We start from the raw sequence: 140224 nt of genomic DNA, 5'->3' as shown, positions 1-140224 counted from the left end.
GCCGCCAGGTGGCTCCACAGAAGGATCGGCCAAGCCCATTTGGGAATTTCTCCTACTGTTCCTTCATGTGACCTATTCACATGGACCTAACTGTGGACACGGGCCCTCCACGGGCTGGAGAGAGCCTGGGAGCCGGATTAGACCGTGGAACTCCCTTTCCTAAATGTGCTTTGGCAAAGGGACCGGTCCAGGGACCTGGACTGCATTTTGGGAACTGATTTTATTTCCAGCATTTGAGCCTAATGACATTTGCCCCATTTCTAACAAAAACATGCAGGTCTTCTTTGCCCCACTCACAGAGAATGTCTTCTGCCACAGGTCTTCTCTTAGCTGAGGGAGAAAATGCTTGGGAAGGGTAGCTGGGAGAAGTCGGATGTTCTGAGAGACAGCTTCCTCTGCCCTTCACCTTCTGCTCGGTCTGGGGTGTTTGTCAGGACGGGGCCTCAGTGTGACCCGTGTGCTCTCCTTTGGCCGGTCTTTTCCAGGGATTATTGGGTTGGCCAATACCATGTGCTCTCTCGCTCTTGACCGAGAACCAGGCCCGGCACCAGTCTGGCTGCAGAGCCGTCCTGGACCATCGGGGTGGGCACCAGGGTGAGCCCGCTGCTGGTGGTGCCTCCCAGCCCGGGTCCCTTCCCGATGGACGGGCGCCACCACTCCTCGGATACCTTCCAACCACCCAGTGGTTTGGGGCTCAGAAATAGCATGGCTATGAGTAATCACAGAACAATACTTGCCAAGAAAAAAAAAAACCCCACATTTTTAAAAGGTATTGTTTAGGTGTAAGGAGAGACTTAACTTACGTAAAACCAAAATGGACTCTGAGGATGATAAATGCTTGTGTTCTGTTGGATCCAGAGCTCAAACTGGAGAAAAGAATTAAGATAAGAGTGGAACCTGGAATCTTTGAGTGGACGAAATGGGAGTCCGGCAAAACCACCCCGACCCTCATGACCCTGGACGAGCTGAAAGAGGCGAATTTCAACATCAGCATGGATTACAGGTATGCCGTCCTCTTGCCTTCTGCCAGGGTGGGGTGCTTCTCTAGTGCTTGTTCAAGAAGAAATATTCACGACACCCATTAAAGATGGTAAGAAAGGCTGTATTCGGGGAGAATGCTGCACTGGGGGGTTGTCACAGGGGAGCAGAGTGGGACTCAGCTCCAAACACAATGAGGACAAGCGGGGGCTGTTAGCCGAGGAGCAGGGTGGGGGGTGGAAAGGTACTAAGAGGGTGGGTAATTCTCCATAAACTGCCCTAGCAGCAGCTGGCTGAAGGCAGGCCAGAGGGACCAGACATCACCAGGGTTGGCGGGGCATGCGGAGCTTGCTCAGGTATTAAGGGGGAGCCCATACCAATGCTGGGGCTTCTGGCTTCACGGTGTTAGCCGGAGTCTTGCTAAAACTGACTCTACGCAGTTGGACACTGAAGCCCCGCGGTCGGCCTCGCAAGCCGCGGGCTCGAGGAGCCTGGCTAGGGTGCAGTCAAGAAGACAAGTTTTGTCATTCTCGGCCCACGGCTGACTCTTGGCCATCACAAAACCCTCTGGTGTTCTGTGAGGGCACTTGCTGGAGATTGGACATCAGCCCTTTGTCGTTGGGGACACACAACCGGAGTGTCGCTGTGGACCACGAGCTGCCTTGAGGCGGGGCTGTCTTAAAAGGGCTTTTCCTGGGCACCTGGGTGGCTCAGTTGGTTAAGCGACTGCCTTTGGCTCAGGTCATGATCCTGGAGTCCCGGGATCGAGTCCCACATTGGGCTCCCTGCTTGGCAGGGAGTCTGCTTCTCCCTCTGATCCTCCCCCTCTCATGCTCTCTGTCTCTCATTCTCTCTCTCGCAAATAAATAAAAAATCTTTAAAAAAAAAAGGGGGGGGGCGCCTGGGTGGCTCAGTCGTTAAGTGTCTGCCTTCGGCTCGGGTCATGGTCCCCGGGTCCTGGGATCGAGCCCCGCATCGGGCTCCCTGCTCAGCGGGAAGCCTGCTTCTCCCTCTCCTACTCCCCCTGCTTGTGTTCCCCTCTCTCGCTATGTTTCTCTCTGTCAAATAAATAAAATCTTTAAAAAAAAAAAAGAAGGCCTTCTCCTTCTCCAGCTGACCACACAGCAAGCAGGCCAGCATGGCAGGGGTCCTCCCTCTCGTCCTTTAGGCCTGCGTTTCCCCTCGCCTCCCTCCTGCCGGCTGAGAGTTATGACGAGTATGTGGAGAGGTGTGCGGTGAGTGTGGGACGGATCATCAGCGCCTGCCCACGGGACGGTAAGTGCCTCCCCCCCTTCCCCGTCCCCCACCTTCGGGTATGGGCAGGCCCCAGGGGTTGGGGTCTTACCTCTGGTGTGGAGACTGGATGATTTTACGAACCTAGGAATACCGCAACTCCCTCCGCCCCCCACCCCAATCAACAGAGCTACATGGAGGGCTCTGCAGTAACGCAGTGTGTAGATACATGCCCCTGCCGCCCTGGGGACCCCGATTCTGAGACTGGGAGCCGATGGGATCTAGGACAGTGGATCAGCACAAACCACACATGTCTGCGTCCTAGGAAACAAGAGACTGAAGATGGAAGAACCAGACATCAGGCCACATTTGAATGCCGATCGGCACAAAACATCTGTATCAATAGATGGTTCAGACCCTTAAAAAAATCCGAATGTGGAATCTGAATGTGGAAATGCCTAAGAGACGAGTGGGTTCTGTTAGGTGTGACAGTGGCGGGTTGGGTGTGGAAGGGTGGAAGTCCTCACTGGGAGGGGCCGCCCCCGGCAGAGTCTGAAACGCTGGACGTTGGCGATGGGGGGGAGGGGCTGGGGGTGCTCTGACGGCGCATGATGCACAAATGTCACACCGTTGCAGCTGCAGGAGGCGGGAGGCCCACCTTCGGGCCTATCTGGGTATCTCTGAAAGTGTCCATAGTGAAAAGCTAAAAACTAAGCCTTTAAAAATTTACATTTAGCAAGTGTGTAGTGAACATCGTGCTGTGTCAGACGCCAAATAAAACACGGTGGGGGAAACCCAAGTGAAGAAGCACGTGCTCCCCCCTCAAGGAGTTTGAACATGACTGGGGAAAGGGGCACGGCATCTGGAATATTAGGAATTTTGAGTGGCATGAGACTGCTTTACGTTGCCTACTTCGACGGGCTGGCATCCTGGGAAGTGTTCTTTTGGGAACCGCACCTTAGTGGCATTTAACTGATCGCCAAAGCCCTGTTCCTCACACTGACTGCCACGGAGCACCACAGGATGGAAGATGACGTTAGAGCCTTCCACTGCACGGCCGGGGTCCCTCCTCAGCCCGCCGCTTTCCTGCTGTTCATGTCAAGCCTCTGTCCTGAGCTGAAATTCAGAGGCCATGGGATGCTCTGCCCTTCTGAGGACCCCCTACAGGGATGAGGCCCTCGGGAACAGGGATAGAGATCTGGTTTATCAGCTCCTGAGCCCACTGAGCACCGTCTACGTGCTGCTCACTGCAGGGAACACAGCCCACCCGTCCACACGGCCGCACGTGCCACGGAGGCTGCCGGGGTGCCGCACCTGAGCCGTAGGACAAGCGGGATTTGGAAGGCAAACGGTGCCCGAGAGCAGAGAGCATGAGCAAGGTGGGAGGGTGGCAGGTACGACAAGCCGCAGAGGAGGAATGAAATAGCCAGGTGGGCTGGAGGGACAAAGCCAACACCTACCGGTCCCCGGGCAGGGGGCCCTTCACGGATATTACCTGTTAACTGCTCACCTTCCTGTGCGGTCTGTGACATCACGGCCCCACACTCCCCATGACGCTGAAGCTCAGGGGGCTGGAGCCCGCGTGTCCAAGTCACCCGCACGCTGACCGCACAGGCCCAGAGTCCAAACTGCGCGTCCTCCTCCCAGACGGCGCTTGGCCGCCGCACCGTGACTTGGGAAGCCAAAGATACGAGAATGGAATGAACAGGAAATAACACAGGAAAAGTACATCAGGGCTTCAGTCCTGTTGGAGAATTTACAGTCGTGTTAGGAGACAGCGTGAACAGACTGTTCTGTGTCAGCTGTAGCCCTCGGGGGAGGCCCGCCGCCCGACTCCCTCCGGCAGGTGGATCCAGTGGGTCCGGTCAGGGCACCTCCCGGACTCGCCCGGCTGGGCCAGCTCTCTCCCGCTGTGCTTGGTGCCTGTGTTGGTCACACTCAGAATGGCCTTATCGAAGCAAGAGGCATCAGCAGGCTCATGGTGGCCAGCTGCCTGACAATTCTCTAGCTAAGGGACCCAGCCTGGGCGGCAGCCACCACCACATCCTGCGAGAGATGGCAGCTCGGATCATGGCGCAGTCCCATCCCCGAAGCTCGCGGCAGGTGCTACCGCCGCAGATCGTGCCCACGGACGTGATGCACACGGACTATGCACAGGTGGCCACCTGCCGCACCACTTCCTACCCCAGCTCTCTCAGGCTTCGTGCACCACAAAGTGGTTCCCCCCAGTAGCACTGCGGACCCTTGTTCTAATAAAAGGCACCCTCTGTGCCTCCTCTGACCCCGAGGTGTGCTTTTCTCTACAGTGGGCGTCATCCTGATTGTGAGCCACGGCTCGGCGCTGGACTCCTGCACTCGCCCGCTCCTTGGGCTGCCACCCCGGGACAGTGGAGACTTCGCCCAGGTGGTGAGAAAGGTACGTGCCGGCCCCTTTCTCTTTGGGCCATGAAGTCAAGCCCCCAGAGCCCACAGGGTCATCATATTTCCTTCTCAGAATGAAAACAGGTGTCCAGCCCACCCAGGGCAGCAGGGACCACCCCACTCGCCCCATCTCCTGAGAATGTGTGCACCTGCTCTTATACAAAGGGCAGCCCTGGGTGGGGGGGCTGACGGGAGCAGCTTATCATCTTTTATCATCATTATGGCAACTTTGGCCATTTGCTGCCCAGATTACTATTATTATATATTATTATTATTACAAAAAAGTAAGATATGGTTATCCCCTGCAGCTCCAGTAGTTGAACAAATGGTCCAGTGGGGAGTAAACCCTGTGGACACAAAGAGAAAGAGCAAAGGCTGGCCTGGCTTGCTCTGGAGACCCGGGGGCAGGGGGCTGGAGGACAGAAAGGAACCCCCACCCTCTTGCCTTTCGAGTCAGCCCACCATGGAACACACAAGACTTGCGGTAGCCTGAGTGCCTGGGGTTGGGCTGGAGCTCTGCAAACACTTACAGGTAACCACCATGTAGAGAAGGACAGTGGGTACTTTGCAACAACCCGTTGACCATCACCCAATAACCCAGAGGCGGCTTTATCCATCAGTGAGGTGAATCAAGGCGGGGAAACTAGGGGCTCAGACCCACCCCCTGTTCCTGCCCCGAAAATCTACTCAGGGCCAGATTTGCCCCCCCCGTCCTTGTCCTTTTTATCAGATTGATCAGTTGACCGATGACCTTGAGGCTGGGAGTGCAGTGCTATAGACAACACCTGTGATGGGAGATGGGTCCCTGAGTTGTCTCCTTGGTGCAAAATTGTCACAGGACCACGAGTGGCCAAAGTCTGTTTACAGAGGAGCAGACCCCAGGCCCCGACCAGCCAACACCAGCTCGGAGCCTGGGCAAGGTCCTTGGCTTTCAGAGCCCCGCCCTGCCTGCCGCAGAAGGCCAGGTCCTCCCTCACGTGGGGGCGAGTCAGAGAGCAATACCTGCGTGCGCCTTCTCTCTTCTCGTTCAGTGTCCTCTGGACCTGAGTGGAAGCATGCATCCCCTCCCAAGTGTCTCCAAGGTGGGGTTTCCCAACTGCGACCCAGATGTTCCCAAGCCCTCTGGGTCCTGGGCCACCGGTTGACTGCTATCTGAATATAGGGCTCGAGCCTCCAGGCCATGCTGGATGACGATGGATTTTTCTGGGGGTTCTCCTGGTGGCCCCCGCACCACCTGCTCCCCGAGCGTCACTCTTGCTGATGTCACTGTCTCCCTCTCATGTGCTCACGGGCTGCACGCTCCAGATCCTGCACCCCTTCCCAGGCTGTCCTGGGCTCCCGGTCATCCACACGTGCCAGCTGCAGACAGAATCGCAAATTTGGTGCTATCCCAAAACCCCACTGGTCTTCGCAGCCAGATTCCCACCCACTCCCCTGACTCTTGGCCTCCCCTTCTCACGATGCCAGCCTTGAACTTCCAAATTCCTGCGACTTTCTTATCCTGACAGTTTGGTGTCCACCTCGCCCCCTCTCCAAATGAGCTGGACTTGCCTGCACATATCAGACATTTACCAAGGGGCTCTGGGGAACCCCGGGCCTTCAAATCAGGGGCAGATGGAAAGAGACCGTTCACAGCCTTCCCTTTGCCCGCCACACCATGCTGCCCCCACACGCACACACACACGCCCACACATACGTAGGTACACACACATGCACGCATACACACACGCGCACAAAGATGCATACGTGTGCACATGCATGCATACGCCCCTGGACCCACATGCACACATACACACACACACGCAAAGTCTCTCTAAGCAGGAGAGAGTCGTCCTGAGTCACCACCAGCCTCCACAGGGATCCCCCTGCATGTTGGAATTTCTGCAAATTTTGTCTCACTGAGGAATTTCTCAGCATCAAAAGAGAGGGAAAAAAGGAAAGCAAAACATGCAAACAAACCCAAAAAAGCCTTAAAAACAAAAATCTACGCGAACGCTTTCACTTTGCAGTTGAAGTCATGGAGGTTCTAAAGTTTCACTTAGCGGTTTTTTCTGGGCTCTGCAGACAATACCAGTATCCCTTTGTGATGCTAAATTTGAGAATGCAAGTCAGTCCCCAAGCAGCACCCTGAGCTTTGCAGCCTGGACACTGCCGAGCTTCGGGCAGGGTGCTTCCGTGTTGGGGGGCACCATGCTCCTGAGCCCTGGAGGACATTAGCAGGATCCCCGGCCTCTGCCCCTGCCAACAGCACCCCGGTGTGACAACCCGTGGGAGGGGCACGGCCCCCGCCCCAGGACGGCTGTGTGGGACGTGGACGTGGGCATCGTGTTTAGGGCAGCAATGCCAGCGTGGGCCCATGGCGCCCGCCTCCCCGGCCCAGCAGGACCTGCCGGCTAGCTTTGGAGCGAATGTAAAATCGATTGACCTGGTATAAAATATTAATAAGTGATTGGAAACTCTGTCCTAGATTCCTTCTCTGGGCATGTGCTTCTGTGAGGAAAATAAAAAGGAAGGAAAATGGGAACTGGTGAATCCTCCCGTGAAGACGCTGACCCACGGCTCGAACTCGGCGTTTAACTGGCGGAACTGGCTCCCGGGCAGCTAGGAGCCGCGCTCACGCTCTGCTCGGCGCCGGGAAGAGGGGCATCCTCCGCTCCCCCGATGTGATTTGTAGATGCACGAAATGCACTTTTGGTTCGCCATCCGCTGTCGCCTTCCCAGCGGCCACCAGTGGACCGTTACCCTGTGAGTGCAGCCCTTGAGATGTGTGGACCTGCCGCGTGGCCGGAGGGAAGGAGCCACGGCGACCCACCACGGGGTCCTGGAAGGACGCACCCACTCTATGTGCTGTGTTCTGATGAATCACGTTCCCCGTCGTTTTCCTAGTTCTAGTCCAGTCACTTTTGGGCCATGTCCACACAGGCTGAAATGGGTATAATAGTGAATAAAATGCAACAAGAAACCACCGGCCAGCTCGAAGGCACGGAGCCGCGGCTCGGTGTCCACACCCTGGGTATGAGTTTCCCATCGTTGCCATAACAAGTCACCACGGAGCAGCAATTAGGGACAACACAAATTTTTAATCACACGTGCACAGATTAGTTCCGTTACAGCTCTGGGGGTCAGGATTTCTAAGACAGGTCAGCGGGCTGCATTCCTCCCAGAGGCTCTTGCAGAAGTGGCGGGGAGGGGTCTGTCCCCTTGCTTTCCCCGCTGAGGCCCCTGCCCTGCCAGCCTGCAGACAGCAGCGTCTTCAAGCCCCCCCGCCCCGTCCCACCGCTTCCACCACCACGTGGCCTTCTGCCTCGGACCCCGTCCCCATTTTGTAAGGTCTCTTGGGATTACAGAGGGCCCGCCTGATAGTCCAGGATGGTCTTTCATCTCAAGATCCACAACTTATTCCGTCTGCACGGTCCCCTTTGCCTTGTAAGGGACACAGTCACAGATCTGGGATTAGGATGTGGATGGCTTTGGGGACAATCTCCATCCCCCACACCCCACATATGGGGCTGCTTGTACCGGGGCCCCACTATGAGGATGTGACACACCCCACTCAGTGCAGACCTTCCCCAGCTTCTCCTTTTCTCCCTTTTGGTCAAGTGGAGGGGGAGGTGGCCTTGCAAATGGGGGGAGCATGTTCCGCCCGACTCACAGGAGAGACCCACCACCAGCACAGGGACTCCTGCCCAGATGCTGCCAATCCCGTGGTGCCTCTGACTCTCCAGCTGTTGGTCCAGGTGGGTGATGGGTGTCTCTCCCGTGGCGTCCTCGACCCAGCCCCCACTGGTCACACCTGTCCCGACGGCCAATGCCTTCAGCATCCCGAAGTCCCACGCTGGCACAGTGAACCCGACTGGCCTTCCTCCTCTCCCACCACGCTCCCGTTCCAGTGTTTGGGACCGTGGTTGACCCTGCCTTGCACAGAGCAAAGAGGGAGCTGGAGGGAAGAGCCAGCCCCACCCCCAGCTCTCCCCTGCTGTCTCCCAGGCGAAGCTGGGGACACAGTCCGTGGAGCTCTTGAGGAGCAGAGAGGGTGGACCCCGGAACCTGGACGGGGAACCAGCCACTCACAAAGAACACACAGGCCACACAAAAGGCTCTTCGCTGTGCAGTCCAACTGGGCCTCCCGAAGGAAAGATAAAAGTGTTTGTCCCTTGTTTTACTTTACTCGTGACGTTGTTTTTCTGTCTCCAAACATAAAGATGTTTGCAGGTGGTGCAGAACAGAGAGCAGAGGGCTTGGTGGTCCCAAGGTGTCTGGATTCGCCCTGTAGAGGGTGAGGCTGCTGGGTCACCTGCCCCTGGGTAATGAAGGGGAGGGCCTTCCTCCTTGCCGGGCTGCTGATGGGGGTTTGCAAGAGATGATGAGATGGGCTTGAACCTCAGATTTCAAGGCCAAAAGAGCAAGAAACTCCATTTTCTTTTTTTTTTTTTTTAAGATTTTTATTTATTTATTTGAGAGAGAGACAGAGAGATAGTGACAGAGAGAATAAGCGAGGGGGTGGGGGCAGAAGGAGAAGCAGGCTCCCTGCTGCAGGGAAACTCCATTTTCTTTTTCTTTTTTTTTTTTTAAGATTTTATTTATTTATTTGAGAGAGAGAGAATGAGAGAGAGAGAGAGAGCATGAGGGGGGGAGGGTCAGAGGGAGAAGCAGACTTCCCGCCGAGCAGGGAGCCCGATGCGGGACTCGATCCCAGGACTCCAGGATCATGACCTGAGCCGAAGGCAGTCGCTTAACTAACTGAGCCAGCCAGGCGCCCCAGGAAACTCCATTTTCTTTAAATTCTATAATTCTGGTTTTGACTAGCCCCCCATTCTGATGGCAGGAAAGCCCAGTTCCGACCCTTTTAGCTTCCAGAATGGGCCTCATTGTCAGGACGGGGGCCCTGAGAACAGAGCCACGCTGGAGAAAGGGAGGGATGGAAGTTTATCACGGATTGGTGCAAGTTTGCAATTCTACCAAGGAAGAAGCCGAGAAACAAAGAGATCCGTGAGCTCTCTGTGGGCTCCAGCATCTGTGTGTTTGTAAGCCGACAGTGACCCCTGCTGACGTCCTCTGGGAACGGCCTCCTGTTACCGCAGACCCCCACCCGGCCCACCCACCGCATCTCTGGTTTCCTCACGGGGGGTGGGGAGGGGGCTGCAAAAAACAGGCCTGGAAAGGAGCTCTCCACGCTTCTGCTGACTCCCCTCATGTGGCGGATAGTCCCTTGTGTTCACGAGCCCGTGGCGCGGTGAGGGAGACCCGACCCACCACCGGCTATTTCAGAAGATGGAAGGGGGGGCACGGCCTTGGGGCCGGGCAGCAAAGGATCGGGGAGCCTAAGTCTGGCCTGATGGGGAATCTGGAGCCTCCGAGGGACACGTGCGTGGTGACAGGTCTGGGGCCACTGGTCCCTGGCAAACACCCTCTGTTACCTGAGAAGAAACAGCCATCGTAATTTCCCACTGAAGCAAGTCTTATTTTAGAACCAAATTTGAGAATTTTTTTTTTAGATCTGGTCATGTTGATGAATTTCATGGGCTAAATCGTGTGCCCCCCAAATTCATAAGTTGAAGTCCAGACCTCCAGCACCTCAGAATGTAGCCTTATTTGGAGGTCGGGGCTCTAAAGAGGTGATAAGGTAAAGTGAGGTCGCTAGGGTGGTCCTGATGCAATCTGACCGGTGTTCCTATGAGATCAGGACACAGGCACAGAGGGCGACCGCGTGAGGAACAGAGAGGACCACATCCACGTGCCCGGGAGACAGGCCTCGGGAGGAGCCAGCCCACTCCACGCCTGGACACCGGACCTCCAGCCTCAGACTGTGAGAAGATACACTTCTGCGGTCCCTTGTCACAGCAGCCCTCGGACAACACAGTGCCCAGAAAACCTTGGTATAAACACCAAAAAATACAAACCCCTGAGCGGCTGAGCACCAGCCATGTCATGTAGCTTGGCACAAGGTGTGTGGTAAACGGCACCATCGACTGAGCCTGTTAGATACCCACCTCCATGCGCTTCCTCTCCCGACCTTTTTTTCCCCCTTTATTGTACTTATTTTTAAGCATTAAACATAAAAAAGTCTGGCTCCCTGTGGGCCAGCTAGGTCAGTGGGAGGGTTAAAGGCAAGAACACAGATCCCCAGGTGCCGTCCTGCTCCCCGCCTGGGAGAAGAGCATGGTTTCTATGCTCCCTGGGCTCGCGCCCACCCAGGTCATCCGGGAGCCACCAGGGGCTCGCAGGTGCTCAGGAAGGAGTCTGTGTGACACAGTCCCCAAGCTTCCCCGCAGAGCCCACTGCCTTTCTCAGCCCTCGAGTAAGGGGGCTTACTGGTGGCTTTGCCAACGCGCCCATCGGGAGGAAGACCAGGTATCCACCTGGGGCCACCCCCCAGTGCTCCCAGAGCCTCCCTCCTCTGCAGAGCCAAGCTGGGAAGGAGGGTGGTCTTCTCCACTCTGAACCACTTTGTCGCCTGACCTCAGGGGCTCACGAAACCCCACGGACAGCCCTAACCGGAACCTCCATCCTTCAGGCCCCCAGACCAGCCCAAGGAGCCACAGAGGGTAGAACTGGGGAGCAAAGCCTCCCCTCCTCACCACGCAGAGCCCCCTCCCTCCAGCCTGCACACTGAAAGCAAGCGGGAGTACTCACAGATGCCGGGACCACAGATCTGGAGCCCCAAGAAAGTCAGTCGAGATCCTGGGACCACAAGAGGAGAATCAGTGAGTGCCTGAGCTCAAAGATAAAGCTCAGACGTCGACAGACCTCATGTACGCCAACGTCACTGGGAGATGCAGTGACAGAAAACATCCCACGTACACAGCAATGACAACAGAACAGAAGATACCCAGGACTATGCTTAGGAGAACACCTGAGAACCTAAACCTGCCACGCGGGCCTGGAGGAGGACGGGTCTGGTTGGACAGGCACGCTGGGTCCTTGGGTAGGAGGGCCCGGCACTGCGAAGTGCTCACTGAGCCCTCCTGGGGGCCCAGCACCTGTGATCATGACTCACGGCGCAGCTGTGTGTCCAGGGTTCAAACCCTCAGCACTGCGGACATCTGGGGAGGGGAACTCTTTGTTGCGGGGGGCGGGGGCTGTCCTGTCCATTGTGGGGCGTTTAGCAGTACCCCTGGCCTTGACCCAGTAAGATTCCAGTAGCACGCCCCTTTGACAGTCATGCTCACCAAACACGTCTCCAGATCTTGCCAAATATGCCCTGGGGAGCAAGATCGTCCCCCACTGAAAACCCCTGCTGTGTTCGCTGAGCCCTGGTCCCGGGCCATTTGTCAAGGTCCTTGGGCACCCATGACAGCACAGGGGTGCGGGGCGGGGGGGGACCCGGCGTAACCATTTCGCACCCTCACGGAGTAGACGCGCTATTCTGGAGACGAACATCAGGAAAAAAATGTGTCTATCTCGAGTTGAGCAGCGTGTGATGCTCTTGAGGGCAGGGTCCTGTGACATGAGGACAGAGGAAGTCCAGGCACGAACCGGCCCCCTGCCACCCAGATTCTAGATGTGGAAAGTGTGCCACGAGCATCAAAAGGCTGCAGCGTCCTTGGGCCCGGGGCCGATCCCAGCACAGCAGGACGCTAGGGTGGAGGAGTTCCTGTCCCATACTCACCCCACGTGCCCCAGGGGCCCACAGACGGTGCCCGCACACGGATCGGTGCGAATGCCAGAAATAGTTTCCATTAACAAAGAAGACATTATTCGAACCGTTGTTGGAAGGATTGCACTGCATCTCAGGAGACCTGAGTTCGTACCCCATTCTGTCTCTGGCCCACTGTGACCTTAGGCACGATCTCTGTGTGGCTTGGGTGCAGACTGTCAGCGGGCCGACCCGTCACAGCCTCCTAGCCTGTGTTCTGGAGGAGGGGCTATCTTCCGAGCAGTGAGCAGCAGTGGGCTGAGCTGGAGCCTTTGTGGGGTCTGCCAGTTTCCAGGGTGTAAATTCTCCCACGACGGCGGATTCTGAGCAGATTTATAAAATGCCTGAGAATGTAGAAATCAGCCTTCATGAGCTGGGATGGGCCGGCTTCAGCCCACAGGTGATGGGTGGTATGAACACTGTTCTGTGGGGAGAGGTCACCCCCTCTTCTTAGTGAGAAGAGGCCAGGACAGGCCTGCCTGTAGGCACCGCAGGCTCTGCCCACTTCCAGCAAAGCGGGGAAGAGGGAGCGAGATGTGGGCTTGGACAGGGTCAGGAGAGGGGAGACGGGGCACTGGAGCCGGGAGGGAAGCAGAGCTGGGGGGCAGCAGGGGAAAGTCTGGGGCCTGGGCAGACTGTTCGATCCTGGGATCCCTCCGAGGCTGCGTCTCCTTTGAGCTCCCCACCCGGCCAGCGACTCTGGAGCCTGGACCATGCCTGGAGGGGGCCTCACGCCTTGTCTCTCCAGCCTCCCTGTTCAATGGGATGCTTCTGCCTCTTCTGACCCCATTGGCTCTGCCACACGAGGAAGCCACACAAAGCCAGCACACCGTGCCACTGAGATTTGCAGGCGGGCATCCAACTATTAAGTCGGACTGAAGTTTTAGAGACGTAGGGGATTTTAAAGATGCTCCATCACAAGTGTAACCAGAATCCAGCCATGTCAAAAGATGTTTGTAAGTTGCTGCAGAACATTTCCAGAGTCGTTAGCTTTTCACCTGTTTGCTTCCAAGCAAATGCCACTTCCAACTGTTGAGGACCGTTTGCTCCTAAAACTTAAGCCCCACAAAAATAAGCTAAGAATCTCACACACACACACACACACACACACACACACACACACACACACACCTACTTAGTGAAGCCTGTAAGCAAAGAAGTTCCCTAAGAAGTCATTTGAAAAATGATCTGGAAATGTCAGATTTCTCCTCTCTGCAAAAGTGTATTTCTTTCAACTCTGAACTCAGTATCTTTCACTGCATGCCATCCATAATGAGGTAACAATTCCTTAGTGCAATAAACCAAAGTATTTTCCAAAGAAGCCATAGCACAAAACCAACATAAACCCCAATGGAGAAATGCCTGTGAAGAGCTCGCTGCAGGGAGAGCCCGCAAAACGCCTCCCAGAAGGACAGCCCAGTTGAGTTTAGTGATTGATTTTGGAAAATGCGCGTTTTATTTGCCCTTGGGGATCCTTGGACCACTTTGCCGTCCTTGATCTGGGAACAGCTAGGAAGGGCTGAGTGTGTGCCCTGGTTCACTTCATGGTTAAACACTGGGGCCCCCAGCGCATTATCCGGGAGAACTATAACCAGTCTTGAGGAAAGGTGAGGAAACGCCAAATACGTCATTTCCAATCTGCTTCTCAAACCCGTGGTCTCTGGGGCATCACCCGGGAGCTTGTTAGAAATGCAGAGGCTCTGGCCCCTCACTGGCCCACTGGACCAGAAGCTGCATTTTAGCACCGTCCCCGGGGGGTCTGCATGCCCGCCAGTGAGGAGCAGTGCTGTTTGCCTTGCCGTGTGTATAATGCGAAGCGCCCTCACAGATGAAGAAGGGGAAAGCAGGGAGCGGACCTAGCGACGGTGAGGACATACCGTCTTGTTATAGGAATCTGCTACCTGCATCCCCCAGGGGTCCTGGGGACAGAACCGCAGGCTCAGACCCTGCCCTGGAGGAGCTCCCGCCGTGGGCAGGTGGGTGGGACGGTGAGCGGGGAGCGGAGTATGGCAGGTGCCGCCCAGAAAAACGCACCACCTGTTCCTCGTTCAGACCGGACTGAGCCCCTTCCCCTGAGTGTAATGGCTTATCATGTATCTCACAGCTGTTTTTATTGTGGTAATAAACCTACTGGCGCTCAGTTATAATCCTCCTTATGTTATCAACATACCCTGCGACTGTCAAAGTTCATAACTTTGTGGCACGATGAAAAACATTTATCCTGCATCTGCAAAAGGCAATAAAACCCAGTAATGTCGTATAACCTATTTTACACACTCTCACAAACCCAAATTCTAGGCACCCGTTTTCCAATCTATTTTACTCGGCAGATGTGTTCCGGGTCGCTGCTGGATAAAATGGACCTGAGTGGACTGAGGCGGACGGTGGCGGCCACAGCCAAGCGAAGGCTTATTCCTTGGAGGTCGTGTGGTTAAGTACATTCCTGCTTCATCTCATGGAATCCTCAGGGCCACTCTGACATCACCTAACACTCAGGGACCGTCAGGAAGCCGGCCGGCTGGGAGGCTGGGCACCTGGACGCATCAGCTCGAGGGTCCTGACTGCTGTGACCCTGAGACGTGTCAAAGGGACTCCAAGCCGGGGGTTCTCGAAGTGTGGTCCCTAGGCCAGCAGCACCTGCATGCCCTGAGGGCTTGTTACAAACGCACCCACGGAGGTCCCAGCCCAGACTCAGGGGATCAGACACTCTGGGGTGGAGCCCAGGAATCTGTGCTTAACAGGCCCGCCGGGTGATTCTGGTGCTCGCCCGAGTGTGAGCCGCTGCTGTAGAAAAAAAAACCTGCTTTGTAAAGGAATCCCACTGCAAACCCCTTACAGAGATGGCCCCTTGAAGTCGCGGACCAGGTGCTGCTGTCAGTTTTGCTCAAAGGCAAGACCCCGATATGACGGGAAGATGGTCCCGTGACTTTATTTAGACTCATACACATGTGTGCATTCATGCACTTGCGGGTCTATATACATATTTGTTTCTTCTTATAATTTCGGGGAAGAATAGCAGGTTCTTCACTGCGCAGAAGTTCCCAGGCCAGTCTGAGGCTCTGCATGGCAGTAGCCCCATCCCCACGGCAGCTCCTGGGACCCCATCCTCAAGGGGGCCTCTGGCTGTTTGCGGCTTTGCCCAGAGGCTCGCTATGAGCTCTGAGCCTAAGTTCTTGCCGCCGAGTCCAGATGTGGGAGGAAACCACACCATTTGCCCACAGGCAACAGGGGAGCTTCAGTGGCCACATGGCGTGGGCCCCTCTGCCCTCGGTGGCCTGCTCTGCTCTCACGTGGCTGTGACAGAAGCGACAGGCCTCCTGGGTGGGACGTGGGGCTGCCCGGGCGGGACGCTGAGCAAACCACCGTACTCCCTCTGGTTTGCCCCTGGGTAAAATCCAAAGTACAGGGAAGCTGGAGGCATGGGTAGGGTGTCACTTGAAAGTCACTCTCTCCTCCTCCCAGTGGCCGGGAAAGAGGACCACGGGACAGATGTGCACCCGGGGATGGGGCCCGGGGAACAGAGAGGGGCCCCAGGAGTGCACAAACAGCCCGACTCGGGGCTGGACCCGAGGGTGCAGCATGCACAGATGGGCTCACAAAACCAGCAACTCTTCCCCAGACTCCCCCTCCCAGAAGTGTTCCTTCAGCATTCACTGGTGAGAGTCTGCACGTGCCAGGCTCTGTGCCAAAGGCTAGGTACCAGTGGCTGAGCTGGATGGCTTCCACTTGCCTCTCTGTCCCCAGGCTGAGCCATGTGGACACATCACCCAGGCTCCTGCACCCTCGGGCCGATGGGGAGCCCGGGGGCGATGGCATGAAGGAGGACGATGGAGTTGGGGTATCTGTTTCCACAGCTCACTCCCTTGCAAGGTTTCCCTCATCTTTGTAAATAGTTCCTTTCAAGCTACCCTCGGGGCCGGGGAGGAGGGGGGGGGTCTTTCCTGCCACAACCTTGTAATCAGTTCAAGAGTGGCTCAAGAAACAGCTCCTCGCATTATCGGATCCTGGATTACTCACACGTGCAACACGTATGTGGTCACCTCCTTGCCGGTTCGGAGAGGATGTAGGTCGCCCACGGCGTGCAGTAACGTCCCTATCGCTCACATTCGCACGGCTGATGGCAAGGGATGGGGGCATCCCCAGCTGCGGCTCTCCGTTACCATAACTACTGGTAATGACACAGACTGCACGTCCCCTGGCCTCTCAGGGCCCTGGAGGCACACACCCCAGGAAAGAGAAACGCAGAACTGTGGACATACAAATGAGAGCAAGCGCGGGGAGTCAGTGGTGCTCCTCCTGTGATCACTGGGCAGATGAGCTGAGGACCAAGCATGGGTCTGCTTGTAAGGGAGGCAGAGCTGAGGGCCAATTAAAATGCTCAACTCAGGGCAGCTGGGTGGCTCAGATGGTTAAGCGTCTGCCTTCGGCTCAGGTCATGATCCCAGGGTCCTGGGTTCGAGTCCCGCATCGGGCTCCCTGCTAGGCGGGGAGCCTACTTCTCCCTCTGCCTCTGCCTCTCTCTCTCTCTCTTTCATGAATAAATAAATAAATAAACATTAAAAAAAATAAAATAAAATAAAATGCTCAACTCCAGGAGAGAGTGCTGGAGAAAGGGAGTGAGAAGTGGAGAGACACACAGTGGAGACATTTGGGTGGAATCGGATGAGAGGCTGAAGATTGGGAACTGCAAATTCCCCTGCAGCCGCAGGCCTGCAAAGGAGCATCCCCTCCCCTCTCTCCTCTCCCGCCCTTTCCCTCTCCTCCTCTCCCTCCTCCCTTTCTCCTCCACTCCTCGCCCCTGCCCTCCCCCAAGGAAGGGAACCACCTTTCTCTGCTACAGAAGCCTTCCTACACCTGCTCCTGGGCGAGTTGCCTCAGATCCGATGCTAGTTCTCTGGACACCCACCACCTCTCATCGCTCCGGTCAGAGAAGAGTTGAGACCAAGGGAGCCCAGGTTGGGGGGGCACAGACCTTTCCAGGAGGGAGCTGCCCGCACAGGGGAGGACTGCGGGTCCCCCAGCAGCCCAGCAGGAACCCGGGAGCAAGTGCCAGACCAACTGGGATGGCGTAAGTCGAGATTTTTTCAAGTGTTTGACGTAGCTGCCCTGGCCTGGGATTTACACGTTGACTTAAGCCCCAAAGGGGCGGTTAATAAGTCCCCAGATTGACTACTTGAAGCCTGAACAAGGGTGGTGTAGAATTAATGAGGTGAAACCGTCTGGGGTCCCGGCCTGCTATACAGGACAGAAGTCAAAGGCTCTGGGACACAGAAGTGTTCTTTGCGAGTGACTCAGCCACGTCCTCATCACAGCCTCTCCCCTGCGGGGCCCAGAGGACAAAATTGCATGGGCGTCCTTACAGAGCCCTGGGGGGCTGTCCTCTGCAGCCTAGAGGGGATGCTGGGGGGCACAGAGCTGGCGCTGAATTCCGATCTCAGCAGGAATAATGGGATCCCAGAGTGGGAGCAGCACCCAAGCATCAGGGACCAGGCGGGCCCCAACGCCTCGAGGAGGCACGCGGATGGCAAGACAACAGTGACTTGGCATGTGTGTTGTGGCTCCTTGCTCACGGGCGTCCCCGGACACGAAGGAGATGCCTACCAAGTGCTGTGTGACACGTTCAGGTATGAGAAGCCCTGGTCTGCTGACTCCTTCCCAGATCCCAGACCAAAGCCAGTTTTCTACACCCAGTCCTCACGTCTCCAGAGAGACACTTTACGATGTGCCCCCTTGAATTGCCCTGTTTTGAGAGTATCATCTGTGTCCTGCTGGGATCCCGATCTCAGAGGACCATGGGTCGGTGGGCCTTCTGTTCCTGTGGGGGCAGTGGTCATTACACAGGTCATTATAAAAATAAATCGGGAAGCTCTCCTTAGCAGAGGACAAAGGGACAAAGAAAAGCCACCCAAAGAGAGTCCAGGTAAAACGGAAACCCAAAATCAAAGTACATAGTGAAAGCTTCAGCTCGATTAGACGCTGTCTCGATAAAATAAAAGCTATGAACATAGGTTACCTTTACCTTGTATTTACCAAGATGCAAATTATGCAACACTGTAGCTGTGCCCCCCAAGACTTCATACCAACCTAACTAGAGTTGCAGCCTTCCCCAGTGGTGGGATTTCCAACCTCAGCCTGGAACTCCCTGACCGGCACTAGCCGGTGGCCAGCAGGATGAGACCCCCTGCCTTCCCACGGGAAGGTGACCTTGCCTGAAACCACTCTTCGTCTTTTGCTAATAATGCCCTTGTCCTGCCCATTTCTGCCTACAAAAGCCTTCCATTTTCTGCAACCCCTGGGAGCTCCCTTCCACTTGTCCAGTGGGATGCCGCCCCATACGTGAACCCCCAGTAAAGCCAATTAGATCTCTCCATTTACTCGGTTGAGGTTTTGTTCTTGGTCATCCTAAAACCCTGTCGTTTCTTAGGTGATAAGAGATATTTGGTTTATGACCCTGGTTCCTGACACGAAGCTCCTAACTCCCTTGGAATTTCCTGGGTGATAGGAGTGTCTCTTGTTCTAACAAGGTGGCTCAGGATGGCTCCCAGATGGCCCTACCTGCCCACCCAAAACTGAGACCAAACCAAACAGCAAGCAAGAAGTGGCATTCGTGTACCTGGCAGGAGAGAGAGCCCGGAGAGCCTGGATCCCTAGCTAGGGAGGGGGGCATAGACAGGCTCCAGGCCATCCCTTTGGGTTGAATGAGCAGGTGGAGGAGCTTGTCTGAGACAATGCCCCAAGAACCTCACCCAGGAAGGCAATCATGCAGGGAAGGATGTGGCCCCCAGGACGGCTCCAGCAGAGGGCCAAGGCCAAGGAGACAAAGCCACAGGGCTGGTGGGGGCCAGGGGACAGCCCCAGTGTTGGACATCCTGGAATATGAACTATTTCCACCTTGAGGTCAAGAGGAATGTTGTAATTGTTCCACTCATGACAAAGACATTTGGTGAACAGGACTCTGCCCTCCCCTGCATTACACGCAGCAGGTTCCACACCTGCTGAGCTCCTTCTGGACCCGGCCCTCCCGCGAATAACAGCTATGCACTCTGTGCAAGTTACAAAACAAGGCCCGGATGCCGGTGGAGAGGGGACAAAAGGCAGCCAGCTTCTAGAAGAGAGCCAACAGCTGCAGGAAAAGGTGGTGAGCATGACATCCATTCGTGTGGCTTCAGCCTGCAGCCGCTGCAACCGTGCAGAGCAACCTCAGCCCCAATGGCCCCTGCCTGGCCTGAAGGGCCAGAGGACTGGGTTCGGGGCAGACACAGCCCCGGAAAGTGAGCGGAGAATCCAAGAGCAGAAAAAGCCAGAAAGGAGGACACTCAAATCCTGCGGATACATCTGCCTGATTAGATTCACCAGACTGCAAAGTTCTGCTCATCAAGACTGTCAAGAAAACAAAGAGGCAAGCTGCGGACAGACAGAAAACATGCATCTGGGGAAGGACCCGTATCCAGAATAAAGATCTTTACAATCCAAAAAATAAGATAAGCCACTTAAAAACCAGAAAAGTATTTGAACAGACATTTCACAAAGGATGACGCATAAACATCCAAAAAGCACGTGCATTAACACTCAGTATCACTTGCCTTAGCTAGAAAGAGCAATATGGACACAACTGATGAAATTTGAATGAAGATGTGGGGACGGGGGAAATTCTAGCAAATCCTATCAATGTGAGATTTCCTGATTTTGCTAATTACATGGTGGTTCCGTAAGAGAATGCCCTTATTTTTATAAGATATACTCTGAAATATTTAGGCGTATCTTACACTCAAATGATTCTGAAAAAAGTAGTATCTGTTTACCATAGCCCTCCTCACCTGTGGTTCCGTTCTCCACAGTACAGTTACGGCAGTTGAGAGAAAAACCCTCTGAAGCTCTGAGCTACAACACCGATTTAGATTTCTTTCTAAGTCAGCATGACGGTACGTACACTTTGTTCAAACCAAAATCTGACTTCTGGCCCACCACCCATACATCGTGCACCTGCTTTGTGAATGAGTAATCTGAAGAACATCTTGTCCTTCAGATTCCCATCAATGCCCCTGCTCCCCACATTCCTTTACGATAAAACTCGTGATTCCTGTCTATATGCTAATCTGTAATCTCTTGGGCTCTCACAAGATGCAAAAAAAAAAAAAAAAAAGCATATAACTCCGTAAAAACTGTTCATTCTCCAGAGCACATTATTCCCTGTGAAGAGCTTGTTTCCTGGACAACTGTCCTAACTGGGCCTGAAGAAAACTCTTTCTTTTTTTAGAGATTCTAAAAGGTTTATTCATTTTGTGTCGACACAGTCAACCACCATCCAAAAGCAGATGATGTATCGTTGGAAGGTCAAAAGTAGCCTAACCCTAGGTCAGAAAATCTATGTCACTCACCTCACTCCACCTCATCACACGGGCATCTTACCTCCCGTCATCACAAGATGGGTGAGCTTAGGGCAATAATATACTGTGTGAGACAGAGACCACATTCATGCAACTTTCATCACGGGCTATATTGTTATAACTGTTCTATTTTATTATTAGTTACTGTTGCTAATCTCTTACAGTTCCTGATTTATAAATTAAACTTTATTACATGTATGTACGTATAGGAGAACACAAAGTCTATACGGAGCTCAGTACTACCCATGGTTTCAGGCATCCGCCAGGAGTCTGAGAACATACTGCCTGCAGATAGGGATGATTACGGAACTGCGAAAGTATGCTTATACACACATATACTGTTCTTTCTTTCTTTTTCATGCTCTCTTTCTAAAGCAAATGGAGCAAGATAGAAATGATTCCGGAGTCTGGGTAAAGCATATACAAGTTCCTTCTACTATTCTTGCAACTTTTCTGTAAGATTGAGATTACATAAAAATAAATTACAAAACATCAAAACCACTGGAGAATGTAATGAAATTTTCAAGGACTGATGGGGTTGTGTCAAAATGCCCAGAGGTGGGTATGAGGAGCTACCAGTGGCCAGAGCTGTCCGTTTAGGCACGATAAAGCCAAGGATCACAGTGGGTTGAAACACAGAGTCAATGAAAATCCATGAGTCCACGAGGACCGCCCAAAAAAGAGAGATCCAGGACAGACCAACGTGCCTGCATTTGGAGCATCCATTAAACTAACATCCTGCTGGGGCGCCTGGTGGCTCAGATGGTTGCGCGTCTGCCTTCGGCTCGGGTCATGGTCCCGGGGTCCCGGGATCGAGCCCCACATTGGGCTCCCTGCTCTGCGGGAAGCCTGCTTCTCCCTCTGCCTCTGCCTCTCCCCCTGCTCAGGCTCGCTCTCTCTCTATCTCTGTGTCTCAAATGAATAAATAAAATCTTAAAAAAAAAAAAACTAACATCCTGCTTTTAAAATTATTCAAGGGAAGGAAAGAAGCATTTATCCTGTCTTCCCAGGAGGACCGTATTTCATGGGAACCGAATAAACCCAAAACTTTCCTGCCTAATAAATGTAGAAGGGACAGTAGATTTAGAAAAAATTGTAACCATTACAATTATGGTTAAACAATGGTGGTCCCAAAGATTTCAAGTCCTAATCCCTAGAATCTGTCAATCTTGCCTATTCAGAAAAAGGGTCTTTGCAGGGGTGATTAAGCCTCTCAAGGGCCCTTACAAGAGAGAGACAGAAGGAGATGTGATGATACAGACGAAGAGGTGTCAGGTAGTCAAGGAGCACCGGGGCCCCCAGGAGCTGCAAGGACTTGTCCTCCCCTACAGCTTCCGGGCTAGCCCAGCCCTGCATGGCCCTCAGGTTTGGACTTCCAGCCTCCAGACCTGGGACAGAAGTGTTGATTGAAGTCACTCAGTTTATGGTAACTTAGGACAGCAGCCCCAGGAAACTAACACAACAATGAAAGTGATTCAGACAGGGGCGCCTGGGTGGCTCAGCTGTTAAGCATCTGCCTTCGGCTCAGGTCATGATCCCAGCGTCCTGGGATCGAGCCCCGCATCGGGCTCCCTGCTCAGCGGGAAGCCTGTTTCCCCCTCTCTCACTCTCCCTGCTTGTGTTCCCTCTCTCACTGTGTCTCTTTCTGTCAAATAAATAAAACCTTAAAAAAAAAAAAAAGAAAAGAAATTAAAAAAAAAGAAAGTGATTCAGACAACGATCATTAGCCGGTGATGAAACATGGAGGTAAGTGAGGCTGGAGACTGGAGGCTCTACAATGCCAAAGTAACAGCACACACACCACTTCTAGCGGCAGGGGACTAACGCAGTCCAGACACACTCCTCTTCTGACCTGATGACACAGGAAGTACACAACGCACACGATGGTGAATTTAGTCAGCCATTCACAAACGGTGAATCCACCAAGCCTTTAGCCGTAACTTCTAGGAACAAGAAATACAGGGGATAGCAGAACAAGCTAAGAGAGCCCAGACACATCCAGGAGCTGCGACATTCTGCAGGCAGCGGCTCGGTCTTGCAAACCAGTGTTGCGGGAGGGACTGCTCCCAATAAAGGGCATAAGACTCCCCAGCGCAAGGCCATTCCACACCCTGACAGCGTGCCTCACACAGCGTGCTCCACCGTAACCACCTAAGTCCCCTGTCCCTTCTCCCTCTGAGGCATTCAGACACTGTCCCCTTGTGATGGGTGGTACTTAGAGCACACAGGCACTCTGAGAACACAGTAAGGGAGCGCCAAGTAAGTTGAATTGGGGAGGGATTTGGCAGTGTGGGTTTCTGGAAAATATGCATGTTCCTGATTTGTAGTCACTTCCACGTGTAATTCAGTTCTTGCCAGCTGCTCTGGAATAGCTTCCAGAAATAGCCCTGCCACCCATTTTGGTGACTTGCCCAGCACTCCGACACATAGGTATGGGGTCACAGGTCAGATCTCCCCCTGCCCTTGTCTCGTGGATCCAGCACCACATCTGTGGGAGTGGAGGAACGAGGTTTGAGGAGCACGGCGCCAGGCTCTAGTCTGTGGATATTACTTCAATCACCAGACACATAAAGTTGGACTCTCTCCCGTCAGAAACATGATGATGCAGCATATACAGTATGTGATGTGAATCACACACAGTAGGATTTGATCAGACTGCATGCAGGTAGCACACAATCCTGAGGCAGTTTCGTGAACCCCAAGATGTGGGGTGTTCTCTCTCCTCAATGGTCAGTAGTTACAAACCACACTAAAGGAACAGCTGTGATGACTTCCCTCATCTCCCTACAGGAAATCTTGCAAAATTATTGTCATAAGAAGAGGCTAGCAAGGAGTATCCTGGCAAAAATGTAGGAGAAGTGTTAGAATATCAGTATTCTGATAGTTTTTTAGATGTGCTATTTGTGGATTCACCAGCTTTTTAGTTTGTAGTTTTTTTGAAATTTCTTACTCTAAAATAGTATCTGCCTTAATGCAATTTTATATTCATAATGTTCTGTGTGTTTTTGTAAAGAGGCTTGGATACCTCATTCATAATGCATTGTTCTTAAAAAAGCCCCCTGTTTGGGGACCTAATGACCATAGATGCAGCACATGGTGCCAGGCACACCAACTCCAGAGACCATTCTGGGGTGAACTGGAGATACCACCCTCCAAGCAACTCTGGGGATGGAGGAGGATGACGTGAATCTGGGGAGATGGGAGACCCGGGGGGGATGGGGCTCCTCCAGAATCACGTGTCTTCACAGTGGTGCTGGCCGAGCCAGGGGGTGCCCAGACAGTGTGACTGTGGTCTAGGCATTAGCCCCACTGCCCACCGGAGGATCTGAGGGGTGTGCACCACAGGTCAGAGCCATGTCTGTGGGAAGCCCTGCCCCTTAACCATCTGCCGGGTCCCCCGAAATCCACACTGGGATGCTGAAGCCATGGAATGGGCAGGAGTGCCCCCTCCAGTGGTAGCTGATGGTTTCTTGCCCGAGCCCAAACTTAACTTTTTTTTAAGACTTGATTGATTGATTGATTGATTGATTGATTGATTTGAGAGCGAGAGAGAGAGCTGGGAGGAGGAGCAGCGGGATAAGCAGACTCTGCACTGAGCATAGAGCCCGACTTGGGGCTCAATCCCATAACCCCGAGATCGTGACCTGAGCTGAAATCAAGATTCAGATGCTCAACCAATTGAGACGCCCAGGCGCCCCGCCCTAAGTCTATTTACTGTGCTGTTTTGTGCACCTTGCACACAGAATTATTTTCTAGGGTCTTCGTAGCTCTCTCAAGGGAGATTGGAGAGAGAAGCTTTAGTAAGTGTTACTCTATGAGCGTGGCCAGAAGGCCACCTCCAGGAACCGTCTTCTGTGGTGTTAGGGGTGTGTGACCTCGTTCTTTATCCCAGGAGAAAACAAGGCTGAACAACCACAGCCAAATAACCTGGAGACTTCCAGCTTAAAGAACTCACAGAGGCTCATCCATAAACAAAGGATGAGGAAGACATTTATTCATACTGTGCACTATTTAACAACTAATGAGAAAGATTAATAATGGATTAGCATCAACTGGCCAAATAACAGAGCATTTGGGGGATATAATCTCCTATTCTTCCCGCTCGCTTCAGCTCACTCTAGTAGCTCTGACTGTTTACTTTCTTCTTCTTCAAAACTAACAATTCCTGAGGGGAGAAAAGAAACATGAGTATATTCCACACTCATTTTTTCTATTTTGAAATTCTGTGTGCTAACAGATCTTTTGCAATGAATAATATTATAAATATTAAGCATTTACTGGGCAAAAAATACAACGTTAAATTTTATCTTATACAGACTTTTGTAGTTTTTCTTCGGTACCGGTGTTAGGAGTGCATTGGACAGTTAGGAGTCAGGGCCAGGGTCCCCAACAAGAAAATATGGAGTCTGGACAGCTAAAGTAAAATAGCGCTGACATCTCGTTTTGCAGCTTAGACAGGACCGGACTAACATTCTGCTTTGCAGCCTTTGCAGAAGTGACTTCTGCAAAATGTCCTAAAATAAGACAATTAACCACCAAAGCATTTGTCAATATCACAGGCAAGGGGCAGTTAAGACATAAGCCCCCAGATGGCAGCAAAAAAAGACAATCAGCACATGGACATTAACCTAATAGGTAGACAGATACGTGACCAGAGCCCTGATTGGCACGGTTCAGCAACCCTGACTGCTTAAGATAGCAAAAGAACTCATAAAAACCCCTAAACTTAGACTCTCCGAGGGCAAATCTCTCGGGACCCCTCCCTCTCTGGGAGCTTTCTACTCTTGCTTTGCTGCCCACCACTCTCCGACTGGTCCACCTCTTCATCCTTCGAAGTGGTGTGACCAAGAACCACAGACCTAAGGGGACAAAAAATCCCATAACAGCAGCAATAAACTAAGCAAAAGATAAATCAAAGTCAATGCTGAGAATATTCCCATGAGAGTGAGCTCAGTAACTATCTTTGCCTGCACACATTGTCCACTTATGACCAGCTTTACAAACGCGAGGCAGCACGGCTCGCCCTTGCTTCAGTCAAAAGAAAGGCAAGGATTCGCTACATTCTGATGTTATCTTGAAAGTATCATGAATGGGGGTGGGAGGATGGGTTAGCCTGGTGGTGGGTATTGAGGAGGGCACGTTCTGCATGGAGCACTGGGTGTTATGCACAAACAATGAATCATGGAACACTTCATCTAAAACTAATGATGTAATGTATGGGGATTAACATAAGAATAAAAAAAAAAAGAAAGTATCATGAAAGTTAGAGTTATTTTTTATTGTGAAGTAAACTCTATAACCCTCACTGCTGGCGATGAAAAGAGATTAGTAGGCTGAACCTCAGACATAATGTAGGAATCGTGTTAAAGCTTGAGTTCCTGTTACTGTCATGAAACGTTTGCCTACTAGGCCCGTGTTTACTTTAGCCCGTTTTTCGTTTAAGGCATTCTGACATTTTGGCACCTACCCTGGGAGGTGTGAGTAGCACCATCCCTCCCCTCCCGGCCCACTGCCCCGCCCTCAGAAATACTTCTGATGCTGCCACACCTGCTCCATGCACCTTCCGGTACATCGCAGTCAGTGGTGGTCACACAGCGGGCACACGGCGGTCGAGTCACAGATTCTCCACGCACTTCCCATCAGCCCTTGGTGCCTCCAGGGCCCCCTGGTTGGGCAAGCAAGGTGTCCCCCCACCAGACGTGCTCAGGATCAGCCATAGCCTCCATGTAGGGAGCATCCGTATACCATCTAAATGCTCTGCAGATGCAGGCCTCCTCCATCCTCACAAACCTCAGGGCATTGGGGACAAACGCAGGATGCAGGGGGTACAAGCAGGAGGTCCCTCTGGCTGCTGCTGGGAACCCCTGGCATCAGCCCCTGCACTCTCAGCCACGGGCCGCCGAGCCACCAGCGCGGGCTTCTTCGTAGTTCGACTCACTTGCCAACAAAAGCCTAACTCTGTGTGCGCCTAACGCTTTGAGATGGAAACCTGTTTTACAGTTCCTTATTGCAGAGATTATCTTCAAAAAAAATGGGGAGTACAAATCTTCAAAAAAGATATTTGTTCTTAATTTGCAATAGAGACAGACTAACCTGCACGGGGTCCCCAGCCTAGCAACCACCAGACCACTGGGTCCCTCACCACCAAGATACCGCCTTAAACCAGACACAAGAAACTAGGCTCCAAGAAGAAAGCCCTCTCTGACTTCCTGGGGTGCCCACAGCTTGCAAGATTTTTCAAAGATTCTAGGAACCTGAAGCCCCAAGCAGACTGAAGGTTGAATCCCTGGCCTGTGACCCGCAGATGCAGAGGCTTCTGGATTAATGGTACACTCAAACCCACTTAAAAAGGGCTGATTCCCAGCACTGCTGGTCCCTAATCAGACTCCTGTGATTCAACCGTGGTAAAATCAGGTAAAAAAAAAAAAAAATGGGGGCGCCTGGGTGGCTCAGTTGGTTAAGCGACTGCCTTCGGCTCAGGTCATGATCCTGGAGTCCCTGGATCGAGTCCGGCATCGGGCTCCCTGCTCGGCGAGGAGCCTGCTTCTCCCTCTAACCCTCCCCCCTCTCATGTACTCTCTCTCTCTCTCATTCTCGCTCTCTCAAATAAATAAATATTTAAAAAAAAAAATGAAGCCATGTTATAAATCTCTAGTGAGACTCTGCAGCCTGAGGCTGCTCTTTTGGTAAAAATGGAGATAATTAGCACGTGACAGAGAGCGAGAGGCCGTGCAGGGCAGCAGGCCAGCAGGCCGTCCCCCGCACAGTCAGGGGGTTTGTCGGAGGGCCTGAGAGAGCAACAACCCCATGGCCCCGTGCGAGTCCTCAGCCGGCCCCTGAGATCTCGTCCCAGTCCCCGGGGCCGCCCATGAGGCCAAGGTCAAAGACAGGAGAACCCGAGAGCCCTCCCCAGTGTGCGCCCACCTCCTCCCTGGGCCCGGGAGCGTGCTCACCCTGGTCGATGGTGTCATATCGGAAATCCTCTCGGCCCTCCTCCCTGGAGCCATCTCCATCGTCCTCCCCAGGCCTCATGGAGTCGGTCTCCCCCTCAGAAACATCTGCCAGAGCCTGGCCCTCCTCCGAGAGCTCCCCGCCACCTGACATGAAGCCACAGGAACCACTCTCATGTAGGCTGCAGGCCTGGGTCTCAGGCGGCTGCTTCCTGGCCTGTCAGTGCCCACTCCCTCCTGCTGATAGTGTGCCCCCCATCCCCTCTGGGGACCCCCCTCTCCTGCTTGAAGTCACCCAGTCCAGCCCAGATCTGGAGTGCCCGAGCCCCATCTCGGCAAGGGGTTCAGATGGGGCACATCTACCTCCCACCGAGAAGCTACACTCTGTTCCCCAGGGTTCACAAGCTGATGGGTGACAATTCCAGAGAGTCGATGAGCATTGCTCTCCAAAGGAAGGGAATGCCCACAAGCAGAGACCAGAGAGGGGAGGCCTGACCCTGCCATGCCTGGGGCTGTCTCCACCCCAGATCTCTCCAGCTGGGGGAACCCCAATACATGAGGACTCCTGCCCAGTGTAACCTTCTCCAACAGCCCTCAGCACCTTGGCTACTTCTCAGGAAGACCACTGGGATGGGGACGGACAGCTGCGGCTGTCACCGGGCTGCTCTCAGCCCTGGCCCAGGCTCAGGCTCACAGCCAGTCGCAGACCGAGGGGGGTGGGCTTTTGGTAGCAGTGCTTCCCAGGGGACCAACCAGGTTGTCCATCTAGCCAGTCAGTCCCACTGCCCCCCCTCTTTCCACCCCCAGCAGGATCCGACCCCCCACATTATCCTGCACACAAAACAGGCCCAGAGTCCCAAGCCCACAAAGAGGAGATGCCCAGTGCCAGCACCCGGGGGGCGCCCCGTACCCTCGGTTCCTGGAGCCTCTTCTGGGCCAGGCCCGTCCGTAGGTGGCTGCTCTTCGGGGAGGGTTGGGGTCCACAGAGACAGTTCTGTGATTTTGGTGGCTTTCCATTTGGGAACCACAGTCATCATTGTCGTCTCCTCCTCCTCCTCCTCTTCTCCTCTTTCCTAATTTAAGTTCAAAAATGTGAAATTACCAGCATGTGTGTAGACTTGGGGTGGAATGTTTACCCCGGGCGGGGGGGGGGGACATTTCGGCCACCATGACAGCACGGCTCAGTGGTCAGCCCAGTTGTCAGCTGCCCCTGGTGGGATCTCGGCTCAAAGGTGGATCTTGGAATCGCTAAGACGAGGCACAGACAGGCATCACCACGTGGCACATTCATGTTCCCGCTCCTGCCGTGAGCGGCTTCCGGACTCGACATTCCCAGCCTTCTGGAGCAGTTAAGAAGTGACCGAGACCGGGTGTGGCTTTCATGTGCTCGGTCACATTTTCCGGGTCTCAGATTTTTTGTGTATAATTAGCTAGCCTCCCTGGCAGAAAAGGGCTGGAGGCATCCTAAGACGACCATATAGCATGGAAGGGCCTGAATACTAAAGCTGTAGAATCAAGGATTATGGGGGAAATGAAATCTCATGAAAGTAGAGGGAGAGTTGATCTCTCTAAATGTGGGATCTTTTGTAAGAGTGTACAATTCCGGCAACTGAGCAGCCAGCACATGCCCATTGGGCCGAGCATGCCAGCCTAGTCCCCAGTCTTGTAACTGTCACAAATTTCCCAAGATCTGAGTATCAGTAAATGTGGGAAATGTCACTGTCACATAGAGGATGATACCTATGACAAAGAGTGACAGAGACCTACCTATTACTTCCGCTGAGTCGCTCAGAACTAGATGGCTTGGTTGCCAAATTTCTGAGCTCCATCCCCATGAAGGGTGATGTCAGTGCCCTAGAATCACCGAGGGGCTCGTGAAAACAGGGGCCGGAGCTTCTGCGTAAAGACGTCGTGGGTGGGGATGCGATGCTGCAGGCCCTGGACCACACCTGGAGAGCTGTTGCCTCACGTCCTCTGTGGTCTTTGTCCGATTTCTCTGCTTATCACAGCCCCGGTCGTCATCCCAGAAAGCTCAGGTGCGGCCTTAGACTGAGGCCCTCGGGTTGTGTGTAACTCCCCAGGCTTATTCCTGAACAGGAGCGGTTCTGGGGGCTTATGGCAATGGCCAGCTGCTCCCCCTGACCGCAGCTGCATGGGGGCTTCCACAGGAACAGTGACGTGATACCGCTCGGTTCCGGGAATTTGGGTCTGGACCGAGGCACGTGCACACGGGGGGATGACAGCACAACGTTGCCAAGAGCTGGCATGACTTCCATGTGACCTGATGGGATCTGTGGGCTCAATACCCCCAGGCAGCTCTTTGGCCTACGGACAGAGGACGCTGTTATGCACTCTGCCACTCACCACATCTGTTAGACGGTACTCCCCATGCTGCTCACATCCGATATCAAACACGTACTTTCCAGGGCCTATAGGCTGCGGGCAAGGAGAGACCAAGAAGGGCTTCACTCTTCACCACCCAATGGAGCACGCAAAATGCCGCAGAGATGTCACCTCCAGAAAACCTGCCCAAAGTCAGGCAGGGGGACAGCCAATGCGGATTAAAGACAGCTTTTATGAACTGATGGCCAATGGAATTACCAAGTATAGAGCCTGTTTGCTTTGTTATTTAAACTTTAGTTTTATCTTTACAAAAGTAATGTATTTATTACAAAAATTTCACTAAGTCCAGACCCACAGGCAAACGAGGTAGAGATAGAAGTGCTAATAATATTGTGACATGTCTTGGGGCCCCTGGGTGGCTCAGTCGGTTAAGCATCTGACTCTTGATTTCGGCTCAGGTCATGATCTAAGGGTCATGAGATCGAGCCCCTTCACAGGCTCTGCGCTAGGCGTGGAGTCTGCTGGAGATTCTCTCTGCCCCTCCCCCTGCTGCCCTCTAAATAAATAAATGAATAAATGAATAAATGAGATCTTTAAAAAATGTATATTGTGACATAGTCTTTATAGCCTTATTCCTTATTTCCAGTACATAGATTTTTCTAAATAAAAGTTTGACCGTAATTACACACACCGACTCATACTCTACTTCTACCTAGAAACATGGCATAAATGAATTCCCATATTTACCAATAGTCTTCCACAATTCCAGTTCTCAATCTGGTATTTTCTTTCACTTAAGAATTAGAATCTATTTTACCCATCTACTATTGTTAATATTTGGCATGCCGACGCTAACCTTGGACAAAGACCACTGCAGGAGACACATTCGGAGTCATGTCTTACGTACATTCTTGATATTTCCTGAGGGAAGTTTTCAGAAGTGGAATTTCTTGTATACACACACACACAGTGTGTACATATATACTCACAAAATATATAGGCACACCTATTTTTTTATGTATTGACCAGAATGAGGCTCCAATAATTCTCCTTCCCACAACAGCACTTAAGAGCCCCTTGTCTTCAAACAAGGGGCTCTTATTTTTCCTGGGCATTAACATTTTGCTCTATCTTTACATTTTTTAAAGATATATAAAACAGGATCTCATCATGAAATCACATCTTTAAGCTATTAGTAGGGTTGGATTTTTTTCAACATTTTTGACCACTTAAATCACATTGATTGATGCAAATGCTTTATGTATTTATATTTAATGTTACAAATATCCTGGCCCCATTGGTAATTTATCTCTTAAATTTTCTTTATGGCGCGTTCTAATCAATAAGGGATTATTTTTAGCAAGCAAAATCTGTTGGGTTTTCCTTTATATTTCTGTTTGGAAAGTCCTCTTTCCTCATTTCAAAGTTAATGAACATGTATTTTTTTCTGTGGTTTTGTTTACATTTAAACCTTCACTCCCTCTAGTGCATGTCTTCATCTCACGCTGGATAACAAAGTGACTTTGTTTTTCTCCCAAATGGTTATCAAGTTGTCTGAGCACCGCTCCTTGACTTCTCCCCATCACGTCCTCATTAGTTTAAATGACGCCCTTTTCAGGAGCTAAATTACCACCATATGCACTTGAATCTGTCCCTAGACTTTCTAATCTGCTTACAGATTTCCCCATGGAGATCAATGAAGCAGATTAGAAAGTCTAGGGACAGATTCAAGTGCATATAGTAATGCATTTATCAAAGCTTTAAAGTATGTTTTAACAACTTGTCAGCAAGGATATGAACAGGTAATTCTCTGAGGAAGATAGTCAAACCAGTAGCAAAATTGTGTAAAGATGCTGGACTTCACTAGGAATCGGGAAAATGCACATTAAAACAACAAGACATTTTTTAACCATCAGATTTGCAAAAACATTAAAGACTGGTGACATCCAACAACGTTGGAGACTATGTGACAGAGACTCTCAGAGTCTATTCACCAGAGTATGAACTGGCAGAGCCCTTTAGAGCAGTTGTGGCGATATCAATCATGATTCAAAATGTCAATATTTGTAGACTCAGCAATGGCAGTATCTAACCTATGTAAATATTCCCAAATGCGCAAAAAGAGAGACATCTCTGTGCGTATTTTCGTGGCCTAATGTACTGTGATCCTATTTATATAGTGACAGCCCCGTGCTGTCCGTAAACGTTTGCGTACATGCTGCACAGAAAGATGTGCGGAGGGTCACACGCCAGAGGGAGAAGGGAGGGCTGGAACTCAGGGGGGCAGTGGAGGGCCGAGCGTCTGGGGGCTTTACAAGTGGAACGGAAGCTGACCCTTGAACAACGCAGGTCTGAACTGCACCAGTCCACTTATATGCGGATTTTTTTCAATAAATACAGAGCAGTGCTATAAATGTGCTTTCTCTTCCTTATGATTTTTTTTTTTTTTTAAAGATTTTTATTTTATTTATTCATGAGAGACAGAGAGAGAGAGAGGCAGAGGGAGAAGCAGGCTCCCAAGGAGCAGGGAGCCCGATGCGGGACTCGATCCCAGGACCCTGAGATCATGACCTGAGCCGAAGGCAGACGCTTAACCATCTGAGCCACCCAGGCGCCCCTCCTTATGATTTTCTTAATAACATTTCCCTTCCTCTAGCTTACTGTATTATAAGAATACAGTATTTAATACATATACAAAGTATGTGGCTTGCTTGGTGGTAAGAATACAGCCTGTAACACCTGTAACGTACAAAGTATGTGTTAGTCGACCGTTTAGGTTGTCAGTAAGGCTCCCGGTCAACAGCATGCTCTTGGTAGTTAAGTTTTGGGGGGGGTCAAAGTTCTATGTGGACCTTCAACTGTGTGGGGGCGGAGGGGGGATCAGGGGTCAGTGCCCCCGACCCCTGCATTGTTCAAGGGTCAACTGTCCTTGTGTGCTCTTTGCATAGTTTTCACTAACTAGCAGAACAAAGCTCTTGTTCTCCAGGTTAGTCTACGCTCAGCCGCATTCGTTGATTCTTCCCGATTAACTTTTGTCAAACTCTCTTCCCCATAATATCCCATGAGAGTTTTGCTGAGAATTACATACACAACATATAGATTCGGGGAGGACGTGCCGCTCTACAAAGACTTAAAAGTAGAATCTGTAATTAGGGAATGAATTTTCTGTAAGTGAAAACTGAGTTTTAAGAGAGTCTGAGGTGACTTCATTAAATTAGTTTAATATTGCCTGCATCAACTTCTTTTTTTTTAAGATTTATTTATCTGAGAGAGAGCGAGCAGGGGGAGGGGCAGAGGGAGAGGGAGAGTCCTCCAGCAGACTCCCCACTGAGCACAGAGCCTGATGTGGGGCTCAATCTCACGACCTGAGCTGAAACCAAGAGTCAGATGCCTAATCAACTGTGCCACCCTGGCCCCCCCTTCTATGTCAACTTCTACCGCCTTTAATTTGCTCGGCAAACTCTTCAGGGGAAGTTTCTGGCCAACGCCGGCTCAAAGCCACGAGGAACACCAGCATGGTGGGGGCTCAATATACAGGGCTTCTCTGCATCCCAGCAAGGCTTGGCATAGCCACAGAGCCCTCCAAACAGAAATGACCAATGGTGAGCACTGCGGACTGGACACCTCCACGCCCAAGTCCACGCCCAGGGCGGGTGGGCTAGCCTGCAGCAAGGAAGAAGCTCGTGGGTCTCCCTTCCCAGGGCTCGAGCCTCGTGCCTCCCAGGGCAAAGAAAGTCCAAACACCCACATGCTCAACCACAGGAAATGTTTCACATCTGATCTACTCATGATGAGGAGCACATATGAGAGGCAGGATGTCCCAGTGTTATAACTACGGGATGGGTCACTGCCCGGGGAGAGGGGGGATTTCGGTGAGATGCAGAGAAAAGAACCAAGTGCCCCTCCACTCTGCCCTCTGTCGGCGTCAGAGGCTTGGGGAGAGGCACGGCTCCCCACTTTCTGTATTTGGAGGGGGTGGGAGGGTTCCCTGAGTTTTTAGTATTCTTCGTCGCCATATTTACATAGACTGGGGGAGGAGGGCGCACATCGTTTCCCACCGACTTACGTTTTTGTTCAAGAACTTGCCCTGGTACCTATGGTTCAGGTGAATGAGCTCGGCCGCACCCTCTTGCTGTCCATTCACCCAGGTACCTACGTACTTACTGCCCGTCTCTGCATAGAAATAGGTGCCTTGCCCGTGCCTGGTTAAGACAGAGAGAACAATGCGTTTTGTTCCAATACAGTGAAAAACCTTCCAGGTTTATAAGACACATTTAAATTGAGAGGGCCCTATACTTTACTTCTCTATCTGTGCCCCATCAGAGCGCACTCCTGCTCCGTGTGCCCAGCATGGGAGGGGCATCACCTGCAGGAGAGCGACGCCCGTCCCGCACATCAGCCGCTTCACACGGAAAGAGGCAGCGCTCCTGGGAGCTGTGTGTCCCCAGGAGGGTACTTCGGTGGCCTCCCGGCCCTGGGGGCTCTTGAATGAAGGACCACATATTCTCCCCGCGAGTCTGCCCCTGCCCAGTAACGTCGCATCTGGCGTGCCCACCTAAAAGTCTCGAAGGGTTTGGACGGCCTGGCAGAGCTGGCTAATGGGCTTTTGTCATGATTCGGCCCCATACTAAGACGTCGTCATAGTCTCATTACATAGGTAAGTCGACAGAACAGAAGTGAGAACGCAAACCTTTGGTGAGCAAACCACTCCCCCGTGTAGGTGTCGTTATTGACGTAGTAGTAGATGCCGTAACCGTGCCTTTGGTCGTCCGCCCACTCCCCTGGAAGGGATGACACAAAGCAGGCCTGGGTGAGAAGGGAGAGAGGACCTTCACCTGCTGTCTCCTCCCTCTGTGACTCCCCTCTGTCCCCCTGCCCCTCCAGCTGGATGGCGTGGCGTGGGGGTCCGGTTAAGGGAAGCTGAGCCAGGGGCTCCCCGGATGCAGGTCTGGGCAGGGGCAGGCAGGTGGGCTGCAATGAGCTGAGCGTGCCAACAGCAGGTATCACGGCTGGTCAGTGGCAGAGCAAGGATTTGAACCCGGGTTTTTGTCTGCCCAGCTGTCCCGCACACTCGTTCTGCTTGCATATGTTTAGCGATCCAGCACCACCACCAAGGCTCGATGATCTCTTCTCGGCCCCTTGCCAGCAGCTTGCTCTATTCCCACTCATCACCTGGCTCCCACACAGCTTTCCAGCCCAGGCGCCCGGGGTGCCCCACCTGCACACCAGCCCCTGCCTCTGCTTGGACCCTTCCCTCACTAATTGTCTCTGCCTCCTCACCTCTGTGCCGGTTCCTGCGAATCTCCTGCTGACTTGCTGAGAAATATTGGAATTGGCAAAGATACCATAAACTGCCTCATACCTCTACCATAATGACAACAGCAAACTAGTTAGTGAACGCAGTCGATCCTTGAGGATGGATCCCTGCACCAGGAGACTTATAACGCCCTCCAGTCTTACGGCTCACACAGGAAAGAAACTTAATAGAGGTTTCTGAGGTTGACAACTCTCCTAAAAACACACATGGTATTGCTAATAACAAGTTGTTACCCTGAATGACGCTTTTCGAGACTATGAACAATTTTTTAAAAAATGAATTTTGATCAATTTTTGATCAAAGACAAAAGATAGAATTCTCTATTTTCTCTGTAGAAAGGGATATTACAAAATTGTTGTCGGACAGACATTCCATTATTAGCTAGAAAGGTAAGGAAAAGAAGTGAGGCAGGCATGTCAGTTAATTTTTTTAAACATCTATTTGTCACTTCCTCAGATTTTGTAATGTCCGTGGTATTTTAAAATTGTTTTTATTTATTTTGATTTTTTATTACAAATAAACATTCACATTTATGCCAATGTTATATTCTTTTTCTTAAATAGAGCCCCCGAAACTTGCATAAGCTCCTGGCTTACAAGAAAACTGGACCCGCTTCTGCATGAAGAGAAAGCGTACGCAGCATGCCAAGAACATGTGGATCTTCCAAGAAGTATGTGTTTACATGAGTGAACCCCATGTTCGTCGACAACAACAAATCTACAGAAGGGCACGTCTACATGTTTTCCCTATCAGTCCCACAGGTCTCAAGCACTCTGTGAGACAGACAAGCAGTGGTTCCAGGAACAGAGCCGCCCTGGGAGAGCCTGCCCTCGCCCCAGGCGGGAGGCCGACCCCCAGCCACAGAAAGAGCTGCGGGCTCAGGAAACAGCTAACAGCCCAGAGAGAAGGAGCTGGGAACTGGTACCAGCGAAGGAAGAGGCGTGATGTGTGCCAGGAGCAGCATGAGCAAGGGTGATGGAGAACCCCCAAACTGAAATAAATAGTCCAGCAAACACAGGGGCTCGAACCTAAAGCTGCCCTGAGGATAGAGAGTGTGCAGAAGTCCTGGAGGACTTGGGCTTTAAGGGGTCACTGTGTCTTGGTAAATTACCAGTTTAAAAGAAGGAGGAGGAGAAGAAGGAGGAGGAGGGCAGATGTGTAGCACGGACTGGTTTCTGAGGTGTAAATATTCCCACTGAGGCCACGGTTGAGCTGAGTACTGGGCTGGGGACAAGCAGCCCAGAACTGGCTTGTGTGAGTGCTCAGGAACTGAGCAAGCAGGGCCCCGGGGGCCAAGACGTCCCTCGGTTTCTTCCCCCAAAAAAGACCATAACAAAAAGATTCCATCCTCTTCTCTTGGCCATGAGAGCTGGTCTCCAGGGCAGCATGGCAAGAAAAATGTAGTAAGTATTTTGCAGAAATTTTTCAAGAAAAAAAATTAAATTACAAGGGCACCTGGGTCCCTCAGTCAGTTGAGCATCTGACTCTTGATTTTGGTTTGGGTCATGATCTCAGGGTCATGGGATTGAGCCCCGTGTCCAACGGGCTCCACTCTCAGTGGGGGTCTACTTGAGATTCTCTCTCCCTCTCCCTTTGTCTCTCCCCCCATGTTCTTTCTCTCTCTAATAAATAAATAAATGTAAAAAATAGGGAAGGAAGAAAGGAACGAACGAACGAACGAACGAACGAAGGAACGAAGGAAGGGAGAGAGAGAGAGGGAGGGAGGGAGGGAGGGAGGAAAGAAGGGAGGAAGGGAGGGAGGGAGGGGCGCCTGGGTGGCTCAGTCGGTTAAGCATCTGCCTTCAGCTCAGGTTCCTGGGATCGAGTCCCACATCGGGCTTCCCTGCTCAGCGAGGAGTCTGCTTTCTCTCTCTGCCTCTGCCCCTCCCCGCCTCTCTCTCAAATAAATAAAATCTTAAAAAAAAAAAAAATAAGAAAAAATTAAACTGCAAAAGGCACCAAATTTTAAGCCAGTGCAGAAACTTTTTTTTAAAAGTCCCAGTTTACGGAACAAACAAGCTGTTAGAGATCCTGCGCAGCAGATGGTAACCGGGCCACAGGAAATGGTGCAGAAGTGAGGGAGCTAAGTGAGGGAAAGGTCGCCTCCTGGAGCAGGTCTTTAACAACCATGAGGCAGGTTTCCCTTTTTATACTGCATGCCACTGAGAAACTGTATTACTGTTGCTTTAAATGTGCACTTTGTTTTTTAAAGTCTTTCTACCCCTAATCCTATACTTTCTCCTCATTCTCGACCGTGTCAACAGTTTTTCAGCTACATTTCTGTTTGGGAGAAATCCCCATAGTTGGTTGCCTGGGTTCTGGGTTGGTTTTCCTCCGGGAGAGCACTGTCCCCTTACAAAGCTCTCCATGTGCATCGACCATGCGGCTGTCCCCAGGCTTCCGGAGCTCCCAGGTCTGGAGCTCTGGGGATTAAAGACCGTTTAAAATGAAATGCCCTGGGGTGCCAATCAAGCATCTGACCCTCGATTTCAGCTCAGGTCATGCTCTCTGGGTCGTGCGATCAGGCCCCGAGTCAGGCTCTACACTTGGTTCGGAGTCTGCTTGGGATTCTCTCTCCCTCTCCCTCTGCCCCCTCACCCCTGCTCATGTGCATGTGCTCTCTACCCGCCCCCAAACAAATAAGTAAATACATAAATCTTTAAAAAAATAAAATAAAACAAAACAAAAATAAAATGAAATGAAATGCCCTTCCAAGAAGCTCTCTTCCTACTTAAAATGAGGGTTAGTCACTGTCTGTCCTGCTGGGTCCCTCCACTGCTGGGTCAGCAAAACATGGAAGAGATGGGAACTGACATTGGTGGGGCATCACTCTGGTGGTTGTTCCTGCCAACTAGGGTCTTTGCATTGGCCACCTCCTTAGGGATGTGTAATAACTGAAACATGTTTTTATAGGGACAGCACCCAAAAACCAGAGAGATCATGCACATTGCCCAAGGCCACACAGCAGGACGGAAACGAAAATCAGGGTTTCCCAGGCTCCAACATCATGCTCTCCTCCACAAGCACCAATGGCCAAGCATTCATGTCTTCTTCCAGCTCCTGCCACCTGAGAGCTTCCAGAAAAGCCAACGTCAAGTCATCATAGCATTTTGTCTCTCCACGGTGTCATTACTAAACATCTTCATCTTTATTTGCTCCTTGCGGCCGGTAACAGGACCAGCACTGGAGACGGGTGCTCCCTCTCCTTTCCCAAGCCCTCACTGACCCTCTATCCCCACATCTCACAATCTATAGAGGTGGTCCAAACGGCCCTCCAAAGTCTGGCACCCACTCACCCCTCCAACCTCATCCCCTGCTCCACCAAGCACCCCTGCCTCCCTGCCTCTGCTCAAGTGGCCCCCAAACCAGGAATGTGCGCTCGTCCCTGGGCTCCCCATCGGGCTCAGCTGGGAGATCAGCAATGTGCCCCCCACCTCGGGCCGAGGCTGAGCACTCTCGCTAACCTGCAGGAAACCACTCTGCGTCCCTTAGGTTGACCGTCGCCCAACACGACAGGCGAAGAATTCAGCCATGTGTTAACTTAGACTTTGTGACTGGAAGGTTGTTCACTTACTGAGCTAAAATTAACATTGTAGCTTCTGACGCCCAAGAATAAATCTCTGAGCAGCGATTACACCCTGCACCTTTAAGGTACAAAGCCACATGGACACACAAAAATTCACAGCTACTTCCAAAGAAGGTTTACATGTTGGCTAACTTTCACGTTAAAAACTCCTTTGATCCCTTATTCTGAGTATCTTTTTTATATATTTACATGTTGTTCAGCTTGTATTAAGGTCTACACTAAAATACAACATGACAACAATGAGATTAAGTTCATAACAGTCTGAAAGGAATTAAATCAAACACTAAATTGTTTAAAGTTGATTTAAAAAGCAGATGGTGCTCCTCCTGGAATAAGCCCTCTAAGAAATATGAAACAGAGCAGAAATTCCCTCTCTAACACGACCAGCATTGGCACCCTTCCCCTGGCTCTCGGACACTGGCAGGATCTCTGGTTTAGAGTTCCTTGGTCCCACTTTCATTCAGCAACAAGAGAGGCAGCTCTGGCTTGCACCCGAAGGACACGTCCTCATCAGGAAGCGATGCCACCGAGCCGACACATACTGAGTGCTCGCCATCCGTCAGGCACGGTTCCTAGTGTTCGATCCTCCCACACTGCGGACCAGAAAGCTGGGACAGTGAGCAGTGAGCCTCCCTACACGAGGTCATACCTCTTGTCACCACAGCTCCAGGGGTGCGGTCACAGGCCTCCTGGGAAATCTGATGAAAACTGGATACATTCTTCCCAGAAAAAGTCCAGAACACAGAATCCTGCATAGTTTCTGAGGGCTCCCACCCACTCCCCGCTTGTCTCTCTTCTGCTCTGTGAGCACATCTTACCTTCATATCTTGATCCATCTGGGTATATAAAAGTGCCATGACCATGCTTTTTATTGTTAACGTATTCTCCAATGTACCGAGCACCGTTTTTAAATTTGTAGACCCCCTGAAACACATTGATTATAGACAATTCGTATCATTCCTGAATTCAGGGCTCACCACGAGAGTATTAGCTGGAGAAAGCTACCCACCGAAGGCACCCATTCTGACCTGGCCGTGTCTTTTCCCGTGTTCATAATTCCCTTCATACGTGTCCCCATTGGGCAGTCTTGCTTTCCCGTGTCCGTGTCGTTCACCTACCTCATTCCGCTCCCCCTCGTATTCCTGGGCAGGAGAGACAGGGATAATTACAGCCACCGTGTATTAATCACTAAGGATGGGTTAAGCATTTTTGTAAATAGTATTTCACGGAATCCCTCCCAATCCTCAGCCCCATCTTACAGGTGAGGTAGGTAACCACACCTGAGCGATGAGGAGCATTGGTCCAAGGTGACATCCCTAGGACCTGTCACTGGTGGGAGCCTCCCTTGCTCTCTCCAACATCTGAGCTTGCAATTTATCATGATAATCCTTTACACTGTAAACAAAATCGACAAATTGTGGAAAACTCGAGGTATTCCGAATTGTGTTCTTTATGGGAACATGTGCGAAGTAATAGATGCAGGTGGAATAGGTCTCAAGCCACACAAATACCTCCCTGTGGCTTCCTCCAATAATCCAGGACTTAAAATGCAAAAAACCGCCTCTTCTTTCAAGGATCCGTGGGAGCCTGTGGCCTCCTGACAGCTTTCACCCTCAGGAGGGGCCTGTGGGAGGGGAAGCCACATGGGGGAGCTGAGGAGTAACTAGGGCTCAGTTGTCACAAGAGTCCCTAACTCCACTTAGTTAATCTCCTTATCAAGTTTAAAGTCCTTATCAAGAGACTTGAGTTTGAAACACTCATAGACTAATACGGAAATAATTATGTATCTTAAATCAAATAAAGAAAACCTAACACAGGCTTGTAATTCACCTACTTTCTCCTACCCTTCACAAAATAAACATTCCTCAAGCATCTAATCATGAGTGCAGGGTGCACATAATAAATAATAAAAGGGCCAAGGCACAGAGTAATGATTTGACATGGAGTTGTATCTGCAAAGATTTACTACAACACAAGCTCGGAAACACTACCAGGACTTCAGAAACAAACACCTCTGCAGTCTGCCCTTGCCTAGCACTACCTAGCTCAGAAATCCTTGCTCGGAACAGAAGGTAAAAATGTGTGACCTTACAGATTTGTTTCAGGGTTAGTCTAAATCAAAATGTATAGAAGCTACACCCCCCCCCCAGAAGACCTCCCAATGCACCCAGGACTGAGCTGAGGTGACTGAACGGGAGGGGAACTCTTTAAAATGACCCCAGCTGTGATTTAAAGCTAAAATTATGGGCACAAAAGAGTTACAAAACACTAGGGCTACCTGAGGAGACAAACTCGAAGGCTTACTCGGCAGATGCTGTAGGTTGGGTTCCCCCAGAAGCAGACCCTGAGCAAGTGATTTTTTAAAAGTGCTCCCCGAGAATCAGTAGAGGGAGAAACAGATATGAAAGAGGAGCATGGGGGGGGGTGTCAGGAGGTGTCCCAGACTCGACCTCACTGCACAGGGGATTCTGGAGTGTAAATCACTGCAGTTTGTCCTGCTTTTTAGCACTAGCTGCTGGCTATCTGGAGAGCACGCAGATCCCAGGCTTCTGGCCCTCGGTACCGGCCGGGTGGTTGCACTTCATAGACGTGCTAGTCTTGAGCAGTAACCGGGGCAGAAGCTGGGAGATGGACACACAGAGCTCGCAAAAAGGTCAGAGCAGGCACCAACCCATCTATCACAGCGGAGGCGACAGACTTCCCAGTTACCTCTGAAACTATCTCAACTCCGTACACCATGGCTGGGGTTCCCACCTGCCGGCCAGGAAATGGTCACCCCCTGGGGCAGAGTGATTAATCTGTGGACATGAGAAAGCCCAGCTCCCACGGCTGGACGCTGTGCACCCGGCCCCGCCTCTCTGCTGCCTAAACCGGGGGATCCAACGACTTGGGTCAGCTCCGCAAGGCTGAAGGAAGCACGTGGGACTCCGGGTCTCTGGGGCAGAATGTTCTGGAAGCCTCCGCTGAGACGTCCTCAGCGTCTCTCGAAGGCTGCCGCGAAGCCGCTTTCCTCCCTCCGCCTCGGTCCCGAGGGGCCGGGCTCCACGCAGAAAGGACTGCTCCGGACAGCACGGCGGGCCGAGTGACCCAGCCGACGCGGAGAGCGCCTGGACGGGGAGCGGCCGCAGGGACGAGGGGGCTTCCCGAGGCTTTGACTCGGAAACGGTTGCCTTTACCGGGAGGCGGGAGGCGGAGGGGACGAGACGCGGGAAGCGGGGCGGCAAGGAGACGTCAGCGCTTCGCCCTTCACCGCCAACTTCCAGGACGCGGCGCCTCCCTGCCCCTGGCCGGGCAGCCTCCCGCTCGCCCCGAGCGCTCACCCCAAGATCATTCTCTCCCTCCTCCTCCAACTCCTCCGAGCCCACGTCCGACATGGCCTCGCCCCGCCCTCGGCCCTCGCCGCCACCAGCGCGTCCCCGGTCGGTAGGTCCCCGCCGCCCGCACCGCCGCGTCCGCCGTCGCCCTGGACACGCGGCCTGCCCCGCCTCCCCGCGGGCGGGGGCGGAGGCGCCGGGCGGAGCCGCCGGCGGCGTTCGGGTGCCGTCCGAGCAACGCGAAGGGGCGCCCCGGCCTGTCGCCGCCCCGGAAGGGAGGGGGCGTGGCCTGGGGCGGGAAGGGGCGGGGCGTGGCCTGGGGCGGGAAGGGGCGGGGCGGGAAGGCGCGGGGCGGAGCCGCCGGCGGCGTTCGGGCGCCGTCCGAGCAACGCGAAGGGGCGCCCCGGCCTGTCGCCGCCCCGGAAGGGAGGGGGCGTGGCCTGGGGCGGGAAGGGGCGGGGCGGGAAGGCGCGGGGCGGAGCCGCCGGCGGCGTTCGGGTGCCGTCCGAGCAACGCGAAGGGGCGCCCCGGCCTGTCGCCGCCCCGGAAGGGAGGGGGCGTGGCCTGGGGCGGGAAGGGGCGGGGCGGAGCCGCTGGCGGCGTTCGGGTGCCGTCCGAGCAACGCGAAGGGGCGCCCCGGCCTGTCGCCGCCCCGGAAGGGAGGGGGCGGGGCCTGGGGCGGGAAGGCGCGGGGCGGAGCCGCTGGCGGCGTTCGGGCGCCGTCCGAGCAACGCGAAGGGGCGCCCCGGCCTGTCGCCGCCCCGGAAGGGAGGGGGCGTGGCCTGGGGCGGGAAGGGGCGGGGCGGAGCCGCTGGCGGCGTTCGGGTGCCGTCCGAGCAACGCGAAGGGGCGCCCCGGCCTGTCGCCGCCCCGGAAGGGAGGGGGCGTGGCCTGGGGCGGGAAGGGAGGGGGCGTGGCCTGGGGCGGGAAGGGGCGGGGCGGGAAGGCGCGGGGCGGAGCCGCCGGCGGCGTTCGGGCGCCGTCCGAGCAACGCGAAGGGGCGCCCCGGCCTGTCGCCGCCCCGGAAGGGAGGGGGCGTGGCCTGGGGCGGGAAGGGGCGGGGCGGAGCCGCTGGCGGCGTTCGGGTGCCGTCCGAGCAACGCGAAGGGGCGCCCCGGCCTGTCGCCGCCCCGGAAGGGAGGGGGCGGGGCCTGGGGCGGGAAGGGGCGGGGCGGGAAGGCGCGGGGCGGAGCCGCCGGCGGCGTTCGGGCGCCGTCCGAGCAACGCGAAGGGGCGCCCCGGCCTGTCGCCGCCCCGGAAGGGAGGGGGCGTGGCCTGGGGCGGGAAGGGGCGGGGCGGAGCCGCTGGCGGCGTTCGGGTGCCGTCCGAGCAACGCGAAGGGGCGCCCCGGCCTGTCGCCGCCCCGGAAGGGAGGGGGCGGGGCCTGGGGCGGGAAGGCGCGGGGCGGAGCCGCTGGCGGCGTTCGGGCGCCGTCCGAGCAACGCGAAGGGGCGCCCCGGCCTGTCGCCGCCCCGGAAGGGAGGGGGGCGTGGCCTGGGGCGGGAAGGGGCGGGGCGGAGCCGCTGGCGGCGTTCGGGTGCCGTCCGAGCAACGCGAAGGGGCGCCCCGGCCTGTCGCCGCCCCGGAAGGGAGGGGGCGGGGCCTGGGGCGGGAAGGCGCGGGGCGGAGCCGTGGCAGCTTTCGGTGCTGTCATAGCACCGGGAGGGGTACCTCGACCAGGCGCCGCCCGGGCAGAGGGAGGGGGCGGGACTTGGGACGGGCTTGGTACCCGCTAGCTGTCCAACCTGGACCCTGCAGTCGGCTGCTGGGTGATGCTCTAACGAGGAGCCACCTTTGCACCAGGGCCATAAAGACGTGGTGCACAGAAGACGCACAGAGACCAGCTCTGGACAGGGCTTCACCTCTGCCTGGCGCTGGGCACTGCCCCATCCGACCCGTCCCCTTGGCTTCTTGGGTCCCTCCATGGGCCCTGCCCCCTCCTCCTCACCTTCTGGGCTCTTCTGACCCTTCGGTGTTGGCAGTCCAGAGAGATACGTCCGCCGAGAGCTTTTCTCGTGTTTATAAACCTCCTCCTGACGCAAGGAGTCAGCTCTAACCTCAGCAGAGGCGCGTCCACACGGATGCCCTTCAGAGTTTGACATCCCTTCTCCACCCCGAGCCTGAGTCCAGTCCCCTCTATACCCCAAGGGGGAAAGGAGTTCAACTCCATGTATCGTCTACCTGCTTGTCATCTATCCACCTATCTATCATCCATCTAGCTAGCTATCAGCCCCCACAGCACCTAGAAAAGTGTTTTTCACCCAGTAGATGCTCAGCCAAGCCAGTGAAATCCAGTCCATAGGGGCCTTTAGATCCCAGGTGAGATGGAAATATGGTTGAGGTCTTTCTTCATCAGTGGTACTTAAAAGAACCTCTATTTTGTATGTGTAAATAGACAAAGACCACCCAAATGAACACGCAAAAAACATTTATTCAGAGCTTGCCCTAGCAAGGAAGTCAGCCGTCATCACTTGCATTTTGGCAGAGACTCACAGGCAGGTGGAGGGGCGGCAAAGCTTACAGTGGAAGCGAGAGGGAGCTCCAGGTGTGCCCTGATTGGAGGCTGTTGGCTCAGGGAAGCTGTAGGTGGTTATCTAGAAGTGGTTATCTAGATGATTGGTTAGCAATGCAAACTGAACTTTCTCTGGTTGGTCCTAAGCTGGAAGTGGGGACAAAGATTAAGGAATTGCTCAGTTATTAGTCAAGTCCTGGCCAATTGTTACAGGGGTTATTGTTTGCTCCTAGATCAATTGGTGGAGATAGCAGACTGACTTCCTACAAGTCTGACTTACAGCACACTGGCTTCCTGGACTGGTTACTGTAGATAATGGGTTGGTTTCCTAGGCTGTAGCTTATGGGTCAGAGTTTTGTTCTTCTATATGGTTTGACCATTGTACATTTGTATAATTACACATTTGCAAGTTACACAAATAACTGTGTTGTCTCAAATCTCAATATTGTTGGGTTTGGGGTTTTAATACCTTGAACAATAACAATAACCCAATCATTTTATTTCTTTAAACCTAATATTTAAGTACTCAAAAAACTGAGCTAAATGGAGGGGGAACAGGTCTTAAAGTCATCATTGTTCACTGAAAACATTACTCTCCTAGAGCTAGAATGCCTAAGTTCTAATTCTGGGTTCCGATGGCTTTGGTGACTTCAGGCAATTCACCTGCCCTCTGAACCTCAGATTCCTATTTTGTAAACTGGGGAGGATAAGCCCTTCCTATCTCAAGGAGCTGCCATGGGGATCAAAGATAATATTTTATTAATGTATTGTTATTTATTATGATAGCTACCTAATGTTAACAATAAAAATATTACAAAGAAATCACGTATCATTAAAAGAAAGTTCCCCTCACACCCACCCCAAGATGTGTTGTTTGTTGTTGCTGTGGGGGTAGGTGGAGGAGTGGCTGAGGAAACATTTTGATCTTGCCGACAGCCTTACAGATGCCAAACCCATGAGGGGAAGCATCCACAGATCTTCCAGAGCACACATACTTTGCAGCCTTTCCCTCAGAAACAATGACATAATGGAAGATAGTGATCTTAACCAAATCTCAGGCCCAAACACATCACTTACTGAAAAAAGAAACAATTTACAAGCAAATTAACACACAAGACCCTACAATTAGCATTACTTGTTAGTTGCAAAGAAAAAAGATTGTAAACACCAAAATTTAACAGTTTTTCTTCTGGGAAAAAGTGAGGTGTTTGGGAAAAAGATGATCATGATCTTCATTATACTTGGCAGTTGCCATATTTACCACAATTAAGCATTGGAGGCTGTTGGCTCAGGGAAGCTGTAGGTGTCTTTTTATAATAAAATGTCAAAAATATTTTATTTTATTTTTTATTGTTATGTTAATCACCATACATCATTAGTTTTTGATGTAGAGTTCCATGATTCATTGTTTGTGCATGACACCCAGTGCTCCATGCAGGACGTACCCTCCTTAATACCCATCACCAGGCTAACCCATCCTCCCACCCCCCTCCCCTCTAGAACCCTCACTTTGTTTTTCAGAGTCCATCATCTCTCATGGTTCGTCTCCCCCTCCGACTCCCCCCCTTCATTCTTCCCCTCCTGCTATCTTCTTTTTTTTTTTTTTAACATATAATGTATTATTTGTTTCAGAGGTACAGGTCTGTGGTTCATCAGTCTTATACAATTCACAGTGCTCACCATAGCACAAAGCCTCCCCAATATCTATCACCCAGCCACCCCATCCCTCCCACCCCCCACCACTCCAGCAACCCTCAGTTTGTTTCCTGAGATTAAGAATTCCTCATATCAGTGAGGTCATATGATACGTCTTTCTCTGATTGACTTATTTCGCTCAGCATAACACCCTCCAGTTCCATCCACGTCGTTGCAAATGGCAAGATCTCATTCCTTTTGATGGCTGCATAATATTCCATTGTATATATATACCACATTTCTTTATCCATTCATCTGTCGATGGACATCTTGGCTCTTTCCACAGTTTGGCTATTGTGGACATAAAATGTCAAAAATATTTTAAATGCTAGAAGTCTGAAATGGTAATTGGTAATTCAAATACATTTTAGTGGGCGCCTGGGTGGCTCAGTTGGTTAAGCGACTGCCTTCGGCTCAGGTCATGATCCTGGAGTCCCGGGATCGAGTCCCGCATTGGGCTCCCTGCTCAGCGGGGAGTCTGCTTCTCCCTCTGACCCTCCTCCCTCTCATGCTCTCTGTCTCTCATTCTCTCTGTCTCAAATAAATAAATAAAATCTTTAAAAAAATACATTTTAGCTTTTTTGCATGTGAAAATGAATGTCAGAAATTCAACATTCAGATTTGCTCTAACAATGACAGTAATCAAGTTTTGCTAAGTTCTGACTCTGTGCTGGCTGTGTTTTAAGAGTTTTATATGAATTATCTTATTAAATCCTCGCTGTCATTCCCCCACTGTTCGGCTAAGGAAAGGAAGCCATAGAGAGGTAAAGTCATTGCTCGAGTTCACACAGCCAATGGGATTCAAAGCCATTACTCTTCATCATTACACTCTACTGCCTCCCAAATCTCTGATTTAAAGGAATAACTGTGGTTTTTCTGGGAGTGGCCTTAAACCATCTACCAAGCAGAGAACCACTGGCTCAATTAGCTTTAGATTGAACAAACAAACAAACAAACCAAACAAAAACCAGAAGTGGCTTAAGCAAAGCCTGTTCAGAATCACATCCACTGGCAAGCAGCTGGGTGCCTAGCCATAGATAGTGAATCTAGTGATTTCTAAAATTTACAACTTGATTTACATCTCATGCAAATTAGTCAGCGTTACCCCTCCCCCCAAAAATCTTTCAACCTACAGTAATTTCACTGCACTGCAGGTGTAACAATTGCCCACATAAGGTAACACGGCGTAACAACAGGACCGCGTCCCTAGCCTCCCCCAGCAACACAGGACCTGATCCAAACCCCTCCGCCCAGAAGAGCTCAGATCAGGCTCCCCCCCTCTGAGAGACCCGGGGAGTACCAGGAAGACTTCATCAGGCCACGCTGATTCCTGGCAGCCCGGACTCCCTGACCCCTGACGCCCAGGTGACCCCGAAGTGCCCGGAAGTCACAAAAGCAGCACTTTCAAACTCCAAAGGAAGGCCCTCAGAATGCTTCCTTAACTCGTCCTCTTCCTTTCTTCGTGGGCATGAGGGGCAAAAGGGTGAGAACAGCAACAGAAGCGGGTTTCTTCACTGGAAAAAAGGCAAGAAATCCTCTTCTGCCTCTTAAAAACCTTTTCAGGGAGACACTTCCCATAATTCACCTGCACGGTCTCCCCTCATCCCCCAGCCAGCCCTTCCCATCATCCACCAGGAGGCATTTCCCATCATCTACCGGTGCGCTCCTCCCATCACCCACCTCGAAGCTTCCCATCATCCCCCAGGAGGGATTTCCCATCAACCCCCAGCGGGGAGCTTGCGCAGATGCATCCCTCCGCGAAGGAGGGCGGGCCTCGGGTGAGTGGAGAGGGGGAGGGCCCCCCGTTCTGCCCAGCTCTGTTTCCCCAGCAAGAAATTATCTTCTTGCCTTTCGCAGGTAGAAATGACAGAGACCCACCTCTCTCCACCTGCCCGCGCTCCTCCAAAAAAAGAATGAGTGAAGGAAGCACGGTCCGGGCTGGCCAGGCCGGCGAGGGGGCCCTTAGCCTCCACCACGGGGTTGCTCCAGAGGGGGGGAAAGGGTCTTGGAAGCACCCCCGCCCGGGGGTCTGCCACCTGACTCCACGCCTTTCCGACCACCTGCGAGCTGAGGGCTGTAGGCCTGGCAGTTGTCGTGGCGACTGGCCGTGTCCCTGAGCCTGTCCCTTCGGAGTTCCTCAGGACCCGCTTGGAAGGGCCCTGAGAACTAGGCAGAGTCAGAAGAAGGCAGCCAGGCCTGTTCTGTGTTGCGTTGTTTTGCTTAAGGCTGTGGCAACTGCTCAGGCAATAAGCAGGGGCTCTCAACAAAATGAATTCAGACCCATCTTCACTATGGAAATGTCAGGCTGTGGGTTAAAATTGCCTCGGTTCCTGGCAATGTAAGGACGTACTGTACGTGTCCATCTATACGAACATACACGTGTGGGTACAGATAAATAGGTACATAGCTGTAGACGTATAAATAGACATATTAGAAACAGGAACTGCAACTTCTTTTTTTGATTTTTTTTTTAAGATTTTACTTATTTATTTGAGAGAGAGAGAGACACAGCGAGAGCAGGAACACAAGCAGGGGGAGTGGGAGAGGGAGAAGCAGGCTTCCCGCCGAGCAGGGAGCCCGAAGTGGGACAGGACCCCAGGACCCTGGGATCGTGACCTGAGCTGAAGGCAGGCGCTTAACGACTGAGCCACCCAGGCGCCCGCAACTTCTTTTTTTAAAATAGAGTTTAACAGCATTTAGTGGATACAAGCCAGACGCAAGGCTGGAATCCTAGCCCTGTTTTCTACTTTCTGAAGTCCCTTTGCCCGTCTTTAAAATGGAGATACGGTCACTGCCCTCCGAGGGCTGTTGTGATGTCTACGTAAAATGTTCACAGTGAGCCTAGCACAGCGCCAAGCACACAGTGAAGGTGGGTGTAAGCTATTCACAGTTATACGCTGTTTATCGCTCATGTAGTCCGCTGAGCACCTTCTACCAGTAGCTCTTCGGTTGATCTTCGTGATTTTCAATCATTGTTTCTTCCTGAAGAGGATCAAAGTGCCAAAGGTGGTTCAGCCAGGTAATTGCTTGTGGGGATCAGAAGTCAGTCTGTGATGAAGACTTGTATTCGTTAGCGCAGACGTATATGAGAGCGGGAAGAGACCGCAGTCCCTTGCAGTTCAAAGTGAACAGTCTGAAGTTACGCCTCTCATAACTCATGGCAGCCAGCAAAGAGGAGGCGACCAGCTACACACACCTACCTGCGTTATGTGGTTTAATGGAAGGATGTCAAGATGCTGTCATCAAGACACAAAAACAAATTCTCGTCCACCCAGGCAGTGAAACCATTCAGTAATGCGGCACAGCCTGTGGGGCAGAGAGCTTAGTGGAGTCGGCTGGGGCAGAGATGAGATGTCTGGAAATTGGGCAGACTAGCATTCCGTGTTGGACAGCAACTCGAGGGAAGAGCCTGCAGCTCATCCACGCTCCCCTCTCTCACCACACGGCACAGAGCAAGTGTTAGGTCAACACGTGCTTATCAAATTGCATGTTAGACATCATTTTGCAACATAACTAATTTATGGAATACTTGGAAAAGAGAAAAAAGTAGAGCATATCAATTTTTTATTCCTTTTTTCGTCTGGTTTGTGATCCTGTTTTTTTATTTTTTTTTATTTTTTTTTTATTTTTTTGAGAGAGAGAGAATGAGAGACAGAGAGCATGAGAGGGAGGAGGGTCAGAGGGAGAAGCAGACTCCCCGCCGAGCAGGGAGCCCGATGCGGGACTCGATCCTGGGACTCCGGGATCCTGACCTGAACCAAAGGCAGTCGCTTAACCAACTGAGCCACCCAGGCGCCCCTGTTTTTTTATTCTTAAATCTGATTCGATTTTCCAGGGGCTCTCTCAATACATCAGTTAAGTAATTGTAGCTGAGTGTGTGCTGAGCCCCTGGGTTATATTAGGGGGCTCTGAGGAAATGAGAAAAATGTACAGACCCATTTGGGACAAATTCAGCATTAACGCATGATATTAAAAAAAAAAAATCACCAAAACTATGATCCTCTGTGGCTTCCTCTTGATCCATTATTCTAAAACGGATGTCATTCTTCCCTGCTAGTGGATGTGTAAGGCTGGTTCTACTCTGATGCTACAGACGAACTTGTGGTGGCCAGTGGTGGTGGAGGGAGATGCCAAGGTCCTAGGGGCTGCACCTTCCAGGGCCTAAGGATGCATCAGGTTCTCGGAGGCAGGTGCAGGGGAGGAGCCTGCAAGCCAAGTGGCTTTTCCCAGAATAAGGCTTGCCCTGCCCAACTTGGGGGAAGGTGATGAGGATCGAATGAGATCAGGAGGATGAAATGCACTGGAAAGGCCACGTACTGTAGAAATGGAATGTGTACACTTAACTCGGGTTTTTTAAATCACTGATCACATACTGCTTGATCTGTACAAAAAATGCATGTTCCCACGTGTCAGTGATGTAACATAGTAATGCGGTGAGCCCACTCCCCGAAATGAAGAAGTGAACGAATAGAATCATTGTGAGGATCTGAGTGCAAAGATCTCTGTCCACACCTCAAATCCAACTGTGCAGAATTCAGCCTTGTAGGAGTTGAGGGTTCCTGGGCCAGTAGGAGGAGCAGCGAGACTAAACGCTTAATACCCCGTGTTGCCTCCTAGAATGGCGGGTCCCGTGCCGCTGTCCAGCGGAGTGACTGATTCTCCAGGATCCCTCGCCTGCTGTAAGTCATTCTTCTTCTTGGCTACTTTGGTGGGTGGAACAGCATCTCATGGTGCCTTCCCTTTGTATTTCCTGGATTGTCTGTGAGGATAAGCACTTTTCCCCACAGGCTTATTCTTCACCTGCGTTAACCGTTGGTAATTATTTAGATCATTTTTCTACAGGACACCCTCCTAGATCAGTGAATGCTGTTCTCTCTTTCTGAAACATGATTCTCGCGTTTTTCTACCTGGTGAACAGTTCTTCTCCTTGAACACCTCACCCAGAGGTAACCTCCTCGGGAACGCTCTCCTACCTGCTTCGAGCCCCTGGGTACCTCCCCTTCTCTCCGCTTCCTTGCAGTCCTGGCACGCTTGTGACTTGTGTTTCCAGGTCAGCCTCCCTACGTGCCCCAGGGCCTTGGCCCCCGCAGTCCAGCACAGAGCCTGACACACAGTCAAGGTTCACATTATTAAAAATTACTCAATGCTTTTGGCAAAATTGGTGAAATGCACTGAAGTGTAAAGATGACCAGTAACCCTCACCTCCCTGGGACAGCCACTTACTGGCATTTTGGCGTGAATCCTTCCAGGCTTTTAAAATGCATATATATTTGTACTTAATTGGAATGGTTTCATTTATCACCTGCCATTATCACGTGCTATTATATGGTAAACACATCAGAACTTCTTCAGAAGTGTTGTAAATAAATGAATGGTATTTCACCTTGAGGATATGTTGACATTATCTTGACTCAGTCAAGGTTTGATGAAAGAATGAATGGAAATGTGTACTACAGGTTTGAAGGAGGTAGGGAGCATTACTGAAGGAGATTGTACTCTTTTACATGATTAAGAAAATACTGTCAAGGTCTTTTCTGAGTACCTCCTCTGGGATGACCACCAAAAGCACTTCCTCAGCGCTGGGCACGAGCCTCTCCTCTGCTTACGGCTCTGGTACCCCTGCTTGTTTGTATGTCTTTCTCTCCAGCCCGGGGCCTGGCTTTTAATGATCCAGCTGATAGGGCAAGCCTCCAAGCAGTTGTGGACCAAATACAGTAGTCAGGAGAGCTGCAGAAATCTTTTCCCTCCCCCTCCACAAAGAGGAGAGCCAGGAAGATTTTAAACGGGGGCTGGTAGTTTAAGGTTTCCTAGGACTGGCGTCCACGCCATATGAGCACTAGAACTTGGCCCTGAGAACCGGGCTGGGATCCACTTTGGGCCACGCTGGGCCCCCGGCTGCCAGCTCAGGAGCTTAGTGCTGTTTATTTCCGGCACTGGGTGCACAGCCTCTGTGTAGGGATCCTCAGAGTTCCCCGCTGAACAAGAACGGAAATGTATGAATCCTCATGTATGAAGCAAGTTCAGTTAGGTGAAGATAACGTCATCTCACCAGTGCATCCCTTTGATCAGTTCCTTAGTATGTTCAAAATAGTATTGGACTCACAGAAGTTACAATATCAAAAAAATATGTGATTTTTTTTTCCTAAAAGAGTTTTTACATTGTTGTAACCAGAAATTTTGTAACATGTTTAAGGATATGGGGGGACTTGGGGGTTTTGTGGCTTGAAGTTCTCTGTAGTTTCATACCGACTAGACGGCGAGCTCCCTGAGAATGGCATCTGTCCTTTTCCTCTTCGTAACAGGGACGGTGTCTTCCGGAGCCAAGTGCTCAGTGACCGTACGTTAGAGAAGACACTGAGGCATAAAGAGGGTCAGGAATGTTCCAAGGTGACACATCTAGTCCGTGCTGCTGGGCGCAGCAAGGACAGCAGACAGCACCCCTTCAGGGAGACCGTGGGTGCAGGCGGCCAGGCCAGTCTGCTCCCTCTCCCCTGACGTGGCAGGGCGCGTCCCCTCAGATGCTCCTGCGTTTGCCAGCAGGAGGGTGGCTGCCACGTAATCCACGGGAACTTTCTAGGCACATCTGGGTTTCAAACCTCTGTTAGCTTTATGCCACATAACCAAACCTTAAGGGGACTTACGTTAAAGATAGGCGGGAAATCAAACTCCATTTTCAGAGGAAAAATGGCAGATCAACCACGCACGCTGCTAAAAGGGGCTCTGTAGCTCGTTCCCTCTTACACCGGCGCCCAGGGCATGTCACAAATCATTCCGTATTCGTACCAACCCGCTGTGCCTTCCAGTGTTTAGAGTAGCCACCACTTGGGAGCAGTCACTCAGCAGCAAGGCTTTCTCGAGTGTCTCCTGTAGGCCAGGCTTGGTTCTGGGTGGTAAGGAAGGATTCACTGATGGACAAACGGGTAAAAAAATCTCTGCCCTCGTGGAGCCCACATCCCAACACGTGACCTCCTTCACCCTCCCGCCAGCCCAGGAAGTCCTGGTAGGACGGCTGGCGCTCGGGGAGAGGACAGTGATATTCCTGCCCCCCCCCACGGGACTCACAGTAAGGGGGGGCCTGCAGGATGTGCTTAATAGTGGGAGGCTGTCCATTCTGTTCGTTACCAGCAACATTAATAATTGAACAATACTCACCTTGCTCGCCGGGTAGCGCCCCATACTGCTGGACTTTTTGATGAGTGGAGATAAAAATGAAGCTTCTCTTCTCCACGTTAAGCGAACTGGTTCTGATTTTACCTTTCCCTCCCTCTCTAATAATGTTCCGCGGTTCTGTGCTTTCTAAGCTTGGGGTATTCTCTCAAGCTCTGAAGTCCGGACTCGCCAAAGCGCCCTCCAGGGAGGCCCTCCCCGGGGAATGTCTGCTCCTTTCCCTGATGTGCCCTGGCCTCGCCTCCAGGGTCCCTCGCAGACACGGAGCTCTTGGACAGAAGGTCCTTGTTTTTTGGGTTTTTTGGGGTTTTTTTTAAAGATTTTATTTATTCATCTGACAGAGAGAGACACAGTGAGAGAGGGAACACAAGCAGGGGGAGTGGGAGAAGGAGAAGCAGGCTTCCCGCTGAGCAGGGAGCCTGATGCGGGGCTCGATCCCAGGACCCCGGGATCATGACCTGAGCCGAAGGCAGACGCTTCACGACTGAGCCACCCAGGCGCCCCCAGAAGGTCCTTGTTTTAAACCTTACTTCTCGTTGCAACTGCAGCTCCTAGCGCACGGCTTCTTTTGCACACAGTCGGGTCTCACACTTCGTGGTTCTTTCTCATGAAAGACCGAACCTTCCAGAAGGTGTCAGAATCGCCCCTTTCTCAACGCCAGGGGAAAGGAGTGACTCCTCCCTGGAAACTGGGGGGCTGGGGGTCATGGCAACAGCTGACCCTTCAGGTGGGAGCTGCCCGCCTTTGTCCTCTCGGTGTCCCTCGGGCCACAGGCACACTCCATCGCACACAGATTGGCACCGATAGAAATTCATGATCTCATTACTCTCCTTCTCCTGGCCGGCAGCACCTGCTGCCTTCCAGGCAGCGTTTGCCGCAGGTTCCCTTAAATCCTCCTGATTTTCCTCAAACGCCAGAAGCTGCCTCCTCCCTCTTCACTTTCCGCAACTGACTTTATCTTCCGCAACAGGGGAATGTAGATAAGAACTCCCAGCTCATGCTTACCCACCTAAAATGACCTGTGTCTACATCTGTTCTTTTCAGTTGTCCCTTCTCCTTCCCGGGGCTCATTTTTCCTCACGTGCTTTGGATTCCTTGTCTTTCTGCCTCTGGAGGGACATGTGTCCTTTAAGCTGACAGCCCTCTCCCCTGTGCACACCGACTCCCGTTCTCTCTTCTGGCTTCTGTAGGACGGGCGCCTTCTGAGAGAAATGGCTGCTTCCAGGTCTGGGGCACCTGTGTGAGATGAGCTCAGAGCATCGCGTCACACTGGAAAGCAAGGATATTATCAAAGGACAAGGTCGTGGCAGGAGGACTCAGGAGCCAATGAGAGGAGCCTCTCACCGGGGGCACCTGGGTGGTGCAGACTGGTTGAGCATCTGATTCTCTATATCGGATCAGGATCTCAGCGTCGTGAGATCGAGCCCCGCATCAGGCTCTGTGCTCAGCGCAGAGTCTGCTTAGGATTCTCTCTCTCCCTCTGCCCCTGCTCCCTGCTCTCTCTCCCTAAATAAATTTTAAAAATCTTAAAAAAAAAGAAGAGGCTCCCACTGGCCAAGATGGGCAAATGAGATGAGTGCATGTAACAAAAAGGCCGAAACAACACGAAAGGAAACTGCTTGATAACTTTTGAAGACTGCTAGAAAACTAAGTCATTATTTTGACAGGTGGCAGAGAAAGGAGGGCATCCCACCTTATCCTGCCTTTCCCACCTGAACCACACCTCAGAGTTAGCTAAGTAACTGATGAGGGCAAGTCTCTGTGGAAGTGAGCTACAAATAAAGAGAACTCGTGGGATCAGGACAGGACTTCTGTGATATCCCTTCACAACTTCTGTGATTCTAACTTCCAGGGAAGAATGGACTCAGGCAGGGAACATCGACTGTCACCCAGGCCTTGCTCCTCACTGCCCGAACCTGACTGCGCCTCAAGGTCTCACCGCCAAGTGCAGGAAGGGCAGAGGGCAAAAGAACATGTTCGATCACATCCCAAAGACGGAGCCGGCACCGCACAGGGCGTGGGAAACTGCAGGACAAATGGCCCAGCCCCTGCAACCACAGGGACAAAGTGTCAGGGGCAGAGAGAGAGAGAGAGAGAGGCATAGGGCGAATGTCCAGATGGGGAGACCTGGGGGACGCATCAGGGCAATACGCGCGCGGTCTGCTTGGAGCCCATTTAAAAACAAACAAAATAGAGGGCGAGAACATTTGTAGGACCAGCAGGGAGGCTGAGAGCACAGACCGGGTATTTGATGCTGTTACGGGATTATTCTTGTTTGGGGGAGCCACGATGATTGGGTTGTAGTGATGTTCGAAACCCTATCTTTTAGAGATACATACTGAAAATGTACAGATCCAATACTATAATGTCTGGGACTTGCTGCAAAATACTCCTGGGGCAGGAAGGGGTTGAACAAGGAGGAAACTCGATTGGCCGCGTATTGGTAGTTGATGAAACTGAGTGATGGGCACCTGGGGCTTCACGCTAGTGTTCTCTCAACTTCCGCACATGCTCAAAAATGTCCAGACATTCAAAACGTATCCTTCTTCTTCCCCGGGTACCTCTCCAGCTTTGGACCCTTCTCTCCTCCCCAGGCACGGCCAGCCTTCCTGAAAGGACTGTTTTATTCTGCCTCCTCTTCCTCACTCCCCACTCAGTCCTGCCCCACAGCGGTCTGCCTGCCCCCATGGAAGCTTCAGTTCCCCCTCTTCTGGGCGAAGCCTGTAAACCCTGACTTCTGTGCAGCATCTGACTCTATGGCCCCCTCCATCCCCTTCTGGAAACTGCCTTCCTTGGGCCCTTGGACATCACCCTCTCCTGGCCTTTCCCACTACCCCATCCACGGCTTGCAGCCCCTCCTCTCTGCCTGGCCCTTAAAAGTCGGTACCCCTGGCTTCTGTCTCAGCCTCCTGCCTGGGCAAGGTTCTACTCCTCTGCTGTCCATTGCTGTCCATACCCGACCTCCCTCACCAGCCTAGGATTCTTCCAGGGACTCTAAAGCCACACCTCCAGCCCTGGTCAGCATCTCCACTGAGAGGTCCCCTGGGAACCAGATGCTCAACAAGTACAAATAAATTTCTCTCCCACCTGCCCCCCAAGTCTGTGTTCTGTGTCCCTCTCTCCATGAAGACTCCACCATTCACTTAGCTGCCCAAGCCTGACACCTGGGGGCCAGCCCTGGCTCTCTTCTCTCCTTGGCCCCTAGACTTTTCTCCCACCCCTGCTCCCCAGCAACCATAATCTTGGGCCATCACTACTCCTCGACCAGCCTGCTGCCTTGCTTCCCAGGCTTTTGTGCATGCTGGGTTCCCTCTGCATAGACCGTGTCCCTTCTCTGCCCATGCTCTTGGCCAACCCCTTGTGTGCTCCTGAGATGTTACCTCCGGCTAGTCTAGATCAGGTGACCCTCCTTTGCACCCTGTGTGTTCGCTGCTGTAACGTGTAACCGTGTTGTGATCGCTGGTTACCTGTGTGACCTATTCCCTGACCGGATGCTCTCTCTGGGGGAAGGGGGATGGAAATCACATCTGTCTTTGCGTCCTGGAGCTGCTCTGTGGCAGTGGGACTCCCTTGCCTCTTCTCCTCCCTCTTGGCTTGGGTCAGTGGGGGAGTGTGACTTGGGAGGTAGGACTGTTCACTCCCTGTTCCTTCCCCGTGGGGCCACCGCCTGACAGCAGCTGCATCCCCTCCCAATCCCCGGCCTGTCCCCAGCTCTGGCCGCAGCCTCAGCTCCCTGAGTCCGAGGAGCTGCTCACTTCCCTGGCACAGCATGCTAGCAGCCTCCTGATGTTGCTAGCCCGAGGGTGCATTCCCACACTGACCTCCCTACCCCCTGTGCCCTGCTTGACCTCTGTAGTGGCCCTGTGCCAGTCTGGTGCCCCTCCCCCCCAATTCTTGTCCTTCCCGGTACCGCAGAATGTGACCTTATTTGGAAATAGGGTGGTTGCAGATGTAGTTAAGCCAAGGTCCTATTGGAGTAGGGTGTGCCCCAGATCCAACATGACCAGTGTCCTTGTAAGAGGGGAGACACAGAGACACAGACACATGGAGGGAAGTGAGCACAGACACGTGGGAGATGCAGTGTGATGGCAGATCAGAGCCATGCGTCTACACGCTAAGAAAACACCAAGGATGGCCAGCAACGCCAGAACCCAAGAAGGGCCTGAAACGGATTCTTCCGTGGCGACTGCAGAGGGAGCACAGCCCGGCCAACACCTTGATCCCAGACCTCTGGCCTCCATAACTGTGAGGCCATGAATTGCGGCGTGAAGCTGCCCAGTTTGAGGCACTGTGTCACGGCAGCCCTGAGACATGAATATAAGCCCCTTCCTCACGCTCACATGGGTCTCCCTTTGAGGGGACTGGTCTATTCTTGCCGCACGGCTTTTGCTCTATGCACTTTTCAAAGTCAAGGCCCCTTGTTGACTCTGAGGCCTCAGTGCCTGGCACAGGGCTGGCCCCTGTCGGCAGTAAACACCTGTTGGGTGAGAATGAACGTGCCTCTCATTTGGTCTGTTCCTCTTTTACTGAAATAATATCAAAACAAAGTTAAAGCAAGCACGGACGTTTGGGGTTAAAGCAGAGGCCCACCCAGGGCAGGGTGTTCAGCTGACAGCCCCATGTCTGGCCCCACTGGGTTCACCCATCTGGAACCCCGGCCCTGGGCTCAATTGGTGTTAGCCCGAGGGCACACCACCTAGGGCCTAGCACACCTTGTCATGACTTTGAAACACTGGATTGGGAAAGGTCAGCTGGATTGGAATTCACTCTGTTCTCACAAGATATCTCCATATTACATGTCAATGAAAGAAAAGGAAGAGCTGTTAGATTCTTTATCATTTCAACTGTTGTAAAACTTGTGATTGTAAAAAATAGCTTTAAAGTTACCTGCGGCACCTGGGTGGCTCAGTCAGTTAAGTGACCGACTCTTGATTTCGGCTCAGGTCATGATCTCAGGGTCATGAGATTGAGCCCCCTGCATTGGGCTCTGCGCTCAGAGGGGAGTCCGCTTGAGATTTCCTCTCTCCTTCTCCCTCTGCCCCTCCCACGCTCTCTCTCAAATAAATTAACAAAATATATTTTTTAAAGATTTTATTTATTTATTTGAGAAAGAGAGAATGAGAGACAGAGAGCACGAGAGGTTAACAAAATATTTTTTTTTAATTTCTAAAAAGTTACCTAGTTGCACTGAGAAAGTGTCTCAGTGGTGATGTCCCAGCTGTCCCCTCTGTCCTGAGCTTGCATGCAGCCAACTTAACCATAAAACCTGGAATGTTCATCGAAGCAGTCGCAGGTTCTCATTTCAAAGTGCGAACTGTTTTATTTGGAAGTTTTATACAAATTTATTATCTCCCCTACTACATTTTTTTGGTGTTTCTTGTAATCATATAAAAGATTAATATTTTATAAAAGATTAATATTTTAATCTTTTTGAAATTAAAAGACTGAATATTTTCAGCAAATATGCTATAGACCATGCTGGCCCCCTCTGGTTTTCCACAGTGTGCCATACAAATTCTTCCTCTGAGAAAGCTTGTGTACAGGGACTGCGGCCTTCTGAGTCAGGGCATGACCCCTGAGTATCTCCCCAACTACATTTAGAAATAGCTAGTACCAAGTCACTGTGATAAGTCAGGATAAACTGGTTTCAGCTGCCCCCAGGAAATGCAGAGCAGGCCGCCTGAGAGGACAGAAATACTTGAGCCCAGGAGGAAAGGCTGAGGTGGGGCGGACGCCACTGTGTGAGAAAGCACGCCTCCTGGAGGCGACAGCACCGTCCCAAAGCTGGGGCAGGAAGCCGCAAGAGTGGGGGCAGGCCTCATCCGGCTACTAAGGGACCAGGTCTTGTTCCTGTGGGACAAGGGGCACCGTGAGGGGTTTCATCAGGAATGACAGGCTCCCAGCTGCTTTAGGAGGGCAATTTGAGGCAGGGAGTGGGTGTCTGAGGGAGAGCTGGGAAGTGGGGGGCTAGTACACACTTTCAGTGAGAGAGCAGGAGCCCTGAGTAGAACCCATGGGAGCGCCAGAGGATGGGTGGTTTGGGGAGAGAAGGGAGCCAGACAGGGCTCATTTGGGGATCACCAAGAACAGATAGTAAGGAAAGGGAGAAAGAACTGGCCCAAGGGAAAAAGAAGTTGAGAGGCCTGGGGCCATCTCACTTGCCCGAGGAGGAGGCCCAGCAAGTGTCCTGTGGCTGAAACCCTGGGGCCCCCCCGGAGGCTGGCAGGTTTCCTTTCTGCATGGAGAACGCTTCTCAAAAGCCAAAGGGGACATTTGCATGGCGGTTAAGTGTCCGACTCTTGATTTCGGCTCAGGTCATGATCTCAGGGTTCTGGGATAGAGCTCCACATAGCATCTGGCTGGGCATTCAGTGGGGAGTCTGCTTAGAATTCTCTCTCCCTCTGCCCCACCCCCCTTACCTCCCCACCCCCCACCCCCGCACACACACTCAAAAAAAAAAAAAAAAGGGCAGAGAAGTGGTGTATTCTACACAACTCAGTGAACAGAAAAGGATAGCAGAGTGTTCTAGAAACAGAACAGGCTGCAGGGGAAACCGTGAGGCCTGGCAGGGGAGGAGGAAACCTTCTCCAGACTGGGCTGAGGGAGATGTTGGGCCGGGCAGGCTGTGTGCCCAGACCCACTGTCCCTACAGACCTCTGGGCATTTACAGTGAGGCCTTGGATTGCTTTTAGCCATAAGCATTGTTTTTCTTGTTGTTTTGTTTTGTTTTTTATAACCAGGGGCAGCCTCCTTTCTGGAATTTCATCTGCAAAATGTGTTTTCTGCTTCACTTTGCTCTTCCTGGGAGGTTCAGTTCTGGGACCTGGGCGCCTGGGCCCAGTTAGGATGCTCTGTGTCTACTGTGGGTGCCTGTAGGAATATAATCGGGCCCTTCTGGGGGCTGCCCAAGGTCAGAATGGGCCCTAAGTGAGAGTGGGATTCAGAGAACAATTGTTCTGGGATGTAACAGGAACTGTCTGTGAGGGCACCAGCGAGGTGCCATGGACGCAGGTGGCTGGAGCCAGACTGGGCTTCTCCAGTCTAACCGTCTGAGCTTCGTGTCATGCACATACAGGTGTGACTAAAGAAGGCTCAATAGCGCCTATCCGTGGGCCCCTTTTGACTCAGAAGAATGCTAGTTTTAAGATTCTGACCGTTGAGAAGGGGCAGTGCGAATAAAAGCAAGTAGACCAAGGCACACCCTCTTTAGCGCTGGGCCTTCCAGGGGGCGCGTCGCTTTACTGCTTGTGGGTCAGACCCACCTTGAGGACTAAGGGCCCAGGGGGAGCTCCGTTGGCCAGTGGAGAACAAGCCAGTAATTGACCGGGAGCCCGCCGGCAGGTGCAAGGACACGAGCCGGCCGCCAAAATCCCGAGCTGGGCCCGGGGGGTGGGGGGCGGCCTGGGGGCCCCTGCAGCCGGCGGGCGGGCAACGCCGCTCGCGTGCCCCCCCCCCCCACCCCGGGGCTGTTTGGGACCCTGGGCGCGCCCCGGGGCCGGGGGAGGCTCGGGGGAGGGCGGGGAGGAGCGGAGGAGGGGGATGAGCCGGAGGGGGAGGGCCGAGCGGCCAGCCGCCGCCCCGGCCCCGGCGCCCCGCCGGCCGCAGGAAAGTGACAGGGGCGGCGGGGCCGGCGGGGCCACCGCGCGCCGCCCCAGGAAGTCGCGAGCAGGAAGCGCCCGCGGCGGCCGGCTCGGGCCTCGGCGCAGGTGAGGCGCGGGGACAGGGACGGGGCGGGGAGAGCGACGCGGGGACGCTCCGCCCCGCCTGCACCCGCCGGGCCGCCGGCCCCGAGCTTTGCGGCCGCGCAGCACCTGCGGCGGCGGGGCGGGTCCCTGCGCTCCGGCCTTTGTGCCGGGCCTGGGCCTGGGCGGGGGAGGCTCGGCTCCTGCCTTGCCTCGGGAGGGGCCGGAGGGCGCGGGGACCCCGGGCGAGTGGAGTCAGGGGCGAGCTGAGCGGTCCTGCGAGCGCGCCTCCCCACCCGGCCCGGCCGCGGTGACAGCGGGGTCCGGGGAGCCCGCGGGAGGAGCCCCGCGCATTGGCCGCCGCGCGCCGGGGACGTGGGCGTGCCGCCGAGTCCGCCTTCCCCGGGGACCGGCCGCCGGGGAGGAGCCGGCGCTGAAAGCCGTCCGGGAGGCTCGGGGCGCCGGCGCTCTGGGCCTCTGGGCTGTTTGTTGCTCAGGTGGCTCCCCGGAGCTCGTGAGCCTCCGGGCCAACACGAGTGACAGCATCCTTGTGGATCGATCGGAAAGCGCCCCACCTGCCGACCTCCAACCATCGGGCTCTTTCTTCCTCTTTCCCCCACCCTCCGGCGCTCCCCGCCCTAGCAGCCTCCCGGCCGCTCCTGGTGACCCGGTGACCCGCGGGACCGTCCGGATTTGCATTTGAACGGAGGACACCGGAAAGCTCCTTTTCCCAGCCCCCAGGTTTGCATTTCTAAAGGTGGAATTCCAAAGCCTGCCTCTCCTTCCGTCTCCTGGGGCTGGGAGCTGGCAGCTGGCTGCCGGGAAGGTGCCTCCCGCCTTAGGACCAGAAATTGTGGGAAGTTGTTTGACTTGGTACCTGTGTTAGATTTTCTCCCGGGCTCCTTCCTTGGTCTCCCTGTAGGTCAAGACTCCAGACCTTAAGTGTCTCACCATGTAGTCTTGGACCCCCATCTGCAGGTTCTATTTTGTGCATCCCCTTTGGCGTTCAGTGTGTTGGTGGGGGAGAGGACAGTGGTGCAGATCGAGGAGTCCTTTTTGTGTTTAAACCACAGGAAAGAGATAGTGGCCACTGTCAGTAATGTTTAATATGGAATAGAGCCTTTAAAGTACAAACCTTGGAAAGTGTTTTCTCTCAAAAGGAGGTTGTATTCATTCTCTCCCTACCCCATTCTCTCCTCTGTCTTTCCAGGAAAAAGAAATAACTTTCTGGGACATGCACCTCCCAGCCAACTTTGCCTTAAGATAAGATCCACTTTAGAAACTCTGTCCTTAAGTAGATCATTTAAAATCTGCACAGGGCTGCTGAGATGATTTACAGCAGCGTTCCATTCTGGGAAGACCCTTTCAGTGTTACTCGTGCCAAGACTTTCTTTCAGTCTTACTCTTGTTGGAAGAGTGCAGGGAGCTGCTCTGGGTGGCGGGTCACCCACGGGCGGCCCGAGGGCGCGGCTTGGGAGTGTGTGTTTGTCTCGGGTCATTCCTCTTCTCGTTGCCTGGCTGGGGCTCTTTCAGAAGATGGGTATGAAAACGTGCCTGTTACGATTTTGACTGAGCTGCTCTGGGAGGAGGGAGGGAGCCGAAGTCCCTGTCTGATGGTAGAATGACACTGGATGGTGTGACTTCTCTCCTGGATCGGTGAGTCCCAGAAGCCCCTATAAAGAGCGACTAGGGAAAAAAGTATGCTGTTTATGTAATTGGGCTGTACACCCAACACAGGGTGGCAAGCAGGTGCCCCGCCTCGTTCCCCTGTGCTCTCCGGAGGACACGGGACAAGCCGGAGGAAGAGAGGGAGGGTGGGGCTGAGAGAATGTTGACCTGAATTTGCCCAGTGTCCGGCCCACCGGGCAAGCTGCCTGTTCTCGTCGGGAGGGAGTGCCGTGCCTCACGGCGGACCTCACAGGGCTTGGCGGGCTCTCCATGCGATTCAGTCGGTACTTCTCGGGGGTCACTGCCCGGGTTCTGGAGGAAGGAGCCTCATTAAATTGAGCTCTTAACGTGTAAAATCACTACCTTTACGCAGCTTAACTGCACTTCTCTGAGAATTATAGCACTTGCTTTCACCCATTTCACAGGGGAAGCCCCTGCAATTGTTTTAAAAAAGAAATTGAGATTGTCTTCCCTGCTGATTTCCAGGGCCTTCTGGATTTTTTTTGTTAAATTACAGGTTTTACCAGAATTGAGGTTGGTTGATTGATTGATTCAGATGGCAATAGAATATTCCTAGACAAGCCACACCTAGTGGACAGAGGAAGAAAGTGGACTCTGACCACCCATTTTCAGACACCGAAAAACTTAAATCCTTTACTCTGAAGTCACCGTCACAGAATTGTTTCTCCAAGTATATGGAGACCCAAACAGGACCCCACTCATTTTGAGCGGAGTTTTAGTAAAATATTCTTTAAATCTAGATTTTGAGCAGAAACATCTTTGAAACATTTGCGGGGATTGGTTTAACACATCTCTGGAGCCCTTGCTCTGTGCTGAGTTTGAACCTAAGTCACGGGAATGGGGCAGCCACCTGCAGCCCGGGCTCCCTCTCTAGCTGCTATTTACAGAGCTGCTTCTACCCACAGACCCTGGTGCTAAGGGCTTTCCATGGATGATCTCCTTTCCTCTTCCTAAGAACCCTAAAATGTAGGTGCCTGAGGTCAGCTGCGGCAGTTGCGGGGGAGCGGGGGGCAGCAGGCTGGCTGGCTGGCCGAAGCAAAGGTCTAGTTCTGGCTGGGGCGCACACGCCTCCCTGAGAGAGATGGAGGGGTCAGGGTCAGGGGTCCTGGGATGAAACGCCCCAAGGATTTTGACTTTTTTGCTAAAAGCATGCAGGGAGATCCTTGAAGAAGGCGCAGTGTGTGGAGGGGGGAGGGCTGGAATGAAGGGGGGGGTGCCCAGGCTCTTAGGAATTTAGCTGGAGCCTTCCAACAGAGCTATTTGCTTTGCTTGTCTGCAACCCCAAAGAAGTTCTTTGAAGACATTAAATAAATTTCAGCAGCTTTAAATTGAGATGAATGTTTACTCAAAAGTAGCTTTTTTTAAAAAAACATCATATAACCGGTGAATTTTCAGTAAGTGTTAAGACAGCACGAGCCATGCTCCTGCATGCACCGGGTCCCGTGTTATCTAATACATTGGTCCAAAAGATTCCATGTTGCCAAGCACAGAGGATAGACTTGAGGTTGGCTTTGGGACAGGAGACCAGGCCTCCCTGCCCATTCCTTCCTGTCTTGCCCTGACTTCGGAATGGGGTCATTTTCCATGACCTCTGAGTGACCACAGGAGATGAGGTATCAAGAGGCAGAAACACAGTCAGGTACCTTCCCACAGCGGGAGGTGCATTTCAATTCAGTTGCAAGGCCACAGTGAAATGATTGGTTTGCTGACCTGCCATCTTGCCCAGGCCTGTGTGCCTCTCTGTTAGTGTGGTTCAGCGTGGCCTGGTCCACAGCAGGTGGAGTCGAGAGTGTCCCGTTCCCTGGCATGCTCTGGTAATTGAGCACATGGTGTAACCACTGGGCACATTACTGGTTTCACATGAATATTAATATTAGTTCCGGAGAGTATTGTGGTTAAGAGTGAATGGGATGATCTGTAGATGTCTCCCAGATGGAGAGGGACTCTGGGTCTCTATTCATCACCAGAACACCATGTGAAATTCATGTCTGTGATTGCTGAGCAAGCCATCCCCGAGGGTACACACTCTACCTCCACCCAGTAGCTCTCATGGGGGGCAGTTCCCTGTTGAGCTGGAACCCCGCTTTGATCTGGGTTGGCTGACATGTATACCGCATGTTACTTCTGCCAGGGACTCCCACAGTGTTCCTGTTGGGACACCCGACTTTTCCATTCCTCATTCTCCTTGTAGAGAGCCGAGCCTCTGCCCGAAGGAAGAGGGCACGCAAGATCCAGCAGGACACCTCGACGCACCTTCCAGTCTGTGGAGCTGCAGGGGCCAGAGAGAAATACTTGGAGCCAGGGTTGATCACCTATGCATGAAACATCTCCTCTTGTGACCAGAGCTCCGTGGTCCGTGCGGTGTAAATGGCTCCACTCCCCCCCGGCATTCGCTTCATCATCTCATTCTCCCGGGATCAGTGGTGAGTGTTGGCTCGTCCATCCTGTGGCCTGGTGCTGCGTGGACGTGTGGGCCCTCGCGTGCCCGATGTCATTATATAACATGCACGCGGATGCCTGGCCTCCCTGTGTGACTGTTGAATGGCTTATCAGTGGTGGCAGCTGTGACCGGGAACGTTGCTAAGTTGTCCTCTGTCTTTGGTCTTTAGTAGTTTCTATAATAATCACTGTCCCCAGAAAAACGACCACTGGCTACTGGCAGGATTATAAAATGGCTGTGGGGGAGATAAGTATATGAACCCTGAGCCCAGTGAGTGGCTTAGCTGGGGCAGAACTTGCTGAGAGAAAATGAAATCTAAACAAGTTAGATGCAGACCAGAACACTGCTTCCTGTTCTGAGAGCAGCCTCACCTCGCATGCTCTGACAGCCCTTCTCATCGTGGGTTCAGAACTCCCACCCTCCTTAGAGGAAGAAGAGGGCGAGGGCAGGGTCTAGAACCAGCTTCTCCATCCTCGAACCCACCCTCCTAAAAGTTCCTCTTCCCTGTTGATCTCTGTTGGGAAGGAATAAGTTTTCCTCTATCCTCTTAGACTCTTCCCTTAGGGGCATGCAAATTAAACTACAAAAAAACAGATGTGATCACGTATGTAGGGGAGGTTGCTGTCACACCCTTATTTGCTTCTCAGGCCCCTGCTGGTTGGTGGGCACCCACAGGGCCTCAGGTGTGACCTCAGACCTCTGCCTCCCTTCCAGAGCAGTTCCCTTGTCATTTCAGGTCTACCAGTAACCTGGCCACAAGCTTTAGACATTTATCTTTCCATCTAGTGGGTGTTGACCTTCAGTTTCCTTGTCTGTTTTGTAACTTTATTTTGATACAATTTTCAAAATCACAGAAGAAAATTGTAAGAATATCACAAAGAACTCCCTGGAATTCCTGTATGTCACAAATCCTTTCTTTCTTTCTTTCTTTGGTTGAGGCACTGGTGGGGCAGGGCGTCTCACACTTTAGTAAACATGTGTCTCACACTTTAGTAAACATGTGCATCCCCCGCCCAGAACTTGTTAAAATGCAAATGCTTACTCAGGAGGTCTGGGGTGGGGCCTGAGAGTCTGCATTTCCCAGGGCGTGTGGTGCCCTGAATCCACAGACCACACTCTGGGTAGCAAGGATATAGAGTATGTGTTCCATCTCTGCCTCAGACTTGCTCTTTGACCTTTACTTTCTAGATCCCAGCTTCCTTCCCTTTTGGCTTTAACATTCCTTTGAAGGGCTTTATATCTTTTTCCCAGCAGGCCTTGCCCTTCCTAACAACATCTTGATTTCCTTTGGGGACCTGACTTCCCTCCTTTTTGTGCAGTTGTGGGACTGATGCAGGCTGGCTGGGTGGAGGTGACCCAGAGGAGGGCCCCACGGGACCAGCCAAGAAGGCCCTCGGCTTCATGCAGGGTAGAAATCAGACATGAATTGAGAGGAAGTAAGAACAGAGTCTGTTAAAGATACCGAGAGAGTGTGGATCCAGACAGAGCGCTTGGGAGACTCAGAAAGGAAAGAAGAGTAAGTCTCATATTTGCTTGGGGCCTGAGGTTTTTATTGATGATGGTCTGGCGCCCACATTTCCTCAGTGATCCAGGAACAAAGACGAGTGTTCAGCTGTCCTTCAAAAGTCACTTATGCCCTGGAGCCAGGGGTCTTGGTGAGTCTGTGGTCTTGAAAAAGTTCATGACGACTCTGCCCAGTCACTCCTTAGATGTTATCTGTTGTGCTGGAAGACTCCAAAGAAATCATTAACTCCTTGACATTTACAAGGAGGACATAGTTACAAGGAGGACATAGACATGTAAGGCGGGGATGTAGGTCCTCGCAAAAATAGATGCAGCAAAAAGAGTGAGAAAAACAGTTTTTTTATGGGGTTCCTTTAGTTTCCCTATCTCATAGGCAGGTAAGTCTCAGGACTTTGGGGTTCATTATGGCGGCCATCAGTGGCTCTGGAGGCCCTGTTACCATGACCTTTCTCCTTAGCCCACATCCCCCAGGAAGCAGACTAGGACCCTGGGTGGGCTACGGGTCTCTCTCCTGGGATGTTGAGTCTTGAGTAGAGTAAACCTAGGGTAGAGGGACTATTGAATGCAGCTAGTCCAGCTGGGGGCCAGGGCTCAGCTAGCAGACACACCTTCACATTCTGCCTCATTTGTTACTCCCTCCACCCTCTATGTGTGTGCGTGCTGTGTGTGAATACACAGCACGCACGCACACACACACTTTTTTTCTGAATCATTTGAGACTCAGTTATGGGCATTAGGCCCTTTTATTTTTAAATAGGTTAGTGTATTTCCTATGAATAAGACATTCTCCTGTAACTGTGCCTGAAGGTCAGAATCAAGAAATATAACCTGATGTAATACCATGATCTAATCCACAGTCCATATCCAGAAGTTATATCAGATGTCACCTAATGTCTTGTCCAGTGCCCCCTGATCCAGGACCCCATCCAGAATCACATGTTGCCTTCAGTTGTCCTGTGACTTTAATCTCCTTTAATCCAAAACTGCCTCTTGGCCTTCCTTTGTCCTTCATGACCTTGACATTTTTTAAGAGTACCAGCCATTTATTTTGTAGACTGCCCCTTGTTTTGGGTGTCTAGTTAGTATTTCCTCTTGATTAGATTCAGTTAACGCTCTTTTGTCAGGAACACCACAGAAGGGAGGTAACTTCTCACTGCTGGGTGAAGGAGCTACGAATGTGGGTGCAGGAGGGGCCTGAATGGGTCAGGTGTGTTAGCTTGGAAGTGCTGGAGAAATAGATACATATGGTTCTGCTCGTGAGTTTGATGTGTGTGTGTGCTGTGTGTTGCGTTTGACGTGTGTGTTATATGCTGTCTGTGTGTGGGTTGTGTATGTTGCATGTGGGTCACGTGCCCTACCCCCTGCCGCTCAGAGGCCGTGGGAACAGCAACACTCAGTGGCGGTGAGCACCACGCTGCTGGATCTTGGTCTCTATGTGCCGTCTCCCATGGAGGGAGCCGGGCTTCCTTGGAGACTGGGCCGATGTCAGGGCTGGGGCAGCAGGCAAAGTAAGATGAGCCGGGAATATTTGGTACCAGAAAATGAGGAGGTGCTTGAAAATGAAGGGGCTCTCGCTGGCTAAGTCTGGAGTGACTTGAGATTTAAAGCAAATGATAGTAGTGATGGATTAGCCCGTTGAATAAAATACCTCGTGAGCGCGCACTGCTGTAAATAAGTGTGTGCACAAGGGGGAGAAAGGAAGCCCTCCCCGCCCCCCCCCCCCCCATGGATCCCTGCTGCTGAGTAGAGCCACAGGGCCCGCCTGGCCCGCCTCCGTCCCGTGACCATCAGGAGCACACACACTGTGGGGGAGACTGGAGGACAGGATAGCCGTGTCGGCTCCACGTATGTCCCCACAGACTGCCTATTAATTACATAGGGGAAAAAGTGTCGCTTCCCTGAGGGGCGGACAGGGGCAGAGAGCCCCTTAAACAGGTGGTCAGTGCCAACCTCACCGACATCCTGTCTCTGCTTTAGGATGCTCCGGAAAGGACTCACATCATAGCTGTTGTGTGGTTTCCTTGTTCCCAAATTAAGGATGTCTTTGGACTAATTTCTATGCCAGATCCTAGTGCCCAGTTACTCTCACCTAAAGCATTTGTTTCTCCTCATTTGCATATGACTCCAATAAATAACACCCCAGCGAGGAAACAGATACTCTGCCCTGCATCGCTCAGGTTGAAGCAGGTTGCTGTTCATCTGGGGGCACGTGCGATGTTGAAGAACATGTCGAAGGAGACCCTGCGGGTGCACACCTATCCTGGGCTGGCATTGCCCAGATGCGCTTTTGTCTTGCTAGGAACTTCGCGCTAAGCCCAGCGCTGGTCTTGTCGTGCTTGTAGATGCGACCAAGGCTACCGCCAGACATAACCACAGAGTAAGCGGCGTGCCGAGGAGTGAAAGGGTTCAGTAGCTCACCTGTAATTGTACATGTTTAATGTTTCCAAGCCTAAATGTGACACCGAACAAAAATGCAAGTGTCGGCTTGCATTCGTGTCCTGAGGCTGCTGTAACAGCTGCCCACACGATAGAGATGGAAGTTAGAGACCCAGGCATCGGCGGGACTGCGTGTCTCTGCAGGCTCCAGAGAAGGATCCCTCCTGCCTCTTCCAGCTTCTGGGGGTGGCTGGCGGTCCTTGGCCTTCCTTATCTTGGCTCTGCCTCTGCAGTCCCTTGGCCGTCTTCCCTGTCTGTCCCTGCATCTTCATACGGCCTTTATAGGGACGTCAGTCATTGGATTTAGGATCTCATGTGATCTGAGGTCATACATGGGTTCAGTATGGCCTCATCTTAACTAATTACATCCACAGGACTCAATTTCCAAATAAGGTCACGTTCTGAGGTTTTTGGATGGACTTGAATTTGGGGGGCACAGGGTTCAACCCAGCGCAAAATGGATAATAGAAAACAATTATCATCCACAATCCTGCTTCGTAAAGGATATAGGAAGACAGAAAATGAGGATAGAATTAATTACAAAGTGGGAAAAAGAGTCAGGAAGGTTGTGTAGGACTTTGGTCCCATGACCCCAGGTAATCCCACAGAAGTAAAATGTCTGCTCAGTCTCCAGGACAGGTATATATTGACACGGCTGCTGTGGTCAGACCTTCTGGGAGGGAACAGTCAGCCTGGGCTGCTGGCTCTTCTCACCACATCCCCCCCTCCCAAGATCCCATGTAAGCAAGATGAGGAAAGGAAGGGAGGAAGGACAGATTTGGAAATAGGGGAACTAGAGTTGGCCCTGATACCGGCTAAATAGATAGGGTTTTCCTGTTTAGGAGCTGTAGGTTCTGTCTCCAGGAAAATTCCAGTTTGCTGTGTAGGTTCACCCATTGCCCTGACTGCGGGACAGCTTCTCCCAGAGAGCCCTGCCAACCTGTAGGCAGTTACCCGCCCCAAAGAGGCTGATTCATCAAGGAAAGTTCAGTTCAGTCTGGAACCCATGTACTGCCCCCTCTGTGGCCCCTTTACTCATGAGGCGTCCCCCAGCGAGGGACAGTCAGGGGAACCTCCTTCATCCCACCGGGCCCTGCGCTGGTGAGAGCTACATGTAGAGCTGCCCGTTAGGGAAGGAGGCAGCAGCCTGGGGAATGAACGTGGAGGCCCAGGGAAGGAGGACGGCAGCCCAGAGGTGGAGGCTGGAGGTCCAGGTGGGCCACTAAGTCCCGATAACCTAGACAGACTTTACCATCTAGGAATGCACATGTATCAGGGCCCCTGGGGCTCTTCAGACATGATCTGGACACACAGAGGAGCTCTTTATTTCTGGGCTTATTTGTTCTATTTAATAAATATATTAATGCATTCAATAAGGGTGAACTATTTGTACATAGAATATTCTATTTATGTCTGGTTTGAGACTAGAGAGCATGAACCAAGGCCCATTGAAGTTGAGCCACTCTCTCAAAATCCTTAGCTGGGTGACGATGAAATTCACATTCTCCTGTTGATAATACACCTGTGAAGAGGTGTCCTGTAGCATCCTCGAGGGCTCCAGACTCTTCCCTGAGACTCTGATCTGGGAGGTGCTGGGGCTGACTCAGTCCCAGAACGTTGTTCATGCTCCTTGTGGAGATTGCAAAAGGGAACCCTGTGCCCAGGTGGGGTCAGCTCAGGGTCCCCGCAGAGCTGGAGCCCTGCCTTGTGCCCTTCTGCCACCCATACCTCCGCCGTGGGTGACTGTCCCCTCAGGCAGGCACTCTCTCTGAAAGTCACTGGCCTTCTTAGGCCAGAAACAGGCAGGTTCTTTGGGGCTAAGGGCTGTGCCTCCTGAAACGAGGGGCCGGCCTTGCCTTCCTGGGTGTGGGGGGGGCCCTGCTCTCCTCTCTTGCTACTCTTCCCGATGACCTCTTTTCTTCCCCAAGAAGTACTTTTCTAGAGAGTGGTTCAAACTTTGAGGCTGGAATGAACCTTTCTCTTCTTGCCCAAGTATCTTCTTTTCTCTAGTCTCTGATTCATTTCAGTCTTACTCTTGGGCTGCTTTTCGCATAAACCAAGAAGAGCAGCAGGGCCTTAGGCCAGGCTTTCTTATGTCATCAGCCTTGTTCATAGCATGTCTGCGTCACTGACTTTCTCATGGAGGTCAGTGAGATATTTATATTCCTGCCTTGCATGTATCTTTTGAAAAAGTTGCACAGAAGCTAAAGGTAAAAAATAGATAGGACCTTAAATGCCCAGGATACAGGCTTACAAGAAATTTGTAGTTAATTCTCTTACAAACCAGTTAATGGTTTCTTTCTGTTTACTTTGTGAACTCTGTTCACTTCTGTGTCCCAAATTTCTCTTTGATTGTGGTTATTTTTTTTTTAAGAATATTTAAACAGTTTCAGTTGCACAAAGCAAAAGTGGCAAAATTTTTAAATGTAGTATTATGGTGATGTTGAAAATAGGATAAATAATTGATATAGGACTGAGTGAATAATACATAACCTAAGACAATTTAAAGTACAGTTATAATGTATTATTTGTTTGTTTGTTTGTTTATTTATTTTAATCATAATAAGTGCACTCCTCCTTAATCCCCATCACCTAGTTCACCCATCCGCCTGCCTACTTTCCCTCTGGTAACCATCAGTGTGTTCTCTAGAGTTATGAGTCAGTTTCTTGGTTTGTGTCTCTCTCTCTCTTTTTCTCTTTTTTCCCCTTTGCTCATCTGTTTTGTTTCTTAAATTCCACATATGAGTGAGATCATATAGTATTTGTCTTTCTTTGACTTTTTTCACTTAGCATAGTACTCTCTAGATCCATCCATGTCATTGCAAATGGCAAGATTTCATTCTTTTTTAGGGCTAAGTAATATTCCATTACACACACACACACACACACACGCACCACTTCTTTATCCATTCATCTCTCTGTGGATACTTGGGCTGCTTCCATTATCTTGGCTACTGTAGGTAATGCTGCTATAAATGTAGGGATGCATGTATCCCTTTGAATTTGTGTTTTTGTATTTTTTGTGTAAATACCCAGTAGTGCCAATGCTGGGTGGTAGGATAGTTTTATTTTTAACTTTTTGAGGAACCTTCATACTGTTTTCCAGAGTGGCTGCACCCAGTTTGCATTCCCACCAACAGTGTAGGAAGGTTCCCCTTTCTCCGCATCCTCGCCAACATCTATCATTTCCTGACTTATTCATTTTAAACATTCTGACAGGTATGAGGTGGTATCTCATTGTAGTTTTGATTTGCATTTCCCTGATGATGAGTGATGTTGAGCATCTTCCCGCGTGTCTGTTGGCCATCTGTAGGTCTTCTTTGGAGAAATGTCTGTTCATGTCTTCTGCCTATTTTTAAATTGGATTGTTTATTGTTTGGTGTTGAGTTGTATAAGTTCTTCATGTATTTTGGATACTAACCCTTTATCAGGTATGTCATTTGCAAATATCTTCTCCCATTCAGTAGGTTGTCTTTTAGTTTTATTGACTGTTTCCTTGGCTGTGCAGAAGCTTTTTATCTTGATGAAGTCCCAATAGTTTATTTTTGCTTTTATTTCCCTTGTCTCAGGAGACCTATCTAGAAGGATGTTGCTATGGTCGATGTCAGAGAAAGTACTGCATGTGCTCTCTTCAAGGATTTTTATCTCTTCAGACCAATATTTCTCATGAATATAGATGTGAAAGTCCTCAACAAAATATTAGCAAACCAAGTCCAACAATATATCAGAAAAATCATGTATCACAATCAGGTGGGATTTATTCCTGGGATGTAAGGGTGGCTCAATATTCAAAACAATCAACATGATACGTAATATCAATAAGAGAAAATATACAAACCTTATGATCATTTCAGTAGACGCAGAAAAAGCATCTGACAAAGTACAACACCCATTCATAATAAAAACCCTCAACAAAGTAGGTCTAGAGGGAACATACCTCAACATAATAAAGGCCTTATATGAAAAACCCACAGCAAACATCATACTCAATGAGGAAAAACTGAGAGCTTTTCCCCTAAGGTCAGGAACAAGACAAGGATGTCCATTCTTACCACTGTTACTCTACATAGTACTGGAATTCTTAGCCTCAGCAATCAGATAACAAAAAGAAATAAGAGGCATCCAAATTGGTAAGGAAGAAGTAAAGCTCTCTCTATTTGCAGATGACATGATACTCTGTATAGAAAACCTGAAAAGACTCTACCAAAAAAACTGCTAGAACTGATACATGAATTCAGTAAAGTCGCAGGGTACAAAATTAACAGTCAGAAATCTGTTGCATTTCTATACAATAATAATGAAGCAGCAGGAAGTGAAATTAAGGAAACAATCCCATTTACAATTGTACCAAAACCAATAAAATATCTAGGAATAAACTTAACCAAAGAGGTGAAAGACCTATACTCTGAAAACTATAAAACCCTGGTAAAAGAAATTGAAGATGACACAAAGAATGGAAAGACATTCCATGCTCATGGATTGGAAGAACAAATATTGTTAAAATGGCCACACTACCCAAAGCAATCTATAGATTCAATGCAGTCCCTATCAAAATACCAACAACGTTTTTCACAGAACTAGAACAAACAATCCTAAAATGTGTGTGGAACCACAAAACCCCCCAAATAGCCAGAGCAGTCTTGAAAAAGAAAAACAAAACTGGAGGTATCACAATCCAAGATTTCAAGATACACTACAAAAGCTGCAGTAATCAGAACAGTATGGTGCCGGCACAAAATGGACACATAGATCAATGGAACAGAATAGAGAACCCAGAAATGGACCCACAACTCTATGGTCATCTAATCTTCAACAAAGGAGGCAAGAATATGCAACAGGAAAAAGACAGTCTCTTCAACAGATGGTGTTGGGAAAACCGGACAGCCACATGCAAAAGAATGAAACTGGACCGCTTTCTTACACCATACACAAAAATAAACTCAAAATGGACGAAAGACCTAAATGTGAGACCTGACACCATAAAAATCCTGGAAGAGGGCACAAGCAGTAAATTCTCTGGACATTGGCCCTGGCAACATTTTCTGGATATGTCTCCAGAGGCAAGGGAAATGTAACGTATTCTTACTGCATCTTATATTATTTTATGTCATCCCCTACCTCTGTTTTGTGTTTCAGGTACAGAGCCTTCATTTTTATTTTGACATTTTTGCTGTATGCAAGTTTCCACTTATCCCGAAAGCCTATCAGCATAGTTAAGGTAAGAAATCATAAAAAGCACCCCATTTCATATCCTGCCTGTAATTTCTATGAGGAACTGGTAGTTACTTTAGGAGCCATTTTGGGAGTGGGGGAAGGGGTGGGGGGAGGGCAGTGAGATAAATGGAGAAACAAGATGGTTTAGAAGCAAGTTATTGTGCTTTGATTGTTAGTTTCTCTTTTCTGAAACGAAAATCTTTGACATGCTTTTAGGTTTATCATTTTAGAGGTGATATACTTTCAGTTATATTAATTGACAGCTGCAGAATTCTAAAGCTTAATTAAGTATTTATTCTGTGAATTTTCCCTCTGAATATATCCAGTTTTAAATTGTTCCCGGAAGTGCCTCTCTTATCATTGTGCTCTGATTCTGAGTCTGGCTGTGGTGGTGGCTCTCTATTATTCTTAGAACCCCGAGCTTCTGTTTGAGTGATGGGTGAGCAGGAAGTTGCTCAGCAGACATTTAACTACACTTGGAGAGAAGAAGATTAAAGTAGACAATCCTACCTAATAGCCAGTTATAACTGGGGAAGAAGCAGGATAATTTTCTTACCCTCATAGGAATGACATCATTTTGCCTATAAACTCTTAACAGGCTTTTGATTCTCGATTGTAGAAGGAACAAGGAAATTGTCCGGTGCCAAAGAGTGCTTACTTAAAGCCCAATTGCCTCCTCCCTCGCCTAGGCGTGGGCAGGGACACGGATCCAGCACTGTAATTCTGACCACTGCGGCCACGCTTCCTCCATTCCCACTGAGTGGTTGAGTGCTGGCCTCGGTCTTCCAGCCAATGGGAGAGGCAATGCCAAGCAAGGCCGTTGCTTCTATGGACAGTTTTGTATTCCCCATTCTCCAGTGATGCCCAGTGGACGTTAAGTAGCATCCATCTATGCAAAGGATCCTACAATTCCTCCTTGACCTTAAGCCTTCCATGCCCTTCATGGAGGAGACTGTTGGAGAGGTCCCAGTGAGCGCCATGGGGCTAAAGGAGGAGTGGTTGGGAACCTGCTGGGGTTTCAGCTTGGGATCAAGCTTGGATGGGAGAGGTGGACGCCTGGAGTAGCAGATGGAGGATGGGCCCTCACCATGAAGCCCCAGCCTCGTGGGCAGAGGCTCTGCTGGGCCACAGGCAGTGTGGGGAAGGCGGGATCTTTGCGGCAGGACAGGACACTTGGATTGGATGCTATATCTCGAGGGCCTTATGTAGCCAGGAACGGACGTAGCAGTGCTATAGGGCACCCTCCCAGCTTTCCTGTTGGGAGCTTGGGGCTTACTGGGGCAGTGTCACGATGAAGCAGGGTCCCATCGGCTCTTCTGGAAGCATTCTCTCAGTCACAGGGCTTGCTGAAGCCCGTGGTGCGGCACAGTGCACCTGCTCATTTAACGGAGTCCTCACAGCGGCCGGGGACTCAGGCGTGCCGTCCCCTCCTGCAGGGCAGTGCGAGCTCCAGTGAACTGGGCAGGGTCTCTGCTCTCAAGCTCTATGCCACGGGGTCTGCAGGGCATTGAATTACCCGAGTGTATCCGCAGCCCCACAGCCGATCTTCTTCCACACACAGATCTTCAGACTTAGTACCTTAGTTGTGCTTGGACATGGATTGGCCTCACGTGGGGTCTCCTGAGATAGATAAGGATGTCCCACTACACACGCTAACTTAAACTTTGTAATGCCTTCCAAGGCTTTTACATGCTTTTAGCGCATCTTATTTATAAAACTAGAACTAGGGGTGGATCTGGTGACCCAAGGAGTAGTTTGAATTATCTGTAGCCTATATTTCCTAACATGAGATAAGCAAAACAAAATGAAAATATTTGTGCTTACCTGGAATTGATCAACAGTGGTTGTGAATTATAAAATGGTTCACGTTCTTTAATGACATTTGAAGAGTGGCATGACAAATGTCATTTCAGTGTGGCCAAAAGAAACAAAGGTGGTAGCGATGGACACGGTCCAGGAGCCGGGGCGGGGGGGCGCAGGTGCACCTCCTCCTTTCCATGTGCCCCCACGGGATCAGTGACCCCCGACTGGTCTGAGTGTGAGTGCCCAGCCCTCTCTGCACACACGCAGCCTGGAAGGAGGGAGCTGTGAAGCGCTCAGTGGCAGATGGAAGACAGCTGGGAAAGCTGGTGGGGCACACCCTGACTTTGGGTGGGAAGCTTGCTCTCCGGGAAGGCCAGTGTCCCGGGATGAACGCTGCAACAGAAGGCAGCTCCCATGGAATGTCTCGGCAGTGAACAAACTCATCCAAGAATTTGTGTAGAAAAATGTCCAAGGGAAGTGTGGAAAAGATAGCATTTTTAAGCCACCGTAATCAAATTTTTATGGTATGGCATGAGAACAGACCAAGAGGTCAGTGGAAGAGAATGGATGGTTGGAAAAGTGTAGCTTATTTAGCAAATGGCATGAGCACGGCTGGCTATTCATCTAGAAGAATAAAGTTGAATCCCTATTTTATAAAAATAGATGGATGGATTAAAGATTTAAGTGTGGTGAATAAGTAAAAAACCAAGAACAAAATTATGTCCATCTGAGGGGTGGGTGTGAGGTTGGCAAACCTGAAGGAGGACGGCCAGAGAGGGTGGAGAGGTAGTTCACAGACAGGGAGCCGGAATCTTGCCAAACTGGATGAGGTGAAGGCTGGTGAAAGTAGCACTAGATCGCCTTACACCCACCGTCCAAACACCTGACAGCGCACCAGCCCGGGTCACGGCCAGAGGGCGGCAAGGGCAGCAAGGAGGGGAAGACAGCCGGGCGCCGCCGATGGGAGTGCAGGGCTGCAGGCTCCCGGGGAGTATTCTGCGAACACCTGTATGCACCCTTCAGCCCTGCGACCCTGGCCCGTGAAAATGAAAGCGTCCACACTTAGGAGAATCTCCATAAGTGGCCTTCATTGGAACATTTGCAATTCAAAAAAAAAAGGAAAAAGGGAAAAAAAAAAACCCCGCATATTATGTGACCCTAATCAGCAGGTGGAAGTTTGAGTAAATTATGGTCAGTCCACATTCTGACATGTGCAACCACTTAGAATTAAGAGGGGCTCCTGGCTGGCTCAGTCAGAAGAGGGTGCAGCTCTCGATCCTTGGGGTCGTGAGTTCGAGCCCCATGTTGGGTGTAGAGATTCCTAAAAAAAAAAAAAAAAAAAAAAAAACCTCTAAAAAATAAATCAATAAGGAAATAAATAAGGAAACAATTTTAAAAAAATGAATTAGAGCCACACCCGTTGACACAGAAAGATTTCAGAAAGGGATATGTTGAGTAAGAGGAGTTAAGGTGTCCATAAGTCTGTACAGAAGGATTCCAGTTTTGAAAAATCAGCCATGAGCAGAAAGCTCCCCTCCCTCTCTGCGTACACCTGTCGGGATGTGTTTGCCCACTATCCCGTGGCACCTGTGTTCCCTCAGAGCACCTGACCCCGCGCAGGTCCTGCTGTGGGGGCGGCTCGGCCAGCCTGGTCTCAGGCACTCCGGCTGCTCTCACAGAATCCCGTGGCCGCTGTGGCTTCTCGGCAGCGGAGATTTACTGCTCACAGTTCTGGGGGCTGGAAGGCCCGGGCCCGGGTGCCGGCGGGCTGGGGTTCTGGTCGAGTAGTCGCTCCGGTTCCAAGCTTACACAGCTGTCTTCCTGCATGTACCTCTGTGTAGGTGCGTGCCTTGGAAGGGTCCTGCTGCCCGCTGGTCCCGTGAGGTTCCCTTTCGCTGCCCACTGGGGGGGTGGGGGCAGGGCTGGAGAGGGATCTGCCGGGGGGGGGGGGACAGGCGCAAACACCCAGAGCCACCCCTGCCCGCCGCTCCCCCCAGCCCTGCATTGCTTGTGGCTCCGTGGCTGCTCACTGTGTCCCCCGTCCGCACGCAGTCCTCTCCCACCCCCGCCCCTGCCTTCCAGTCCCCGTGGCCTTTGCTGTGTACTCTTGCTGTTCTTCCTCCGTGGGCCACACGGACAGTGGTAGACGACCTCGAGGATCGTGTACTCGGCACGCCACGCGCCACGTAGTCTTCCGATTGCTCAGCTTTTATTTTATTTATTTTTTTTATTATTATTTTTTTTTAGAGAGCGAGTGAGAGAGAAACAGCATGAGAGGGGAGAGGGTCAGAGGGAGAAGCAGGCTCCCCGCTGAGCGGGGAGCCCGATGTGGGACTCGATCCCAGAACCCTGGGATCATGACCTGAGCCGAAGGCAGACGCTTAACCATCTGAGCCACCCAGGCGCCCCCGATTGCTCAGCTTTTAATGACGGCCTGCTGCCCCGTGTGATTAGTGCTTGTTGTCTGTTAGAGCACTCTGTAAACACTGCCAAAGGCGACTGCTTTTGTGAAAGTGAAGGACAGGTCCCGAGCGCTGCCATGCTGTCACGAGGTATGCGCCCATTCACCTGCTGAGCGTTTTTCTGATCGGTTCATCTTGGTCTAATTAATCCTTAATTTTACCTCAAACACCAGACTGGGGAGTAAAACTCGCTGAAATATGAAAATATAGCGGTGTTGCTGAACTGCAGCGTGTGGTGACGCAAGCATCCCCAGGGCGCTGTACCAGAGCAGTATGGAGTCTTTCCTTGCTTCCGTGCAGCTTTCAGCGGCCTGGAGCGGTGGAGATTGCGCTTCCAGGGGGAGGGGGCGGGCTGTGAGTGGGGGACCCCCTGCCCATGGCCGCCAGTCACCACGGGGAGGAGCGGTCCGCCGGCAGCTTGGCACCGGGGTCCCAGCTCCGAGTCCCCTCACCGCGGGACAAACCAGAACAGAAACGCTTTTCTGCTTGTTTCTGAAACAATCTTTTCTGTTTCTCACAACGGCTGCTCCCTGGGAATCTGACCTGATGGGAGAGGATGTGAAAACCGCGTTTGGAGCGGGGGTCGGCAACCTCCTCCCCACTTGCTTCCATGTAAGGCCCTGCACATGGGGGTCCCTCCCTCTCGGCAGGCAGCAACCCCCGCCCCCCCGCCCCAGCCTGCCTACAGCGTTCTTCGTGGGAGGTGAACGGGGAGGACAGTGAGGCGCAGGGTCTGGCCCAGGGAAAGGCTGACTTCTGCAGGCCAAGGGAAGGAACCAAGTATAGAATCAGGGGAATGGGGGAATGTGAGACTGCCCGCTGCATGCGGGAAGGAGGGGCTCGGCCTCAGTCTCCCAGTTCCCTGCCACATCCTGCTGGGTGAGCCCAGAGCACAGGCAGGGGGAGAGGGGGGCTCTGAGTAATCCAAGGAGGACGAGAGGAAAGTTATTTAGCAAAGACTTAACTGAATTTGTAAAGCGGAGCCTTTAGCTAATTTTTAGGCAATGTTTGAATTCTAGCAGAATGGCCAACGATGATGACAAAGCCACAGGACCACAGAGTGGCCGAGTCCTGTGTGCCATGCCAGGTCTCAGTGGCGTGTGTCCATGCAAAACCAGGAGGTGGCCAGCCCAGGCTGACCTCAGCCTTGGCGAGGGCGGCCGCTTGGAGGTGATCGGCCCCTTTGGTGACTCCCTTCTGAAGAAATGGGTGCCAGCAAAGGAAGGTTGTGGGCAGGACTCTGGCTGCCCCCGACCCGGTGCACCAAGGTGCAGCTCCTTGCCCGCTGCCCTGTGTCCTGACCTGGGGGGAACGCTCCTCCTGGGGCCAGCTTTCCTGGTGCCCCCCAGACCCCCTGCCTCTCTCAGGTGGCAGCTCAGTAAAGTATGCCCCTTTAGGGCCCCTGCTCCCCCTAAGGGCCACCTCCCTGACCTTGAGGCTGCCTCCTTTCTGCCCTCCCATTGGAGGATTGCTTCCTCTGGGTCACTTGGAGTGAAAAACCCAGAAAACGCACAGCAGGTGGCAGGGAGCGCCTGGGGAGGGGAGGGTAGACATGGGCTGAGTGGCAGACTGGCAGATGCATGGAGGTTCCCCCATAACAAGATGGGCCCCAGCCATCGTGTGGCACTTTTCTGGAAGTGGGGTTCCCTCTTCCTCGGGAGCACCCTGCATCCCCTGTGCCCTGCACACGTCCCCTGTGACCGCTCGTCCAGCCCTTCCTGGCACCTCCAAGCCCCACTGCAACGGCCACCTTTCCTCACGGGGCGTCGCGTCCCGAGCACGGTGCTGACTCGTGGTGTTCAGCATCGCCAATCCCAGGAAGTGTTCTGTGGGTGAGGAGGGGCCGCCCCGTCTGCAGGCGGGCACACTGAGGCAGGGTGGGAGCGGCTTGCTCAGGCCCCCACACCCGTCAGCCAGAGAGCTCCTGAGCCTTACGCTTCCTTTCCACCTGAGCGCCTCTGCCCCTGGCCTGCCTGCTGGCGCCGTGGACAACTTGGTGGGCTGGTGGCCTTCTGCCCCAGCTGTCTTGTTGTTTTATTGACATATGTTTTGCACACAGTAACATCCACAGATCTTAACTATCTAGCCTGGCAAATATTTACATGCCCGCCTGGGGAATCATCACTTAGGCTCAGGTCTGGCCCCCTTCCAGCTCCAGCTCCAGGATCCGTGTGCCCTGTCTCCCATGGTTACCCTCCCGCAGGTAACCAAATCCCCACCAGTGCCACCGAGGGTTCGGGGCCTGTTCTCCAGTGTCGCAAGTGGAGTCCTGCCGTTTGCACCGCGTCAGGCTTCCTCTGTTGTGAGATTTGTGCTCATGGTCGCGTGGACCTGCGGCTTGTTCTCGTGTTTCGCAGGGCAGTGTTTGGTTGTACACGTCTGGCACGATGGGTCCATTCTTCCACTGCGGACAGGGGCTGCCAGGACGGCAGCTGGCGCGTCCAGCCGTATGGCTGCTTTGGGGGCCCCGCGTAGGCCTGTGTTGGCTGTGTGTGTTCAGGGCTGGGCGCGGCCAGGGGCCTGACGAGCCTCGGTCCCCGCGGGGACGCCGTGGGTCCTGCAGACAGGCCGCCCCCGTGGGGCCTCAGTCCCCCGTGGCGAGGTTGCCCGCGCGGGCTTTGGGCCGCGAGCCCGCGGAGCCTCCCTGAGTGCACTTTCTCCCTCTGGCCTCCGACGCCCGCGGACGTCCTAGGGCGAGCTGCACAGGTACTGCCCTATCCTGCACGAGGGGCAGGTCGGATTCAGCAGCTGGGGACAGAAAGCCAGTGGCTCCCCGCATCGCCAGCCAGCACACAATGAGACGGACTGCAGCTGGGCCCCATTCGGTGAGTTGTCCGCCCGTCCCCCCCGCCCCACGGGCGCGCTCGGGTCCGGGGTTCCGGCTCCTCCGTGGCTGGGCGGCGGGCATGGAGGGCACGGGCGCTGCCGGACCCCTGGCCTGGCCCGTCTGAGCCGCAGGAACCACCGTCTCGGGTGTGGCTGCCCCTCGGGGACAGCGGTCTCCCGTCAGCTGGTCCTCCCTCCTCCGCGACTGCGTGTAGGACACCTGCGTGCAGAGCCCCTGCCACCTGGCAGATTCTCATCCTGGGGGATCTGCGGAAGATCCCTTGCATTTCATCTGTGTCGAAGCTGGAAGAGGATCTGCAGAGCATCAGCCGTGGGGGACGGCAGGGGGACCCCCAGAGGCGTGGGGCGGGGGCTGGCCTGGGGCTGGCCTGGGGCCGGCCTGGGACCAAGTGAGCAGTGGGGATTTCCTCTAATCCAAATGTTTGTTTAGTGAGTATTTGAAAATGTGGCGACTTTCTTTGCCTTTGTCAAGAAGCCGCCAGATGTTCTGCCAGGTCTTCTGCGCTGGAAACGGCCCCATTCTCCGTCCGAGTGCACCGCCCAAGTGTACAGGGCTTGTGTGTGTGTTTTATCGTCCTGCCCCAGAACAGAAACGGTGTTGAGTGAAAAGTAAGCAGTACTCACCGTCTCCTGTTGATTTTCATCCCGTGTAGACCAGGACAACTACCAGCAGCTGCTCGGGGCCCTGGATTACTCGTTTCTGTGCGCCTACGCCATTGGCATGTACCTGAGGTAGGTCCATTAGGGTTCTCTGTCCCTTGCTGGTTCTCGTCCCTTTGGCGCAGAACATGTCTGCAGGTTGCTTCCCTTCCCGTCTCTTCTCAGAGGCGAGGGCAAAGTGAAAGCCAGCAGGCACGGGGTGCTCTGTTGGCCAAGGCACCGCAAAGCTGCCCATTTTAGATGTCCCAGGTATTGTGCTGATCAGGGCGGACCGCCCAGGGTTGGCGCTCAGGGCCCTGGGGTTTCAGGTGCACCGTGAACCCTGCCTTGATGTGGTCACCAGGGACAGGGTGCTGGTGGCTCCCGGGGATGCTCTGCAGAGTGCATCCTCCGCTCTGGTCTCTGGGGCTGCCATCTCTTCACACATCCCAGATCACCAGCGTCAGAGCTGTTTATGCTGGCTGCCCAGCTCGGCCCCACAGAGCGCCTCACCGCCCTCCTTGTGCTTGGGGCATGGACCCCAGAGGCATGCTGCTGGGAATGAATCCCGACTCTAGCGCTGACTGACACAACTTTGGGCAAGTTACTGCCCCTCTGTGGGCCTCAGTTTCCCCTTTGTGAAATGGGGAGAACGGTAGTTAACCCTTAGGATCATGGTGAGGACTGAATGAGCTAATACATGTAGAATGCTCAGAACAGAGCCTGGCCCACGGAGCGTTCCCAGCATCTTTACATGTGGTCATTACCCCATTCTGAATTGACCTAGGAAGGTGGAAATGGTATGTGGGTAATAGGACATGTGATTGGCTGATTAAAAGCTGGCATTGTTCAGTCCAGCCAGGTTTTAAAAAAATGGTAGGGACTAAGGCCCTTAGCTCACGAGGCTTTTGTTCAGAGACTGAAAGATCCTCCAGAGCTTTGAGAATCTTGGGGATCCCTGTAAATAGTTAGCTTCCCTGATATCCACCCAGAGTGCGGCATCATCTAGACCTGCCCCCCATCCCCAGCTCAGGGCAGTTGGTGGTTGGTCGGTGCCCAGTCAGGCAGTTTCTGTTGATGCAGTGGATGTCCCTCCGCTTTATTGTTGTTGGCATGGCGCTGCTGAACTTGTTTGAGTGAACGAATGAATAAGGACGGATACGGGAGCCTGCTGCATGTGACGCAAAACAGAATACAGCCCAGCTGAGGCGAAGGCGATGTAAGCATTAGCCTTCGTAGGGCAGGAGTTGCAACCAGGCGGCTGGCCATATTCCATCCTGAGGTCAAATATCTATACTCCAAAGACTGCAGTCTTACCGGACACCAATAACCTATAGTATAAAAAGACCCAAAGGTTGGAATGTGTTTTTCTCAGTTACTAGAAAATGGTATTTACGTGTGGTTCTCACCTGGGAGTGATCAATGTTCCCCTAGGCAACACTGAGCAGGATCTGGAAGCGTGGTTGGTTGTCACAACAGGAGAAAGGGGTGCTTCCGGCGTCTAGTGGGCAGAGAGCAGGGCTGCTAAGCTTGCTCCAGCACAGGACAGCCCCTCACCACAGAGAATGACCCCGTGCAATATATCAAGAGTGTTGAGGTTAAGAAGGCTTTAAATAGGGTGGTTTTATTGTTGCTTATTGGTAATTTGTCACGCAACCCGCTAATGAGGGTTATTACAAAATTCTGTCTAATGTAGAATCTGGAGCAGACTCGTGATTGTAACGAGGGCATGCACTGCTTCTCTGCGTGGCCTTTTAGTGACATCAGGGCACATGGCTGGTGAAATGAACTGTGTGTTAGGTAAATCGTCTACAGTGGGCGCCTTCATTAGCATAGGCCCTTCCCAGCAGGTGCGGCATGGCCCTTAGTCCTAGTCCCTGTATCAGTTGGATGTAATATGGAATGGCGTCCATTCCATTAGGCCTTTTCTTTAAAAACTTTGGAGTAGAGACTAAATTTGGTCCCAATATTGTATAGCAAGACTGAGAAATTTGCCAGCCCTGGCCGATGGCACTAGCTCTGTCCTGTGATGTCAGGCAGGTCAGCCGGCCCCTCTGGGACACGTTTTCTCTTCTCTGAAGCCAGCAAGTTGAAATAGATCACTTGTTTAGCTCTAGAATGCTCTTGAGTTTGTTGGTGATCAGTTTCTACCCAACTTAAAATTTGACCTGAATGTTGTTCCTAATTTTAAATTACTTCCTCTGCTTTAGTCATTTGCATGGTGCTAGGTAGATCATCCCTCTTTGGGGTCTTGAAAAGGAAAAGTTTCCTGATGTATTGGTTCTTGAGATGAAGGGCAGAATTTTGGAGATAGTTCCCTAAGTATTGCTCACAGGCATTACGTTTCTTATTTATTTTACTCCCGGAATGGTTACGTGGAAGGAAAGAAGATCCATAGTTTTGAATCCCTTGTAATTATTCTGGGGTTTGTTCACTTAATACGTGACAATGACAAGTGGCTCTACAGTGGCATTTCTCCCCGGGCCGTCAGGCATCTACTTCCCGTGGCATGAGGTGCTTTATTGAGCAGACAGCCGTGGACCAGGCCCTTCACCCGCTTCAATCTCATTTGAGCACCCAGTCAGCTCTGGGAAGGAATTGTCCCATGAGGCCAGCTCATTATCGAGTGACATTGCTGGGAAAGGAGCATAGCGGCCCTAGCCCCCTGTGTCAGACCTCATGTAAAGAAAATCTGTCTTCAGACTGGTTCACGGTGGTGGCGGGAGGAGGGCAGCTGATGGCAGAGCCCATCCGGCCTGGTGTGTGAGCGCAGGTGACCCACAGCTCCGGGCTGAGAGCCTTCCCGAGGCCGCAAGTGAGCCCTTTTCATGACACACGTCTACAGTCTGAACATCAGCATTTTTAAATACTGTGCACATTTACTGGACGTTGTTTATATAAAAGCAGGATTAACTAGCCAAACAAGTTTTTGCTGTTTTGTTTTGTTTTTAAGATTTTATTTATCCATTCCAGAGAGAGAGCGCCGGAGGGGTGGGGGGGTGGGGATCAAGCAGACTCCCTGCTGAGCCCGGAGCCTGATACAGGCCTCCATCTTAGGACCCTGAGATCATGACCTGAGCCAAAACCAAGAGTCAGATGCTTACCCGACGGAGTCCCCAGGCATTCTGAGATTTTGGTGGTTTTAATTGGCAGCCGTCATATGCAAGTCACAGTGTTTGAGGTTTAGGACTTGACAGTGGTTCTTACTAGAAATAAAGTCTTAAAAGACGTTGCCGATGGCCAGTTTCTGGTTAAAGCGCTGCACTGGAGACAGTTGTGATGAAATCTTCCTGAAAACCGTAGTGCATTCGAGTTCTGAAATCTCCGAGAACAGCATGGAAACATCCGGAAAGATCACGGGCCCTCCACATCATGGGTGTGTCTGTCTTCTCATTCTCGTGTTTGCTTCTTTTTCCTCTGTCCTCAGCGGCATCATAGGGGAGCGCCTGCCCATTCGGTATTACCTCACATTTGGGATGCTAGCCAGCGGCGCTTTTACCGCCCTCTTCGGGTTCGGGTATTTCTACAATATCCACAGTTTTGGATTCTATGTGGTAACTCAGGTAAGGGCTGGGTCCGTGGCTGCGCACGGCCGGGGTGTCCGTGACGAATCGGACTGGACGTTTGTGCCTCGAGTCCCCACCTGCCGCAACAGAAAGCTTCAAGCTGGGGCCGCTCTGTGTCCTTTCTGCCGGCGGGGTCGGCGCTGGTGTGGGAAGCCCCCTCCTCTTTGCTCCGTCCTTGCAGCCGCTGGGAGGCCTCCTCAGTCCCAGGAGTCGTCTCTTAAAGAACCCCAGTCCCACCCCCATCAGCACCCCAGCAGGGGGACGGAAGCAGGAAGTCTGTGAGCCCTTCCACCTTCGTGTGGAAGACTTAGGGATGTTGTGTCCTGTGATGCCCTTGACCTCACGTCGGAGGGACGTGAGGTGTGGCAGGGGTAGGAGGAGCGGAGGGCTCCGGAGTTGCTGGCAGGAGGACGGGGCTGCAGGTGGTCCGCGGGGAGGAAAGGAGAGAGCCTCACGGTGCTCCGAGGGGAGTAGAGGCCAGGGCAGGCCGTGTGGCTCTGCCTGTCCGGCGGGGCCGCGTCCTTGCTGCAGCCTCGCTCCGCCGCTCCCCCGGCCCCGTGGGGAGGTACTGACTGCGGGTGGAAAGTGATTGCAGTACTGATGCTCAGCCTCTGAGGCTCTCCACATAGCCTGGGGGGTGCTGTAATATCAAAGCAGCTTGTATGCAGTTTGCTTTTTAAAATGTTGCCATAGGACTTGAAACAGTTTGGGTGTTTTAATTACAACAGTGATTCACACTTTATAGTAAAAGGGGAAATTAGAGGGAAGCAATGAACAGTTTCCCAGAGTCCCAACGGATTCCTAGAGGGAGGGCAAGCCTGGCTGGCCCCGAGGCCAGACCTACAGCCCCCCTGACTCCCGGAGGGCTGGCTAGCCCTGCGGCGGTGGGAGGGGGCGCGCAGCTGGACCTGGTCTCCCATCTCGTCGTGAACTTGCCCTCAGCACTCCTGAGACTAAAGCAAACCTGCTCGCCCTTCCTGAGCCCCTTCTTAGAGCCTAAGCTCAGAGTACTCTCGAAAAGTGGAGAATTGCTTTCCCCGAGCGCGGGGTCCAGCTTCTGCCCCTTTCAGAGGGTCAGGATACAAGGAGTGAAACGTGTGGACTATGAGTTTCACTCTACGCACTCTTATGATTACACACATTACATGTGTGTAGTTTAAAACACATGTTTGGCTGCTGAGGCTCACATCAAAGAGTGTTTTGCTGCCTTCTTTTTGTGGGAGTCCCCACTGTGTCCCCAAACTTGCAAAAGAAGAGGGAGGAATGAGCTTTGGTGAGCCTGGCCCGAAGGCGGGGCGCACGCACCCTTTCCGGCTGGCAGTGAGCCCTCTATCCTGTCTGTCACAGATCATCAACGGACTGGTGCAGACGACCGGCTGGCCCAGCGTCGTCACCTGCCTCGGCAACTGGTTTGGAAAAGGAAGGTGAGCAAAGGTGGCCCCATTTCCAACAGCATTTACCTTTTCAGATCCTGATGAACTCCAGACCACCACCTTCTTTTTAGTTACTCTCTACATTTACTGCAGAAAAAGCCACTTTTACTAGTCCACTCTATGGGGGAAGGTGATTGGAACCTCTGGGACTTGGGGTGCTGAATTCAGGTGGGCCTTCCTCCTGGGAGACGCCCCCTCTGCTGCCCCCACCACATTGTGGGCGGGTCAAGCCTGTCATTTCACGCAGCTGACCAGCAGCTGGTCACCTGCAAGCCGGGGAGAAACACGGAGCTTAGGGCCCTGCCCCACATCTTCTGAAGCAGAAGCTACATCTTCCCAAGACTCGAAGGCACATGGAAGTGTGGCAAGTCCTGAGTAGGTCACCCAGCGCCCAGCGGCAGAGCCCCACTCAGCCTCTGGTGACGGGACCATAGTCCAGATCCCATTGTGATGTCCGTGTGACACACAGTGTGGCCAGACCCAAGGTTAGAAGTGCCTGAAGCCACTCAGCAAGACAGGGAAAGCAGAACGAGAGCCCAGCTCCGCGAGCCTTGTTCAGATTCTCCGCTTTGTTCATCTGGTGGGCTCTGTGAGTGGGATATTTCCTCAAATGATTGTGTTTAGATTATGGAGGCACAGATTTAAATCTGGGGCCATCCAAGAAGTTCAGGGAAAGGCTTCTTTTCCTCTCTCTAAGCGTAGACTCACTAAGCTCTGAGAGAGGTGTGCAGTTATTCCTCTGAGGTAAGATAAGAACACTGTTCTCTCGTGCACGTCTCCAGCCCCTACCTCCCGGGAGTGGCGTCCACACTCCCGCTGATTTCCGTGGTACCTCTCACATCCTGGGGTCTGTCCCACACCTGCTGGCCCGGTGAAGCTCCTCAACGTCATTTGCCGTCTTGTGTTCTGTTGTGCTGCAGGCGAGGTTTGATTATGGGGGTCTGGAATTCCCACACGTCCGTGGGCAACATCCTGGGCTCCTTGATTGCTGGCTACTGGGTGTCCTCGTGCTGGGGCCTGTCCTTCATCGTTCCTGGGGTCATCGTGGCAGCCATGGGGATAGTGTGCTTTCTCTTTCTCATCGAGCGTAAGTACACTTGGCCTTGGAGGGGATGCCTTGGGAGGGCCAGCTGTTACGGGAAAGGGCTGTGTCAGTCCAGTGCAGGCCCATGGTGGCCCTGGCTCTCCGCCTGGCCAGGTAGACTTCCCTCTTCGGTGTAGACTTCTCCTGTGAGCGGTCTCTCCAGCTCTTGGAGGATTTTCTGTTGTCTCCTGATTTCTGGAGTAATGGATGTGGAAATTCCTCGCACCCTGCCCGCCCCCCCCCCCCCCCGCAGCGTCGGGCGTGCGTGGTTCGCCTTGTGCTGGGAGTGTCATATCTACCTGAGACCCGCCACATCACTCACCTCTGTGGCTGCACCTGTTCATCCGTCTTGCTGCCACAAACGGGTCTCTCACCAGCTTGCTTGCCTTCTGATAAGATCTATCTGAGACAATATTATGAAATCACTGCATGACTTAAGACCATATATCCTAATCAGGTGAAGAGGGTTCTACCAGAAAATCAAATTCTTTGTTCCCGTCTAGACTCAGTACCAAACTTCTGATTTAATTGGGTTTGAAATTAATTTTCGAAACAGAGATCTGGCAGGACAAGGATTCCTTGCAATTAGTCCAGTGTTAGAAAAGCCAACGTCACTTTAGCTGTTGTGGGGCAGGGCGTCTGATCCCCCAAGCTCTTTTTTTTTTTTTTTTTTTAAAGATTTTATTTATTTGAGACAGAGAGAATGAGAGAGAGCACATGAGAGGGGGGAGGGTCAGAGGGAGAAGCAGACTCCCTGCCAAGCAGGGAGCCTGATGTGGGACTCGATCCCGGGACTCCAGGATCATGACCTGAGCTGAGGGCAGTCGCTTAACCAACTGAGCCACCCAGGCGCCCTCCCCCAAGCTCTTCTGAGGAGCTGTATTGGGCATTTGCCTCTTCGACTTGGCTTAAAGCAAAATAAAACCATACGGTAGCCGACAGCTGCCTGCCGTTGACTTCAGGCCGGGAAGCTCAGGAGCTCCGCTACGCCATCCGGGCTGGGTGTCAAGTGCAGCTTCAGCTTTGCATCCCGAGCTGCCGGCTTCGTCCAGGACGTTAAGGCGTGTTTTGCTCAGCTTCTGCTCTCCCTTTTCTCATGGCTAACGCTAACCTTTCCACTGTAAAGGAACTATTGTCTAACCGCACAGGTGTGAGGCTCCAGGCCGGCCTCTGTCGGGGAGGACAGGGGCCGTGGTCCGCTGAGGCCTCAGGCGGATGGCCGCTGCAAGCAGGGAGGGGCGGCCACCGTGCCCTGGGGGGGCGAGCGTCTCCCCGCGGCCGCAGCAGGTGAACTGTGAGACAGGTGGGGGTATTTGAGCCCGCTTACCAACATCACCAGCCTGTGGCATTTAACTGTGGAGTGAGTGTCAGAGTTCCGGGAAAGGTCCCCTGTGTCACCTGTTCTCCAGGCTGGCTCTCTAGCCCGCGGAGCTCTGTCACGGGGCGCTCCAGCCTGTTCCTTACGCATTAGTCACCCAGAGAACAGTGTGTGTCCTCTTGGCTCGTGAACAGGGGCCCCCGGGTGCGTCCGGCCTGAGGTCTAGAGTCCACGGTCCCTTTTCTTCTCTTCCTCAACCGATGAAGGGTTGGTTCTGGGGGAAAGAGGAAACGCGATGAGGAATGGGGTGTGTGGCAGGAGATGTGAGTGGGTTTGCCGGCCGGCCCGGATCTTAGCACTCGTACCTGTTCAGCCCAGTTCTCCCGGGTGGGGCCTCGTCCTCTGCTCAGGGCAGGGCTCCTAAGAACAAGGAAGCTGTGGTTTGTCTTTTGTAATAAAATGAGAGCCTCCTTCCCACCAAGCCTCCCCTCCTGTGGCTTCCGAGGGGGTGGGACAGGGCGGAGGGGGTCCCCATGGGGCTCTCCTGGAGCCACCGTCCCCCCACTTGTTGGGGCCTCCCGCTCCATCCAGGGGTTGCCTGTGGCCCCATCCTGTGCCTGCAGAGCCCCTGGAGCGCTGCTTCTCTCCGCCCTGGCCTGCTGGGGGACAGAAGCACAAGCCCTCAGCTTCCCCAGGCCCACCAAGCCTTGAAGCCAGGGGACCGTGCCTGCGAGGCCATCCCGGGAGGCTTGCTGCTACTGGCGTGGGGGGTGGGGGCTCGTGGACACCTGGCCCTGGCATTTCTCTGCCTTCCCACCAGATGTCCTCCTTCTGGGCCCCATCTTCACTGTGGGCTCCCACTGGTGTTGGCATCTACCCTCTTGTATTAAAATCCGAGGTTTACTTTGTTATTTGCACTGGAGTTAAGACATCTTTCAGACTCTCCCAGTAATCTGTGAACACGTGCCCTGTGGCCCTTCTTCCCCATCATCAGGAGAACATTCTCAGGGGAGAGGCGGCCACCGTGTAGCAGGTGCTCCCTGTGTCCCAGGCACGATGCCAGGCTCAGTGCAGATATAATTTCACGGATTTCCAGGGGAAGGTCTTGAGGCTCAGGGGCCGTAGGTGACCTGCCCAAGGTCACACAGTAAATGGTGAAGTTGGGGTGTAACCAGGTGCCTGCTCACCCATTCAGACGTTCCCATACTTTGGCCATGGACCCTTAGGTCCTTAGGATGTGTTCTTATGGATTCAATTAAAAAAATGTTTTTTCACTTAGATGATAATTAAAAAAAACAAACTTTGTATATGATAAACACTGCCTTTTCTCATAGAGACAATATGCATTTGAAAGACATTTTCTTGCAGTGGAGAGTGTAGGTTCTTCTGAAGTCTGTTTCTCAAACCTGGGTTCCGTAGAACCCAGGGGGTTGAACATTATTCTCTGGGACAGTGGGAACTCTTCACTTAAAAAGGATCTGAGAAATACCACATTTCCGTGTCTTCTCAGCTGCCATCATTCCACTATGTGAGCTTCTCCCTGCCGACTAAATGCACGACTGGCCACTGCTCCTGGGACATGCGCTGGCCCTAACCGCAGCCCCTCTTCACTCCCTCGCTCTGCGTCCGCAGCCCCCACTCCTCCTCGCCTGCCCTCCCACCCTCCTTTCCCTGCAGGCCCGAGCATCTGTGCGAGAAGAGGTGGATGCACTGCGGTGTTCCAGGCCCTTCTCTTTCCTGCCCCTGATGAGGCCCCCCCAGCAGGAGCCGTGAGGAGGTCAACGGGGCTCGCGGCCCCCATCGCTCTGGCGTGCAGACCAGACCGTACCTCTCAGCAGGGGGACCTCTCACCGCAGTACAGCCCCTGACCCCCACATAGGCCTGTCTGCTCAGATGTGGCTTGTCTGGGGGAGTGCCCTTACCCCACCACGCACCCCCCATCTCCCTGCAGCCGCGGTCGGGACGGGCGGCTCTGCACACGGCTCCCCTCTGCTCCGCGGTGACTTTGCTCCGGAGGCAGCGCCACGAGCTGGCCTCATGATAGGCATTTCTGTAGCCTGCTGACTTCCCCTCATGCTGGGCCCCCGGGCCCCCGCGCAGCAGTGTGTGAGCGGAGAGAACCCCCCGGCTCCTCCTCCTCACTTGGGCCGCAGCTGGGCTCCAGCCGGGCTCCAGCCGGGCTGTTGGTGTGCCCGCGAAGCTCTTCTACCCAAAGTTACAAAAAGACCCGGATTCGGGGGCGGGGGGCGGGGCAGAGCTGTTTGAGGCCGCTGCCTGGATTCTGAAGAAGGGGGTCTGCTCCCCCCGGCTCCTCGTGGCCGTAGGTCTGGCTGTCGGTCTGTGACTTCGCACGTGTCCTTCCTTCTTTGCGTTTAGATAAAAAGGCCCCTTGTTCTTTATCAAGGTAGATGTTTTGTCCCCACTAATTTGTATTTGTAATTAATTCCGTAATGTGGAACAACCCACCACAAATGTTACAGGTCACCCGCTACTCACGTCTTCACGGTTCCTCCTGATCCTTGCCCATCTGTGTGTCTTCCGTGGCTCGTCACCGTAGTACGCACACGCTCTGCTCATTTGCACTTGTCCCGTGTGAAGTCTTTCCCGAGGTGCAGAGCCGTTTTCACACGTGCGACGGCTTGCCTTTGCCGGGGCTCCCCCCTCCACCTGCGTGTGTCACGGGGCCTGACGGACAGGGGTGTGGGGCGTGCGTGGCGGGGTGCTGCCGTGCCCGTTGTCGTCGTCTTCAAGTCTTGCTCGTTGGTCAAGTATCAGGTGGTGTCTTGTTCTGGTGTAATTTCGTGGGTGGTGGAAATGCCCAGCCCTGGGTTCACCGCTGTTCCCATTTGGTGTTTCAGATCCGAAGGACATTGCCTGCTCCTCCTCCCTGGCGGCGGTAAGGACCCCCCTCCCCTCCTTTTTTTTTTTTTAAAGATTTTATTTATTTGAGAGAGAGCGAGAAAGAGCACACAAGCAGGGAGAGCAGCAGAGGCAGAGGGAGAAGCAGGCTCCCCGCTGAGTAGGGGGCCCAATGCAGGGCTCGATCCCAGGACCCTGGGATCCTGACCTGAGCCACCCAGCCCCCCGCCACCTGTGTCTCCTAGGACGGTGTGCCCTCGGCCAGGTGTCTGATGACTGTCATCAGCCTGGTCCAGTCTGTGCAGTGTCAGTGGGTAACAAGTGTGGGCCTAGGTCCCGCCCTCAAAATAGGGGCAGTGCTAGAGAAGGGCCAGTCGTCACCACAGCGGCGGAAACCCGGACAAGGAGCGTGGTGCGTCCTGGGCAGCTGTCCCCGCAGAGGCTGACATGAGGCCGGGTCTGCCCCATCCTGCCGTCCCCCTTCCCCCTGCGTCGTTCTCCCTCTTCCCTGCGTTGCTCCCGCAGGTGGTGTCCCCGCCTTGGACGAAGGCTCTGTGGCCTGGTTCCCCGCTTACCTTAGAGCGGACCCCGCGAGTCAGCCCCTCCCTCACTCCGCTGCATGGCTCCTCTCCCTCCCTCAGGCCTGCACCATCCCATTGAAATAGCCTGGCCTGGTCCCAGCAGCAGCGTCTGGCCGCGTGTGCTCAGCCTCTGGCCCCACCCCACGGCCTGCTGCCGGGCGTTTACACGCGTTTTCCCTCCCCTGGGTGGGGGGGCACTGTTTCTCGGGCTTCCAGACGCCATGCTGTCCCGGTTCTCACACCCCCGTCGTGCCCACACAGAGCGCTTTGCCGGCCCTGTGCCTCTGCCGGACCCCCGATGCGCGAGCACCTGTCCGCGCCCTCCCCGCCGGAGATCCGCACAGGCCCTGGCCGTCCGCGCCTCCCTGTGCGCCAGGGCCTCCCGCTGAGCTCCACGGTCACACATGCCACCACCCCCCTGCCATCCCTGCCGGGGGCTCTGGGGGGCTCAGATGTGCCACAGCGAGGGTCATCTCTCCGCCCCATAAACTTGCTGGGCCCCACATTCCCTGTCTCAGTCGGGAACCCCTGTCCTCGCCACGGGCAGGCCAAATCCACAGGAGTCCTCCTAGACATGCGGGATGTCCCCTCCACCACTGGGGCCCATGGCACCGGCGTCTGTCCTCTGAGGCTCCTCAAGCAATTCCCCTCTGCTCCTCCAAAACCCATGCTTCACACTTCACCTGGGAAGATTTTCTCGAAGTAGGAGTCAGAGCAGGTCCCTGACTTGACTGATAGCCTCCCGCGGCTCCCCGTTTTCCGTGGCATACATCCCGCTTACCTCTCACCGCCAGTCACTCAAGGTGGCAACCCCAGGGCAGGGTCTCCTCTTGCTCTCCGCCGGGGCCGCGGCTGCCATGTGCAAGGGCCCTGGGGCCAGAGCGTCCTGCTGCCTGCCGTCCATTGGCAATATGTGGAGATTTTGAGCACAGTTAGTTAGAAAAGAAGAGTTCTGGTACATTCTTAAGCAAAAATAAGCCAAAACTCAATTTTGAAAATCACTTCCTTCAGGAAGGCTAAAGGCCACGTTAAAAAAAAACCTATAGTTGATATTTTATAACATTTTTTTAAAAAGCCCTTTTCCTGCCACGAGCATGAATTTCAGTCTCAGAGTTTACAGGGATCAGTGTTTAGTTGTGCGGTGAATTAACCCTTAGAGCTGGCCCAGCAGCTCCACTCCGAGGTGCCCAGCCGAGGGAGGGGACACACGCGTCCCCTCTGGGCACACACCCTGCCTTCTGAACGGTCTCCTGACCTAGGAGGGGCCTCGGTTCCTCACTCGTCAGAGAAGAACATTGCCCAATATTGTTTCTACAGGCCTTTCCTTTCAAGGTTGTTTAAAAATGTCAGAGCATGAAGGAAGTGAAGTTGCCACAATCAGCAGCTTTTTATGTCCCCGCACCTCAGTCTTAGATCATTCTTCCCGAAAGGATCTTCTTCTCACCTGCTTTTATCTGAGGGTCTAGAGCCCCCAGTTAGCCCTTTGTTTTATTTTATTTGTTTATTAGAGAGAGAGAGAGAGCGTGAGCAGGGGGAGGGCCAGAGGAAGAGGGAGGGAGAATCTCCAGCAGACTCCACAGCGCGGAGCCCAGCACAGGACTCGACCCCATGCCCCCCAGATCCTGACCTGAGCCGAAATCAAGAGTTGGTCGCTCGGCCGACTGAGCCTGTGTTTTATTTGAATCATGGGTCTTACTGGCGCTTGGGAGGTGTTTGTGGGGATCGCACCAAGCGCCCTTGCCACCCTGCAGCTAGAGGTGGTGGCTGGCTGTCGGTTCGGTAATTGCTCACCGTGCTTTCCTCTCCCCGAAGCCGAAGGGCTGTGAGAACGGCACACACAGATTCCGACTGCAGAAGCAGGTCTTCACGGACAACAAGAACAAGCCTCTGGTGAGTTGGACCAGCCTCTGCTGCTCGGCAGAGATCAGAGCCCAGGCTCGGTGACAAACTTGGGTCTCATATTTCTTCCATAAGACCCGTGTGTGCCTTGTGCGGTTTTTTTAGGTAGCAGGCCGAACCTTAAGTTTGTAATCAACCTGAAAGCGATGCACTCATTCCACGACTGTTGGCAGCATTCAGTGTCCCAGACACGCTCTAGGTCAGGCGGCGCCCGGAGCCTCAGCCAGAGTGTCCACCCTGCTCCTGTGGACTCCCATTCTGGGGGGCAGGGTGGGGTACAGACGGGGCACCAGCAGTTTCCTGCAGCAGCTAAATGCCAGGCACAGAGCCCAACGAGGGGTGAGCAGACACTGGTCCAGGTCCGGTCTTGGGAGCTGTCCCTACACAGGGGGCGTGGATAGAGCTGTGAAGGGCGGGGATCTGCACGCACCTGGGCCGGGGGGGTTCAGGGGATGCACAGGGAGGACTGGGGATGGGAGGTGGGCCCAAGAGGCAACATAGAGAGTCATCTCCCAAGCCTCCACCCTGCCACTCCCATGTTCCATATGAGGAAACTGAGGCAGAGTGCTCAGGGACCTGCCTGGTCCTCCTCAGAAGGAAGTCCTCGAGGCAGTGCAGTGGGCCCCTTCCCTTTCAGGGTACTTCCGACCAGTCCTTCGTGGGGCTCTGCTTCACAGCACTGAGCCATGGGGGCATCTCAGACTCAGTTTTACTCACCGATATTGTAAGTTCTTTTCTTTTTAAATCAAATACCTTGAAGGATAAATGTACCAAATGGGCTTCTTACTTTTTTTTTCTTTACTGCCTAAGGAAACTTATTTGTGGTGGTTGAAATAATGGGAAAGGGAAAAATGATGTCTCATACATCATGGTTCTTGGAATGTAGGGAAATCCAACTGGAAAGCTCTAATCTCTCTACTCATTGCTGAGGGTGCATTTAAGAAGTTGGGTGCCTTAGTTTGGGCTGCTTCAGCAAAATTACCATAGATTGTGTGGTTTAAACAGCACACATTTCTTCTGGAGGCAGGAAGTCCCAGATCAAGGCACAGGGGAGTCTGGGGTCTGGAGAGGCCCACTTCTGGGCTTGCAGCAGGCCGCTTCACAAAGCAAGCATGGGGAGGGACACAGACTCTTGGGGCTTCTCGTTACAAGGCACGGACCCCATCCTGAGGGCTCCACGCACCACAGTAAGGCTTGGGCTTCCACTCAGGAACTGTGGAGGAACAAATAGTGGGTCCGCAGCATCAGGTGTTAATCGATGTCCAAACAGCTGCAACTCCTGATTGTTACTGAAGACTGACTTCTTCATTTGAGGCAAGACCCTGGACCCTGTGTCGTGGCACAGTACTGACCAGTCGAGCTGGCCCCGTCTTCTTGAGTGTCACTTCCCTCTTCCCTTTCCTGCTCCTTCTGCCAAAGTCTGTTGACTAACATGTCACCGGAGAGGCCTTGGCAGGTCTTGTCTCTTCGGGCCTGGCCACACCACAGGCTGACCCTGATGTGCCCATGACCAAGCAGGTTTTGGTCCCTTGTCCCTTACGTGGCAGGAAGGGCTCAGGCACTGGAGGTGGCTCTCGGGTCACTGGACAGGATGCCCCCCAAGCTCGGCCGGACATCCTGGTGTCCCCTTTCCCAGAATGACCCGGCTCAGATCCTTTGGGCTCGGAGTTAAATGTCACCCAGCCCCCCCATCACCACCGTTTCTGTGCCAGGCAGGATGCTGAACAACTTCGTGAGGAAGGGCGAAAGGAAAGGGGCGGGTGAGGAAGCAAGGATGAGCAAAGAGGAAGGGGCTCTGGCCTCACGGAGCCAGGAGGACCCTCTTCCCTCCTTCGGGTCTTTAGGATGATTGGCTCGTGGATGGTCGAAGTTTGTCACCTTGTAGTCACGTGTCATTGCCCATCCTTGGCTTCTCTGAGGATCTTTCTGATTGGCTGTGGCTCAGCAAACACTTCCTGAGCACTGAGTGGGTGTTTTAATGCTAAAGGTGACCACGTGGCACACCAGTGGGAATCCACAAATCCCTGGGAGCGACCTTCTGGCACAGTGTAGCTGCAGGCAGCGGAGGGCGTGGCGGGGGCTTATCACATTTAGATCAGTGCATTATTACACGCTTCCCCTCCCCCGCCGTGTGTGTGTCTGCGTCTGTTTTAATCGCATGGAGCTCTGTTGCTCTCTGACTCCTAAGGCTAGGAGTGGGGTTCCCTGGCTGAAGAAGGCCCCCCCCGCCGAGGGCTCCACAGGTGCCATCAGACCCTGTAGGGCCCTTGATGCACAGCTTCCCATGTCGTGATCGACCCAGGGGGTGTCTGGCTCTGTAAGGAGGCAGCTTTGCTCTCCTGGTTTGTTTTGGAAAACCCACCGTGACTTCCCACTTTCCCTCTGTGTCCTCCAGACACTGCAAAGGACTGGAATTTGGTAGCTGGGAGCCCCCGAGCTGTGCATAAAGATGAGTGACTGTGGGCAGGGGGCCCTTTCCAACAAAGGCCAAGCTTAGATAAAGAGCTGAAGGGCTGGATCTGGGGCTTTCCACCAGCCCAGCGAGTGGCCCAGAAACACTTTACAGACCCGGGAAGGGCCAGGGTGGTTTCCATGTGCAATTCCTGCTCCAGGCTAGAGCCCCTCTTCTCTTACCTGAGCAGGATCTGTTCACTCTGCGTTTTCTCTTTATCTGGTTACATGCCATCCCTTGGAGAGCCTGCTTTAGTGTTTACAAACACCTGTCCTAGACCTGAAACCATAGAAATCCCAGAGGAGAGCACAGATAGTAATGTCTCTGATATCAGCCCTAACAACATCTTTCTAGATATGTCTCCTGAGGCAAGGGAAATAAAACCAAAAATTAACTGTTGGGACCTCTCAATTTTAAAAAGCTTCTGCACAGTGAAGGAAAGAAACACCAAAACTAAAAGGCAACCTACGGAATGGGAGAAGATATTTGCAATTGACATATCTGATAAAGGGTTAGTATTCAAAATCTGTGAAGAACTTGTAAAGCTCAACACCAAACAACAACAATACAATTTAAAAATGGGCAGAAGACACGAACAGACATTTCTCCAAAGAAGACATCCAGATGGCCAACAGACACGTGCAAAGGTGCTCAACATCACTCATCGTCAGGGAAATGCAAATCAAAACCACAATGAGGTATCACCTCACACCAGTCAGAATAGCTAAAATTAACAACACAGGAAACGACAGATGTTGGCGAGGATGCAGAGAAAGGGAACCCCTCCTACACTGCTGGTGGGAATGCAACCTGGTGCAGCCACTCTGGAAAACAGTATGGAGGTTCCTCAAAAAGTAAAAATTGAACTACCCTATGATCCAGAAATCGCACTACTAGGTATTTACCCAAAATATACAAAAACACTAATTCAAAGGATACATGCACTCCTATGTTTATTGCAGCATTATTTACAGTAGCCAAGATATGGAAGCAGCCCAAGTATCCACTGATAGATGAATGGATAAAGGAGAAATGAAGGTGTGTGTGTGGGGGGGGCATATTACTCAACCATAAAAAAAAGAAAGCAGTTTTGCTGTTTGCAGCAACATGGATGGAACTAGAGGGTATTATGCTAAGCGAAATAGAGAAAGACAAATACCATATGATCTCACTCATGTGGAATTAAAACAAAAGAGCAAAGGGGAAAAAGAGACAAACCAAGGAACAGATACTGATGGTCACCAGAGGGGAGGTAGGTAGGGTGATGGGGGAAATAGGCGATGGGGATTAAGGAGGAGCGCACCTGTTATGATGAGCACCGGGTGTTGTATGTAATGTGATGAATCACTATATTGTACACCCTAAACTATATGTTAACTATACGGGAATTAAAATTAAAAAAAAAACAAATACCTTATTAAAATAGTATAGTAACTATGTATATTGATAGCTACACATAGGTATCAATTCATTTGAAAGTAATGAATCGGAAAGTATTTTTTCCCATAAGTGGTCTGAAAGTCTATTTTTTCCTATAGTTCATACATTTCCTAGTTTAGACTCTTCATTCCATTCATTTGCAAGTTTGTTATAATACATCTTTTATTCAGTGAAGCAATTTAATAAGATATATAGAATTTCATGGGTTTGGTGACAGTATTCATGAAAGTGATGAAACCACATATTGTTGACTGATTTCTGTTACATCATAATTCATACCTTAAAATTCTTAAAAACTAAACAGAACCTGTCCTGCAGTTTTCAGCCTTGACTGCACGCCAGACTCTCCCGGGGCCTGTCCCCCGAGATTGCTGTGACTGGTCCGGGGTGCAGCCCGAGCACCAGGCTCCCTCACAGCCCTGGAGATTGCGGTGTTTACCTGTGATTGACAACTATCAATTTGGTCTCCTGAATGGGACCGCTAGCAGCGTCATTCAAGAGAGAGAAGTTCTTTACTGCAGACTCAGACCCTAGTTCTCTGTTTCTGTATGCTGTTATGGAATTGTCGTTAGGAAGATGAGCGGTTCCACTGGGGGTTTGTCATCCTCCCTCGGAAACATCAGATTATATGCTTAAGTGTGAGTAGGCGCATCACCAGGCCACATCGTTGTTGGACATCAGCTTCTCAGTGATGGGGACCTTGGGTCACCCCAGGGGCCGGCTGCTGGAGCCTTCCTTCCAGGATGCCAATTTCTGTTCTTCCCTGGAAGAGAATTCTGAATATCGAGAGAGGAATATGGCAACGCATTATTTTTTCCTAATTTAACTGCACTTTGAAACTTGCATATAGGTTGTAGTGAGATAAACACAGTAAAACTGTTCAACTTTGTGGAAAGTGTGAGATGCACAGAAACATTTCTTTGTAAGTTTTGGACCTTCATGGTTCACTCATGAAGAACATCTTTAGATCATCCTGGCTCTGAGTTGGCCCCCATCCCCTAACTGGGGAGCATTGTTCTTTGCTTTAATGAAGGCAAACTGTCCTTTAGGAATGTCCAGAATTGGAATTTACAGAATATTGGAAGTGCTTTATGAATTTTAAAATAATGTTATTTCTGGTAATGGGTGTCCATTGTGAACTCCTTAGAAAATACAGGACCATGTAAAGAATTTATTGACCTATTGACCTTTCCCTAAAAATCACACGTAATTCTATTACTCAGTGATAACCATTGTCAGTTTAGAATTTATCTGCTTTTTCCACTATAATTAGATCCCTCTAGTTACCTAGATATGTAATAGGTATATACTAAAATGTTTTTAAAGATCATATTGAAAATGTAGTTAATGGGACATAAGCATTAAAATCTCACCAGCTTTTTTTTTTTTTTTAACGACCGCAACAAGATATGTCCTTTATATGGATGCACTTGACCAGTTCTCCCTGGTGGTGCAAGGTTCAGTTTATGGTATTTTTCCGCCTTTCAAATTATCTTTCACAAATAGATTCCTAGATTGCTGGGTCAAAGGATTTTGCATGTTTCTAGTTAGCATTTCCTAGAGACACATGGGCGTTCAGACCTCTAAGGCGAGGACCCTGTGAGCAGCTTACCCAGGATGACCCCATGACCTAGGGGAGCAGCGTCCTGCTCAGGAGTTCTGGCCCCACTCAGCCAGATGCATACTCCCTGCTAACACCTGTTCTCCTCTCTTTCCTTCCCAATGGGGTTCACCTCCAGGACCCCGAGATGCAGTGCTTGTTGCTGTCAGGCGGAAAGCACCCCGTCCATCAGAACCACGTCCTTGTCCTCCCAGCTGATGGCAGGGGCAGCACGGCCCCCATCAGCTTCACCGGGGCCTTGAGGATCCCCGTGAGTACACGCGCCTGGGGGGAGTTTCAGGAAGGGGCATTTGTGCCTCCTGTTGGTTAGCAAGCTTAACAAAAGAAACCCGCGGTCATATACTCGGCTGCATAAATCAGAGGCTGCCGGCAGGCCATCTCGGGACTGGGTGAGGCTGCCATGTCTGTTTGCCTCACATTAAGCTTTCAGTTTTTCAAAACTAGTTGCCTGCATGTAGAAGTTCACCCATTTCGTTGACAAATAGGGCTTCCCATCTCCACTTGGGAAACCAGACCGTCTGGTTCCAGCAAGCCCCTTGCCCCGTGGCCCAGCCCCGCCCTGGTCCTGAAGACCCTGAGTGTGAGCCCCCCCGGGGTGGGGGCACTGTCCCCAAGTCCCACTCTGGGGTGTTGGTGAGCCCACTCGGTTTGCTTTACCCTTTAACGTGCTTTCAGGAGAACAAAGCTGGTGTGTTGGAGCTGCATGTGCTAACGAAAGGAGTAGTGGGGGGAGTGCGCAGAGCCAAGGGAAGAGACAAGCCCCTGGGCACACAACGCTGCTGGTCCGCAGACTCTGTTCGTTGTTTAAAAATCAGAGTGCTGGGCCGTGCGGGGGCGGTGGGCCTGGCTCCAGGCCCGACGGGCACACGGAGCGCCTGCTGGCGGGCGCGCTGGTGTGTGGTCAGGGCGTGAAGGAGGTCCAGGGAGAGGTTTTTCCACACAGGGCAGGGAGCTGTGCCCTGGTGAGATTTCTTGTTGCTTTAGGTTTTTCTTGTATGAAATTCATGGGCTCCCTCAGCAGAGAATCTGGGGGGCTCACAGAGGACACGTGGAAAATGTGTTCTTCTCACATGGCCAGCCATGGTGGGCAATGAAAGCAGAGCCCAGGGCAGAAGCAGGTGGAGAGAGGAGATCGCCAACACTGCCCACGTGGGGAGGAAGTCCGGGCCGTGGGCCGCGCCTAGAAACGTCTGGACTCCTGCCCTTGGGTGCGATGTCACTGGAGCTGCTGCAGATGTCACACACAGACAGGGTCCGCCTCACCAGCGCGGCCCCCAGTGAGAAAGGGCCGAGGGGGCACAGGCCCAGAGGCCCTTAGCGACTGGGTGAGGCAGGAAACAAACCGTACACCCGGGAGCTGAGAATCACGTCACCGAAGTGAAAGGACTTCAGAGAACTTGTGCTAGAGAACAGAAAGTCCTGGCAGCACCCAGAGAAGCTGGGCATCCGGCCAGTGGCGAGCGTGGAAGGCCAGGCGGGGCTCCCAGAGCCACTGAGAATGTGGGCTGGCTGCGTCTAAATAAGAAGGCACCCTTAATAACAACTAGTAACTTTCCCGGTGGTGCCTTCCAGTGCGTCTGCTCGGCTGAGGGTAGGACGCACACAGTTATAGGGCGAAGGTGGAGCCGCGGCCCGGCCCGGCCACAGACGCGCTGGGGGTCCCAGGCAAGTGTGCCAGCCACTCGGAGCCTCTGTTTCCTCATCTGCAACGGGGCTCGGGGCCTGGTGCCACACTTACTGTTCCGAGGATTGAATGAGGTCGCTCAGGACAGTGGTGAGCGCCGCGCGGGGCGTGTGGTCCTCCTGCATCCTCGGACTGAGCTAGCCGCCGTGAGACGCTAGCTCGGGTAATTCCAGAATCGCATAAATTCAGATTTGTGTCCTCTGCCTAGTTTGGTGGGTGTCCCTGTGCGCACATGGCGTGACACCCTAGTGTGACCCCGTGTCTCACCCAGACCTCCCCAAGACGTCTGGGATGCGTGTCTTGTGATGCCACGTCTTTCTAAGAGCAGAGCTCAGGCAGAACACAGACAGGACTCTGACAGCAGCCGTCAGACCACAGGCCCCGGGGTCCTCGTCGAGACCCACATTTCTCTTCCTGGTGTCTTCCCAGTGCCCCCACTTTGTCGGGTGCAGGTCTGGGCACGCGTGAGCACTGTGACTGGTCGGAAGGCCTGTCCTGTGTGTGTCGGCCGCTGCGTGGTTTGCAGTGTTTCCAGCAAAAGGAGAGAGAGCACCGCATGCACAGAGACAAGGTGGCCCCTCCAGGCACGCTCTTTGAGAACTCCTTTAACAGCTAGGTTTCCAGAGCGATGTGGTGTGGGAATCAAATCAGCGCATACTTTTATGGACTCTGATCTGACGTCAAGACCTTGGGTCTCCATCTGCAAAGATAGGCAGGTGCTGCAAGAGTGGCCATGGGTGGGTCCTCTGACCACCCCGCCGCCCCCATCCTCGGGCGGCACCCTGCCCCACAGATGCCGCCCCCCCTCCCCGCGGCTTCTGCAGGTGCCCCACCAGACAGACATGCTGGCTGTTTTTATGGGAATGAAGTAACTCCTAATTGTGTTGCTCATTTCAGTAAACCTGCTGTGTACACACTTGGGATAAAGCCTGGCTCTCTCTTTTCCAGGGTGTGATCGAGTTCTCCCTGTGTTTGCTGTTTGCAAAGCTGGTCAGCTATACCTTCCTCTTCTGGCTCCCTCTGTACATCACAAACGTGGGTGAGTATCTTGCTGGAAGCACCGATGTTACGTTCGTGCAGGGGCTGTGATCTGGACTCCCTTTTACGTGCTGATTTCTAGAGCCTCATGATGCATGATGAGTTGAGACGTACTTTTGGATCAAACAGTGGGATTAGTAGAAAAATAGAGGCAAAAGGAGAATTCGGATATGGAAGTTGTATTGCCATAATAACGCTGGTGGGGCTTAAGGGGACCTGTGTTCCCAGCTGTGGCTGCCAGCTCCATGGGGCTCTTCCTATCTGGGGCGGCCTGCATTTCAATCTAGGCTACATCGAACTTCAGGTCACACCCTCCCGTGAGGAGGGGAGGCCCCGGGGATCTGAGATAATAAATGCTGAGTCATCTGACCTGGAAATTGCTCCTTGGAGGTGAGCTCTAGTTTTAGGGACAGCCAACAGCCTGTTTCCTAAGTCCGGCCGTGGCTGAAGCCGTAGATAGGACAGAATTCACCGGCCCACCGGCACCGTGCACCCCTGTGCTGTGTGTGACCACAGAGGGAAGGTCAAGAGGGTCACCGGCCATTCTTAAAAGATGCTGGAGTGCAGGGGCTGCAACCATGGCTGAAGGGGGCTGGGGGACAGTCAGGGAGGGCCCTGGAGCCAGGAATTGCAAGGAGAAAGGAAAGAAACCAGGGCCCCGCAGAGATGTGGGCTCTGGGGAATGTGACAACGAGGGGAGATTTGGAACGTGGGGGTTCACAGAGCACAGACCAGTGTCGGGGAGGAAGACCTTCCTCTGCCCCGTGGTGCTTCTAGCTGGACTTAGAATCAAAATGCCAGGGGTGCCTGGGTGGCTCAGATGGTTAAGCATCTGCCTTCGGCTCCAGTCATGATCCCGGGGTCCTGGGATCGAGCCCCACATCGGGCTCCTGGCTCAGCAGGAAGCCCTCTTCTCCCTCTCCCTCTGCCTCTTCCCCTGCTCATGCTCTCTCTCTTTCTGTATCTCTGTGTCTCAAATGAATAAATAAAATCTTTAAAAAAAAAGAATCAAAATGCCATGTGACAGATGCCCAGAGAAACTCACAGTTAAGAGCATGCGTACAGGGAATCCACACAGACGGGGACAGTTCAAAGACAGCGAGGCAACATGAAGCTTACATGAACTCAGGAGCGGGCATGGGTCTGGGGGTACAGGGGGGTGAAAGCGCACTAGCAGGCAGGTGAGAGGAGGTGTTTGGAAAACACAGGGCTGCCCCCTTATGCAGATCAGTTCCTTAGATAAAGGGGAGTCTTTGGTAATAGCCCCCTCGCTGGTACAGGCTTGCCCTCCCAGTGTAAACCTGGGCAGTTGTGGGGGAGGCAGAGAGCTTTTCCTGAATCTGCTGGGTTTTAATTGCTTTAACTCGAAATAAACTTTTTTAAATATTTATTTATTTATTTACTTAGAGAGTGCATGAGCAGGGGGAGGGAGAGAGAGAGAATCTCAAGCAGACTCCACCCTAAGCTCAGAGCCTGACATGGGGCTCGATCTCATGACCCTGAGATCATGACCTGAGCCGAAATCAAGAGTCAGATGCTTAACCGACTGAGCCACCCAGGTGCCCCCTTAACTCAAAATAATCTTTATGCCAATGTGGCCCATCCTGGGGCAGCCTGCCCTGGGCCCCAACACCGCATATTCCCGGTGGTCACTAAGGGCAAGCAGAGGTGGCCGTGAGCCCGAGGCAAGAGGGCTGGGTTTCACAGGGACAGCAGTGAGGCAGTAAGGGGACCGTCCACATTGGGGGGACAGTAAGGAGCTGCTCCCTGTCACGTGACTCCATTAGGGCAGGCAGGCCACATGCAGCGTAGACAGGTGTCCTACCTTCTTTCTTCCTTTGTTCCCTGCGATTGCAGAAGGGGTGACATTTTCAGGAGTCTAGTCACGAATTGCTGGCTTTCCCAGTCCCAGTGATTAAAAAAGCCAAGTCCCTTGTATATGGCACTGAGGTCACCAGGAAAGGCTGGGCTTGACCCACGGTCCCAAATGCTTCCCCAGCCCACTTCTCCTGCACGGGCCAACCTGAGTCCCCTGGGGAGTCCAGTGTGGCTCCCTCCTCTGCTGTATGAGGAGCTCCAGTCCCTCCAGACCTAAAGCCTCAGGGTCAGCTGGCCAGTGACCACGGCCCTCCTGCCGTGCCAGAGCCTCTCTGTGCCAGGCAGTCCTTACCACCTTCTCCGCTGCGCCCAACTTACGGCCACCCCTGGGGGACACTGAACCAGAGGGGATGGTAATTAGGCTGAGCCGGGCAAATCCTCATTTCTTGGTAAAGAGTGGCTTTGGTCTTTTCTGTGCATTTCCTGCATAGGGGACTGCAGAGTCAACTCTTAGCTGCTATTGGTGTAAGTCACCCTTAGGACACAAATGAGTGCCACGTGTAGTCTTCCTTTGCTGTGACTTGCTCACAAGGACGCTTGTCGTTTTGTTAGATCACCTGGACGCCAGACAAGCCGGGGAGCTCTCCACCTTGTTTGATGTGGGTGGGATCTTCGGTGAGTCCTTCCCTCCCTGTTGTACTTGGACGGAAACTTTGCCCTCAGTAGGTGAACACCTGGGCCTGTGTTCTCTCTGAGCTGACTTCCTATTGAGAGGAACACACGACCCCCAAAACATCACATCACCTGAGTGGACGTATGGCCGTCCCTCTGGGGGACGGTCTCCTGTCCCGCATCTGACTCCGAGCCCAAACTGGCGATCCCTCGGAAGCAGGGAGCAGGGGCCCGCCTCGTAGCAGGCGGCAGACTGGTGGTTTAGGTGCCCTGACAGCGAAGGGGCTTCAGGGCCAGCCTGGAACTAGACCCAAGACTTGCCCTCTGTCTCACGGGGAGATGCCCCCGGGTCACCCACATCTGCCCACGGTCCCACGAGGCCTGTTCACTGAGATGGTGAACATGGACAGGGCCATGGGGAAGGAGCGGGTTCTCTTGTATACTCTACTTCCTCTCGATGGGCTCTTGCCCTGGGGACCCAAGCACCCTGGGCCTCACCCCGCTGTGTTGCAGGTGGGATCCTGGCAGGTGTGATCTCAGACCGGCTGGAGAAAAGGGCCTCCACCTGTGGCCTGATGCTGCTGCTAGCGGCCCCGACGGTGAGTCCGGCCCCCCACTGCACCCCTGCCCTGTCTGGGCCCCAAGCCTCCAGAAGCAGGCTCCCTCCCCGCCTGTAAACACTGTCACGTCCCGCCCAGGCTCAGCCCCATTCATGGCTCATGGTTTCTGGATGCCGGCTATAACCTCCGGACCCCTCAGTGTGCCCCTCAGCCTGCCAGGCCCACTCCCCTAGACGCCTCCCGTGCTCCCCTGCACATTGCCGGCCCACCTCTTCCTTCATCCCTGGCTCCCTGTGGGGTGCTCCCTCCCCGGCCCCTCTCCCCTCCCCCACAGGCTCCTGCTCAGCCTCTAGGGTCCCCCACCTCCCCAAGCAGCGCTGACCCTGCCCACCATCGTGCTGGATTCTGCTTTTCATGCATTTGGTGGCACATGACCTCGGGCAGGTGACCCTCCCTCTCCGGGCCTGTTTCCTCATCTGAAAACTGAGGGTGCTGGAAGCACCCCTCCCAGAGGGAACGTGAGGGTTTCTAAATCAGTTCATGGTAGTTTTGGGAATAATGCCATTACTCATCAACTTGCATTGTACGCATCTGCCCGTCTGCTAGTCCGCCAGGCCGTATCCCCAGAACAAGGCCTAGCTGCCGGTCACCTGGGGGCCTGGGACACTGGCCAACACAGACCCTCCAAAAACCTTTACTGAGCAAGTGTCAGTGTGGCCCCTGCCGCAGGACCCCCTTCAGCCGCTGCAGCTGTTCGGGGGGACAGGCTGAGGAGGAGACGGTCACACGGAGCCCAGGGAGAGCTGCCCCAAGCCGCGTCCGGCAGCCCTGGGAGCTCAGAGTGGGGGGCACCATGAGGCCCCACATGCGGGGGCCGAGGCTGGGGACTCCCGAGCGCCTGTCTTCCTCTCCCGCTGGCTGCCTGAGAAGCCCCTGCCTGGCGTTTCAGAAAGACAGGCTCCTGGGCGGTGTTCGGCTGCCTGTGCTAACCCACGGTTCCCCTGTGTTTACACCCTCGGCAGCTCTACATATTCTCCACCATCAGCAAAATGGGCCTCGAAGCCACGATCGGTGAGTCCGTGAGGCTTTTCTTCTTGCACGCACGGGTTTTGTCCACACAGCTTGCTGAGACAAAGTAGAAAATCGGCACAGATTTGGCTGGTACGGCTGGAGCATTGGTGTGGCTACAGTAGGCCCGTGTCCCTCTCTGGGCGGGACGCCTGCTCCCCGAGGGAGGCCTGCCCGTCCGCAGCTCTGAGCGCAGGCGTGGGAGAGCGCAGGCCGCCGGCTCCGGGGCCGCGAGGAGGTCCCCAGAGAAGCCCGAGGCCTGCAGCCCTGGCGGGCGGGAGTGGGCCGGAGCGGGGCAGGGGACAGGCTTCCAGCTGGCTTCCATCACCTGCCATCCTGAGAGCAGTTGCATGACACTGGGGGCTATTTTTAACTTCCTGCAGGCAGCGCTATCTGATGATGGCTCTAACAGTTGGTAAATACTCTTTCTGTCGTAACAAGCTGGCCGTGGGGATCGGGAAGGAAGCAGGCTGTGTGTGATCCCATCAGAAGTTATCCAGAAGGCAGGTTGCTGATGTGAGGGACCGTGGGGTTTCCCGTGACCTGGTGGTCCAGAAGCTTCTGCACAGAGTGTGAACCAGAGGCTAGCTTGAGAAAGTGAGCCTGGAGGACCGTGTGGAAAGCGTGTGTTCAGCAATAAGCGTGTTATGCTGCCCTCGGGTGCTCGGCTACGCTGGGTCTCCGGGTTCCCCTCAGGGAAGCAGCAGCCGTGGGCGCTGAGAGAGAGAGAGCCCTTTCCGCTGCAGAGAAGTCCGTGGCAGGTGTTAGCACCCGGCCAGCACCGATGACAGGGACACTGGCACGCCCAGGGCACGGTCACACTTGGAGCACCAGGGTTCTGCTCGCTCCTGGGGTGTCCCCAGCTGCCCCCATTGAGGGTCGAGGAAACGGGAGTGCCGGGCCCTCTGGACACAGCCGGAGCCTTCGGGGGAGTGTGAGAGGACTTACAAACACATCCGGGCAGGTTTAAAGGAAGATGCTCCCCACACTGGGCCCGGCAGTCACCGCGCCCCAGACGTGCGGGCCGCCTTCCCAGCACCCGCCTGCGTGCGTTCCGCTCAGGCCAGGCCCGTGCCTGACACCAGGCTGCTCACCCCGGGGCGGCTGAGGCCTGGAGGCTCTCCCAGAGGGCACTGTTTTGCCACTAAATCCCTCCTTCTCGCTTCTGGTTCCCACAGCCATGCTGCTCCTCAGCGGGGCCCTGGTCAGCGGGCCGTACGCCCTGATCACGACCGCCGTCTCCGCCGACCTGGTGAGTGGCCACGCGTCTGAGCTCGGAGCAGAGGCAGGGGACGGTCCTCTCGGCCGTTCTTGACAGAGACGGTCGCTTTTAGTAAAACCGTGTCTTTGTGGAAGCAGCTTTTTCCCTATGAATGATACCTATGCTTTTAAGGGTCTTCTGAAGCAAATGCGGGGAGATACTGTCCCTGTTCCATACACAAGGGCGCCGAGTCGAGGTGAAGGGGCTCGTGTGAGACCCTGGGTCAGAATCCAGCTCACTGGCTCACTCCTCCGTGCTGCCCTTGCTTAACCCCGGGGGCTGGTGGCCGTGCACCCCGGAGCCCGGCCTCGGGGCCCAGATCGGAGACCCAGTGGGGTCGGCTCCTCCCTTCATCCAGCCCCCTCTGTGCCTGGCCCTCTGCGGGTCTGCCTTGGGATCCGCAGGAATAGCTGCCCCACGCTTCCCACAGGAAGAGGGTGCTGACAAGGTGACCTTGGACTCCTGATCAGGAGAGCCCGAGCTCCATGCTCCTAGGACCCCGTGGAGGCAGGGCCACCCTCATCCACCTGACATGAGAGACATTTCACACGGTCGTCAGATGCCCCCACCTGTAGGGAACGGTGCACCAAGATACAAAGTCCTCTTCAAAAAGTCGTTGCCCTACACAAAGGGGAGAAAGGAGACAGATGCCCCGTACAGACTTTCCGTGGATGCTCTGTCCTCAGGGAGCCTCACTCTCTTAGGTGTGGGCTGCACACAGCGAATTCCTCCCAAGGGGGGGAACGGGGTGGCTACGGGGGGACCGGTCAGACACGCCCACCAGGGGGCCGCGGCCAGCGCCGACAGCGACAGGGCGTGTGACAGCCTGCACCCTGGGCACGTACCCGAGGATGGCACTGCACCTCTGTGGCCTCCCTCCCCAGACCCACCACCCGGGCTCCTCACGAGGAAGGCCCCGCACACGGCCCAGCGGGGGGGGGGGATCCACTCGAGGCTGTCGGCGGCGGCGGACAGAGAGCAAGCGTGAGGAACCGTCAGGAGGCGTGCGGGCTGACCGTCACGTGGGGCCCTGGACAGAGGAGATCAGAGTAGACAGAAGCTAGCACCCAGCGTGTTAGGCGATGCTGACCATCAGTGCTGGGCCCCTCACAGTGACAGCTGTGACACAAAGTGGGTGCAGGGCACACAGCCCTGTGTACGATCGTGCAGAATTTCCGGGCACCTAAGACTGTTCGAAAATTAGAAGCTCATTCAAATTCCTAAGCAGTCGCCCAGAGCTGGTTCGTTGTCTTGTGGGCCGGATGGCTGGGCTCCCCTCCCCGACGGCCCCCCGAGGCCCCCGGAACTTTGCGGCCCCTCCAGGGACCCTGCTTCTCTTCTGCACCTCCCTCAAGTCCTCCCAGAATCAGACCCCGAACTCACCAGCCCCTCGCTCATTCTCCTGCTTGGAAACCGTGGCAAGCCCGGGCGACTGCGGACCCCGCGCCTGCCCCCTATCCTCCTCTCCGGGCCGGGCATCTCCCTGACACTGCGCCTTGCCCAGCGACATCTGTGCTGTCCTCAGCACCTCAGGCCCTTCCACATCCGAGACAACCAGAGGCCCTGCCCTGCCAGGTCAGCAAAGAGAAGCAGACGGAGGGGCACTGGGGAGTCCGGTAACAGGCCCACCTTTGTGCTCCTGTCTGCACGGGGCACAGAAAATTCTGGAAGGGTCCACACTGGACCACTAACAGTCGTCTGCCCCATGGGATCAGAGGACAGAAGAGGGACTCCAGACTCCAGAAAACGTGGATATCACTTCGTGTGTGTGCTTTATTTTGTATACTTATGTGGACCCACACACAAGCATCTGTTGTTGCCATCTTGGGTTTATTTGTGTAGCTTTAGGCTTCCAGGCACTGTTCTCCTAATGTTTTTTTTTCTTTTATTGTCCTCCGTTTGTTTCTTTCTCCCAACCTTCTATGTCGTGCTTTCTGAAAACCAGAGCTCCTGTGGGTTTGTCATTTAGGACTTGGTGACCCCCACATTGGCTTCTTGGGTCCTGCCCCATTCCCCATCCTCCGTGGCATTTGCTGAGAACTGGGTGGGTTTTTAGGTACTACAGAGCCATCTGGCACGTGTCACAGAAAGGCCCTCGCGGGTCACGGAAGTGGGCATCAATCCTGGCACAGCTCAGGGACAGGGACGAGTGTCATCCGTGTCTTTATCTTCCACATGGGCTGGTGGGGTGTGCTGAGTAAATATTTGCTTAAGGAAAAATTCTGAGAGTTCTTTAAACCAGAATATGTTTGGACAGTTATTTCTGATGATTTCTTACTGTTGAAAACCCTTAAACTTTGTATGTCTTTCCAAAGTGAGTTTGGATTGGAGTAGAGTTTAAATTTTCTGATGGAAAACACCCCATGTTTTGAATTGCTTTGCAAAGTTGTTTGGGCAAATTGCTGAAGGAGGGGCAGGCTTGTTTCTCACTGAGGCTGCCCAGATGTGCATCACGTTTGCTGTCCCCTCTCTTCTAGGGCACGCACAAAAGTCTCAAGGGAAACTCCCATGCCCTCGCCACTGTGACCGCCATCATCGACGGGACTGGGTCTGTAGGTGCGTGGATATTTTTAACTCTAAGAGGTTAATTGTGGTCATAGGGGAAACCGGATTGTCACATCCTAATTAACAATTGCCAAGGATTCCAGGTGCTTTGGTAATATTAGGATTGGCTGGCCTTTTTTTTTTTTTTACTTTTTTTTTTTTTAACTGCATGAAACACTCTTTACACTATTATTGCAATGCTTATTATTGGGGTACCTGGCTGGCTCCATCAGTAGAGCATGCCACTCTTGATCTCAAGGGTTGTGAGTTCAAGCCCCACGTTGGGCGTAAAGCTTTAAAAATAAATAAATAAATATAAATAAAATCCAAAAAAAAAGATTATTTTTCAAGAATCAAAGATTCTTTTTAGTTAGATGGTATCATCATGCTAGTAAAAGTATCTTTTTTGTCTACAAATGAGTGCAACACTGTAATTTAAATATAAAGGTTGATATGGGATTTGGGCACCAGAGCCTTAAAAATGGCAGAGTTCAGAAGAAAGAGTCCCTGCAACACGACAGTTCTTTACAGACACAGGGAAGGAAAATGTCAACAAGCAAAGACAGAAACTCCCCTTTCTTAGTAATTTTACAAAAGGAACTTAATTAAAAATTTAATCTTAATACATAATCACATATAAAATCTAACTTGACAAAATGGAAAACATCTCTCATGTTATAAATATGGTACTTACATGCACTCAATAATTTAATTATAATTTTTACTGATGAAAAAGTATGGTATTCATAATCACTTAAAGTTCAATTCGTATTTCGGCGGAGTTGCTAATGTATGTTAATCATCTATTACAAAAACCAGCTAAGGGCAATTTGATTAGTGTAGTTGCCACAGAGTTCAGATAATTGTTATTGACAAGTTTAGATCATTTAATGAAAAAAAAAGCTCTAACAGTTGTTACTGTGAAAAACTGATGTTTTCTAAGACCAAACCATGGCACGCACGCAGACTCAAGGAGCGTGCAGCAAAGGGTGAGGACTGGGTCCCCACGTTAAGTCTAGGGGCAAGACCCTGTGTAGCAGAACACCAGCTCACCCAAACACATCCATAGCGTTTCCAGTATGTTACAGAATTTTCATCAATCAGATTTTTAGAATTTCAAGTAGAAAACGTAATTCCAAGTTAGGATGTTCAGATCAATTTCAGTATTCAAAAAGCTCAGTCCCCATTCAGAAACAGATAAACAGTGTACTTATTAAATGAGTTAAGACACATAAACCTGGGCGCCTGGGTGGCTCAGTCGGTTAAGCATCTGCCTTTGGCTCAGGTCAAGATCCCAGGGTCTTGGGATCAACTCTTGCATCGGGCTCCCTGCTCAGCGGGGAGCGTGCTTCTCCCTCTCCCTCTGCCTGCCGCTCTGCCTACTTGTGTTCTCTCTCTCTCTCTGTCAAATAAATCAATAAAATCTTAAAAAAAAAAAAAAGACACATAAACTTTACAAACAGACAAATAATGGACAGCTTGGCCTTTTACAGAATTGATCAGATCAAAAGCATGTGCTGATCTGGGGTACATGGGCGTGCAGGCGTCTGTTCCCTGGTCGGGTGGCTCCACAGGAAGGACGGGCACGGGACTGGTTGCAAGTACTTTCCCTCCGTGGGAAAAAACGCACACTCAGGTTTTCACCGAAGCCAGCTGTTGGCAAACTGCGACTGCGGTCACTGGTCCCCTGTTTATCACTCCCACTCAAGACGGGAATTAACCATTCCCTTAACCCAATACAAACGACAGGAACACTAATAGGTCCCCAGGCATACAAGATGCAGGTGTTACCAGCCTCATTATGGTTCTTTTTTATTTTTAAAGAGGCTCATTTTATTTTTCTAAAGATTTATTTATTTATTTGAGAGCGAGAGAGCATGAGTGGCGGGGGTGGGCGGAGGGCGAAGCAGACTCACCACTGAGCCCAGAGCCCAACACGGGGCTTGATCCCACGACCCATGAGATCACGACCTGAGACGAAACCAAGAGTCAGACACTTAACCAACTGAGCCCCCCAGGCGCCCCTCATTACGGTTCTTGAAGAGCATTCAGTAGCATATTCTGGAGGAAAGAAAGGTGGCAAAATAAGCAAGTCCTTCACTCAGAGATGGTCAGGTGGGAACCAATATAGTGACAAGCGTGTTCTTACCGACAAGTCAGCAGGCTGACGGCAACGTTCTTGACCTTTCTCAAGCCTTCCTGCCAGGAGCACATGTGCTGTGACCACCCCCTACCAGGGGCCCTGCCCTGCACAGGGTACCTGCTGTCCTACACCTGCCCCTCTCCAGACGTGGGAAGCTGAAGCTCGGGAGGTTGGCTGGTGTGGTGCCCACGGCTACCCAGGAGGACCTTGGGTGGCATCCCGGTGTCACCTGCTGCCCCAGGCTCCCACAGGAAGGGGACCGTGAGAGAGAGGGCAAGCTAGATGGGGAGGGACACCTGGGCATCTAGGACGATCTCACAGCGGTAAAACCAAGCTCTTTCCAGACAAAGGCGGCTCAGGAAGAGCACAGTTCCACCTTAGCCTTGCTCCTAGGGCTGTCCTTCCGCACCACTGTGGGAAGCTGAGATTTTCTCTTGGCGGTCCCCAAGGCCCTTTGTGCTAGCTGGATAGAGACAGCCACCGTCCACTCCTGGACACCCACTGCTGTCTTACTAATGGAGAATCTGAAGTCCTTCCCGCCGCTCTCCCAAGCCACGTGGCCTCCCTGTTGATGCTCGCAAACACCAGTGTGTCCCCGTGCAGGGCCTTTGCACGGACTGTGTGCTGCGCCCGAGGAGCTCCCTTCAGGGACCTCATGCCTGTGCCCTCGGGCCCTTGGAGTCTTGGCTCAGCTATCACAGCTGGAAAAAACTCAAGGCTCTACGTACTTGCTCTGTGTATGACATACAGACACAATGAGCCTCTCCGCAGTTGCTCTGGGTACGGCACAGAGCACACAGGTCCTCTGTGGGACCTCTCGGCCTGTCTGGAAGGCGGACCCCCGTCACCCGCACTCAGGGGGCCTCTTCCCTGGAGTCTCTTGTCCGCAGCACATTCTGCCTGTCAGCTCTGTGGACCTGGGTGGAGTCTATGTGCTCCGATCTCTGCTGAATTCTCAGCACAGAGACAGCACCTGGACATAGTAGTCACTGAGTAAACGAGGGTGAAATGAATGGCCTGGGTGCTCTGAGACACCCAGGCCACTTCTGTCCAGGCCGCTGAGTTCACAGGGGAGGGGCCGGGCCAGCGAGGCCCTGGGCTCGCCGCAGCCCGCACGACTCATCGGGACAGGGCCGCCCACCTCTGGGTCACAGGAGCCCTGTCCGTGCTCCGACTGCCATTCCCGGGGGCTCCGGCAGCTGGCTTCATGTGGCAGGTCCCGCGTGTTCCAAGATGCACTAAGTAAAGTCGCCGTTGCGAGGGGGCCAGGCTTGAGCGCCTATTTTCCTCCAAAGTCATACCTGCCCCATTTTTGGATCCGGGGGGGGAGGTGACTGAATTTGCTGGGCAGTGTTAGCAGCCACCCTCTGACGTTTCGAGGCACCCCTCGGGGCCTGGGGATGCGTCCAGAGAGAGGGTAGCGGCGGGCGTGTGGGGGGCAGCACGGCTCTGTCTGCGTGCAGGGTCCACGGCTCTGCTCAGTCACGTAGCTCTGCCGGGGAGACACATCGGTCAGAAGTCGGGACGCTTCTGGGCTGAGCTCGGTTCTAATGAGCCTCGTGACTTTGAACCACCTTCTGTCCCCAGAGGACAGATGGCGAGTCAGCCCAGCTGCCACCGTGAAGCCGTTTCTTCAAGCAGACTTGCACCCTGCCGGCGGCCCCCATAGCTGTTTTCGAGCAGAGGATGGCAGTTTACAAGGAGGGAAATTGTGAATCAGGTGGAAAAACATGTCTTTCCTGATAGTCTTCTCAAGAGGGAGCAGAAGGGCCTGGCTGAGGATGGAGAGCGCGTCTGTGAGCCGCCAGTAGAAACCAAGGCTCAGCTCGGAGCGCCTCCCCCCCACGAAGGACAGCAGAGGGTAACCGTCTCCCACCTGGCCCCTGACCTGCAGCCCTGCCAGCCCCCAGCCCGCAGGCCGGGCCACAGCCACCATGCAGCAAGCGGCGCCTGTCGTTTCTCGCCGTAAGTGCTGCCCCCTCCGCACAGGAGAAAGAACAGCTCGAGTGGAAATGCACGCCATTCAGAGCGTTCACCTTGACGCCTTTGTTCGATATTGCCAGTCCTGGTTTCGACGGAGGCTGAGCTCAGCTCATGGTAAATAAGCCCGTGTCTTCTTGCAGCTCACTGGGGCCATGTGGGTCCAGTGATGCAGTTTACCCGTTTGGTGTGTTCCCAGCGCTCTTGGGGTGGCCTTCCCGTGGGACACGAGGCTCATTGTGTCTGTGTGTCGTACACAGAGCAACTACGTAGAGCCCTGAGTTTTTTCCAGCTAATTTTTATCTTGTCAAAGTAAAACATGATGTCACTTTCGAGGCCAGATAGCCTTACAAGCTAATTACGATGGAAAATGTTGGTCCTTGTGCGCCCCCCGCCCCCAGCTCCCTCCTCCTAGAAGCAGCCATTTCAGCTGGTCCCCCTGGCCTGACTTGCATACGAGTCTACATGCTCCTCCATTCCTCAGGCTGACACTGTCTGCTGTCCTCCTAGGAAGGAGGCTGGGGCTCGGCTCTTGTGCCCCCGAGCCCCCTTCCCCATCCTCCTCAGCACCCCTCATCATGTTAGCATCGCTCATGCTCGCTCCCTTGCTTCTGACCATCAGCAGTGAGGGGCCGCCTGGCCCTGCTGCTCCCGTGCCTCGCCCCAGAGCCTCTTCCCCCGCCTCCTGCGACCCCTTCCATCACGTGCCCACCCATCTTCTAGCCGCCAATTCCGCTCCTCTTTGATGGAGGAGACTTCCAGTGGCTTCCTGAGTAGTAGTGTGAGGGTTGGGAGTCTGCACGGTCTGGATTCTGCTCTAGCTTGTAGGTATGAATCCCAATCCCGGGCTAAAAGTCGTTTTCTTCAGGATTCCAGCGTCTTATAGCTTCCCTGGTCTCCGTTGTGAAGTCCATTGTTATCTTCGTCCCAGCCCTCATTTCTGCCTCTGCCTGCTTCCCCCAAAGACTTCTGGGCACCTTTCTTCATCCCCCGTGCCCGGGGCCCCCACCCAGGGGCCCACCTCGCCTGGAGACACATGCCCTTCCTCTCCGCGAAATCCTGCTCTGTGTTTTCTTTGACATGTTTCCCCTACTGCTGTCTGTTTTTAATTCCTGGAAAACTGATTAGTCAGAGGTTAACCTTTCTGGGTTAATCCTTCAATTTTCTTCTTTCTTTTTTCCTTCTTTCCTTTTTCTTTTTTCTCTGCTTTCTCAGAGATGTTCTTGACTTTACTTTCCGACCTTCACTTTGGTTGTCTAATTCATTAACATTTTTCTGCCCCTTGAGTGCATCTCATTTTTTGTGGTTTTTTTTTTTGTTTTGTTTTGTTTTTTTGCAGTTCTATACCTTTATTTGACAATCAGTAGTTCGTTCTCATCCGCATTGACTGTAGATTTTTGGAAGTGGTGACGGGTACATAGGTAAACGACACAGAGAGCTTGCTTGAGAATCTTCATCCTCGTTACATTTTCTGGACAACCGCACACAGATACCGTATGGAACATTCCCTTCTTCCTTTGGCCCAGACGGCATTGTTGAGCCAGGTGTCAATGCGCACATGCCGAGTTCCAGCTCCTTCACGCGAATTTCCAGATCTTTTTGCGTGCCCGAGGGGCATGCCTCTTGCAACCCACTCCGTGGACGTGCTTGTGAACGTTGATGGTGTGTTCTCTGACCGCTACGCTGTTGATGGCAGACGGCCCTTCCCACCACCCTCCTCTGCGGGAGCCTCGTGCGGCGCCGTGTTGGAAAGGAAGGGCGTGAGCTGCTGTGGGGGAGGGGAAGCCTAGTGCATCCTGTTCTTATTTCTTGGGTGCAGCATGTGTTAGATTGATTCGTGAAATTGCTGATCCTGGTTTTCAGGTATCAATGTGAGAATATCGTCTGGTTCACCTTAAGTTTCTATCAGTTCTTTGAGGGTATTACAGCTTTCTGGGCATTTTATCCTCCCCAGTTTGTTGATTTCCTCCGAGTTCCCCTCCTCCCTGCTTGTTTGGGACTTTCCTCAGACTGATGAATCTGGCCGGCCCTTCATATATTCGTATTTAAGAATGAGCCACTGAGCACTTACTGGAAGCCCTTTCTGCATGAGATGGCATATCAACCGCTGATCTTCACAGTCATGGGATCAGACTGGAATCTGGAGAAGGAGACCGCCAGTGCCCGCTGGGGTGTGGGCCTTGAGACAGCATTCTGTCGTGGGGGTGGGGAGGCGCCTCCTTGGTGGAAGTGGTGGATTTACCTGCATTCCCTGACTCAGTCGCTACCCCATCCCCACGCGAATCCCCAAGCCCAGCACCTCTGGTTCACAGTCTCCAAAGGCTGAGGGGCTGCTCTCTTGTGAGGGTGGGGGGTGATCCCTGGAGTGATGCTGAAGGAGCATCAGGAGTGTGAAGGGACGTATCCAATAATTCTTCATAAAAGATTCTCACCCACGGCCTACCTTCCCTCACTTTCCACCCTCCCCTGCCTCGTGTGCGTGGACGGGCCTGGCTCTGAACAAGGAGTCCTCAGGCCGTCACCCGTCACTCTCCGAGCAAGGAGACTGGAGCCCATGTCCTTGTCGTGCCCTTGAAAGTCCATCCTCTAAGAATGGTACCTTCTCTCATCTGCCCTTCTCTTTGTGGGCTTACAATTTGTTAAATTCACGTGTGGCGCATTTTGTGGTGTTGGGAGGTGTAGAAATAAGCACACGTGAGCAATCTACCGTGTTTACCTGGAAGCTCCCCTGAGACTTAACACACATGTAATCACTTCTCAGGTATACAGGTAGTAAAGGCTACCTGTAAACACTTGGAACAACATTAGTACGTACGAAGTGCGAAAGACCCCCATACTCTACCTCTCGGGGCGAAGTGTCAGGAAAACTCGATGTAGATTCTTCGTACTTTTGACTGTGTTGAAACGATGACCCACCCTATCACAGATCATAATCTATTCCTGTCTCTTTTAGGACAATAAATGCCCAAACTGCTGCAACATTCTTGGATATCTTTGGGCATTTTGAGGAATGTTTGCTTTCTTTCATTTTCATAGTCTCTCAAAAATCGTTTTGACATAATTTTAGACTTACAGAAAAGTTGCAGAAATAGTACAGAGAATTCACATATCCTACATCTGCTTCATCTGCTCCGTGTGCACACACACATTTGTACCCACACATGTATGCACACGCACACGTAAGAATATACACATGTGTATTTTTTCCCGAACTGCTTAGGGGCAAATTACAGACACGCTGCTCCTTTACCAGGAGCTATGTATTCCGTGGGTATTCCCTAAAGACAGAGAAGCCCAGGATGTAACCACAGCACCTAATTATCAGAATGAGGACGTTAGCACTGATACAGTATTTAGTGCCTACAAACCTTACTCGTATTTTACCAATTATACGTCTCATAACATAAACGAATCTAAGATTGTGCTTTAGATTCAGATTTCTTTAATAAAGTTTTTCACTGGGATTGTTGGGTCCGAAGAATGAACGTTTTAAGGTCAATATGTGTTTTTAGATTTGCTTCCAGAGAGAGGTTGTGCTGGCCGCACCCTCACGGTGCTGGGTACTCGTGAGCTTTCCATCCCCACCAGCCTGAGTGGCGAGAATGAGTTTTTGTTGTTTTAACATGTTTTTTGTTAACCATGAAGGTGGTGTTGGGCACCGTGCTGTGTACTCCTGGGGCCTGGGTATTCCGGAGCCACCTTCCGGAGTCTTCCTCACACGGCTCACATGTGTCCCTTTGCCCCCTCCCAGGAGCAGCCCTGGGCCCTTTGCTGGCTGGGCTCCTGTCCCCATCTGGATGGAACAATGTGTTCTACATGCTGATGTTCGCAGACGCCTGTGCCTTACTGGTAAGTCTCTCTGATTGTTGACCGAACGCTGGGGACACTTCTTCCAGGGGAACTGTGGGTCTCAGGGAGGCTTGGCCTGTGACAGAGCCTGACTTCCCTGAGTGCTCATGATCCGAGGCCTTCCTCTTTCTGGTCTGAGCAAACGTCAGAGCAGAAGCAAACCCATCCTGCTCTGCAGCTTTGGGCAGGATGGTAGGGAGGCAGAGAGCAGGGGTACCCTGGCGTGGGACCCCAGCCCTGTCATCCGTCGGCGGGTGTGCGCCTGGAGCAGATGACTCAGCCTCTGTCCTGCAGCTTCCACGGTGGTTAAATGGGCATAATAATAGCACCCCAAGACAGGACTATCGAGGGGACTGGAGGAGATGGCAAGCCGAAACCCACTCCTACACGGCGATCCCCGTTGCCCCCCTGCTCCTCCTGCATCCGGCAGCGCCCTGGGGAAGCAGCCCGACTCCCAGCACCCAAAGGGATGGGAAAGAAGGAGCAGAGGCTATGGGGACAGGCGCCCGGCGCTTCTGTTGGCGACCCTGCTCTCTGGTGGCTGCCCTGAGATTTGGGTGTGCTGCAGGGCAGACGGGACCCGGCACAAGTCAGAGGCGTGCAGCGCGGCCCTGGGAGTGGCTAGTGGGCACGGAGTCCCTGACCTGAAGCCACGTGCCTCCCCTCGCTTCCCCAGAAGACGCCTGACGTTGATCCCAGTAAGAGCGAGCTGAGGATTTGGAAATCTCAGCTCTGTCAATCACATGAAAGTTCTGTATTTTCACTCCAGGGCTGTTTCAGATAGAATTCAACGTCAGCTTTCAGCTCAGGAGCTGAATTCAGATTTCTTTAATAAATGTGTAGAAATAAGCACATGTTAGGTTTGAAGAGGCTGTTCCTAAGAATATTTGTTTTTGTCAATGCCTGAGGGTTTTGGTTAAGTCCCCAGCTCATTTCAGCTAAGTGGCAGTGAGACTCCCACCAGGAGGGCTGTTTGAAGACTGAACGCTCTCCTTCGCCAATGTCGGGGATGCACCTTACGCTTCCTTCTAGATGCACAGCAACCCCGAGGAGAGGCAGGGTATCCACAGGACCCACGGCGTCAAGGCAGCATAAACAAGTACTGAGGCCCCGGCTGGAGCCTCAGGGCGAGTCGTCCACTCGGGAATGGGGGCGCCGGTGGTTCTGCCCCCGGGGAGAGGAGATGAGGGGTTGGGCTGGGCTCCAGTGGGGGGCTTACCGGCAACACTGGCAGGTGGGTCCAAGAAGACGAGGACCAGATGGACGTACAATAAGCCCACGAGACACTACGGGAGATGTCTGGGAAGGAACGGCGTCCATGAGCACCGAACGCGAGTTTGTGGAGCAGACAGAGGAAGCCCAGGGGCAGCTCGGACAGGGAGGCGGGGGCCAGCGCTAGAGGCAGACCAAGTACAGGACGGAGCGCACACGGGTGGTCTGCTCCGAGCCCCGGGGAGGGATCTCAGACCCAGATGGAGCACAGGGGAAGACAAAACAGCTGACGGAGAAGCCGGGGTGAGCACACGCGTCCGAACGGGACTGGGAACGGCCTGCGCCGGCCGGTCAGCCACAGAGTTTGCAGACTGACGTGTCACGGTTCAGGAAGGACAGAGATGAGAACGTGAACATACCCGCAGGCAGATAATAACCGAAAGGAAGCTGGACTGGCCGGGTGAGATGCGAGGTCGGGAGAGGAGCCGCCCCGCAGTGGGCGGTGTAAACACCTGCCATACCTCTTCTGGGACCTCCCCAGTCTGATGCTGGGGACCTCGGCGTCCCCGGGCAGGTCACCCAGAGGGGTCAGATCCGGGCGCCCTGCAGGACTGTCTGTGGAGTGTGACCAAAGCCTGGTGGCCATGCTGTCAAATGCATAGGCTTACCCCTGCAGACACGCGTCACGGGGGCTCCAGGCGGCTGGTCTTGCCTGCAGACCGCACTGAGTCACCTTTGACCTTCAGATTCATTGCTACCGTCTGCGCTGTATTTCAGGCCACATGAATCTCTTGTCATTTTCCTCCCTCTTCCGCTCCCGTGATCTGCCCCGTGGAACCAGAGGCTCCTCCTGCTTGCATTCACACGTTGCACATGGCGGGGGGATGTGTATGGATCGGTACCAGCTCCAGCTGAGCAGACGGATGCTAGTGGGCTGGAGGCTCAGATTCCCAGGGTCAGCTTGCGCAACAGAAATGTCACTGTCGCTGCCGTCGCTGCCAGCCCCGGACTGAGCACCTGACGTGCCCCCTGCTTTCCCACTCTAACCGCATGCGCGCTGCTTGAGGGTCAAGCAAAGCAGCTCCGCTTTCTCTGTGGGAGACACACCTGTTCGCTTCAGCCTGAACTCATGTCGTATGAGGGACTTCAAGCTCCTGCTTGAAACTCGAGCGTCGAAGACAATAAGTGTCCCTGCCTCCTAGAGCTCTGACCTGAGCTGGGTCCTGTGGAGCTGTGTGGGTTTTTAACCCGTGCTGGGCCTCTCTCAGCCCACTGGTCCGTCCTGAGCCCAGGGACACCTGCTGCCCTTGTAAGGGGGCCGCCAGAACCAGAGCCTGTTGCCCTGCGCACGGGGCCCTCCTGTGGGGCTGATGTCAGCATGCGGGCAGACCAGGTCCACAGCCACAGACGAGCAAAACCAGCTCACTGGTGCGGTGTTCCACCATTAGTCTGGCTCTGTAAACCGACTCGGCCCTGTGAGCAGGTAAAGGAGCTCGAGGGAACGGTGGTAGGTGAGGCAGAGCTGTCCCGGGTTTAGTCCCACAGCCTCTGCAGAGGCTGCGGGCGAGGGTCCCGGCGGAGCCAGCTTCTCTCCCAGAAGCTTCCCGGTAAAGTGCAGCTGCTCTAAAGATGGCCTGGTCAGCCTCCCGGTGCCGGGGCCCAGGAGATGCGCATCTGGCCTTCACAGCGCCTGGCAGCTCTCCAGTGCCCCCCAGCCAGTGTCTCCCTGGTCGTGGGTCACCTTGTCCTTATTCTCTCTTTCTGATCTGGATATTTTATGACTGGACTCATTTCATTTTAAACGTTACTTGACCCGGAAATTGTAGGCTGAAATTTGTCCCAACAGCCTTACCTGCAGGAGCGTGGCCTCAGTGGGACTCAGAGGCCCACAGCCCCGCCATGGGGCCCGGGCCTCAGGCTCCCGCTCCCCTGTGGGCCTCTGAGTCCTTCATGTCCTGAAGGAGCCTCGGAGCTCCCCCAGGGCAGCCCAGCGGGCGGCGTGGGGGCCGCCTCTCCTGACAGGCTCGCCGCCGTCAGTAACCGCCTCTCCTCTTCGCCCTGGGTACAGTTCCTGATCCGCCTCATTCACAAGGAGCTGAGCTGCCCGGGGTCTGCGACCACGGACCAAGTTCTGTAAGTGCCCCCCGCCCCCCGGGTCAGAGGGCAGGTCTAATGAACCCACCCACTGTCCCTGCCATTGCATGGCTCGTTCACGCTCACTTTTCCTGATAAATGCCTCAGTGGGGCTGCGATGGCCATAATCTCTCCTCAAAATCCGAGAAAAATGTCAGGGAAATTGCCTTCTTTGTTGTCTTTGAGCGGCAGCTTTGTGACAAATAGCCCCAGAGCCAGCCTGGCGTCCTGCCTTCCATCCTCTCTCCCCCAGGCCTGCGGGGTGGGTGGGGGGCTGCCCCCTCCACGTGGCTCCGGAGACCCTCCGCAGAAGGGTGAGAAGCTGGCTGGGCAGGGTTTGCACGTTCGCCCGCACGCAGCGTCTGGCCTGTGACCATTGCCGGCCATGTTGCCAGCGGCTCTTTTATCCTCTTCCAGGTTCAAGGAACACTGACCCCTCGAGTCCCCTGGAGGGAGGCTGGGCCCGTCCCTCACAAACTGTCAAGGCAACGTTCAAATAAAGGATCCTGTGTTGGAAAGAATGATGTACCCTTGCCTTTTGCACACACACCCGGAAAAGACACAAAAGCCACCCTGAGAAGTCCGGGTCCTACTTTAGGCGAGCCGTGACGCTCACAACAGCAGCAAGGAGGTGCCAGAAGTCTCCACGACGGAGCCTGGGACACACGGCGGGACAGGCAGGCGCCCTGGCAGCTGCTCGGGGCCAGGCGGGTGGCACTCAGGGGAGCCGGGGTCTCTCAGGTGTCTCAGTCTAGAATGGGAGAGCAGGTGAGCGCCGATGCCACGGTGGGCGCCAGAATGCAGCCGGCGCAGGGCCCAGCCTCTGGGAGGAAACTGACGCCTGGATCAGAACCAAGACGGAACTCAGAGCCGTCCCATCACCCAGAAGACTTTCCCGGCACCTCGTCCTGCTCTGCACGGGCCTGAGCACCAGCCGGCGGGAAGTGAGCCGCCGAGAAGCCGTCCAGGCCTGCCTGGCAGAGGCCCTGGGAGCCCCTGGACACATCTGGGGTCCGAGCTCCAAGGTGGCCGCCGCTGCCGTCCTGCGGGTCTCGGGGAGGACGTGACGGGGGCGGGCGGGCCCGGTGCCCTGATGTGCTTCACCCCTCCACACGCCAGACACCCGGAACTGTCTCTAGCGAGGTAGCACCAGCGTGGGTTTATTTATTGAAGATGTGGTATGTGTTCTAGACGTTTCAGAAACATAAATGGCATTTTGTTATTTATTAAGACAAACTGTTCTCTGGCCATTTGTTTTCCCACCTGTCGCCAGCAAAATACTCATCTGTTCTTTGAAATAAAGTGGTTTTTTAAAACAACGCTCAAGCAGAATGTTGATTACGTCTCCTTGCATTTCCATTATGTTAACGAAAGAGAACTTCGAACACTACATGTTCTTGGTTTTCCGGGGTCGGACACAGCCTGTAGTTCTGCTGCTGGAAGCTGAGGCCGTTTTCAGCAAAGCAGGGGTCATCCTGCTCAGGGGCAGTTTGAGCCCAGGCCCCGGCAAACAGAGTCAGGGTATTTTGTAAATCATGCGATTTAAGGGACATCCTGAGATTTGTCCTCGACGCACGAGAGGAGCAGGGCTGCACCTGAAGTTGCACGGAGTGGGGCAGGCTCTCAGAGCTTCTCCCCAGACACAGGTAGTGGGTTCCTTCTCCGTCTGTGTGCCTGGGCCACGGCCGGGAATCCAGCCCGGTTCCCTGTCGTGCCCACGGAGGCTCCTGCTCTGGGCTCTCCAGAGAAGGGCCAGAGATGAGGGCTCTTCTGGTGACCATCATCCTCACCAGATAGGCTTGCTTTGTGTAACAAAAAAAGTCTCTTAGACATTTAAAAGTTCCCAGTAGTAACTGGAATAAAATTCCTGGCAGCACTGAGTAGATTGTACCGTTCCTTACACGAGGTTCCCTCTGCTCACAGGGGTCTCTTTCCCTCTGGTTCCTTCCATCTTGTATTTGCTCTTCGCTTTGAGCCCACCGGCCTCTGGCCGCTCCTCTTTGTCTTCCCTCCCTGTCCCGGGCTTAAGCACCAGGCCCCACCTGGCCCCAGGGCAGGTGCTCGCTGTGCCCCCTGCAGCCTCCCACTCACCCCATGTACCCAGTTTCAGCATCGACTCAACATGGAGAGGGCGGAGGCAAACACAAACGTGCGTTCTCTGATGCACAGAGAATCCTTCCTAATGACATGCTGGAGCCCACTGCTCCCTGCCCCCCCAGAAGGTTCTCCCTGAGGCCTGAACTCGGTCTATTCCCCGGGCAAGGCCTTCAGTCGACCCGCTTCACTTCTGCCCCTGCCCCAAAGCACAGCCCACCATCGGGTGTGGTTCAGCCATAGGAAGCTGTGGAGTGATTATTCTTCCCGACTCTGGGGGTTGAGGTAGTAGACAGTCTTCCACAACCCACAGAGGAAAGGTCACTCTGCACCCCTGAGCCTGCTAGGATAACCCCAGTCACGCCTGTTGAGATGCTGAGTCGACATCTGAATGCATGGAGGAGTCCACGCAGCTACTGTGTAAAGCAGTTTAGCTGAAACACATGTCAGATCCATGGATGGAAGATCTCGTCATCACTTTTAAAGGAAAAGTTATCTGATTTCAATAGAAGAATTGATCTTCATTTCACCCTGAGCAATAAGCCGAGATGATCTCCTTCTGCTAATAGCTGGTTGTGATGCATGCAAGCTTGAATTCTCATGGAAATGTGACTCTGCCCTCCATGAGTTTTCCTATTCAAATACGAAAAAAAACCAAAAGAATGCCCAGGACAGCTGAAATACAAGCTTGTGACAGGGGCAGTGAAGGGCGGAGCTCAGGAGCTGAGCCCTTCCGAGGTAACGCACCTGGAAGCTCACCCTCCGAGTCAGAAATCAGAACCATCTCTCCAACTGCCCATGAGACCCAATAAAAACAAATCACTAGAAAAAATGAACTGGAAAAACCCAAGTCCTAATGCCAGACATTGTGCCAATTGCTGTAGGGGCTTGTAAATGCTTGCTCGGGTCTCCGTGTACCGGACGTTCACGGTTGGTGGGCGGGCGTGAGCAGGGAGAGCCCAGCCAACAGGGTGCCCTGCCGGGTGCTGACCGGGGTGCTGGGGTCCAGCGGGCGCAGGGCGCAGTGCGCAGGGCTGCTGTGAATTGCTCACAGAGTGTCACGCAGAGGGTCCCCAAGAAGCCGCAGCAGCCCGACTCCCAGGGCACCCCTGGGCCTGCCGGGCTGGGGACTGCGGGCAGCGGAGCCGGCAGGCGGGTCTGTCCAACCCGGGCCCAAGGCCGAATGAAAACCTGGGCCTTTTGTTCAAAACGCAGGAAAAGGTGCTGTTCAAGGTACTGAAATAGAAAATGTCCTTTCTTCTGCTCTCGGAGGTGGTGGGAGGCAGTAGGAGGCGGGATCATGGGGAGGGGTGGGGAGCGGCTGAGCTCCAGCCCCCCAGCACCTGCCGCTGTCCCACCCGACTTCAGTTAGAAACCGCAAGGCATCGGAGGGGGAGACGGACCGTGAGAGACGATGGACTGTGAAAAACAAACTGAGGGTTCTAGAGGGGAGGGGGGTGGGAGGATGGGTTGGCCTGGTGATGGGTATTGAGGAGGGCACGTTCTGCATGGAGCACTGGGGGTTATACAAAAACAATGAATCGTGGATCACTACATCAAAAGAATAATTAATTAATTAATTAAAACTAAAAAAAAATTTAAACCCACAACACAGAGATCACATTATTCAGGCCGTCAGCACCGCGACTGCAGAGTGTTAAACCCCAAGCATGGGCCTTCCGAGCGCAGGGCCCGTGTGGCTGCAGGGTCCCACTGACTCCACCCCGACCTAGAGCGAGACTGACGGGGGTGGGTGGGTCCTAGCCTCGTCTCTGACCGCCCGGGGCCGGTGTCCGAGGGCGGCGATGGATCAGGAAGGCGGGGATGTGCTCGCTTGGTCTCCCCTTCCCCTGGCGGTCCCGCCGTCATACTGTGCAGCCAGTTCAGGTTCTGTGCCATCACGTGAGCTTCCTTTTCCAGAATGTTCCAAATACTCCTCCCATTGAAGATTAGTCTCCAGGCTCTGAGCTCGTCCTCCGAAGCCCGGCTGTCAGGCTCCAGCCAGTCAGTCCCCTTCCGTGGCCCTTTCACCAGCCGGTGCGGGGTCACTGCCCTCGGAGGCTCGTACTCTGCGTGTGTTTGGGGCCGCTGGCCCCGTCCCCGTCCCCAGGCCTGTCCCTTCACAGCCGCTGTACAGAGCTGCTAGCTAACGCAGAGACACTACGGAGTCCTTGCGGGAGCAGAGGTCTGAGACCAGCGGAAGCCTTCCCCGGGGACACAGTCCCGACGAGAGAGCCGGGCTCCTCAGGCCCCAGACGACACGGGGGAGCTGACGCGCGTGTCACATATGAATCCCGACCGAACGAAACGGGTGAGTCCTGGTCCCAGTCCCAACCGCCACAGCCCCATGACAGGGCAGAAGCATCCCCTTCAAACTCACCACTCGGGACCGCAGGAGTCCCCGTCGCAGGGTCCTGTCCCTGCCGAGCCAGCTGCGGGCCAGGCCGCGGGCAGAGGGGCCGCGTCCTGCAGCTGAGGGGGCGGGCAGGGGCGAGGGCTGGCGGGCACAGTCGTCCCTGCGGGGGTGGGGGGGCCGGGCGGCACCTTGACTGGTTAACGCCCCAGGTGGCCCTGCCCCTGTCGGAGGCTCTAACCTGAGGCCTGAGTCAGGTGCTCTCTGACCTGTACCTGAAGGCATTTTGGGTAAAGGGGCCTCAAGTAGAGGCCCAGAGACCCTGAAGGTGCCCATGGCCTGAAGAGGTCCAGGGGCTCGGGCTGTGGTGCCCACGCCACTCGCTGATCGTCTTCGAGTCCGTCAGAAGGAGCGCCGTGCGCACCTGCCTCAAGCGCTTCGCTTTTATATTTTCAGATTGAGGTGAGATTCACGTAACAGCGAACCGTGTGTCCCTCGGCGGCTTTCGGTGGGTGCCTAATGCTGTGCGACCACACCTCTCTAGTCTCACAGCTTGTCATCACCCGGGGCCCCCTCCCCCAAGCCCTTCACATTTAAAAAGCGGGTTTTCGAATAGATGGGCTCCAGGGCACCTTTTGCACCTAAATGCGCAAACTAGCACTTCCTCTGTTTACGTGCTAATTCATTCACTTGTTAAACAAAATTGTGAAGAAATCCATGAAAGCATGCTGTCACCTCACATTATCCCGGCTCCTCAAGAAGCCTCGCGGGGGACCCCGGAAGACCTCCCCGAGCTGTCGCTGCCCCGGAGCCATCTCTGAGTCCCGCGTGGGCCACGAACGGGGTCAGCTCTGGCTTCTCCCTTCCACACCCACCAGCCTCCGCCGTGGCTTCGTTCCCCCACAGCCCACGGCCCCTGGCAGCAAAGCGTCCATCGGGCTGCTGCCCACACGGGGGGCAGGGACACGTGCACAGAGGCCGCACTTTCCCCTGACTTCCCGGGAGCGGGATGCTCTGTTTCCGGGCCACAGCGCACTGTTTCCCGGCACGTTCCAGAGCCGTGCACAGGGACTTGCAAGGACTCAGACCTCGGCATGCACCTGGCCTGCACGGAGAGCCACCGGGCTCGGTAGGAACCCGGATGTCACGGGTAGAGGCGCGGGCTGAGCAAGGGAAGGCGGCTCCGTCTAGACCAGCTCAGTGAACTCGGAAGTCCTCGGATCCTTCCCGCACCCATACCCACAGCCGGCAAACCTCACTTCTTTCCGGGGCCCAACGGGAAGGCGATTTCCGGCCCATCCGAAGGGTCCTCGTGGGCTCCGCAGGCTGAACCGCGAGGAAGAGCGAGTGCGCAGGAACAGCGCTGTGGGCGCCCACACGCAGCCTCTCGGTGTGTGCGTGTGTACGTGTCCCCCTTCTTCTTCCAGGCTGAGGCCCCGACACAGTGGTCCTAAGCACCCCTGCCTGCCTCTTCTCACTGGGTTTTATTTATTGGTGATCTCCCGGTAGCGCCCGACGGCTCGCAGTCAGAGCTGGGACATGCCGTGAGTGTGTCACCGTGCCCACCGCCACCAGGATTGAGCGAGGGTCGGTCTAGACTCCTGATTTATTACTCTGAGTCAGACTAAGCAAATGGCCTGAGACAGGCAGATCATTCTGGCCAAAACACGTCCTGATGCCTCCAACAGTTGTGACTGAGACCCTTGCGTGGGTTTGTGCCCTCTGCACCAGACAGCGGGGCTTGGGTGGACGCCCGAGAAGCAGGTGGCCTGTTTGAAAGGGCGAGGGAGCCGGTGTTTCCTCCATAAACTTGTTGGACCCCACAGACAAGTGCATCCTCCCCGCCCTGAGAGCCAGAGCCGGGCCCTGGGAGCCCCGCAGCCTCCACGGACAGGTCACAAATTATAAATTGTTTGGCCATGGAGCCAGTATCCAGGGCAAGAAACAGAGTGTTACCAGCGCCCCAGAAATAGCCCCAGGCCCCCCGCCCTTACAAGTCAGCCCTATTCTGAGCACCTGGTTGGCATTGAGCTCAGAGCAAGGTTGAGTGTCTCTCTGCGTGTCTGTGGGCCACGCGGGCTGCCCCCCTGCGCCATCAGGCTGCCCCCCGCGCCATCGGGCTCCCCACAGCTGTGCCCGTGCTCCGGCCTCTGCCCGACGTGCATACCGCCGTCCAGACTCGCGCGGGCGGCCTCTCTGGGTGGCCAGATGCTAACGCAGGCGCTGCCGGGAGGCCCCTGGCGGATGTGTGAGCATCTGCACGCACTGATGCCAAGTCCGGAGATTCTCTCTGATGAGCTGGGGGCCGCCGCAATCAGCCCGAAGGCCGTCCGAGCAAAACGGAGGTTTCCCTGAGGAACAAGAGCTCCTGCCTGTGGACCGCAGAGTGTGAGTGCGTGGTACGTGTGTGGCGTGTGCGTGTCCCCTCCTGCTCGTCGCTCTGTTGGAACCCTGACGTACACGTCTTCCTGTATCATCCACACGTCTGGCCGTGGACGTGTCTCACCTTTAGAATCCGAGGAAGTAATGAAGCTGAAAGTAGAGAGACGCGCTCCGCAGGCCGTCGTTGCCCGGGGCGGCTGTGTTTGGAGTCCGTGTGTCCGAGATGCGCTGCAGCCGCAGCTCGGCGGAGCTCACGCCCACCACCCCTCAGGGACCCGGGATGGCCCCGGCTCCACAAGCTCTCCTCGGGAGCGCCTTGTCCTTGAAGCCAAGCCCCCTGACGGCAGCTCCCAGGAGCCTGGCGGCGGGGTCTCAAGCTGACGGGTGGTCTAGTGCCATCCATTCGTTCGTGCACTCGCTCAGCACACACCCACTGCCCAGTGCTGAGTGAGCGTGGGGACGGCGACAAGCGGGGGGGGCCTGAGCCGTGCACCCATGGGGCCGCACCCCGGCGGGGGCAACACACCCCGACCGGCAAACAAGTCAGCAGCGCCAGTTGAGGGAGGCCAGGCTCTAGCAGAAACTCGCCAGGGTGAGGGCACGGCGGAGGGCACGGCGTTACCTGAGATCAGATGGCCTTCCTTGAGCGGGGAGAGTTGAGCAGAGAGCCCAGTGACGTGATGAGCAGACCCGGGGCAGGTGGCAGGTAACTGGGATTGGGGTTCTCTGGACACGCAGGGCCAGGGGAGGGGGCAGAGGGGTGCAGGGAGGGGAGGGGGTAGTGTGAGGGCCGAGACAGCCCACTGGCTTCAGAGAGGGTGCGGGGGGGCCCCTGGGCATGAAACCCTGATGGAGGGCAGTGCAGGGGCCGGGCCGGGCACTCGGGAGGTGGCAGCCAGCGGGACCCGGGCCCAGGCACCCTGGTGCAGGTACAGACGTGGCATGACCAGGGCGAGGCCACTGACGGTGGACCAGGGGCTGCCCCACGCTGGGGGGCTGGCAGGCACGTGGGGCTGCTCCTGCCGCAAAGGCTGGGCCCCAGGTTTTGTTTCCTTTTGTCCTAATACAGCCCAGATCCTTTGCTGCCACGAGAGGGCCCCCAGCGCTGTTTCACAGAAGGACCTGGGGAAGGACAGCCCGACGTCCCCGGGACGCTCCTCTGCAGGGAGTATCCGGGCCCCTGTTCGGGGTCCCCGCTGTGCCCCACTCCCCAGCAAACCCCTCCCAGGGCCTCCCTGGGCTGTGGGCTGTTTGCCCACCTGTCTGCCTGTCCCACTTCCAGCGTGCAAAAGGCCCAGAAGGCCTGCAGGCGGGCGGGAAGGGCGGAGCGGACCAGGCTCAGCCAGGCACCTGTGTGGCCGCTCCTCACCCCTCCCCCTAATGAGGAATGAAGGAACTCCGTCTGGAGAGGTTACCACGCAGAAGCCAGGGGTAGCCTCCAGGGCCCCAGCCTCCCTGTGACTTTCTTTTAAGGGGTCATCCACTTCTCACCCAGAACTGTCCTGAGCACAGGAAGATAGACAAGATCACGTAATGAGCTGCAGGTGCCCGGCCTCACCCACGAGCAGAGGCTGAGCTCCCTGGGGAGGGGTGGGGGCTTCCCTCCGTCCCAGGTCTTCGCCTGCACTAAGAACCAAGCTGACCTGAGGCAGACAAACAGGAGAAAGAAAACAAAATTTTATTACATGCGCACAGAGGCCCAGTGATGAAATCGAGGCTAAGAAACGAGCAAGGCAGGCCGTTTTCATGCCTTCTTCGACACAGACAATGCATCAGAAAGGGATTGGCCGCGCCAAGCAGACGTAACTTGGGGAGCTTCGGGTAGTAAGGAATCCTACACAGAATTTGGGCTGGGTAGTGAATTAGCAAAAAAGTAACGAGGGTTGTTGATACAGCTTCTGGGCTCTTGATGCCCCACCTCTGGTGACAAGGACGTTTTCCCTTCCTCCTGGGACAGGGAGGGCGCCTTTCACAAGGGAGATTTACCCCCTGCCTTCAGGGGACAGAGCGGGGTCGGAGGGTCCCTCCTGCACAGACTGGCTCTCAAGTAGCTTCTATTTAAAAGGATCGATACGCCAAAATGGCCCATTTGGGAGTGGTGGGTCCATGACACCTACATGGGCTTCATCTAAGTATCATTTCCCCTACTTGGTATTCTAGAGACTTCATTATTCATTTCATACTGCTGTTTCTAAAAATAAAGTTAGCGGTAACTTCATCTCAGTTTTGTTTGTGATGTGGTCTGTTTTCAAGCAAATTCTGAACTGATGTCATTGTGCCCCAAACCCCATTTTTCTCAGCCCTCTGTCCTGTGGGAGTGAAGACCAGGCACCCTGATCTTCCCCACTGTCCAGATGAGATCACTGAAGCCCCAGAGGTGGAGCGACCTCACAAGACAGGTCCCCCAGGAGTAGGTCTGGGGAGCACTCGGGCGCACTGGTCCTCCCGGGTGACACAACCCAGGAGGGGAAGGTGTGGGCCTCCACCCCCAGCCGTCCCACCTCCCCAGGTGACCACGCCCGGGCCAGTGGGACCTAAGCAGAGGGGTGGGCACACGTGCCAGGAAGGAGCCCAGGGGGCTTGGTCCCCCACCCATCTCCTCAGCAGCAGGATTCTATAAATCTAATCGCCTGCTGTCGAGGGGAAGAGAAATGAGTAAGAAACTCAAGTTACCGCTAACTTTATTTTTAGAAACAGCAGTATGAAATGAATAATGAAGTCTCTAGAATACCAAGTAGGGGAAATGATAAATCGATGCCTCCAAATTATATGAAATGCAAGAAAACCATCCAAGTGGCAATGACTCAGAGGAGCCCGGGGGTGGGCTCTGAGCAGGTCCAGGAACTACTGGAGGGCTTTCAATTCAGTGACACATTGATCGTGTTAATGACACCCTCCAGGGCAGATCCCACTCTCCTCCAGAGCATCCCGGAGCATTTGCAAATGCAGCGTGAGGAGCAGGAAGATTTAGCACCTCGAGGGCTCCCAAATCCAGCTGGCACAAAAATCCAGGACCCGTTCCCAGAATGGAGACCCTGCGTAGGCAGCGGAGGGAGCACTCGGGGCTCTCGGGCAAGGACGGGGTGCGCGCCGGGGTTGGGCAGGCCTGGAGAGCTGAGAGCACGGCTCCCAGACCCCGCCGTGTGCATCCGGCACGAGCCAGAGCAGCGGACAGACCATGAAACACGCGGTGTTCTCTCTCCCGACCGCCGTGGCGCCCCGCTGTGGGGCTCGGCCCCTGCCCTGGGCACCATATCAGAGACCTGCTCCCCTTGAGCTCCCTTGGTCTCTTTGGTCCTCCGTGGCGGCCTTCCGTGCTTTCTGCCAAGCATTTCCAACTCGTGCCCCCTCTAAGCGCACACAACAGTGGTCTCGCCGGCACCCTGCCTCGTTCAGCCGACGTCCCCTGAGAGTGGGGGCCCGCGGCCCTTCGAGGCTGGAGCGCGCGATGGCCCGCGCGGGCGTGTCCCTCCAGAGCTCCCGCCCTCTGCCGCGGTGCTGGCGGCTCCTGGGTCTGGCTCAGGCGTGGAGCAGAGCCCACGGCCCCAGCGTGTACGGAGGGCTGGCGGGAGGGCCGCGAGGAGACCGCCGCCGGAGGCAGGAAGATGGGAATCCCTGGCTGGGCAGGGGCGGCCCGTTCCATGGAAGTGGGGCCTGGCAGCCGGCGGAGCTGGGGACGGAGCTTGCCCCTAAGCACACCGCGCTCCGGGGGAGCTGCCCGAACCTGGATTTTAGGAGTGTGTGCTGTTGGCTGTCGGATTCCGTGGGACAGGTGCGGCAAGAGAAAGATGAGCTCGGAGAACACGGATCTGGTGTGTAAGCAGGGACGAGAGGGAGTAGGGAGTCAGCAAATCCGGAAACCTGCGGGATTAGGCAGCAGCTACTCCTCACATACCAACAGCAAAACGATAAAATCGGGAAGTGCCCGCGGCGGCTGCCCGCCCAAGTCAGCGGCTCGAGCGCGAGGCCCAGCCTCACCCCGCGGGCTGCAGGCGGGCGGACCGGGCTCCGTTTCGGGAGGGACACAGGGACCCAGAGTAAGCGTACGGCTCCCCGCTGAGCTTGTTCGGCTCCAGAGACCAGCCATGATCTCTCCCCATACCCGCAGCAAGAAGCCACCTGCGTTTTGAAGAGGCAGATGCCCCCCAAGAAACTGCAAACCGGGAAAACAGTCCTCATTCTGTGCAGTAGCTCTGTTCTAGAAAGTCTGCGTGGACACTGAGCTAGCAAATGCCGAGCCCTCGCTCCCCCAGCCAGGGGGAAACACAAGGCTGTTCTTTCAAGCCTCTGCTCACAACACTGTCATCAATCAACACACGACCGGGTGGGATGCATGCTTCTGCTTAAAGACACGTATTTCACGTTTCCCGTTGACACGTCAACACCGACCTCCCGGCCGACGGCACCGTCACTCACCCCTGAAGGAGGCTCATCTACACCCGCGTTTTCTCCGTGAGGCGCGTCCTAGCACGCCAGACAGCTCTTCCCACCCTGCCGGGGGCCGTTTTAAAAAGCACAAAAATGTGAGAAACGCTCCCTGACACTGCAGAGGCCACGGAAGGGACACTTGTTTACAGCGAGGCCTGAAACAAGGAGGCGGGGCGGCATCTCTCCCACCTCAGCTGGGAAGGTGCGCGACCGGCCACTCAGGGTTTGGGGCCAGCCCCGTTCCTGTCTGAGAACGACCTCTAAGTTTCTGCCATGTTGATGAGGGGCTACAAAAAAATCTTCCCAAGTAGGCGAATTCAAAAATACAGAATCCACAATAATGAGGATGGACCATGTTGGGGACCCTTTGGGAGGACCTGAAAATCACTCCGGGGCCCCGTTCCTGCAGGAGCGCAGGCAGCCCGACAGCGCTCAGCCCTGGACCAGGCGAGAAGAACCCCAAAGGGCAGGGCTCTGGGCCAGAGACATGGGCTGGGGCACGTCCCAGGGAGGAGAATCAGGGCCGACCCGGGGAGCGCGTCCCACCCGCTGGGATTTCAGGACGGCCTCAAAACCCTGGCTTCTTCTGTTGTCATTCTGCCCTTTTCCAAGTCAATGTGCAGTCACAGACACCCCCCACCCCCACCCCCCACCCCCCGTTCCATCATTCTGCAGCAAGTGCGGGTGGGGGGTAACCTGTCTTTTCCTCTCATCCATCTACAAATCAAGAAGTGGCCGATCTGGGCCTGATGGGGACCACTGGGCATCCCCAGTGCAGGGACCACCCCACACCACCCCAAGGGCCCGGGAGTACAGTGCAGGGCTGAACGGGAACGTCGGGTGCCAACGGAGAGAATATATGTCCCGTGTGAGGAGCGTGAGCCTCGACCAGAGGGGCGGATGCGCAGGCATCTGGGCGGCTCTCGGGGACTCCACGTTCTCCCGCTCTGGGAACAGTTGTCACGGGCAGGTTTGCCACAGGCAGGCTGACGGAATCGACGGCTAAAGGAAGTGGGGGGACAGGGAGACGGGGAGCTGCAGTGCAGGCCACACAGCGGCCTCAGGCCCCCCACGCAGAGAGCGGGAGCAAAAGTGACCCACGGGGTTGGCTGGCATTGGCCGAAACAGCCAAACCCACGCTCCCTCCTGGGTTGTTGAGTGTTCTTTGTGGTGGGCGCTCTCTGGGAGCACTAACCTGCTTCACAAAGATCTTCCCACCTTCTGTCCACTCCTAGATGCCCCCCCTGCATGCCTCAGCCGCAGACCCCCCGCGGTCCCTGCTCTTCACACCTCTCCCCGTCCTCTGTGCCCTGGCCATGTCGCTCATGATTCAGATGTCTTCTAACCCTGGGGCTACTGCTCTTTCCACACAACGTGGATGCCCGGGTGGACCCCAAGCTCTGCCCACTGGGAGACTTTTCCTTCCTCTCGCTCTTTAATGGACAACCTGAGTGGGGCTGGAGGGGAGTGGCCGTGCACTTTTGGCTGGCCCCACAGATTGAAGGGACCCGCCTCCAGCCAAGGTGGGGCTCTCCCTCCCCCGCCGGCCGCTGGAGGGTTCCTGCATCGGGCCGTCGTGTGAGCCAGGGGGCTGCCAGGTGACATGCAGCCTACTGGCCCTCTGCCCCTGCTCAGGTGTCACTCCCACACAAGACGGGTTATTTCTGAGCCCCCAACCTTACAACGTGAGGATGTGACAGGATCCAGCTCACGCTGAGCGGGCCCAGATGCAAGGTCACACGCCCGCCTCTTTCGGGGCCCAGCAGCACGTCAGCAGCTGTTTTTCAAAAGGCACAGAATTCTCTCCTGCAGATGGTATGGCTTTGTTCCAAAATCCCAGGGGCCTGCACTGGGACTCGGACTTAGGCTTGCCATAAACGTCGCTCGGCATTTCTCCCCACCCCCAACACCCGTGATGACATGGGGTCTATCTGGTTCTGCAGGCAGGATCTCAGGGCTGCTTGCACCAGCCTGGACCTACTGCAGAACCCCTTCCTGCTCTGGGCTTCCCCAAAGCTGGTGACTCTCCCCGTCAGCAATATATGGGCTCAGGCTGTCTCTCTGCAGCCGTAGGCAATCCCAGGCATTGTCTGTCTCTCTCTGCATTTTGGGAGATGCAAAATGCAATGATTGGCCCTTCACTCTGGATGGGTGGTCCCAACATACTCCTGGTTAGGGACCCCCCAAGAACGTTATTAATGTGGTACCTCTCTCAGTCTTCTGAGGGCTTATCTCCCACCAGCTGGAGCTCAGGCAACTTACCAAGACTTCCGATGTGTTCGCTGCTCCTTGTTTGTCACCCTACCAGCGTGATGCCATCAATGTAGTAGACCGATGTGATGTTCTTCGAGATGCCCGGGTCACCCGTCTCTCTTTGGGCTCCACGAGGACGTAGAGGACATGAGGCAAAGCAAACACAGACCCTGTTATGCATTCTGCGTGAATGCAGACTGTTTCCTCGTGGAGATAGAAGAGAAGGCACCGGCCAGCTCAGTGGGGGCAAACCGTGTACCTGCTCTGGCAATGGGCAGTGGGGGCCACCTCCTGGTGCAGCTTGTGAAGCCTCCTGTCCTTTCTCAGGATTCTTCTCTTTCTGCAGGGGCCAGAGTGGCACGTTAAATAGGGATGTGACAGAGGCCACCACCCTGCACCCTTCAGATCCTTAAGCGTAGAACTTAATTCCCACCACCACTTTTCACCAGGCATATGCTATTGTCTTGTATTTCCTACCTTGACCAGGGGCAGGGGTATTTTCAGGTTGCCATTTGTCATCCCCCGTGGCAGTTGATTTTACTGCCAAGGACCTAAAGAGAGTTTTACCCACTGTCAAATTTGTCTGTCCTAATTATAATTTGGGGATGGGAGACATGGCCCCTTGGGCAGGGGCACGGAACCTGTGGACCCATTGTACGTCAGTGATCGGGCAAGACCACAATTATTACCTGGCCTCCATACACCCCCACTTCCATGGGGGGTCATGATGAAGCTTTGGGTCTTTAGGTATCAGTGCAAACTCTAGCCCTCTATCCAGCAGCTTTAAGATGTTTGGGTATTCCTCCCTCCCCAGTGTGCAGTTACCCAAGTAAATGACCACACGTCTCATTTGGGGAAGGAACAGGACAATTGTTACCAAGCTCACTGGCTAGGCTCTTTTGTCATCCTTTTCCCTGGGGATCCAACCTGCTCTTCAGCCAAGAGGTCCCAGGTCTGAATATGGCTCAGGTCTGGAAACAGGACAAAGGATCATGACTCTTTAATGGGGCACCTGTCTCCCCCTCCAGGTCATCCACCCTCGCTTCTGGGGTCTGAGCTGAGGGCTACCCTTGTTGACTGCACACGTTTTGCCTCTAAGGATACTGTGTTCTCTTAACTATCTTCATAGCACTTCAGATCAGGCTGCCACATCAACCTCTCTGCTCACTGCAGTAATTATACCCCCTGTCTTCTGACAGTTGGGCACTGACGCCAGCCCCTGTGGTTTTGATCTCTTTATTCCCATTGCTCTCAGTGAGCCTGGTTCCACGGACCCTTCCTATGGTGGGCCTGGTTTCAGTGGCCTGTCTGCAGTGAGCCTGGTCTACAGGGGAGGCCACCACTAACTTCTGAGTGACGCTGGTGCTCTCCCCAGCAATGCGCTTCATGTGCTTGTGGTCAGTGTGTCACCTCCAGGACTCCCCGTGGAATCTAACCATCTGGTAGGCCTTCAGCCTTATGCAGTATATTCATTCCAGCAAGCCCACTTCCTGAGCTTTGGAGAAGGGATTACTTTGTCCACCATCTGCCATGGCAACTGTGGGTCCCCATCGTACTCAACAGGGGACTGTGCTTTCCCAGGCTTCTGGGGACCGTCCTAGTAGAAAGTCGGGGCATCTCCTCCTAGGTCCTTGCCAGGTAGAGAAGGCAAGGGAGACATCTTACATTCTCTTCACGCAAGTGGGAGCGTTAGCATCTATAACAGGAGGGATGGCCCACTTCCGCAGACTCGGGGTTCCGAGGAAGTTGGAAATTTAGGATTTTCAGGTGAGTCAACCTGAAAGTCCCTATTCTATGTGCCAGGGTCCCCTTTCTTTCCAACCAGGACCCTGGCCTTGGCAGAGCAGACCCACCTTGCTTGGGTCAGGGATCTAACCTTCTTTGGAACTCAACTATTGTGATGACTGAGTCCTGGGTATGACTCAGCTTTCTCTGTCCTTCTGCTGTGAAGCTGTGAGCTTAAAGACAGCCTTGGCCAGCTCCCAGGGAAGCTCTGTGTCCCATTTGGGGCCCAAACAGTCAGCTTTTGCAGCCCCTGCCACGATCAACCATGGAATGTGGGCTGTCTGGGGGGCTTTTCCTTGGTCTTGGTGGTTCCCAAAGGCTGAGACAGTCACTGCCTGCTGACAGCCTTCCCAGCATCTGAGCCAACAAGCTGTTAAATGGGACCTCAGGGTGCATCTCTGTGTTTATTTCTGCAGAGAACATTTCCAGAACTCCTTCTGTTTGAGTGGGATCATGTGACCAGTTATGGCCCAGAGTCACGAGTGGAAGTGCCATGCATCATATCTTGCTGGACCATTTAATTGCTCATGCAAGATGCTCCTGAGCCCACCGTCCCAGGGCAGTGCTCCCTAACTTACAGTAACCGATCTACTTCTCATTCACACTACATGCCCTTTGCAGCACTCTGGGGGCCTTTCTCCAAACTCCCAACTCTGGGGGCCAAGCTAATGGGATAGGCAGCACTTTGAAGCCTGGCAGAACCGTACCACAGGGACCAAGAGCTCTGATACACCTGGATTCACAGCTCATGGGTCACGGCCAGTTGCGTGACCACACCCACCACAAAGAGGCCTGGAAGCTGTACCTGTCTGAGGGGCAAAGCCAGCTTCCACAGGGTCAGTCATTCAACGGGTTACTTGGAAGTACCCAGGGAGTCCAGCTTCTCAGAAAGAGCCGGCCCAGGGCAGGACTTCCGGGGTACAATACTACACAGAAGTGATGAGAGCCTCCATCATTGTCTTGTTTCCAGTCTCCAAGGAAGAGCTTTTAACATGCTGCGTGTAATTATGATGCTTGCTCGAGGTTTTCTGGCATATATTTTATCAGATTTGGGAAGTTCCCTCATAGTCTGGTTTGTGCAGACTTACTTCTTTCTAATCACAAGTGAATGTTGAAATTTTTTCATACTCCCCCCCCATCTACTGAGACGATTTAACCATTTCTTTAATGGTTGTAAGACTTCACATTTTATATTTCTTATTATGCTACTTTTGGTAAGTTATTTTCCTGGAAATGTTTCTATTTCATCTAAATTTTCAAGTTTACTGGCATAACGTTGTTCATAAAATCCTCTTATTTCTTTTCTCTTTTTTTAAAAAAAAAATATTTATTTGACAGAGAGAGAGAGAGAGTACACAGAGGGAGAGTGAGAGGGAGAAGCAGACTCTCTGCTGAGCAGGGAGCCTGACACGGGGCTGGATCCAGGACCCCCGAGATCATGCCTTGAGCCAAAGGCAGATACTTAACCAACTGAGCCACCCAGGTGCCCCATATTTCTTTTCTCTTTTTTCCTTTTCTCTTTTTCTTTCACATCTGTGTCTGTGGCAATGTCCTCTTTATTTCTGACATTGGTTGTTATGCCATTACTTTTCCTTTTGATCAGTCTCAGACTTTTGTTAATGTTATTAATCTTTCAATGATGTTTTCTGTCTTTGTTGGCCTTTTCTGTTTTACATTTGCTGTCTATTCAACTATTTTGTCCTTCTCTTTTTTATTTCCTTCTTTCTACTTTGTGTTTCTTTTTGTTCTAACTTCTTGAGAAAATTCTTAGTCATTAGTTTTCCATCTTCCTTCTTTCCTAATGTATCTAATCAAGCTATGAATTTGTTTTTAAGAACTATTTAGCTACTTCCCAAAGGTTATCTTTCGATTCAAAATATTTTAAAAGTTTTCATTGGTATTTCTCTCCTGAACTTTAAGCTTTTAGAAGAATTAAATTCCAAGCATGACGGAGGGTGGTTTCTATTTTTCTTTTGCTGTTCCTTCCTGGCTTGGTTGCATTCTGGCCAAAGAATGTATGCTGCATGATTTAGCTTGTGAAACTTGTTGAGACTGTCTTTATGGTCTATTTTGGTAAATATTTCACAGGTGCTTGAAAAGAATGGGTATCTAGCAGATTTTGGTGCAGTGTTCCACATATGTATCTATTATGTCAATTATTGATTTTATTAAAGTATTCAGTATCATTACTGATTTTTGTGCATGTTATCTACAAGCAATGAAGGAGGTGTGTCAGCATCTCCCACTATCATTGCAATTGTGAATTTTTCTACTTATTTTCATTCTATCAAATGTTTTTAAATATATTTTGGTATCATGTTATTAAGGGCATACAAATTTAGAATTGCTCTATCTTCCTGATGAATCAAAGTGTCCATCTTTGTCTCTAGTTTGTGTTTCTAATGATGTTATGTCTGAAGTCAGTTTTGTCTGATACTA

The 140224-nt window shown here is 53.4% G+C and overlaps 3 protein-coding genes and 1 long non-coding RNA gene across 21 annotated transcripts in view; 2 read left to right on the top strand and 2 right to left on the bottom strand.

The window, feature by feature from the left end:
- The window catches only part of UBASH3A (ubiquitin associated and SH3 domain containing A), a 36741-nt gene extending 29060 nt beyond the window's left edge, over positions 1-7681 (top strand). The window contains exons 11-14 of one of the 2 annotated variants that reach the window (XM_045863575.3): positions 859-1003; positions 2147-2253; positions 4518-4627; positions 7100-7681. In XM_045863575.3, coding sequence (XP_045719531.1) covers positions 859-1003; positions 2147-2253; positions 4518-4627; positions 7100-7237 — 500 coding nt within the window. In that variant the 3' untranslated portion in view covers positions 7238-7681. The remainder of the gene's footprint in view (positions 1-858; positions 1004-2146; positions 2254-4517; positions 4628-7099) is intronic. The other variant, XM_045863576.2, reaches the window with a different exon arrangement.
- A 227-nt stretch (positions 7682-7908) lies between these two features.
- Positions 7909-42443, bottom strand: RSPH1 (radial spoke head component 1). 8 transcript variants are annotated; one of them, XM_064578505.1, is made up of 9 exons: positions 42172-42443; positions 39880-39993; positions 39670-39775; positions 34639-34729; positions 34015-34150; positions 29970-30041; positions 28516-28678; positions 27609-27752; positions 7909-8972 (listed from the first exon to the last, which is right to left on the bottom strand). In XM_064578505.1, the coding sequence occupies exons 1-9, from the start codon at positions 42223-42225 to the stop codon at positions 8923-8925; spliced, it is 930 nt and encodes a 309-aa protein (XP_064434575.1). In that variant the 5' UTR covers positions 42226-42443; the 3' UTR covers positions 7909-8922. The 8 variants fall into 8 exon arrangements, with proteins under 8 accessions (XP_064434575.1, XP_064434589.1, XP_045758371.1 ...); XM_064578519.1 differs by having other exon boundaries at positions 7909-8969; XM_045902415.3 differs by lacking the exon at positions 7909-8972 and adding an exon at positions 9099-16515.
- An 18653-nt stretch (positions 42444-61096) lies between these two features.
- SLC37A1 (solute carrier family 37 member 1) lies at positions 61097-123809 on the top strand. 10 transcript variants are annotated; one of them, XM_064578471.1, is made up of 20 exons: positions 61098-61245; positions 61867-61962; positions 65102-65333; positions 74447-74528; positions 81482-81614; positions 82290-82368; positions 85703-85838; positions 87189-87265; positions 88195-88361; positions 92535-92572; positions 94929-95006; positions 100647-100778; positions 103161-103251; positions 105681-105743; positions 106254-106339; positions 107323-107371; positions 108547-108620; positions 111107-111185; positions 119048-119145; positions 122908-123809. In XM_064578471.1, exons 3-20 carry the CDS (start codon positions 65278-65280, stop codon positions 123097-123099), a joined length of 1710 nt encoding a protein of 569 aa, XP_064434541.1. In that variant the 5' UTR covers positions 61098-61245; positions 61867-61962; positions 65102-65277; the 3' UTR covers positions 123100-123809. The 10 variants fall into 10 exon arrangements, with proteins under 10 accessions (XP_064434552.1, XP_064434541.1, XP_064434546.1 ...); XM_064578476.1 differs by having other exon boundaries at positions 61124-61245; positions 61864-61962; XM_045902408.3 differs by lacking the exon at positions 61098-61245 and adding an exon at positions 122426-122490 and having other exon boundaries at positions 61296-61962.
- On the bottom strand, positions 89823-94995 carry LOC123863164 (uncharacterized). The gene is made up of 4 exons (XR_006795465.2): positions 94908-94995; positions 93898-94009; positions 90042-90096; positions 89823-89950 (listed from the first exon to the last, which is right to left on the bottom strand). It is a non-coding gene; the product is annotated as an uncharacterized LOC123863164 (long non-coding RNA).
- Positions 123810-140224: the final 16415 nt, after the last annotated feature.

This window comes from Mirounga angustirostris, unplaced genomic scaffold (genome assembly GCF_029215605.1).
Source record: "Mirounga angustirostris isolate CCGP_5_RB_7025 unplaced genomic scaffold, mMirAng1.0.hap1 SCAF_1, whole genome shotgun sequence".
NCBI classification, from domain to species: Eukaryota; Metazoa; Chordata; class Mammalia; order Carnivora; family Phocidae; genus Mirounga; species Mirounga angustirostris.
This window is presented reverse-complemented; position numbering and strand designations above follow the sequence as displayed.

Excerpts from the sequence above, each read along its gene's own strand:
- SLC37A1 (XM_064578456.1), top strand. The coding sequence starts at position 79,063 with ATGGAGTCTTTCCTTGCTTCCGTGCAGCTTTCAGCGGCCTGGAGCGGT. Across the intron at positions 79,402-81,481 it reads TCCTCCCCACTTGCTTCCAT|GGCGAGCTGCACAGGTACTG; the intron begins GTAAGGCCCTGC and ends CGGACGTCCTAG. Across the intron at positions 100,779-103,160 it reads CCGGGGCCTTGAGGATCCCC|GGTGTGATCGAGTTCTCCCT; the intron begins GTGAGTACACGC and ends TCTCTTTTCCAG.
- RSPH1 (XM_045902413.3), bottom strand. The coding sequence starts at position 42,225 with ATGTCGGACGTGGGCTCGGAGGAGTTGGAGGAGGAGGGAGAGAATGAT. Across the intron at positions 34,151-34,638 it reads GAGTGGTTTGCTCACCAAAG|GCACGGGCAAGGCACCTATT; the intron begins GTTTGCGTTCTC and ends TGTCTTAACCAG. Across the intron at positions 27,753-28,515 it reads AGAGGCTCCAGGAACCGAGG|GTGGCGGGGAGCTCTCGGAG; the intron begins GTACGGGGCGCC and ends GCTTCATGTCAG.